Raw genomic sequence first — 130,035 nt, forward strand, 5'->3', positions numbered from 1 at the left:
AATTTTGGAAGAGAAATGGAGAGTGGCTGCTAATGCATGCTGGGGCTCTTTCTAAGGTGATGAAAATGTTTTTATATTGATTGTGGTAACTGCACAACTCTGTGAATATACTAAAAACCATTGAATTTTATGCTTTAAACAGGGGAATTATACGGGATTTGAATTATATTTGGATAATAATGGAGCTGTGTTGTGAGCTGGTGCTCTGGGCACTTGGAATAGAATCTTGAAGAAGACTAAGTCCCTGCCTTCATGGGGCTTGCATTCCAATGGGAGAATAAGGCAATAAACATGTGAGCAAACATGTAAAAACATAATTTTAGGAAGAAATAGTACTATGAATTAAAATAAAACAAAATAAGGAAATAGAGAGTGATTTGTGGCTGTACACGTGTATGTGTGTTTATGTGTGTGTCTGAGTATATAGCATATCTGTATGTATGCATGCGTGTATTGTGTGCATGTGTTATAATGTGTGCATTGTGTGTATATGTATATCTGTGTGTTTACATATGTTCTCTATTTTATTTTATTTTTTTAATGTTTTACTTTATTTTTTATTTTTTTAAAATTTTTATTTATTTATGATAGTCACACAGAGAGAGAAAGAGAGAGGCAGAGACACAGGCAGAGGGAGAAGCAGCTCCATGCACCGGGAGCCCAACGTGGGATTCGATCCCGGGTCTCCAGGATCACGCCCTGGGCCAAAGGCAGGCACTAAACCGCTGTGCCACCCAGGGATCCCTCTATTTTAGATGGTGAATTGGGAGGCCATCTCTGGGGAATATAACTTTGAGCAGAGATCTGAATGAAATGAAAATATGAGCCATCTGGATAAGTGAGATAAGTATATGTCCAGCAGTGCAAAGACCCTAAGGCAGCAATATCATTGTCTGCACAACCAAGAAGAGGGGACAGAGGGACACGGAGCTAGTCAGAAGAAAAGTTGGAGAGGTTGGCAGGGGTCAGGTCAGGTAGGTAGTAATCATGGTACTATCTGTGAATTATTTTAGTAGCTCAATCTTAGCACTAAAAATCACCATGAACTTTGCATGACGTATTATGCCACCCATAAGTGCTTTTTCACAACCGTTATCTGGTTTGAAGCTCACAACAGAAGTTGCGATTAGTCATCTCAGTCTATAGATAAGAAAAATGTGGGACTTGTGATGAATACCAGCTGCTGTATGGAAGTGTTGCATCAATAAATTGTACACCTGAAACTAATATTATGCTCTATGTTAACTAACTGGAATTTATTTTTTTTAATTTTTAAAAATATTTTATTTATTTATTTGAGAGAGAGAGAGCACAGGCAGGGGGAAGGGCAGAGGGAGAGGGAGAAGCAGACTCCCTGCTGAACAGGGAGGCCGATGAGGGACTTGATCCTAGGCCCCTGGAATCATGATCTAGGCCGAAGGCAGATGCTTAACAGACTGAGCCACCCAGGTCCCCAACTAACTGGAATTTATTTATTTATTTATTTATTTATTTATTTATTTATTTATTTATTTATTTATTTTTTCTAACTGGAATTTAAATAATATATACTTTTTTAAAAAGGAAAATGTGGGAAATTGTCAATAATTCTCCCTGTTCCATGAGCCCATGATCTCACCTCAGGACATGGCTTGTGTCTGCTCATTCATCTATTCTCATTTCCTAAATCAGCACTTGGCATAGGAACAATAAATATTTATGGACTTGACTTCTTTGAGATCACAAAGTGAGTGGACAGCTGAGCTAGAACTTACATTCTGGTCATCTCACTCCAAATCCTATCCTGTTTGCATTGATTCATGTGGGCCATATTGCTGTTCTCTTCAAATCACAGAATGATGAGATGACAGGGTCTTCAGTGATCTTCTTCCCAATAAGTTGGCATTTGCATCCTCTATGGCCTGTGGGTGTATATGCAGTTTTCCAGGTCTCTGCTAAAAGGGACTATGATCTGACTCTCTTATTACACAATCCCACTTTAACTGGGGGAGTAAGGTTTTCTTAGCATAATCAGGTGACTTTAGCATAATTCATTTTAATCCACTGACACTTACAGTTTGGCAACTTTCATCTCTACCTTACTTGCCGGCTCCCTCTTAGTAAAGCTTACCATCTCTCACCCTTTATCTGCATAACAAAGTGGTTGAGACTATAGGTGTTCAAACCCTGAGGTGAGTTCAAATGTTGACCCTGTTCTTAATCTGATCTTTGACTACTGGCCACTCTGAATCTCAGTTTTCTCATCCGTAAAATGGAGATAATAATACTATTGATTTCATGGGGCTGTTTTGAAAGCTAAGTGTGTCTGCATAGTGCTTGGTACATTGCCTGGAACAGAGGAAGCGTTCAGTAAATGTCAGCTATTAGTAGCTGGTATGCTTATGCCCTCCCCCTCTCTGGTACCACTCACTGTAAAATTATGGCCAGGGAGGCAAGAAGTGAGAAAATTGCTTGTCAGTGCTTCTCAGTACACAGAATTTAGGATGCTATTGTGAAAGGACGGTTAGGTGGTCAGAATACATCCTTGGTTTGGAACATAACGTGTGCAGAGGTGGAAATTAGGGTTGATTAACTCCTAAACATTACACAGAGGTGGAGGAGGTGGTGATTATTGAGTGTCCTCAAGTAGACTATTTCATATGAATTCTGTGGCTGTCATTGAACTCTCCAATTGAAGGCTATTCTTACCAGGTGGTGATAGAAATTGGGGATTAGAGATTCAGGAGAACAATGTGGGCAGGGATGAAAAGCCATTGATAAAAAGAGCCATTTGTTTCCCTTCCTTTTTCCTCTCTCAGATTCTGGAAGAAGCTGCTCTCTCTGGTCTTCACTGGTGTTTTGTCTCCTGTTAGCAGGATTGTCACTGTTGCCAGGTAACTGGCTGGCACCTGTAAGGGCTTTTGGAGGAATGGCCTATACTTGGCTGCTTGCTGGCTGGCCAGGTGACTGGGAAGGAAGTGCAAGGGGTCAGAGGTCAAGGCCAAAAGGAAAGGAAGCATCAGAGCATCTACACACATACTAGGGCTGGTGAGATCCTCACCAGGCTAATGGGAGAAGAGGAAGCCTGAAAACATGGAAATACTAAGGAAATTCTCAGCACCACCTTTTCCTATTAATAATAGTCTCTGGCACAATAAAAAGCCAATAAATATAAAGCACCTTGGGAAAGGAGCAATTTGGCCTGTCCTTTTTTTTTTCCCCCTCCTTTAAAAAGAAACCTCAGGATGCCTGAGTGGCTTAGTGGTTGAGCGTCTGCCTTTGGCTCAGGGTGTGATCCCAGAATCTGAGACTGAGTCCCACGTCAGGCTCCCTGCATGGAGCCTGCTTCTCCCTCTGCCTATGTCTCTGCCTCTTTCTCTCTCTGTGTCTCTCATGAATAAATAAATAAGATCTTAAAAAAATAAAAAGAAACCTCATTCCTCATAAATTCCAGAAAATATGTGTATATGTATATGACTGCGGGTGCCTTAATACCCCCATCCACAGCATGTTAATTCCTTCATCTCAGTACTCAAGGTCAGGTGCCCCAGCAGAGGGAAAAGATAAACTGTCTTGCCAGGCTGTGTATAAGCCTCTCAGAAAGCCATCTTTCAGGTGTTTTTTCTCTCCTGGGTTAAGCACGGATTCTCTTCCTAAAGAGGCAGAAGGTACTAACACTAGAGAAAGAGCAGATGGAGAAGTGAAGGAGCAGCTTACTCTAAAGCAGCATATTTCATCGTTCACCTGAAAGCTGAGTATCCTCCAGCACACATGCAGCAGAACAACCCATTTTCACATGGCAGAAGCTGTGAGTGTCAGCTAGAAGGGACCTAGGAGGTGATCCAGTATGATTCCTTACTTCGGGGATGAGGAAAGACCAGAGGTTAAGTGCTTCTCAGGTTCAGGGATGAGACTCCAGATCAAACCTTCCGTGAAAGAGAGAGAATGTCCTCCTAATTCTCTAGCTTTCACATCTTTCGGTGTCCTTACCATTAACCTCCAATCTCTTGCCCCACAAAATGCTTCTAAAATGGTCTGCCTGGCTCTCCAAGGGGTATTATAGCCTCACCGTTCTGCCCCGGCCAAATTGACCTGCCATCCATCTCTGAACTGTTTCCCATGCTCATACGTGGTCTCAAGGTCTTTTTGTAGTTTCCTCTGAAGTATTGGCATTATCTCTCTCCCTCTCTCCATCAATAAATGTTCACTGACTCCAGCAAAAGAATTTGATCTTGATTTCTTGATCTATCTCCTCATTTCCTGATTCCATATATTTTTAAAAAGATTTTATTAATTTATTCATGAGAGACACAGAAAGAGAGAGAGAGGCAGAGACACAGGCAGAGGGAGAAGCAGGCTCCATGCAGGGAACCCGATATGGGACTCGATCCTGAGTCTCCAGGATCACACCCTGGGCGGAAGGTGGCACTAAACCGCTGAGCCACCTGGGCTGCCCTCCTGATTCCATATTTCATGTTAACTACTTTTAATGTTTCCATAATGATTGGTTGTAGGAAGGTTGCGCAGAGTATAGCCAACCCATGGCCTGTGGAGATGGGAGAGTCCATCACAGGAGATGTTAGATTTTTTAAAAAGATTTATTTATTTATTTGAGGGGGGTGGTATGCATGTTTGCACAAGTGGGAGTAGGGGCAGAGGGAGAGGGAGGAGCAGACTCTTTGCTGAGCAGGGAGCCCAAAGCGGGGCTCGATCTAGGACTCTGAGATCATAATCTGAGCTGAAATCAAGAGTTGGATGCTTTAGTAACTGAGCTACCCATGCATCCACCCCCTTTGTAAAGTAATACCAAATAATAGGTCTTAAAGAAACGATAATTTCATTTAAAAATCTAAGATAATTCTAAAATATATTTATTTCTATTTTTATTTTATTTTATTTTATTTCTATTTTTAAAAATATTTTTTTTCTTAAGGCATATAAATAGCATAAGCTACTCTTTATTGAGCACTAAGTATTTGCCAGATCCTGAAATAGGTGCTTTACATGTGTTATTAAATATTATCAACAATACTTTTATGAAAGTATTGTTATTACAATCTAACACAAGTGGGAATGAATCCCAAGGAGGTTAAGCAGCTTGCTCAAGGTCATGCAGTGAGTGGGCTTTTTCTAATTCTATGGTTTGTGCTCTTTCATAATATCAGGTAGTCTCCATTAATAAAATAGTTTTGGCTTACCATCTTAGATGTGAATACAATGTAATACATTGACATTTAAAAAAAAGATTTTATTTATTTGAGAGAGAGAGAGTGTGTACACATGAGGAGGGGTAGAGGGACAAGCAGACTGCCCCCTGAGCAGGGAGCCTGTCTGTGGCTCCATCCCAGGACCATGAGATCATAACCCAAGCCACCCAGGCACCCCATAAACTGGCATTTTACGAGTCTTGACAAAGCAATTGTTGATTATCTACTGCCAGGTAACAAATAGACTCCAAAACTAACTGTTTATAAAAGTAATTATTATATTACAGTTAGGTCAGGAACCTATGCATGGCTGGTTCCTTGGCTCAAGGTCTCTCAGAGACTCCACTCAGGGCTTCAGCTGGGCTGCAGTCATCTCAAGGCTCCCTGAGGAAGGACTGGCTTCTGAGCTCATTCAAATGGTTGTTAGCAGGATTGAGTTCCTTGCTTGCTGCTGACCTGGGCCTCAGTTTCCTTCTGGCTGTTGGTTCAGGACCATGCATAGTGGTGACCCCCAAAGATATGAGATCCTAATCTGGAATCTGTGAACATTACTTTAAAAAATTAAAAATCAGTTTTTAATTGTGGTAAAATACACATAACATAAAATTTAGCATATGGTAAAGCTTCGATTGTTGAGATGAATGCTTTTGAGATGAGATGATCCTGGACTCTTTGGGTGGACCCTAAATGCCATCAGAAGTATCCCTATTAGGGAGGCACAGAGGGAGATTAGACACAGAAGAGGAGGAGGCAATGTGATCACAGAGCCAGAGATTGAAATGATGTAGGCACAAGCCAAGGGATGCCAGCAGCCACCAGAAATTGGAAGAGGCAAAGAACAGATTCCCCACTAGAGCCTCCAGAGGAAGCACAGCCATACTGTCACCTTGATCGTGTCTCTGTGGAACTGATTTCAGACTTCTGGTCTCCAGAACTGAGAGAATAAATTTGTTTTTCTTTAAGCTACTTGGTTTGTGGTAAGCTTTTACAGCAGCCACAGGAACTAATAGACTGCCCTCAGCCCCTTGCCATCTGGGCCTCTTCATACGGCATCTCACAACACGGCACTTCCATTTCATTGGTCACAGCAAGCAAGGAGAGCCAGAAAGAGTGTGAGCAAGATGGAAGTCGCGACTGTAGAACTTAATCTCAGATATAATATCCCATCACTTCTGTTGAATTTTACAAATTAGAAGCAAATCACTAAGGTTCAATCCAGACAGCAGGGGAGGGGATTATGTGGAGGCATGAATACCAGGAGGCTGGGGTCATTGGGGACCATCATAGAAGCTTCCTACACAGCAACCTGTAGTATTTGGTATGAGATAAAGGGAAACCAGAAAGCATCTCAGATTGCAGACTGGCCTCTGCTAAGTGTTTTTGTTTTGTTTTGTTTTTTTGCTTCTTGCTTGATTCCGTTGCTGAGGCAGCATTTACCTGGAGGTCTCTTGTTAGGAATGACATAATTTCCTATAGAACCCATTTTGATCCTACTTTGCTGGAAAAGACTGACCACATAATCTCTACCCTTCTTTTCCATACCAACCTAAAAATCTCACATCTTTCATGTAGACTTTCAAGATCAACTGGAAGTCTTAAATAGATTCCCAATACCCTAAACATAATAAACTCATGACCTTTATTCTTTTCTGAAGGAGGGAAACAGCAAGACATCCATAGAAAGATTCCAGCTAGGGCTGATATAAACAGTTTACTTATAATTATCAAAGTAATTTTGTTGCTGGGTTTCTGCTGAAGCAAATAGAAATTGTTGCATTAAACTCTGTTTATCTGGGATGGTACTTTCCACAAAACAGCGGAATGGATGGAGCTGATGGTCAGATCGGTTGTCTCTCCCTACGCATCTCTTCCATGTTGGAGCCCCGCCACTCTCCCAGGGTGTTGTGATCCATGTCATAGCTTTACATCTCTTACTGGGTTGTAGGGCTGTGTCCTATGGTTCTGGGAGTGTGATTTGCTGGCCAACTGAGTCCTAATCACCTAAAGAGGCTTGATAAAAATACAGTATGTAGGCCCAACCCAGTTTTGCTAAATCTATGAAATCCGGTGTGGGACCCAGAAACCTATATTTTAAATAAGCTTCCCAGGTGATTCTTATGCACAGTAAAGATGAGAACACTAACCTAAAGCCTGTTCCCTGCTCAAGCAGTTATTGTAGCTGTCTGTGAACACTACCCCATCTGCTCTATCATATTTATATTTTCTCAGTCATTCGCCTTTTTTAAGTATTTGGAAATATTTAATACAGTATTTCCTAATTAGTGATAATTTTACCTGCTGGTGGTAGGCGAAAGGATTTCGGGGGTTACATGTGTGACCATTTAAAATGTTGATAGTTGTTTTTGTTATCTTTAGAATATTTATGGCAGATTGTATAAGTTTTACTTTTTGGGAGTGATACAGAATTTCTTGAATGAATTTATTTTTATAGAAAAGAGCTAATTTAAAGAAAATATATTAAATAAATAGTATGTAGGTGGTGTGAAGATTGGGCAGAAACAATGACAGACAGAATCAAATGGTTGAAGTTTGGGAAACTCTCCTAACCCAAAGGAAAAGCTCTTTGTAGATTTCAGGCATCACAGCGGGAACTGGAGGAGGTATTTTGGGGCAGAAAAGCCCTTTGTAGGTCACTGCCAATGCTTTTATGTGGGGCAGGCCCTGGTGATCAGTATCTGTTGTGAAGCTCGTCAGAATAAATAGATGAGCCATGCCTTCGCAAGGTGTGTCTCTTGTGAATATAGAGAAGGGAGAGCCAAAGTAATAAGTAGTTGCAAACTGGTGCAATAAAGCTGTGTAAAGGCATAAATATATTCAATATCAGGACTGGTTCTTGGTACAAATGCAATGGAGATAAGGCACCTGCCCCCCTCCTACCTCCCCCCTTCCCCCACCGGGTCCTCTCTCTGTCAGGGGCATGGCAGCATGCAGTCCCCTCCTTCCTTCTCTTCCCCTCTTCCTTCTCTCTCACCCTGACCTCATCAAATTTTGCTCTCAGGGCTCTTATGTTTTCAGAGTTGTAAATGACCCATATTATCCCTAGGCATTGGTTTTCAAATTCTATTGAATTAAAGCATTTTAGCACAAAAATGAACTAATGAATTTATTTTCTTGGAGATGAAAAGAAAAACCCACCTTATTTTCTTTAAAAAAGAAATAGAACAGTGACTTTTCTTTAGTTACAGATGATTATAATGCTCTGTAAATAATGTAATACAATATATGTTACAACAATTAGATATTTTTGGAAATCTGATTCATCATATAATATATTCATTAAGTGTTTTTTTCCATTTGAAATCTTAGGACTGTGTTGCCCTGTATGGAAGCCACTAGCCACAAGGGGCTATTGGGTACTTGAAATGGGGCTAGTCTGAATTGATATGTGTCGTTAGTGTAAAATATACACCTAATTTCAACAACTTAGTATAACAAAAGAGAATGTAAAATATATTATTAATAATCTAAAAAAATATTAAGTATTTGTTAAAGTGATAATATTTTTGGCTATATAGTATTAAACTATACCGTATAAATTAATTTCATCTGTTTCTTTTTACCTATTTTAATGTAGCTACTAGAAAATTTAAATTTATGAATGTGGCTCATATTAACATATTAGCGGTTCACATATTTCCGTGGACATCATTGCCTTGGAAAATACTAAATTCAACTTGCAATAAATCCCAGCCTGTTGTTGACTTGACACTAAATGATCATGAGCGCTGAATTTCCCAACATCCTCTATGTGCTAACAGTGCAAAGTTATGGCTCTTTGGTTCCTAACTTGGATATTTAGGTCAATTCCCTTACCTCCTTAGTTAATATTAGTAGATTCTATTACAGAAAGATCATCTTGGTCAAGCCTAATTCTTATTAAGCCATACCTTATAATGAGACAACATAAAAATGCGTAGAAAAGTATTTGGATCAAATACAAAGTCAAAGAAGAACATAGGAGTATCAGGATATTGAAAACAAGTCCAAGATTCCTTCAGTTATTTTTATCTTTGGCTTATTGATGAGAATCTTCCAATCTTTTTATCCGGCAAGTATTACCCTCTTCTCAGGTGGAATGTTTAGACTTCATAGAGCTCTTTTTGCTGCAGGTATCATAACACTAGGCATTGAAAATCTTAATTATCATCATTATAATTGAGTTCAACAGCTTCCACTTAATCAGTACCCATGAATGAATTTAGAGTATTAGATCATTTTGTGACCTACCTGCTTTTTGCTTACCCAAATCTGAAGCCGAAATAAATGATTTTGGCATCCAGCTGTATCTTTTGTTTTGGCTATGCTATTAAACAATACTATTGTGTCTGCATATATTCCCAATTTTATTAGACAGTGTAAATGAACACTTGGTACTGGAGATGCATCTGCCTGAGTCTTTCTTCATTACTCTTCTTTTTACCCTGAACCCTGGGTGGTCCTTGACATCATCCTTAGTTCTATTTGCTTTGCTTCCTCAATCTTTAAGCTGTCCCTGGTCTCCTTGCACTCCAGTGCGGCTTCAGATCTGAAAAATGAGTGAGTCACTCCGAATGTACTGTCCAGTCCTGTCTTGGCCAAACTTGTATCTGAGCCCAGATCTCAGCCCTAGCTTAGCTCCTACCTGCTGGCTATGTTTGTCCTACCCTGTCAAAATTCCTTAGGCTTTTGATACCTGATGCCCTATGTCACTAACAAATTCTAGCAGTCATCAAAGTCAATGAATATATAGCAAATAGATACTAAAATGCAGCATCATAATTCTACAATCTTTCATGAATTCCCCTAGGTAATTAATTTCCTGGAATATTGAGCATGGTACATCATTCTTTCTTTCCTTATTTATTTTTTAAAAAGATTTTATTATTTTTTAAGTAATCTCTACACCCAACATGGGGCTTGAACTCACAACCCTGAGATCAAGAGTTGCATGCTCTACTGACTAAGCCAGCCAGGTGCTCCTGGAGCATGGCATATCACTTCTTACCCAATACTCTTGGAAATAATCTGAAACAAAGGATGAAAAACCTTTCCACAAAATTGTGTTGAGATTTAATTAAGAGAAAACCCTGTATAATGCATGTAACATTAAGGGGAGTCACTGCCTATAGATACAGCATTTAGATATCCTTGTATCCTCTGTTTTGAAATCCATCCACCTCACTCACACTTTTGACATTGAAATCCTTTTTCAAAGAAGGCTATGGAATCATGAGATACACTTGCTTCTGTGTTCAGATTTCCTATATGTCTCATACATTGGATATTTTAGTTTGCCAAAGTGATCTTTCAACTTGGTTGTATTAAGCTGTGATGGCTTCACTTTGTGATTTCTGGGAAGCCACAATAACATTTGGCTTTCTAGCCAGGACTGTACCTGAGGCATGTGCCACAAGAAATCATCTTTGGAGCTGCTAGGGTAAAGGACTCTTGATTCTTCTTACTGTGGTACTTTTGTCTTAAAAGAATCTTCCAGGAACTTTTACTCAAACAGCCATTCCTCATTCTGTAATAGCATGTTCCTATTTGGCAATCATTATAAACTTATAACATTCAGTTCCTAATAATAAAATTGTTTATTATTATTAAAATTGCTAAATTATATAACTAATATAATAATTTTATTATTATTTCTTAGGTGCTTCACAATAACCATCATTACTCTTAAGTTCTCTGCCATGTTGGTAAGTCTGAGAAATCTTTTGCTGAAGCCGTATCTTCTCCTGGGAGGTTTTTCTTTCTTTCTTTTTCTTTTTTTTTTCCTTTTTTTAAAAAGTAGGCTCCACCTGATATGGGGCTCAAACTTACAGTCCAGAGATGAAGAGTTGCATGCTCGACCAACTGAGCCAGCCAGGTGCACCCTCCTGAGAGATTTGGGCCAAAGGATTTAAATTCTGTTGATGAAATTTTAACAGCCAGGAGAGAGAATTTGGAGTGATGATATGTGTACTTTCCAGGCTCTTAAAATTCTAGCATCTAGTTGTTTCCTTATTTTCTCATTGTTCATTTATTCGTTCAAGAAATATTTATTTAATACCTGTTTTTCGATAGGTTCTGATTGAGGTACCGGGAATGTAGCAGCCTAGAAGATTCAGAGCCTTAAAGACAGGCAAAGCACTGCTATCGTGCTATGTGTGTGTGTGTGTGTGTGTGTGTGTGTGTGTGTGTGTGTGTGTAGAGGGAGGGAGAGAGGGAGCAGGAGAGAGAGAGAAGGTGAGGGAAAGAGAGAAAGTGAACTTCTCATTTCATTTGGGTTAGTAGTTGCAGATCTAGCAAATATTATTCTGGAATGAGATGTGAGGATTGTTCTGCTTACGTTATAGCAGAGTTTCCCACATTTTTTTGAGAAGAGGAATCATAGTTTTCACAGAACACCAAACAACATCTTGGGAGTTTAGTTGAGGAAAACATCCAGGTGATCACTGATGATCTTTCTTTCTAAGTTAACCTTTCTAGCGTTGTATATATACCCCTCTTTGTTCCCACTGCCAGTAACTTAGTCCCATTCATTATCTGCCGTACCTGGGCCATTGCAATAATTTTCCATCTGGCCTTCAAGACGGTAGTCTCTCCGAATGCCAAACCATCCTCCATGCTGTACTAATATCAGCAGCTTTTTACTGAGCCATCTTTAGTTGTAAGTGAGGCTGGGAGAGATTAGGTGCCACAAATGAGGTCACGTAGGTAACAAGTGGCAGTGACAAGAATTCTATTAAACTGGTGTTTTTCAAACTGGGATCTGTATAACCCTGGAGGTCTAAGGACATTCCCAAGGACTCTGTGAAGATTTGTAAACTTTGTATTTTCATTTAAATCATAATCCCTTAGAAACGACAAATACCCACCATTTGCTTCAACATGGATGGAACTGGAAGGTATTATGCTGAGTGAAATAAGTCAATTGGAGAAGGACAAACATTATATGGTCTCATTCATTTGGGGACTATAAAAAATAGTGAAAGGGAATAAAGGAGAAAGGAGAAAAAATAAGTGGGAAATATCAGAAAGGGAGACAGAACATGAAAGACTCCTAACTCAGGGAAACGAACTACGGGTGGTGGAAGAGGAGGTGGGCAGGGGGGTGGGGGTGACTGGGTGGCAGGCACTGAAAGGGCACTTAATGGGATGAGCACTGGGTGTTATTCTGTGTGTTGACAAATTTGAACACCAGTAAAAAATAAATGTATTAAAAAATAAAAAAATAAAAAGCTTCTGCACAGCAAAGAAAACAATCAACAAAACAAAAAGACAATGTATTTAATGGGAGAAGATACTTCCAAATGATATAACCAATATGGGGTTAATATCCAAAATATATAAATAACTTATGCAAGTCAATGCCAAAAAAAATCAATAAAAATTCAATTAAAAAAATCATAATCCCTGGGCAGCCCGGGTGGCTCCGGGGTTTGGCACCGCCTTCAGCCCAGGTTGTGATACTGGAGACCTAGGATGGAGTCCCATGTCGGGTTCCCTGCATGGAGCCTGCTTCTCCCTCTCCCTGTGTCTCTGCCTCTCTCTCTCTCACTCTCCCTCTCTGTCTCTCATGAATAAATAAATAAAATCTTAAAAAAAAATCATAATCCCTTAACCTCAGGGAGCTAGACGACCCAAAGTGACCCTCTCCTTACTGAGGACTGCAACAATTTCACTTGTGTTTGTGCTCATTGTAATGTTAAGGTCAGTAATGTTGCTTTAGTTGGGTTTGGCTTTTCAGAAAAAAGCAGACTGAGAAATTCTTTTCAGGAGTGGTTGCAAAAATCTTGATTTGGAAGAAGACTTTCCCATCTTTTCTAACTCTAAGGAAATGTTTAACTATTAGCTGGATGGTTTGTCCTATTCCCTTGGGGGCAGGAGGGACACAGGTGGGTGACACAAGGCTTGGAGAATAGGCAAAGAGGAATTATTTTATAGTATCAGGTAAATAAGAAAATAGGAAGGAATCCAACTGCCAATCAGTCAACCAAGAGGCAGCAAATTGGAGAAGTTACAAATAGTAGAGTGGAGCCAGGTCTCTTTGCAGTACTAGGTTTGTGAGGGCTGAAGGTGCAGGCTTGTTTCTACCTAAATCTCCAGGGGCTGCGGGTGTTTCTGAGTGAGTACCGAAGGAGCTACCAGGTGGCAGGTGGACTAGAGCCCAGGTCCCATTCCGTGCTTGAGAAGGAAAGGACAATGAGAGATTCTTGCGAATTTTTAGAAGAAAGTCATGGGTGAGGACAAGAAGATAGAATGCATGTCGGATAAGATCTTCAGAAAACCTGCCCTGGTGGATTTCCCTGCAAGGGAGGAAAGTGAAGGTTTCTCGAACCCTTCAGTCTTTTAGTGCACTGCACACATTTAAAATGTGGCCTAGGGGACAGGTTACATCAGAACTGCTTATAATGCTGGTAAAAAATACAGCTTTCTGGGACTGACTCAGAATCTTGGAATAACACAGATTGGGACCGGTCAGTTATAGCATTCCAGAAAATTCTTTTTTTTTTTTTTTTTTTTTAGATTTTATTTACTCATGAGAGACACACAGAGAGAGGCAGAGACATAGGCAGAAGGAGAAGCAGGTTCCCTGCAGGGAGTCCAATGTGGGACTCAATCCAGGGACCCTGGGATCATGACCTGAACCAAAGGCAGATGCTCAACCACTGAACCACTCAGGTACCCTGCATTCCAGAAAATTCTTAAGCATGTTAGAATTTGAGATCTAATGGCCTAGGGACTTTCTCTACAAGGTAGGGGACAGAGTTGCTGGAAGTATTCTAAATTTTTCTTTTTGAAACCTGGCCAAACTCTATTCAAGAAAAGGTGATTACTTACTGGAGTGACAGGGCATACATGTTTTAAACCAGTGTGGGCTCTTAAAATGGAAGCACCCCCAAGAGAGAGAATGCATTAAGTCCCTATATATTAGAATCACTCAGTTTCTTAAGGACAGCAAGGACACTCGGTTTCTTAATGGACCTGGGCTCCATTGTGAGTCAGGGTTGAGATGTTAGAGGACAGTTCCTGTTAAGAAAAAGATGAAAAGAAATGGTGGGAAAATAAAATTCAAATAAAATTCTTAGCTTTGACCATTTCTTCTTACCTTTAAGGCCCCTTGCTTATTACCTCTACCATCTTTCCCAAACCTGATCCTTACACGCGGTTGCCTTTGCTTTCAAGCTAGGGAAACTTTTTCCTTCATCAGCTCTTTTGTGGATGTGTTTGGAATTTTGCCTAAACAAGGTCTGCCAAACCTGCTCCTGTGTTATCTTTAGTATCTCCTTTGCATATGTGCCCTGAGGAAGTGAGATCCTCTGTGCATTCTTTCTTCTGATGAATATTTGATTGGCAACCTTAAAATTTTTCTTTGTGTTTAAATTATAAACTCAGTGCAAGCACAAGGCACCTTTCACAGTCTTTTAAACTACATGTCAATATGTGTTCTTGTGGAGCTATAATTACCTATTATTTCATAGCTTTCTGAATTAAATATTCATTAAACAAAAGCTGAAAATGGTATTAAATCTATATAAAAATTTTAATGTGCAAAAATTACTAATCAGAGTGTTAATGTAGCATTATCAGGATTTGACTTATGTGGCAAGGAAGGACATTACATTTTTTTACTAATGCTTTGTTCTTTAAAGCCATTCACCTTTATAGAATAATGCACATTTTCCTAGAATAATGAATTATTATGTGAGGGAGTTTCAAAATGTAAATGAGAAACAATTTCACTGTACTGTCTTTGGGGAAAGGAAAGGATGTGATTTTTGAATATAAATAGAGGTTTCCCACTTTTGCCAATGATCAGAACTAACACAGCAAGTAGAAGGGAGCATAGTAGATGGATGTAGGCAAAAGCATTGTTCATGGATGCGGAGGAAATAGGACTTCACTAGCCCAGACTGCTCCTTCTCCCTCAGGGTGTTCACGGGGTAGAGAGAGAGGAAGTTGTGTAGAAGCCAACATCTTTACCATCCATGCAGGTGTACACGTCTTAGGGAGATAATGTCTCTAATGCAATCAGCCATTTCATTAAAATGTGTCTGTTCAGGTACTACATGAACCTTGAAAGAAAAAAAGATCATGTTAGAGGGACGCCTGGGTGGCTCAGTGGTTGAGTGTCTGCCTTCAGCTCAGGGCTGAAAAAATAAAAAAGAAAGGTAACTACCCAAAACACTAAAAGTCACTTGAGGATAGTTGCCTCTAGTGAGTGGGAATGGGGTAAGGAAGACAGTTATTCCTTTTAAAGCCTTTCTATACGATTTTTAAAAAGATTTTATTTATTTATTCATGAGAGACGTGCAGAGAGAGAGAGAGAGAGAGAGAGAGAGAGGCAGAGACATAGCCTGAGGGAGAAGCAGGCTCCCTGCAAGGAGCCCAATGCAGGACTCCATCCCAGGAACCCAGGATCATGACCTGAGCCAAAGGCAGATGCTCAACCACTGAGCCACCTAGGAGCCCCTAACTTTCTGTTTCTAAGCCTAATTTTTGATGGATTATTTTAGGATATATCTGTTGATTACTCCCCATCAGACATGAGTATTACACTATTCTCCATTTCCCATTTTAATTTTTAATGCAGTTGATAGTTCTGTTGGTTTCCTGTTTTCAATCTTTAAAAAAATTTTTAAGCTCCTTTTCTTGTTCAATCATCTTTAGAAATGGATAACTCTGGGCAGCCCTGGTGGCACAGCGGTTTAGCGCCGCCTGCAGCCCAGGGTGTGATCCTGGAGACCCAGGATCAAGTCCCACGTCCCGCTTCCTGCGTGGAGCCTTCTTCTCCCTCTGCCTGTGTCTCTGCCTCTCTCTCTCTCTGAATGAATAAATAAATAAATCTTAAAAAAATAATAAAAAAAAGAAATTGATAACTCTGTATGTTAGATGAAGAATTTAGCATATGTACCCTTCCTCTATGTTTTCTTCCTCTTTATTAGCTCCATTAAATTTTGGCTCTTGGATTTCATGGACATTATCCATATTGTTTATCATTTATCCTTATGCCAAACTTCTTTTACCTGTGCGAGCTAGAGAGGTCTCTGTTCTTCAGGATCTGAAGAGTCCATACAGAAATGATTTGGATCATGTTATTTATGTAACCGTATGTTCCATTTTCTTATGTACTTAAAGGGATCATGAACATTTTCCTGGTATCTTTATTTTTTAAACTATCATTCTCCATGGCTGTAGACTATTCTAATATGTTAAATACACAGAAGCTTGGCCTTGGCTTTGTTATTTAACCAGCACATGCTATTCGACTTTGGTTTGGGTTTAGTCTTTGAAGCTCTACTAGATGAATATCTACTTCAGTATCATTTCTGACATCTCTAAAGTTGAGTATGAGCAGTGACTATATAATTGCTTATTTATCATCATAAAATAATAGTGTAACAATACCTATAAAATGAACACATTGTGCTATTTGGATTTGTTGTTAATATTGGAGTATTGGGATATTAGAACCTTCAAATACGGGTAAATTTTATTCTAGTTGTAATTTGGAGTGAAAAATCTCTTTATGTGCTTTATTTAAATCTCGTAGTCAAATGAAATAGAAACATATGTTGATTTTTGTAAGAGTAAAACTCTGCAGTAATTAGTATGATTGTGAGAACTAAAATTTTAACATAAAAGTTACTAAGAAATTTCAGGTAAATAAATAAGAAAAGAATGTCAGTTAATATATATATATAAGAGAATACATTAGCCAGATTACTTTAGAGAAAACTATATGCTTTCTGAACCTACAAATGTTTATAACATTAAGTTAATTATAACACAAGGTACAGAAATATAGAATAGTCAATATTAGAATTCTAATCTTTGTGGAATTATTTGGTGTTCTAAAATTCATAACATTAAACAAAATAGCCTGTAAAAACTATATTTAGTTTTTAGTTATTTAATTTGGTTTAGGTCATGAGTCTCTCAAGGAAAGGTTCTATTTGGAAATTCTTCACATTTTATGAGAATAAGTAAAAAGCAGAATGTCAGTTTTACTTCCTTGAAATGTCATGAAGAGAAAAACTCCAAATCATGAAAATCAAAATTCATCATAACTGTCTTCAATCCTGGCATATTATTAATAGCCAATACTTAAATTGTACTGTTCTATTCTCTCTATATTTTCACTTAATGCTCCCAGTGGACCCTTGAGGTATGGATATTATTAGCTCATTCTAGAGATGAATAAATTCAGACTCAGAGATATTAAGCAATTTATCCAGGGTCACACAGCTAGGAAGAGGGAGAGCAGGACTTGAACTCAGGCAATCTGATTCAAATCTGTGCTCTTTAGCAAGGTGTCATCTCTTAAGTAAGAGATAACTGAAAAATACTTAGATGGGGTTCCTGGCACAAAGCAAGCATCCAAAAAAAGTTGATTCTTGTCATCAGTTGCTGGCCTGGGAAGAGCTGGAATGAGAGAGGGGGAGGAGCTGATGGGTTATTCACCTTTCCCCTCCCAGCCTCGGGGGCCTGGAAGGTGAGGGGTGAGGGAGGTGTACATGGCCCCAGGGAACCAAGAAGCCAGCTTCAGCCAGGAGGGTCTAAGATAACAAAAGCCTCCATCAAAAGCCTCAAGTCTGGTTGTTGGGCTCCTGGAGGCCAGGGAGCTGCTGCAATGCACAGGCTCCCGTGGCTGGGCTCCACCAGCAGTCTCCTTCTCGCTTTCTAAGAGTAACCAGGGAAAAGGCTGCAACATTATAGTTTCTTTTAACATTAGGTGCATGACTTCCTAGCTCTGTTGGGAAGGATTGTGGTAGGATGGAGATTTCCATGCAGTGGTAGCTTATCACAGCACCACGTTTAGGGGGCTTCATAGAACTAGCTCTTCCCCTAGGTGAAAAGAGGGTTACCTAGGGTTGCTTAGAGGCTACTTATAAGCATTCTATAGTGAAAGCGTGGTAAAACCTAAAACTGTTTTCTTTAAAACAGAGAAGGTTTGGAAACCTAAGGATTTTTCTGGGATTAGCCCTAGGTAGGCACAAATGCAATTCTTTCCTAAGGGCAATCATTGCCAGTTTACTGTAATTAAGAAATGCAAACTGCAAGCCACTGAGAAGCCATTGAGTAGGAGTTTAGGGGCAAGATGTTAAAGATCCAGAGGAAATTGAAGCATGCTAATAGCAGTTGAGGAAGCTGAGACAGCTGTTTTAATTGCACCTAAGTGTTCATAATTTATTAACTGTCTTCTTAATAGTGCAACCTTTAACATGTGTGCAAATGGTCCTCATGAATTATTAACATTCATGTTTTGTTACTTTGATGGGGTTAAACTTTATTTTTAAAGCTCCATTAATATGTCTTTCTTTTCCCAGACTAGGGAAAGTCTGGCTGATTAAGTCACATTTTACCTTGACCTCAGGTACCACTGTGTAGCCAAGTCGATCAGATTTTAAGACACAGAATCTAGTAGAAAACACACTACCTTCAGAATACCAAGAATACCAGCCTCACAAAGTCAACCTTATTAAATGGTGGCACATATTCCCAAATTTCATTTTTAGGTCCTTCTCCCCACTTCTGGGTTCCCGGGATCCCACAGGTACTCTAGCACTTCTCACTGCTCCTTCTCATATGAGGTGGCTCTTGGATCCCTGTCCTATCACTCACCCTGATTCCCATCACCAGATCCCCCCTGTGTGTATTCCCGCTATGGCTCTGCTGAATGACCAGTTGGTCTTGCTGGTTTTAAAACTGGCAAGATTCAGATGCTCTTCTTGGTCTAAGAAGTATACAAAGAAGTGTTAAGATACATCCAGTCTGGGTCCATAGAAGTCAGCAGCAGTCCTGCTGGGGAGTATGGTGAGAATCTCCCATATTTTTCGGTCTGCTTTAATAATTAGTCTTTTGAAACGCTTCTATAATACTTTTACAATTTAGAATCATTAATAATGCTGGGATGCCTGAGTGGCTCAGTGGTTGAGCCTCTGCCTTTGGCTCAGGCCGTGATCCTGGGTCCCGGGATCGAGTCCCACATTCAGCTCCCTGCAGGGAGACTGCTTTTCCCTCTGCCTATGTCTGTGCCTCTTTCTCTGTGTCTCTTATAAATAAATAAATAAATAAATAAATAAATAAATAAATAAATAAATAAATCTTTTAAAAAAAGAATCATTAAAAAGGCTGAATAAAGTGCAAAATTAATCTGAAATTAAGGCATGCAATGGAACAATTTAGAAGGTTAAAAATTGCTGTCATGATGTACTGAATTGCATTGTTACTGGGGTAGGCAGCCTCCAAGAGGCCCCCCAAGGACTCTAGCCCCCTGATTTCACACATTTGTGTAGTCTCCTCTTACATTAGTCTGCATGCAGCATAAGCAATGGTGTATTACTTTTGACACTAGATTATAAAAGATTGTAGTTTCTTTCTGTCTTGGATACTCTTGTACTACCTTGCTCATATTTTCTCTCTTTATCTCTAAATCACTACTCTGGGGGAAGCCAGCTTCCATGCCATGAAGAAACTCAGGCAGCCTATGAAACCCAGCCCGTGTGCTGAGGAACTGAGGCCTAAGGACCTCCAGGGCTGTGAAAGAATACATGTTCCTGCTTTAACCCACCTAATTTGTGGTAATTTGTTATGGCAGCCCTAGCACACTAATCCAGGTTAATTTGTGAGGCAACAATGGATAATGGAGACAATTATGTAATCAAGTTATGCTTATACTATATTCATTGACTTTTTTTTCAGTGAATAAGTATGTGGAAAAGACACCTGTTTCTTTGGGCCACTTTTCTGTGTTTTTGGCAATTTTGCAAAATTTTACCTGGAACTACCTTCTTCATCAGGGCTGGAGGGCTCAGATGTGTTTAGACATGACACGCTGGGATGCTTAAAGCATATAACCTCAAACACAGAACCTATGGTGCACCTATAGGCTGGGGCCCTGTGGCACAGCAATTCTGATATGTTTGATTTTGCCTATCTCTACCAAGAAAGGGGGGGGGGGAAGGATGATTTCATGTACTCTATTAGGGAGTGCACATTTTGTTTTTTTATTATTTATTTATTTATTTATTTATTATTTTTTTAAGGGAGTGCACATTTTGATTAGACATCAACAAAATAAAATTTTCTGCTTACAATTTTACATGTATGCGATTGAAAGCATTTTTCATAGACTAACGACTCTGTAAGCTTCAAATCTAGCTTCTCTACTACCTATGTACCTCCAGTGTTGCTCACTTTCATGTTATGATGTGCCCTCTGGCTCAGTATCTTTATGTTGTAAAGCTGAATGAGTTAGCACAGTCGGTGATAGGAGTCCTCCTGGAAAACCATTCCTATACCAGGGTGGCTAGAAATGATTTGAAATATATGTGAGAATGACTGATAGACACAGAAAAGCTCAAGCTAAATGTATCCCTGGCTCATCTTCCCCTTCGCATATCCCCAAAATACCCTTTCCCGGGAAAGAAGCACTCTTTTCTTTGGCATTATTGCCTCTAGGGTGATATAAACATAATATTGCCAGTGGCCGTTTCTATCTCTCTGTGACGAAATCTTGCCAGAGTGAAGCATATCCAAGAAAAGCAGAATTAAGATAAGGGTAGGGGGTGGGAGGAGTGGGGAGATAAAGAGACAGACAAGGGTGGTGGGGTGGTGGGGGAATTTATTTCTGATGATATCTCTAGATCCAGTTGTGATTGAAGCCAAATTTAGTTTTTCCCTTACATGAGCCAAGATATTACAAACACCCCTGTTTCTGCTTAACTGAGCTTGAATTGTTTGTCTTTTCCTTCTTTTTTCACTATTGCATCCTCAGCTTCTAGAATTTGACACATGATAGGCACTAAATAAATATTTGTTGAATGAATGAATAAAATGAATTTCTTTAAAGCAGAGATGGCCTTACTAAATCAGGAAGACTTTTAAAGATTATTTATAATCAAGGTAGAATTTCAGTGCTCTAGACCATGTTATTGATAAGTATACATGGTTAAACAGAGAGGGAGCACACTTGGGTCACATTAAAAGCTAAGGCCTAGAGAAAGGAATGCACTAGACACGCTCAGAGCACGTGAGTGTGGTGGTCCTATTGGGTTGTCAGTTTCTGGAGGGTGTGAGGATGATGTTGAAAAGGTAGGTAACTCATCTCTGAGAGATTTGGATGATCAGCTGAAGAACTTGGCATTTATTTGGTAGCCAATGAGAGTCAATGGGTGATTTTTAAGCAGAGAAGTGAGATGTTGTCCCTTCATGGATAGTTTCATTTTAACAGAAAACACAAAGCTTCTACCTAAAAGGATTTACTTTTACATAATAGAAATGTAAAGTCATAAAGCAGGTTAGTGAAGATTTTGTGAAAGAACTTTCAATAGTCTCAAATTATACCATGTAGGCTACTGCCGTTTTATGACTATTTTCCTGTGATAATCTGGGGTTAAGTTCAGTCATTTCACAAAAACCTAGTTGCAACTTTTAGTACTGTGAAATAGAAACACAAAGACCTAAAAGGAGTTAAAGGAAAGAGAGATGATAAAAGAAGAAGATGCTTTTTTCTCTCTTTGGGTACATTTTATCTTTTGGAAAAATTCAAAATGATGAATAAACTATTTAAGATAAGTTTTCAGCAATGCTAAAACCATCGGATGATTTAAAAGTGAAACATCTGAAGAAGCAGAAATTGTGTGAATAGCCCAGAAACTAAGACCAATTAAGCATACTCTGATTGGAACCTAGAGTAAGTGATATAAATCAGACTGGAAAAAATAGGGTGTGGTCAAATTAGACTGGAAGCATGGAGGAAGAAAACAATTTTGTGAGCAATCCACTTAGAGTATGTAACATATTTTATACCCATAGCTAACAACAGGACTGTAAATTATGTAAATATAGTGCATTTATTTTGATTACACTACAACATGCTATTTGTTTCTTCTTTTCTCAATCTATACAAATAAAGAAAGCTTTTTATTTTTGATGTAGAAGATTTCAGAAATGTTATATTTCTGATTTCAAGGCATCTTGTTATTTCTCTTGCATTTACATCAATTTTCTTCTTTTCATGATATCTCTTGTGAAAATGCATTTGTTGTTTGTAAGTACATTTTTAGAAAAAGTTTAACTTTTTATTGTCTTCTAACTTAAAATTATATTTTCTGGTTTTGGTTTCTGTGAGAGAGGAAAAATGATCCTAAGTGTTGATACTCCCTAGGGTAAGGTTACTTGGTGCTGCTCAGCCTCTGGCTCTTGTGACAATGAGTGCTATAAGTGATAGACATGGCAAGGACAGAGGGCTGGGTATAATAATTAGACATGTGGGACTGATGGGGTCTAAGGAGCTGTTGAGACAAGAAAGAACCTAGAGGAGTATGGGAGGAGTTTGCAGGAGGGGATTGGGGGTGGAGGAAAACCATTTGTATAAGCAATTTTATGGAAGTTTTGACTGGGGATAAAAAGTGTCATACCTATCACTGAATCCCTGAAAAATTCCCATAAAAACATCGCATTTCTGTTTGTTGCTCTTACAATCAGATTTGTGAATATGTGAGCATTTTTCTGACTTATCAGTGTGTTGAGATTGGATTCAAGGTGAGAGGAGAAGATGGCCCAGTTTTATTTGGGTTACTTTTTTTAAAAAAAATATACCATTCTATGGTGATTAAAACTATAAAAAGAAGACTTTCTGTAAAAGAAGGTCATGACAACAGCTATAAAACAGTGTTTTTCTTTTTTAGTACCTTTCAAATTTCTCATATTGTTCTGGGGTTCCAGATTCTGTGCTGCTTCACATGTACTCATGAACTAATTTTCTTAGCTACCATCTGGTTCCATCAATTTTTTTCTTTTCTAGTCGGCTTTGGTGATGTCTTTGATATCATGGCCACCATCATGTCATAGATGTCCAGTCAAGTCTCCATTGCTTATACCCACCCAGGTGTCGCTGACTTGACAAATGCTGCCAAAGTTAACCAAAGCTTTGCCACCACTACCTGATGAAGGTGATGCCTCTGAAGCTACCATAGTACTGCCTATATTTGATATCATACCATCTCTGGCATTTCCAATTCCAGATGTGGACGCTGGTTGTCCACTTCTCCAACTGCGGAATCCATTCTGTTCCCTTTTGTTTTTACTCTAGTCTCCTCTCTCTACAGCACAGATATGAGACCATGGTTATAGGACACACTATATAACAAGAACCAGGAGGCAGAACCAGGGCTCAGAAATGCTGGTTTGTTCTGGGATCTTTCTTATAGGTCTCATTGCTCTCTTACCAGAGGCCATGTATTTGTCCCTGGAAGTGCTTTGGCCCATCACATGAGGCTCCTCACACCCCGGTCATGTTTACACTCATCTTAGTCTCAGCATGGAGTTCAGGCCCTTATGTCAGCTTTATGAATAACAGTTTTCCTAGCCCTTTCATTTGTATTTTCTCCTTGGATAAATATTAGTGCATGTATCATTAGGATGATGGTTTCTTTCTCATACCCAATAAAAATTCCAGTTTTGAAAGCTGTTATTTAAATATTCATTTCTGTATTTATTTATTGGTTCATTCAACACATATTTAATTACTAACTACTATGTACCAGGGACTGTTCTGGGATTGAGGACATGCCAATGACTAAGACAGATAAAATTTTTCTCTTCTTAGAGTTCACCTTCCCATAGGCAGACAACAAGTAAACCAACATGATGATTTCAGATAGTGGTAAGTTCTCTGAAGAAGTAAACCTGGAAAGGGAATCAAGAGTGATGGTGGGCACAGGTGTGGGGGGACACTTTTTGAGATAGGGTGATCCCTCAGGGCAGGTTTCTCATAGTCTCTGAAACATCAAACTTGTAGTCCTTTTACTTGCAAATAGTCCCTTCCGGGTGTCATCATGCAGTGAGCTGGGGAGGTGATTATATCTGTGTGCTGAGGCCAGAGGTATCATCCTCTCAATAATTTCAGTTCAGTCATTGGCATGAAAAAGGAAGGAGACACTGTTGATTTCAGGAAGAAAAATGGGCTTGACTTTTTTCTGTAGAGAAATTATTGATGTTTCCAGTGGCCTCTTCTGCCCCCACTCTCACCCCCTAACCTCAGCATGATTTTTCACCTTCTTATGCCAGGACATAGTGTGGCCCTCATTTAACAGTATGTAACTATAATGCAGCAGGTTCTTCTTCTTCTTCTTCTTCTTCTTCTTCTTCTTCTTCTTCTTCTTCTTCTTCTTCTTCTTCTTCTTCTTCTTTAATGCAGCAGGTTATTCAAATAAACAAATGCACAAGGCATTTTCTTAAAGCTTATACAGTCTTCCTAACTATTTCGTAGACATGAGTGTCCTAGGTCACAGAGTGAGTAATAGCAATGAGAGTTACTCAGAGTGACTACCTGCTGGTGCCAAGGACAGCTAGCACATACTCACTCCAATTTTCCTAGGAGACTAGCATTAGAATGCTCATTGTGTTGGAGGAAGTTGAGGTTGAAGAGATTAAAGACTGTCAAGTCACACAAGTACTGAGCATAATTTTCTGCTTGATCCCTCAACACCATTCACTTTCCATCAAACTATGATCATTCCTAAGGTGAAATCAGGCATTTGTAGGTGACCCCAGAACCTCTATGATCTAAGTTGTGAAAGAGTAAAAGGTCTAAAATTCAATCTCAGGTACCTAAATTGTATCATATCTAAGAGCATAAGCCATGGCGGGGGTCACACAGATCTCCCTTTAAAACAGGCTGCAGAACTTACTAGCAGTGTGACTGTGGGCAATTTTTGGAGACTTTCTGATTCTCAGTTTTCTGATCTGTAAATGGGCATAATAAACACACATCTTAAAGGATTATTTGGGAGAATTAAATAATGCCATATTCTGTTTTTAGGACAATTTTTGGTGCATATGAAGTTCTCAGTACATTCTAGCTAATATCATGCTATTTCACTATGGCAGGCCCTAATATTGCCAGTTTACAGCCACCTACCCGGTTCCTTGCAAAGAAAACCACAATTCTCTATAGCTGTCAAGCAACCACAATACCTGACAGGCTTGACAGCTACCTCCCCATCTCTGGTAGGTAGATTATGATTGGTCTAAGCCAGAAGTTCTCAAAATATGGTCCTAGGATGAGCAGTATGAATATCACCTGGGGAGTTGTTAAAAATGCACACATTCAGGCTTCACCCAAGATCTACTCAATCAAAAACTCTGGGAGTAGAGTGCAGCAACCTGTGTTTTCACTAACATTCTAGGTGACTCTGTTAAAGTCTAAAAGCCACTAATCTAAAAACAATCATGATAATCTTATTCCCCTTTCCGATCATTGGGTTAAACATGGGTGTATGACCAAGTTTTGGTCTATAGAACCTGAGAGCTGGGGAGGGAAAGCATGCTAAAATTTTCTTGGCTCATTTAAAGAGGTGATTTCTTCTTTGCAGGATGCTATAAAGAAAGCAGAGCAGAAAGGTAAAAAGAATTGGGTCCTTGTTGATGCTGCTGAGCTGCTGAATTAGCCAAATTTTGGACTTCCCCTTATGTGCTTTAATAAAATTATTGATATGTAAGCTACTTCCAATTGTTTTTCTTATTTGCAGCTGAAAGCAAACTGTCTAATATTCCCACATAATAGTTGTCTCTTGGGTAAAGCAGTGCTCTCTGGAATGTACAAAGATTATGGTGCATTGAAAATGTGGGCTTTAATCATAGTAATTATTTATTTTAGTTTTCTTTAAAATTACTTATATTTATTTAGTTTTATTGGTGGTGGAGGGGCAAAGCATTCATTTTGTTTTTTCATTAGACTCTGGATGAGCCAAGAAGATGTCAGACAGCTCGATGAAGAGACACTTAGTTGTTCACATGTGTCCAATGATCTGGATGTTTGGCTTCTGAAAATGAAAACATCTGGAGAACAAAGCAGTGTTTTCACTTTTCAGCTATATTTTGGTATCATCTTGAGACCATCATTAGGAAAAGCCAGGAAGAAAGGATTTATGCAAGAAGTAGGATCACCCAAGAGTATCAGTGACAAGGTGTGCCACCCATATTGCAATTACCTGCTTCATTTTTTCAGTCATTCAGAAGAACTGAAATCTGTCATGTTTAGCATACTGTGTTATAGGGGGTAGCTATGACTTCATATATAAATATTACTTCATAGATGGAAAGATGGTCTTTGTCTTCTAGGAGCAAATAGTTTAGTTGTAAGCAACTGGTATAATGAAATAAATTGACGTGGTAGAGATTGGTAAGATGTTTGTGGGGGTGTGGAGACAGGAACTGCCATTCATTCAGTTATTCAACATATACTCATTGTTCTTTAATGGCAAAGATGCAGTTTTAGGCTTTGGGGGTACAATGATAAGCATTACCAGCTCTGGTCTCTACTCTCATGAAGCTTACAGTCTAATGGGAAAGACATGAATGTATAAACACGAAACATACGGTTATAAATGCAGATAACGTGATGAAAGGAAAGTACTGTGCTATCAGAGAGAGTAATCGGGGTGATGCAATTTGCTTTGGGTGTTCAGTAAAGGACTGTCTGAGGATGTGACATTTAAGTGAAGACCTGAAGGGTGAGTGGGAGGGAACATGATTAAGTTTGGGGGAGGCGGGGGAGGAAAGGTTAGAAGCATCTTCTTACAGGAAGTGGCACTGAAGTCGAGTCTCAGAAGTCAAACTAGTGTGGTAGAAAATGCCTCTACATGTGCACATAGAGAAGACTGTAAGGAATATACCAAAATGATAACAGGATTTTATCTCTGGGTAGTGTGATTGTGTCTACTTTTTAATTCTCTTGTTTCTGTTTTTACTTACTATATTTTTGGTATACTCTCTTGTAATAATAATAATAGAGTTCCATTAAAACAGTAATCCTAAAAAGAAGGAAAGAAAAATGAAAAAGCATTTTCAAATAGGCAGTGATGGGGTCAAGTTTAGGTGTAGGTGTCTATGGCCAGGTGGGGTTGGGGGCAACTGGGTCAGATTGCAGGCAGCAGTTTGCAGTAGTTAAGTAACTGCTGGTTACGGGAATATCTTTTTAGGACTACAGCATGCCAGTGGGGATGGGGGTGAGAGATGGCAAGAAGTCAGGTCAGGAAGGACCTTTGTGGTCAGGAAGAATTTTAAGTCCATTCTCTGGTCAACATGGAGTAAGGTGATCAGATCTATATTTTAGTGACACCCTCCTGGTGATGGTGTAGGGATTACGTGGGACAATAGCAGTCAGCAGGGTGAGCAACAGAGGGCAGGGCAGAGCAATTTTGGGTGTTTTTAAGTGGTACATGCAACGGAGTAACATCTGCTGCTCTTCATGGCTTATTGGTAAATTGGGCGATTTTTGTCTGTATAGACCAAAGCGGCGGAGTTGAGTGATTAAAACGTTAACTTCAAATAATTAATTTAGGACCAGTCTGATGGGGCGCCTGGGTGGCTCAGTTGGTTAAACTCCAACTTTAGATATTGGCTCAGGTCATGGGAGTCTGCTTCTCTCCTTCTCCGTCTCCCTCTGGCTCTCTCCTGCCCCGACCCCCATAAATAAATAAATAAATCTTAAAAAGTAAGATCAGTCTGATGCCAAACAACTGGGTGGCTGCAATTTTTTTTTATTTTTATTTTTTTAGTGTCTCAGCCATGTAGTTCTGTGTAGTAGAGTCCATCTCTCCTTATCATAGTTTACACCATTTGTCCTGTGTGGGTCTTAGGAGGATCAAGGGCACCTGTCCTTTTCCTACCTTAGTGAGAGATCAGAATGAGGTCGTGTCTGTAAAATGATTGATTTCCTCACACACAAATAGCACTGAAGTACAAACAGTCATTATTATCTTCTCTGATGCCAACTTTTTGTGCAGGTTTTAATTTTGTCTGTTCGTTTTAACCAAATCTTAGGTCTCCATGACTACAATAGAAGAACAGAAGGAAAAGAATACTTCTGTCTCGGAACATCCTAAGTGGCATTGTTTATCGTAAAATGTGGATATTTTAAAGGATGCCCACATTTTTAAAAGGTGTAAACGCTGTTCATATGGTGTTCCAAGCCAGGGACCCATTTTTATGTTCTAGTCGTGGGTGATATGTGAAAACATTGAGAAGATATATCAATAAAGACTCTAGAAACAGAATAAAAGGATTCATGATAAATCCTTGTAGAATTCTACATGAATCCACGTAGAATTCAGATGCAGCAAAATATGTTTATTTACTTAGCTTCTAGGGCAGGATCATCCGAGCTCTCTGGGACCTGGGTAGTAAGGTCAAGTGTGGCCATGGATTGACATCCGAGGAGTTGTACAATCTGAACAGCTGAATAAAAACTCCAGGAAAAACTGTCATGTTTTCATGCATCCTTCATGGGTGTATAGCTAGCCTTCCCAGCATGATTAGGACATGATGCTAAGTCAGCAGCTTTTTTCAAGAGGCAATCAGTGTGTTAGAGGCTTTGCCGTTAGGTTTGAGTCCTAGCTGAGACGCTTATCTGTCTGAACTTGGACAAGTTCCTTGACATCTAGACTTAGATTTCTTCATCTGTTAAATGGTAGTAGCAAAGCCCACCTTCAGGATTATTGTAGGGAAATAAATAAAATATATTTATAAAGTCCCTGGCAATTAAGAAAGTCTTTAATTGTTGCTCTTACTGTTGTTATTATGTACACTTTTAAGCTGCAGAGAGCTATGCATGCAGCTACTCAAGATTTTTTTTTTTTTTTTTTTTAGTAGGCTCCATGCTGGACTCCAAGCCCCAAGGTGGGGTTTGAACTCATAACCCTGAAATCAAGACCTGAGCTGAGATCAAGAGTTAAACGCTTAACTGACTGAGCTACCCAGGTGCCCTGCTCCTCAGGAATTTTTATTTTGAAACATAACACGAATGTGAAGCCCCAGGGTGGTGGAGAGCCAAGGAGAAAAATAAGGGCTGGCATGGTGGGAAACCAGAGTTAGGGTTTCCTGGGGCTCAAGGAGCTGAGATCCTAGGCTCTGTGCAGCATCTGAAAATTTCAGGAACTTAGCCAGTATCTGGGGCCAGCATGTTCCAGGCTGTCACTACAGATGCCAAGTGCTTGGCAGACAAGGGTATTAGGGTGATGCCTGACTGCGGCCACATCGCAAAGTCCAGTGGTCCCAAAGCTGAAGGTGGGGCCGATGCTGGTTGACCCCAGTCCACTGAGTAGCTACCTTGATATTTGTCACTGGTGTGTGTCCCCAGCCACTTCTCAGTCCTCCTTTCCTTCCTCCTGGGTCTTGTCCTAGTCAGGTGTTCTGCTTCCAGTCAGGTACCCAGTCTGTGTCCTATTTTGGTTCTCAGCTTAAAGAGAGCAAACCTCTGCAAAGGTATTTGCTGACAAGGTGGGACCTGTGTTATTTTGAAAAGAACTCTTGGAAACTGGAAGAATTACATTTTCATGGAAGAATGATAGGCAACAGGTTGATGTTTGAGGTCCGGGGGCTCTGTCTAGCATGTGTGATTAGAATACGTCATGATTTAGTGGCCACACCTTCTGCTTAGAAAGCCAATACTTGCTAGAAATAGTGTTTTTAACTCTTTTTTTAAAAAAAGCTTTATTTATCTATTTGAGAGAGAGAGAGTATGAGCAGGGAGGAAGGGCAGAGGGAGAGGGAGAAAGAGACTCCCCACTGAGCAGGGAGCCAGACAAGACAAGGTAGGATTTAATCCTGGGAACCAGGGATTATGACCTGAGCCGAAGGCAGTCACTCAACCAACTGAGCCACACAGGTGCCCTGTGTTTTTAACTCTTACCAGGAGGAGGGAAATAATCAGCGGAGTGCTTCAGTGCAGGGAGGTACTGGCTTATTATCACCTGTTCATTTCCAGCCTGCTGCATTTTGGGCTGACAGTAACTCAGTTGCAGAGCAAGGTGCTTGTGTGATGTACCTCTGGTGCCTCATCCACCTGCTCAAGTCAGGAATCCCACGCAAGGGGATGTCATGTAAGGGGGTGTTTCCTCTGACTTCCTGATGCCTGTTGCTCTGCACTGCCGTGAAGGTGCTGGGGAGAGGTGCCAGGGAAAGGGACAAAAAGAACTTTATAAACCTAGAATGTGAGATTCTTCTCATGGACTCTTGATTTCTATGACAGAGTGGAAATAATATTACTCCTACCTACATTTTTCAGGTCACTTTCTGGTTTTCAGGCTCTGTGCTAAACACTTTTCATGATGTATTGAACACTTGTGGTTTGTGCTTATACTACATTCCTCCTCATCTTCTAGTAATACCATCTGGGTTTGTCTCCTGGGACCCACCCATCCTCAGGTGTATGTTTTATTCACCTCCTCTTTACCCCATTGGTGATGGTTACAGGGATGGCTGGACACATGGTACCTGACACTGGACAAACGGGATTGACAGCAGTTGCTTAGTTGTATATACTCAGTGGGGAGGAGACTGCATGTCACACAGAGCCACATGGGGATTGCACTTGGGAGTAGAGTAAACCAGCAAGGGTTGTGGGAGGCAGACTCCATAGTACCAAGAAGACAGGGTGCCCCTTGGTTCTCACATGAGTATATGATTGGGTTATCTGAATAATTCCATGAGTTGACAGGGAACTAAACCCAGCTACTCAGGGTTAAACCAGAGTTGAATTTGGTCTGTTTGATACAGAGGGTCATTTGGCTAGGGAGGAGAATTTGTGGTTAGGCCCCCTGAGGTCCTCCATGTTTTCCCCAGATGTTAAAGCACACATAATACTGGATCTTAATTTTAGGCCTTATAGCACACCTGTGAATCCAAGTTCTGTGCCCTCCCCTGGTAGTGAGGACGGATGTGTGATCTATTCTGGACTAATCATGGTCTCCCTTTTGGAAATATGAAACTTGAGTTGAATGAAACAAGGTGGGAAAAATGAATAGAGTTGATTAGTCCAAATAGGGCTGCCCTGGGTAAATTGTCCATCTCTGTAACCAGGAATCTTGGTGTTTCCCTGGACTCTACCTTTTCTGGGACCTGAGTTTCAGTTTTCCCTCTTGAGTTTGGGAGCTGTCTCATGGATTAAATTGCCCAGAGTTGGATTCTGTTGCTTGCAACCAAGAGCTATGGTGTTCCACATTTATTTGATACAATAGCCCCAAAGGGTAGGCCATTTTTATTATCCCTGTTTTATAGATGAAGACACTGAGGCAAAGAGATTGTTAGGATTTCCTCAGTTCACAAAGCGAGTAAAGGGCAGTAGTGAGATTTGAAAAAAAAGAATTGACAATAGTTTGCAATTTGGTATCTTCTTAAAGAGAGAAAATAAAGGTAGCTTGTCAGAACTAAAATTCGAACTAGGTAGGGGAGTGCCAATGAGATATAGTGTCATTCATTGGCACTGCCTAGTACCCTCATGATAGGTGCCCATCCACCCTTTGGCCCTACAGTTCACCAAGAGTTGAGGATGCTCAGTCCCTGGGTTCTAAAGCTAGCCACATTGATGTGAAGACCATAATCAGACCATAAAACAGAAAGATCATCCTTTCAAAGGACTGTGGTGAGTTTGAGCCAAGCATGTTGTTGCCTGAGTGGAAAGAGTATGTGTGTACACTGCACAGCTCAGAGATTCTTGTGTCTTTTCTCTCAATAAACAGTTATGCCCAGGCTTCAGTGAGCAAGGAGAGATGGACTGAGGAGAGCAACACTGGTTGGAGTGTAAATGACGAGACCCTAGGTTTTCCCATTAAGACATAAGACCCATAAAATGAGGATTTTGCAAGAGAGGTGTATGATGTCCTATAAAGGATTAAAAACAAACAAACACCACCACAACCCTACACATACATAAAAGCACATCTGCAAAAGTAGGAGGAAAATCAGGAAAAGAAAGAGCCATTAAAACCAAAGAGAAGGGCAGCCCCAGTGGCTCAGTGGTTTAGTGCCGCCTTCAGTCCGGGGTGTGATCCTGGAGACCCCGGATCGAGTCCCACATCGGGCTCCCTGCGTGGAGCCTGCTTCTCCCTCTGTCTGTGTCTCTGCCTCTCTCTCTCTCTCTCTCTCTGTGTCTCTCATGAATAAATAAATAAAATCTTTAAAAAAAATAAAACCAAAGAGAAATTAGAAGAAGATATGTGGAAAATGAGAAAAGACGCTTTGGTTAGGTCACTCTTTCTACGTCGGAGGATGTCAGCCATCCCTGCATTCTGCACAGGTGATTCTTTTCCTCCCCGGTCCTCTCCCTGTGTATAGCTGCTGAGGGGAGCTGAGTGTCAGTAAGCAGATGTTGGGGCAGCAGTGTGTCCCTGGATATTCATTCAGAGGTCACCACCTCAGGCCTGTGGTCAGACGGGGAGTGATTTCCTGCTGGCACACAGCTCTGGAGCCCGGGGAGAGGGCTCCTGGTAGCCCTGAGCCCTGTTCTGCACTGAGGCCCAAACTTACTCCCCAGACTTTGCAGTCAGTGGTTCTTAGCAGGGTCTGGGAGTGTCAGAGCAGAAGGACACAATCGGCCTCTGTCTGGAGCCAGCCTGGTGGCAGGAGAGATGGAGCCGTGTTAAGACACGCAGAGCTAAAATTATCTTGCCCTTATTTCTGCAGCTGAAAGACACATGCTGTGAAAGTCATGGGTATTATGCTGTCAGTCCATTGATGGCTTCAAACCCCTCGTCTGAGCCATGATTTCATCTCAGGGGTGGGGGAGTCCAGGCACGCCCAGGGCTGACAGTAGCTGTGAGACAGATCCTGTCTGTCCTTCATGCACTTCCTTGAAGGACACCAGAGAGCCCAGGCCAGGCTTTCTTCTCCACTATGACCTGGGAGGTACTATGAGCAAAAATTCTTTTGTCAGGTGACCCCATGAAGAGATGAGGTCTGAGTGGAAGACACACAGAAGAAGCAGACTGTTCCTGGTTGACTCTTCAACTAACTAGCACTTCTTCCCAAGAGTTGCTGCTGCTTAACCTACTGGTTATAAATTTGAAGCTAGACTGCCTTCCAGCTGCAGTACTTCCAGCTGCAGTACTTACAAGCCACGTGTTCTTGGCTTAGCCTCTTTCAGCCTCAGTGTTACCATTGTGCAATGATAAACTTACCTCGTGGTTTGTTGTGATGATCAAAAGAAATGATCCACATAAAAAATGTAGCACCATGCTGGCAGAGAGGAAGTATCTAATACCTGCTACTTGATGATGGTGACCAGATAAGTTGTCTTAGGTACCTCTGCCCCTTGAACTCTTTCTGGTCACAGCATGAGGATCTTTTGGTCCCAAGGTAGGGAGTTATTGGATTCTCCTGAGGGCAGGTGGAGGTAGGGGTAGGAAAAGAAATCAAGATGGTCTGACAAATACTGAAATCAAATTCTTGATGCTTCTGGGCACACCCTACCCTACTTCATACTTGGATTTGGACTGTTCTTAGAAAGCTGGACTTCTAGATTCAAGGCCAAGCTCAGAGGGCCACTGTTCTTAAAAGCCTAGACTTGTAGGTTCAAAGCCAAGCTCCAATGGCCAAGTTCTTAGAAAGCTGGACTTGTAAGTTCAAAGCCAAGCTCAAATGGCCACTGTTCAGTTACTCCAGTGTTCTTAGTGGGCAGGAGGCCATGTTCCTCAGCTGGACCAGCTCTGAGCAAAGCAAAGTAGGAAGACTGTTTTTGTCTCTCCAAATGTCTTCCTCAACGCCCATTTTACAATAGTAGTATCTTCCAAGGCATGTGGGGTCTTCTTTTCTAGTTCCTATCCATACCTTATTTTAGAAAATGATCTGAAACAAATTCACACTGAGATGTGAATGACTCACAATTTAAAGTGTTACTTCTTCAGGGAAATTTGGATTTTCATATAAAAAAATATATACTCCCATATTAACTTTAATAGTAGGGAAGGCATTCTGGGGACATCAGGTCTTACCTGCTTTATCTTGGTCTTCAAATTTCTCCTCTGTGGCTCAGCTTTCTAGGTGGCATGATTAGCGCCAACTGAACAAGAGATCCGAATTATTATTCTGACTTATAGAATGTATTTCCAAAAAGTTTCTTGGTGATTCTGAGGCACTGAATCTCACCCTCTCACTTCTTACCTTGTTCCTAAAACTCTTCAGTTATAGGAGAAGCTATTAAAATTGATGGCTGCTTTTTCCTTGCTGAGTCAGGGGAATGAGAGGCATTTCTGGGAACTTGAATGCCTTCCAAGAATTGGAAAGGGCTGACAGTTCTATATACAGCCGTGTTTTAAAAGGAACCTCACCTTCCACATCCCTTGTCCTTTTATTTATGCTGTCATTTGCTTGTACATGTACAAATATTTACTCTTACTGCAGCATTGATTCAATGAATGTTATGGGTGATTTCTAAGGCTTTCTGCTTCATGCTCACCTATATTAATGCTGTACACCGTAGAGTAGCTTTTTTAAGACCATAAAACAGAAAGAATTTTTTTAAGAAACCATGATACAGAAAAAGAATATCCATAATGTATCCTGTCATTTCACATAACAATAGTTGCCTTCACCATATGCAAAAAACATTATTTGACCTCTGAACCTGATTTCATAGGTCACTTGCAGTCAGGAGGCCGGGACTCATGTTTGCACCTGGCTTGCATGGGCATCAATGGACGTGTGTGTCATGAGTGCCTCTGACAACAGCGCTAATAATGTTGGCCCTGGGTAATCCTGGCTAGAGGTGCCTTTTGTGTATTCTTCACTCGTTTCTAGCACGAGGCCACTTTCTCTCCTAGCAGTCTACCAAAGACATCTCAAAGTGTCTTTGATAGAAAGACAGAAACGGGGGCAGTAAAAATGGATCTGGAATTCACACTAACAAGAGACAGGCACATAGTCCACATCACCAATTCCCTTTGGTGTAGTTGAAATGACAGAGAGGGAATGGAAAGGAACCAGTTTTAGTTGGGGAGAATCTGGGTGAAGGTTTAGTGCCGGGGAGCTACACTTTTGTCCGGCTTTCCATATGGGTCCAAGACAAGCCCTGCCCCCTTACTTGCCTTTTCTAAATTGTCATGTTTTGCTTCTGTGGATGACTGAATGGGGAAGGCTTCTGCCCTTTGAGGGAGAGTGTAACAGATTCCAGGCACAGGGCTATAAGCCAGAGGGAAAGCTGTGGGGGGGGCGGGGGGGGGGCTTGCCTGGAAATTGTTAAGCTCAGGACAATGTGAGACATGGAGTTTTTGCTTCCTCTGTGATTAACTTGTCAGTAAATTCAGATGTGGAGTCTCCAGGGGAAACCTCTCCAACCCATTATCGTGAACGCTCATGTACTTTTGTAAGTGATTCCTGTGCTATTTTATATAAGTTGAGAAACTTGCATTTTATACAAGCAGAGGAACATAGAAATCTGCAGTGTGGTTGCTGGAGGAATCCCTTTTTAGCTGAGCCCTACTAGATCAAAAGCCACCTGGGCCCTGTGGATATTTGGGTTAAAAACACTGCTATTTAGGGGCACCTGAGTGGCTCAGTTAAGTGTCTGCCTTCAGCTCAGGTCATGATCTCAGGGTCCTGGGATAAAATCCCAGTGTCAAGCTCTCTGCTCAGCAGGGAGCCTGCTTTTCCCTCTACTTCTTCCTTTTGCTCCACCCCCCACCCCCCACCCCACCACTCAGGTTCTCTCTCTCTCAAATAAATAAAATCTTTAAGAAAAACAATGCTATTTAGGCTATTTAGGCTCATGTTTAAAGCTATAATGAAATCTCGATTGTATAAATATAAAGTCTTTATGCACTCTTTTTAAGAAGATGGCAGATTTCTTTAGGGCAGAGACTGTATCTCACCCCGACTGTGTATCTTCTGCAAAACCAAGTGCCATGCTATCCCATTTGTTGCTGTTCAATAAATATTTGTTGAGTGAATGATGCAACTTGAGGTTTCACTCCTACAAATTTTTATCTCAAACCAGCTTTTCTCAACACTCAGCCCACTCCACGGCCCCCTCCCTGACTTCTCAGTCAATGCATGTTGAAGGGACGCTAACAAAACATAATTAGGAAGGTACATCTACTTTGAAATGCACACATATAAACAAATGTGGGCCAAAGGCAAATTGAAATGATTCTTCAGAGTTGTCTTTGGTTATTATCCATGACCCTGTGCTGGCCCAATTTTTACAGATAATCAGGTTATAGTTGATATTGGTTCTGCATTTTTATTTTAGAACAGAGAGAAAAGATGTGAGGATGCTGTAAGCATGGACTAGGAGAAAATAAAGTTATGAAAACCCTGGAGTTGTGATGAGTTGAAGACACAAGACAAAAGGGTGATATTTTCTTAGCTGAAGTCTATATGGATTTACCATTAGGCCACCCCTGGATGATTTCTATTTGCTATGTCTCCAGGTTGTTCAGTGTTAGGGGTGGGGTTGCAGGTGGTAGGTAGGATCTGTGAGACCAGAGCAGTTTGTCATTCAGATTAGAAGCCACAACTTTCCCGGCCCTCAGGGAACAGTTCTGGTTTATAGCTTCTGTTGTCACATAAGCATTTCTCCCAAAAATTTAGGTTGTAGGAAAAAGTGGCCCCTCCCCTTTCGAGGGGAGGAGTTGGGAGTTTGGAGAGGTTGAAGTGTAGAGGTAGGGATCTTTTTTTAAATTTAATACTTTATTTATTTATTTGACAGAGAAAGAGAGCACAAGCAGAGGGAGTGGCAGGGAAAGAGAGAGAGAGAGAGAGAGAGAGAGAGAGAGAGAGACTCTCCCTGCTGAGCAGGGAGCCCAATGTGGGGCTTGATCCCAGGACCCTGGAATCATGGAATCATGACCTGAGCCAAAGGCAGACATTAACCAACTGAGCCCCTCAGGCACCCCTATAGGTAGGGATCTTTGCAAAATTTATGTCAGGGCTCTGACTTGGAATTGTATACCGAGTCTGAACCATTTGGAACCCCTCTATCTTGTCCAGTATTGCAGAGTGCAGGGCACATAACAGTTAACCAATGAATGAATGAGTGGATGAGGACATGAATGAACTTGCTGAAAACAGTCAAAACATTCCTGCCCTTTTGTCATTTGCCTACACATTCCAGTGACCCACTGCACTCCCATTTAGAGGAGGTGACTTACTGGGCCACGTGGTTACAATTAGTCCACTGTGATAGTAAGTGTGCTAGGTATCATGAGACAAAAATTTTTACCTCTCTGGAAATACTGGGTTATCCCCTGGTCTAAAATTCCCATCATTGTTATCACTTAGGGGTTACATAACAAAGTTAAAGAATTGAATTTCTTTTAGGAAGTCACAAAATGGATTATGTGCTTATTTTGGACATCACAGATAATGGAACTATTTTACTCAGTATTGGATCTTTACCTCTCTCCCAGGTTAACTGATTGATTCCTTTGTAAATGAGTATATGAGATATAAGGCAAGTGCTTTTTTTTTTTTTTAAGATTTTATTTATTTATTCATGAGAGACAGAGAGAGAAAGAGAGAGGGGCAGAGACACAGGCAGAGGGAGAAGCAGACTCCATGCAGGGAGCCGGACGTGGGACTCAATCCCAGGTCTCCAGGATCACACCCTGGGCTGAAGGCAGGCGCTAAACTGCTGAGCCACGGGGGCTGCCCCCCGCTGATCCTCCCCCTCCGCCCGGGGCTGCCCCAAGGCAAGTGCTTTAAAAGCAGAGCAACTGGAATGCCTGGGTGGCTCAGCGGTTGAGCATCTGCCTTTGGCTCAGGACGTGATCCTGGGGATCGGGCTCCCTGCAGGGAGCCTGCTTCCTCTACCTATGTTTGTGCCTCTCTCTGTGTGTCTCTTGTGAATAAATAAATTAAAAATCTTTTAAAAAAAAAAAAGCAGAGAAGCCATCAGTGATGGAGGAAAGATTAGAGAACAGGTGACAACTCAAAGATTTCAGCTCAAAGATTGGATTTTGGCCTCTGCCTACTTAGATAGAAGAATCTGCTTCCCAGTTTCATCCACGCTCTGCCCCATCATCAGCTGGACATCAACATTCTTTGTAAGCAACATTCAGTTTTTCAGGCTGCTGGATGTGACAAATGCTTCTAAAGACTAATCTGGAGGTCAACCCTGAAATCCTAGCTCATCCCAGGAGCAGCAGTTCCCTCTGCCACAAGCACTGCAGAAATCTCATTCGTGGTCCCTTTTAAGGGGCAAAAAGTTGCATTTGTCCCAAAGGAAGATGGGGCATGAATGTGGCCCAAGAGAGGTGATAACTCTGATCTGCCTTTAATTCTGAGTCTAGTACCTTGCTGCCAGATACAGTTTCCTAAAATGCTATTGTTCTGATGTCACAGTTCTGCTCAAAGACATCCAGTGGCTGTCCATTGTCCATCAACTCAAACTTCTATTCTCGGCCACCAATTTCTCTTTGCCTCATTTGCTGCAGAGCTGTAGGTAGAAGACAGAAGGGTCCTAGGTGTCATGTAAGAGCCATTTAACAGGTTTGTGAGAAAACACAACAAACGTGTTGGGTAAGTTTAATTTTTTTTTTTCTAATGATTCATGATCTCTATAATTTATTTATTAAAATTGGGAAGGTTGGACAGAGCATTCAACTGGGACTGGGAAAACTCAGATATGAATCCCAGTTCTGCTATATTACTACAATAAATCCTTAGATAATTTAGTTATCCTCAATTTCCTCAAAGGCACTTAGCCCACTGGATCGTTGTGATCAAATTAGTTGATTACAAAAGAGTCCTTTCACTCTCCCTCTTCGCCGATGACATGATACTCTACATAGAAAACCCAAAAGCCTCCACCCCCAGATTGCTAGAACTCATACAGCAATTTGGTAGCGTGGCAGGATACAAAATCAATGCCCAGAAATCAATGGCATTTCTATACACTAACAATGAGACTGAAGAAAGAGAAATTAAGGAGTCAATCCCATTTACAATTGCACCCAAAAGCATAAGATACCTAGGAATAAACCTAACCAAAGAGGTAAAAGATCTATACCCTAAAAACTATAGAACACTTCTGAAAGAAATTGAGGAAGACACAAAGAGATGGAAAAATATTCCATGCTCATGGATTGGCAGAATTAATATTGTAAAAATGTCAATGTTACCCAGGGCAATTTATACGTTTAATGCAATCCCTATCAAAATACCATGGACTTTCTTCAGAGAGTTAGAACAAATTATTTTAAGATTTGTGTGGAATCAGAAAAGACCCCGAATAGCCAGGGGAATTTTAAAAAAGAAAACCTTAGCTGGGGGCATCACAATGCCAGATTTCAGGTTGTATTACAAAGCTGTGGTCATCAAGACAGTGTGGTACTGGCACAAAAACAGACACATAGATCAATGGAACAGAATAGAGAACCCAGAAGTGGACCCTGAAATGTACGGCCATCTAATATTCGATAAAGGAGGAAAGACTATCCATTGGAAGAAAGACAGTCTCTTCAATAAATGGTGCTGGGAAAATTGGACATCCACATGCAGAAGAATGAAACTGGACCACTCTCTTTCACCATACACAAAGATAAACTCAAAATGGATGAGAGATCTAAATGTGAGACAAGATTCCATCAAAATCCTAGAGGAGAACACAGGCAACACCCTTTTTGAACTTGGCCACAGTAACTTCTTGCAAGATACATCCACGAAGGCAAAAGAAACAAAAGCAAAAATGAACTATTGGGACTTCATCAAGATAAGAAGCTTTTGCACAGCAAAGGATACAGTCAACAAAACTAAAAGACAACCTACAGAATGGGAGAAGGTATTTGCAAATGACATATCAGATAAAGGGCTAGTTTCCAAAATCTATAAAGAACTTATTAAACTCAACCCCAAAGAAACAAACAATCCAATCATGAAATGGGCAAAAGACATGAAGAGAAATCTCACAGAGGAAGACATGGACATGGCCAACATGCACATGAGAAAATGCTCTGCATCACTTGCCATCAGGGAAATACAAATCAAAACCACAATGAGATCCCACCTCACACCAGTGAGAATGGGGAAAATTAACAAGGCAGGAAACAACAAATGTTGGAGAGGATGCGGAGAAAAGGGAACCCTCTTACACTGTTGGTGGGAATGTGAACTGGTGCAGCCACTCTGGAAAACTGTGTGGAGGTTCCTCAAAGAGTTAAAAATAGACCTGCCCTACGACCCAGCAATTGCACTGTTGGGGATTTACCCCAAAGATTCAGATGCAATGAAACGTCGGGACACCTGCACCCCGATGTTTCTATCAGCAATGGCCACAATAGCCAAACTGTGGAAGGAGCCTCGGTGTCCATCGAAAGATGAATGGATAAAGAAGATGTGGTTTATGTATACAATGGAATATTACTCAGCCATTAGAAACAACAAATACCCACAATTTGCTTCAGCGTGGATGGAACTGGAGGGTATTATGCTGAGTGAAATAAGTCAATAGGAGAAGGACAAACAGTGTATGTTCTCATTCATTTGGGGAATATGAATAATAGTGAAAGGGAATATAAAGGAAGGGAAAAGAAATGTTGGGAAATATCAGGAAGGGAGACAGAACATAAAGACTCCTAACTCGGGGAAACGAACTAGGGGTGGTGGAAGGGGAGGAGGGCGGGTGTTGGAGGGGAATGGGTGACGGGCACTGGGGTGGACACTTGACGGGATGAGCACTGGGTGTTTTTCTGTATGTTGGTAAATTAAACACCAATAAAAGTTAATAAAAAAAAAAACAAACAAACAAAAAAAAAACAAAAGAGTCCTTTCAAATATTAAATTTTAAATTCAAAGCACTTTCAAATACAAAATCTCATCAATTAATGAAAATTAGAGATTTGTGTTAATTCTTAAGAAAGGCATTGTCTCACGGTTGTTATTGTTTTATACTTAATAAAATGCGAATCTAATAAAAAGTATTCGGTCTTCCTGAGACACCTATGACTTCCAGGCACTCTGCTATTCCATGAAGGCTATGGCAATTAGGCATTGGGGGAGTCATTCCACATCTTCTGCAGCCAGCGGCAGCCTGAGGAGAACCTGGAGTCTCAGCCAGGATACTACCCTGGTCTGGCATTTCCTTACCGTTGGAAGAGAGGTCAAGAACAGTGCTGCCCTTGGTTTCATTTTAGGGAAAGGATGCTAAGGCGTTGGAAATTGGTGTGCTCATTAAAATGCACAGGGATAAAATAACCCAATCAGTAGTAGAATGTATGCGAGGTGGGGAGGGGTGTATTTTCGGGGGGTCAGGTTGGGGTGAGTGGTTACACCTGCTTCCTTCCATTTTCCAGGGCAAATGGCTTCAGCTGCTGCCCAGCAACAGCCAGTTTATCAAAGCCTTTGAGAGTGGCTTTCAAAATGTGTCAGCCAATAGCCAGACAGGACCAGCCTAACAGCTGAAGGACGCCCCCTCCCCTTCGTTGGAACAGAGAATGGGGAAGGAGCAGATGGAGGCCCTTCTCCCCTTGGCTGGCTCCCAGGGCACATTGTTATGCATTCAGGACTCAGAAGCAGAGACCATGGCACACTCTTCACACACTTCTACCCTTGGCCCAGAGCTCCGGAAGGAGTCCCACAAACCCCTCTGCAGTCCTCTTCATGTGGTGTAAGGTGTCGGATCTAATCCAGTGCACGCACCCTGGAAGGGTTTGCTCTCCTATTAAATTTGCCTTTTCATGTGGCATTAATCAAACAGCTGAACCATGTCGGCACTGCTGGAGCACAGCATTCATTATAGTTCCCAAGGGATCCCTTTCTCTAGATTTCAGACCTTTGGCTCCTGGAATAGAGATATCCTCCTGCCAGGGAGGCCCCAAGTCTGCAGCATGTTGCAGGCCACTCAAGAGACTTTCCTTCCCTACATCCTCATTGCAATCCCCATGGTTCTGTGAATCCCCTCGGATTCCTAAAGTCCCTGCAGCTATGAAGCCGACTTTGGGGAGCCACCGCACAGAGAGAAGAGCCTCCAACAGGGATGCGTAAGAGGGTTTTCTGAGGACACAGCCGTATGGCGCATGTCTAGCCTCTCCCGTAAAATACTTTCCATGTTCCCTGTGGTAAGCACCAATCCCCAGAGGCTAGAATTAGGAAAATTCTCAGGCCTGCTTCCCTTGTCCTCCTGACACCGAGGCTTGAGTCTCCCAGCTAGTCTTTCTCTCTGGAAGGTGTTGGGAGAAGTCTTCTGTCTACAGAAGCCCGCCTCCTCCTTCCACTCCACTACCCACACACATGGAGCAAACCACTTTGGGCCTTGCTGATAGAAACACCCATTCAGCCGTAGCTCCCCTTTCAATATCTTTGATGTCAGATGGAATAGATGAAATGAATGAGGGCCTGGTTCTATCATGATGTGGAAAACCTCTGGCCCAAGAATGAAGGAGCTCAGGGCAATAAAAGTACAGCAGGAGGAGAAACTGGTTTTTTGATGATCAAGTTTTAATTTTAATTCCAGTGTAGTTAACACACAGCCTTATATTAGTTTCAGGTGTACATTATCATAATTCAACAATTCTGTACATTGCTTAGTGCTCATCATAAGTGTACTCTTAATTCCCTTCACCTGTTTCACCCACTTGGTCTCCCCCACCCCAATCTCTGGTGACCATCAGTTTGTTCTCTAGATTTAAGAGTCTGTGTCTTGGTTTGTGTCTTTTTTCCCCCTTTGTTCATTTGTTTTATTTCTTAAATTCCACATATGAGTGAAACCATGTGGTATTTGTCTTTCTCCGACTTATTTCACTTAGCATTATACCCTCTAGCTCCATCCATGTTGTTATAAATGGTAAGATTTCATTTTTTATGGCTAGATAATATTCCATTATAAATAGATGTGAGATATATATATATATCTTTCTTTATCCATTCCTCTATTGATGGACACCTGGATTGCTTCCATAGTTTGGCTATTGTGAATAATGCTGCAATAGCATAGGGATATTTTTGTATTCTTCATGTAAATACCCAATAGTGTGATTACTGGATTGTAGGGTAGTTCTATTTTTATTTTTTTTTTTGTAATTTTTTTATAGGAGTTTGATTTGCCAACATATAGTATAACACTCAGTGTATTTTTAATTTTTTTGAGGATCCTCCATACTGTCTTCCATGCTGGCTGCACCAGTTTATATTCTCATGAGCAGTACACGAGGGTTCTTTTTTCTCCACAACCTTGATGATGCTTGCTGTTTCTTGTGTTTTAGATTTTAGCTATTCTCACAGGTGTGAGGTGATATCTCATTGTAGTTTTGATTTCCATTTCCCTGATGATGAGTGATATTGAGCATCTTTTCATGTGTCTGTTGTCCATCTGTTTATCTTTGGAGAAATATGTGTTCAAGTCCTGTGCCCATTTTTAATTGGGTTGTTTCTGACGTGTCAGTTGTATAAATTATATATATATGTATATATATACATATGTACATATATACATATATATAAAGATTTTATTTATTTATTCATGAGAGACACAGAGAGAGGCAGAGACCTAAGCAGAGGGAGAAGCAGGCTCCATGCAGGAAGCCTGATGTGGGACTTGATCCCAGAACTCCAGGATCTCACCCTGAGCCAAAGGCAGACACTGAGCTGCTGAGCCACCCAGGCGTCCCTCTTTATATATTTTGGATACCCTTTTCAGATATGTCATTTGCAAAAATGGAGAGGCTGCTGTTAATATGAAAGAATGAATCAGAATGCGTAGGTCCAAGCTCCCTCTATGCAATAACCCATCTTGGGCTTAACATTTTGCAGGACTATTTAAAAAAAATAGTCTAATTTCATTCAAATAGTTTATGTTCCTCTGGGTGCTTTTTTTTTTCTCAGACATACAGTAATCTCTGAGCACTTACATAGACATGCTGATTACATGGAACTACACATTCAGTACAGAAATGTGTGTATATAGTTGCCAACTCCTCCTGTTCCAATTTTTTCAGTAAATTCTGTGCTTATGAAGTAAGACTTCTTTCAGAGTTAAACAAAATAATGATAAGCATCTGACTCCAGCTGGGACCATTCTGCCCTTTTCTTATTCAGGACTTATTTGAACACTGAAAAAGGACTTTGCTTGGTAGCAAATTCATCCTCACTTAAATAATATTGCTGGCTTTTTTTCACCCACAAAAAAGGAAAAGTCCTGGGGAAAGGTAAATCTGACTTTAATCTTAGAGGGGAAATAATTCTGTATCAGGGAAGGATGTAAGTTTCTTCTAGAACTTTATAAAATTGGTTCTTTGGGATGCCTGGGTGGCTCAGCAGTTGAGCATCTGCCTTTGGCTCAAGGCATGATCCTGGGGTCCTGGGATTGAGTCCCACATCAGGCTCCCTGCGGGGAGCCTGCTTCTCCCTCTGCCTGTGTCTCTGCTACTCTCTGTGTGTCTCTCATGAATAAATAAATAAAGAAAATCTTTTTTAAAATCTTTTTTTTAAAATTTTTATTTATTTATGATAGTCACACACACACAGAGAGAGAGAGAGGGGCAGAGACACAGGCAGAGGGAGAAGCAGGCTCCATGCACCGGGAGCCCGACGTGGGATTCGATCCTGGGTCTCCAGGATCGCGCCCTGGGCCAAAGGCAGGCGCCAAACCGCTGCGCCACCCAGGGATCCCAGAAAATCTTTTTTTTAAAGAATTCTTTTTTGGCTTTCCAGAGAAAAGGGATTATTTTTCTTCAAGGAAAGTTCAAGTAGAAAATAATAATAAATGGCCTTATTAAGTGCTTTGATGGGGCAGACGTTTCTGTAAGTGTGAAGGTGTCAGTTCATTTGTGATCTCTGTTTTACAGATATGAAAACTGAGGCACAGCTGGGTTGAGTCACTTGCCTCAAGTCACACAGCTTTTAAGTGGAGCTGGGATTCAAATGAAGACAGTAGGGTTCCAGAACCTGCCCTCTTTAGTCCTAAGATGGATACAATAAAACAAAAATCTAAACAAAGAAACAAACCATACACTGACCCAGATAATGTCAGCATCTTATTCAAAGTCTATCAACTAGTTTGTAGGATCTGCATGGCTTTGGCTTCTTCCTTCTCCTTGATTTTATTATTCTTCCCTCTGTTATCCAGTGGCTCCTGTGCCAGAGTGTAGTAGGGGAAGGGAGAGACAGGGGAACTCAAAGCCCTTCACTTTCCATGATCATCAGCCATTCTAGAAGCTGTCAAGTGAGGGAAAATGATTATTTGTGTCATCCTTCCCAGTATTATCTCTGGTTCCCTGAATTAGAGACATTATTAACGCATTAAAGATTTTGGAAACCCTACCCTTCCTCATGGCCTTTCTTTTCTCCTACTTCAATTTGAATCATTTTAATAAGCACTCACTTGGCCTTTGGCAAGGAAGAGTTGTGGCCCACTACATATTCTCAGTTATATGATTCCATCAATTGAAAGATGAGTTATGTTTTTAATGCAGCTTTATTTTTTGAGGGTCATTGACGTGGATAGGGGTCACCAACCCTACCACATTATAAATATATGCTGATTATAAAACATCTTGGACAGAAATGTTAAAATGTGAGAAAAAAGTGTGGTTTAGAATTGAGAAAATGTATTTCATTTCCATTTTTCAACGAGGAATAAGCCACATTAAGGTAGTATTTTTTAAGGGTTCCTCTTACACGATCTGCCCTCTCTGGGTATCAAAATTTTGATTACAGTAGTCAGCTGGAGTTCAGCCTGGTTCAGATACTATTTTTAACAATAGCTGAAGGGTTGCTTTTTATCAAGACAAGAGAAGGATTACTTAAGAATAAGGGAACTGACTTATGGAAGGGGTCAGAGCTTCTTTCTTGTTAGAAAGGGGCTGGCTTCAATGGTTGCCCCTTAATGAGCTGGAAATTGAGTGAAGATGCCCACCTAAGGCAGAAGGATTGAAAAAGTCAAGGGAGGTGAGTCGGGTTTGAGATCATCAGGGCAAGTAGAGAGATTCAAACTCTAGAAATAAATTCAGATCTAAGGGTTTAGAATAAGAGACTAGGTTTGGAGCAGCAGCAATGGAAAAACAAAAGATGGGCTTATTAGGTCATCATTGAGAAAGGCCTTGGCATGTCTATGAATTATTTTCAGAGCTAGCTAGTGGTATTCTGGAATTAGATGGGTTTTGACAAAGGGAGGAAGGCAGGATAGGGAAAATGAAAACTAGAGAAGAAGCCAAGATTCTTTTGTTCATGGGAATATTACTAGCAATGGCATCCTTAGCACAGTGCCTGGCCCATAGGAGGCGCTAAATAAACGTATGTTGATTAAATTAACAAATGCATCGTTTCTCTTGTAGAGGTTCATTAATCTTTTCTTTTTCTTCTTTTTTAATTTTTAAAAAAGATTTTATTTATTCATGAGAGACACACAGAGAGAGGCAGAGACATAGGCAGAGGGAGAAGCAGGCTCCCTGTAGGGAGCCCGATGCTGGGCTCCATCCTAGGGCACTTGAGATCATGGCCCAAGCCAAAGGCAGACACTTAACTGACTGAGCCACCCAGGGGCCCCTAGGTAATAACTCTCTTATTCTTTCATTTGCTTCTCCATTGTCTAGTGACCACTTCTTTGTACTGGGCCATTCATGTTAGATATTAGTCTCAGAGTAAAGGCTTTTTTAAATGCCTGTTTAAGAGTGATTGTAGGCAGTGTTGCAGTTTCTCAAAATTCAGATTTGGTCCGCAGAGTCCCCTCAATAGGATTCCTGAGCTTCATTAGCTGCACTGTTCAGAGTGTGCTGGAATGGAGGAAGATAGTTTTCCCTTAAAGTGTTCTGGGAAAATGTGAGTTTGCAGCTATTTGTTACAACATGTCCATTTTTGTGGTGCTGCAAATTTATCCCACTTGTATCTGCTGCAGTGGTGGGAGGGGCCAGAACCTGCTCCAGTGTAGGCTTCCGGTCAGTCTGTAAGAAGACTAACCCCCTTAGCAGAAGTTATGAATGTAAGATATCCCCTAGGTGTTTTACCAAGTAATTATTTTGTATATACAATGTTGTAGGCTAGTGTTCCCAAATCAGTTTTTGTATGTTTCTTAAAGATTTATTTATTTATTTATTCATGAGAGACACAGGCAGATGGAGAAGCAGGCTCCACGCAGGAAGCCCGATGTGGGACTTGATCCCAGGTCTCCAGGATCACGCCCTGGGCTGAAGGCGGCGCTAAACCACTGAGCCACCCAGGCTGCCCATCGGTTCCCAAATCAAATCCATCTATAGTTGCCAAAGATGTCACTAGTCACAGAAAAATGAGAGGAAAAAATAACACAATGTAGTGTATGTGTGTGTTTGTGTGCATACGCATACATGGCCATGTGTATGTGTACATATTTAAATATTTCTTTATATTAATAGTTATGTAACTAAATGTGGGTGCAGGGTTGCCAAGTGTACTTTCATGGGAAGAATTATCCTTCATTCTGAGATTATCTCCTTTGTGTTTTTGGCATCAAAATTATCTTTATTTTATAAAAGGATGGCAACGATAGGTAACTTTTCAATATTCTTATTTGGAAAAATAAAAATTTGATGACTCCATGGTTGCCATTTGGGAATTTTATAAATGTAACTGGGCCATGATTTACAGGTCTTGCAATCACTGAAATGCTACACTAGACACCATGAGGGGCAAAGAAGGATGACTGTTTGCTCCTCAAGAGTAAGCAATTCCTGTTTAGAAAATTAGACACTTTGGCAAAATTGCCTGTACAAAGTTAACTTCCAAAGCTGTATTTGATAAGTGGACTATGCTACAACAGGTGAGTAAATTAATGTACCTATTATATATGATCACCCTGAGGCAAAGAAAGATTGTTCAAGGTTTTAGAAGAAACAAACACAAACTGACTTTTTCATAAAGCCTGGATTTCATTTAGTTGATTATGTCAACTAAAGTTTGTTCTTTAGTGTTAAAAATAAAGCTGGTTGAGTACAATAAAAATGACTGATGTTCAGGGAATGGAGCTAGAAGTACCCAGAATGGGCTTCGAAACCTGGGCTAGTTTATGATGTATTAGTGAGCTTTTGCTGTGTAACAAAACATTCTAAAACTTCTCGGCTTAAAACAACAACAGCCATTTATTGGGGTCCTAATATTGCGGGTCATCTGGGCAATCTTGGTTGGGCTGGCTTCGCTAATTTTGCTCATGTGTCCACAGTCAGCTGATGGATTGGCTGGTGGCTGGATTATCTAGTACGACCTCACTCATATATCTGGTATTTGACTGGCTGTTGGTTGGCATGATAATGGTGATTAGGTCATGTATTTCTATTCATTCAGTAAGCTAGTGTGGATTTCTTCACACGGAGGCTGCAGAATTCAGAAGTGCTCCCCAAACCTTTACTTGTATCCTATTTGCTATTGCCTGATTGGTGAAAGCAAGTTACGTGGCTGTATCTAGAGTCAGTGTAGGAAAGCATATCCAGTGGCATGGATATAGAGAGCTATGACAAATTGAGGACCATCACTTCTGCAGCCTATACTCCTGGTGATATATAATACCAGAGTAACGGTCTTATCAAATTGCTAAGCATTCTTTGTCCAAAGTCTTCCAAGGATTTATTTCAGATGAGCAGGAGAGATATAGTACAGATTTGTAGAATTATAGGAGTGGAAGAAAATGTATAGATAGCCTAGCTTAGCCCTGTCATTCAATAGAAGAGGAAATGAAGACCCAAAGAAGTTGGATGACTTGTCCACAGAGATCTAGTACTGGTAAATATTTTAGGCATCTATGCCTACACCCCGGGACTTTAATCTTGGTTAAGAAAGAAAACTCCATTTCATCTTTGATTTTTTTGAACACATTGGAATGAGGTGAGAAAACCAAAGTGACATAAGATCTTCTTTTTTGGCTTCATGGAACTTAGAGTCTAGTGGGAATACACAGACAAGAAACCAGATAATTAAAAATACACACACTCACACAGACATGGATAAGTATAGGATGTTCTGAGGAGCAAGGGGGGCATGAATCCTGAAGTTGCAGATGGGATATCTGTTAGTATAGTTGTAGGATCATTCCAACCTCCTACAGAATGATCTGGTTGAGAGCAGAATTCCTGGAGAGTTATAAATTCTATTCTCTATAAATAAACTTCAGATATGTGCAAGTTGCAGACTCTGAGTGATGCTCATGTGTGTGTTTACAGATGAACACATGCAGGCCTGTGCCCATATGCACCCAAGTATAGGGAGGGTTGAACTATACAGATCTATATATAAATTGATCCATAGATTGAGATTCAGCAGCTCTCTTTGTTCCTTTTTTTTTTTTAAAGATTTTATTTATGTATTCATGAGAGACCCAGAGAGAGAGAGAGAGAGAGAGAGAGAGAGAGTGAGAGAGAGACAGAGACACAGGCAGAGGGAGAAGCAGGTTCCATGCAGGGCGCCCGATGTGGGACTCCATCCCAGGACCCCAGGATCATGCCCTGGGCTGAAGGGAGATTCTCAACTGCTGAGCCACCCAGGTGTCCCACTCTTTGTTCCTTTGACTAACTGTATTTATCTTTCCATTCCTCTATTCTATTTCCTTTCTATTTAGAATCTCCTTCTCCTACCCTGGGCCTGGGTTCTTTTGATTCTGTTTCTGTGTTTATTTACTTTCTTTTTTCAAGTTGGCAGGCTCTGCTTTCTCATTGCCAGAGGCTCTCTTCTGCTAAAGGATGTGGCCCCCTTTCTACTTTTCTTTTCTTAAACCTTAAGCAGTGTGTTTCCTTTGACAGGTGATACTATATGGGAGAGCAAAGAAGAAAGCCTTCCTTAACAATGGCTAATCAGAGAGATACAGCCACTTTTACTGGAAGTAGAATATGCCTGGGAAGGGGAGGGAGCCTAACAAATCATTTAAGACTGAGCTCAGGGGGATCCCTGGGTGGCTTGCGGTTTAGCGCCTGCCTTTGGCCCAGGGTGTGATCCTGAAGTCCAGGGATGGAGTTGCATTGGGTTCCCAGCATGGAGCCTGCTTGCCCCGCCCCCCTCTCTCTTTCATAAATAAATAAATAAATCTTTTTAAAAAAGAAGACTGAGCTCAGACATTCACTTGTGGGGTGTGTGTGTATGTGTGTGCTCTCACGCATGTGTGCACACATGTGTGCTTGCATGTGTGTGCGTGTGTGTCTGAGAAAGACATACTCTAAGGGAGATATTTAGACCTCACACTTCACTGAATCGAGAAGGTTAACTAATTTCTGATTTTGGTTTGTCAATGGTTTCTGTATGTCTGCATTATTCAGGACATGTCCTAACTACAACCAAGGACAGCTCCTCTGTATTTTCTACTGCTGCCGTAACAAATGATCACATTTCAACAGTTCTGTAGGCTGGAAGTCTGACACAGGTCTCACTGGGATAAAAGCAAGGTGTTGACAGGGCTCTGTTCCTTCCTGGAGGCTCTAGGGAAGGACCTGTTTCCTTGCTCATTTGGGTTCTTTAGCCACACCCGGTCCCTGGCTCCACCCTCCCCTGTTCTGAACTCCCTCATCCCTCATCTGAGATCAAGTCCTGCTGATCCAGCCATCCCAAGTCTCTGTACTTTGTTCCTTCCTCCCAGGTGCCCTGTTTTATGTTGGTGCTCTCCCTCTCGCCTGGGGATTTACTGGCTGGATTCCCTCTCTTCCATCCCTCACCATTCAGCGTCCTCTCAAGACACAGGTCTGATCATGAAAATGACTTGTCCAACATTCTTTCATTCGAAGTGTTTTACTGTCTGGTCACAACGTGCCTCTTAAACCACGTCCTCCAAAGTGGCCTCCTATCCCACTTCACTTTCTGCTCCAGCTTCCCTAGAAAGAATATTCACGATTCTGCTAACATACCAGACACCTCTAGACTTTGTGCCTTAGCCCAGGCTGTTCCTCTGTCCTGAGTCTCACCCCCTGGCCCCAAGCTTGTCAGAATCCATGGGTCACCTTCAAAGTGCAGGTCAGATGAGACCTCCTCTGGGAGGACATGTGGAGGACATGTGTGATGTCTCGGTTGGCTGTCTCTCTTCCCTCACCCCTGGTACTGAGGTGGCACTGAGTCTTCAGCTTGCTTATCCATGCCTTAGAGTCACTTAGTTAAATCTCGCTCTCCTCTGGATCATATGACACATAACTTGGTTGTCTCGTCACCCTTGCAATCCCCAACACACAGTAGGCTCCAAAGATGGCTTGCTGAATTGACCTGATTTTGTTGAATTGGTGTGATGTTTTGTGCAGCAGTGAGATGGTGATTGGGACCATCTGCAGAGGCGAGGTGGTGTGCTGACCATCGGCCATCCCCGACGGGTCGCCTGGGGTGGCGCCTGTTGGGACTCTGGAGACAGGCTTGAGGAAGAGCACCAGCTTGCACCAGGCATGGACAGCTCCCTAGAAATTCTCAGCACGCCGGTTCTTCACCCCCTCTGCCTCCCATCCCCTCCCTCCGGAGAAGGCCTTTATTTGAGATCTCTCTTCCCCTCATTAACTGAGCTTGTTGCGTGTTCCCCAGCTGCAGCTTTCTTTGGTCTTCTCCACTGTTTGTTTATTTTCTTCCCCATCAGCCTCTTCCTCTGCTGTGCTTGTAAATAAAGCTGATGACTGTCAACTCTGGGGCCTGTGCGGTGAACCTGCCACGTGTCAGTGGGCAGGTCAAGTAGACTCTAGCGTCAGATGCTGTGGGTTATCCCTCAGGCTCAGAAGCTTCCCCGGGGAACTGGCCAAGCTGCCCAGCAGATTTTGCTCCTGACCATCCAAACGGAACTTTACAGACAGAACCATCACCTGACACAGTCTATCCCTACCCGGCGGTGGGGGCTCCCTCTGGCTCCTTGTTCTTGCCACTGCAACCCACTGGTCAGAGGTTGGGCAGATGGCAGAGGAGGCACTCAGACTTGCCTGCAGGGTAGGGTGACATGTGACACCAAATATTTCGGGCATTATACTCTTTCATGCCTATTTTTTTTCCTTCTCTTTGAGAAGGTTGGAGCTGTGCTTGCTCTAAAGTGTCTAGCCATCCCAAATTCCTAAGGCAGGGTAGGGTGGCCTTGCTGGTTGGTTATGGAAGGAGATAGAGACCACCTTGAAGGCGGGCCAGGAATATGGTGCTTCCCTCTTTCCCCCACACCACCTCATAAAGTGGTGCTTCCAACCTGGTCTGTTTTTGAGCCATAGCGGGCCATCCTCTCCCCCCCACCCCAAGCCAGTGACCCCACTTCACCTTCTTCCCCTCCATGCAGCCAGGGGATCTCCTCCCTCCTCACCACCCCCTCCTCACCCTCCCTGCTCTCTGCCTCCCCTGAATTCCCTGGAGCAGCCGGCCCCTCCGTGACGAGCTGTCAGCCTGAGAGCCACACAGGCAGTGCCATCCCCGACTCTGCTCTGCGTGGCAGCGCGCATCAGCTGTCGGAGTGCCCCTCTCCCTCCCTCGCGTCCCCTCCCCTTCCCGGGCTGCCAGCTCTGTCCCCGCGAGCGGAGCCGCAGAGGGAGCCGAGCGGCGCTGCAGCTGCTCTGCTGGGGGCTCCGAGGTGACGGGGAGGTGGCGGGGCCTCCCACCTTCTCCCCAGTGCCAGGAGGTGGCCGGCTCTGTCACTCGGGGCCTCCCCGCGCCATGCCCCGCTGGGGCCGGGGCCCGCCACACCTTCCCCGCTGCGCTGCCCGCTGCCCGACAGGTAAGAGAGGGCAGGGCCTGGATGGGTCCCTGGACTGGCCGCCCCCAGTCCCCAGCCTCGTGAGAAGGGCAGGACACCTAGGCCAGAGAAGGCACTGTCCTCCTGTCGTCCTGCTCGCTCACTGTCTAGCAGAGCTCTGCACAGGGGGGCCAGGCCTGTCGCCCTTGCCAGGAGCAAGAGTGCAGGACTGTGCCCATTCTTGCCACTTAGTGGGTGCTAAGCTGCGAAGGCTCTTCTTTTTTTTTTTTTTTTTTGGTTCTCCTTTCTTCTCAGTCCTAACTCCCCAGGTCCCGGGAAACCTGTTTCCTGGTCCCAAGAGATGCCGTTTCTCTGCTTGGATCCCTTGGAGGGGGGCTCCGAAAATATTGTAGGTTTGCTATCTGGACTAGGACACCGTCTCTTTTCCTTCCATTCATGTATTTTCTGCTGCCGTTTTAAGCGGGTCGCCTGCACAGCGGTCTGGCTGCCCACAGCATCTGTTTTGTTTTGTCAGCCTGCAAGTCTCCAGCGTTGCTGGTGACTAACGCTGGTGACACATTCCGATGCAGAGGGACTCACAATCACAATGAGTTGGAGGGAGATTAAAATACATTGGAGGTTGCCCCTTTCTTCTGTGTTTTTTTTCACCACCACCTCCAGCTCCATGGGGGTATAATTGGCAAATAAAATTGTGATATGTTTAAAGTGTACAATTTGATGATCTGATACACAGACACATTGTGAAAGGCTCCCCATCATCAAGTTAACTAACATCTGTTGGCAGACCACTGATTTATTTTTTTTTAATTAAAAAAATTTTAGATTACCATAGACAATGCTGAAGTAAAATCATAGTTAAAATTTTGCTCACATTCTAGATTATTTTCTTAAAGTCTTACAACTAGACTTGCTGGGGCAAGGTTGTTTTTTTTTTTTAAACTGAGATACAATTGACACGTAACATATCAGTTTCAGGCATACAACATAATTTGGTATATGTATGTATTGCAAAGTGATCACCACAATAAATGTGGTTAACATCCATCACCACACATAGCTACCAATTTTTTTTGGCAGGTCACCAATTGCTAAGCAGTGAGTTGAGGGCACAGTTGCCACGTACAGGAGGTGACGAGGCCCTGGCATCAGCTAGCTGGGTCCTTCTTGGGGCTGTCTCCGTAGTGACTTTTGGGAGGTGTGGGAGGAGAGTGGCTTTTCTCTTTCTATGTTAGAGCCACTCACCATTAATCCATTGTTTCATACACATACTGCAATTCTGGCTTTCGGGTCCTTATAAGTCCTGATCTTGGGATGCTTTCAACCTGGTGAAATAAGGGAAGCCTACTGCATCCTACAACTTGGGTTATTTTTAGATTATTTGTTCCTACAGATTTGGAAAACTTCAGGGTTTTCTTGGAAGATGGAGAGGGTGCTGGAAAGTGGGGCAGTGAGATAGCTGTTATCATGAGATCCTATAAATGTTTGGGGAAATCTCAAAGCTGTAAACATGCAATGTGGTATTTATTATGCTATTGATGGCTGTTACTATTTTGGGAATGATAACCTCATGAGCACTCAGTCACTCCGGTAAACTAGTTTTTATTAACCATTTGCTCTCTGCTCAGTCCTTAGAGTAGGTTTTCTGGAGAAGGTGGATAGGACTGGGGTGAGCAGGGGCTGGAGTCTGTAGAGAGTGCCCTGTAGCTCACCATGGCCAGGCATTAGTAAGCCACCCCTGGTGACCAGGTCCTTCAGTTTCTTTATTTCCTTTAATTTCACCCAGTGCCTACCACATAAAGAATCTGAAACCTTTCTCATAATTGTTGTCCAGTTGAATTAAATGTTACTGAAGCCAATGTCTTTCTTAACTCTGACTTGAAGATCATGGTTCCTTAGCTAACGGTAGCCATTTCACAAATGCCAGGTACTCCCAGGTGATTCAGTGAGAGTGTGAATGGATGGCTGAGCAAAACCCATCATATTTCCATTAAAAAACAACAACAACAACCTCCAAATGTGGATCTCAGTGATGGATATACAGCTGCAACTGAAATGTGTGTAGAGTAGGGAAAACCCTGGTGTTCCTGGGTTCAAGTGTCCTTAGGGTCATTAATGGAGTTACCCTGAGCCTTTCATTTAGGGATCCTGAACAGCTTTGCTCTTATAGTCTGTATAATGGGCACAGTAGCAAACACCCAGCTTACCTCCAGAGGTGTTTGTGAGACAAACTAAAAGGAATAATGGGTAGCTCCCAATTATCACAATGCTGGACAACTTTGCTAGGCTCTTTCCCTATATTATGCTGTTTCATCTTCTCAACTTCCCAGAGCAAACCAAGGGTCATGGAGGCCAAGAAACTTGAAATATTCAGCCAGAGAAGTGAAAGCAGTTTGTACGTTGTGATTGTGCCATGGAAATATGAGTTTTGTTGTGTGTGATGACTTCATGGCTTAGAGTTTGTGTGCTGCCTTCCTGTCCTATTCCAGGCTCTCTGTTGTGTGCCTCTTTATTTCCTCTTTGTCCAAATACCTCTACCTCCAGGGATGCTGAAATGCTCCTTTCCTCCCGTATTGCCTTAGGGATCAGGATATTTTTCGCTGTCCAGGAAGCGAAAAATATCAGGACCTTTCAGCCTTCTCATCAGGACCTTTATTAGTGTGTTGTGTATGGAATTTACAAAAGGCTTTTGAATTTTTCAACAACAGATCCTAGAAGGAAGAAGGCCGCAGAAAAGCTGAATGGCTTAAGGTAGATTCCCACCAGGCCTTGTCTCTCAAGGAAAAGTGTCAGAATTTGCTCTGTAACTTCGTGCATCAGAGTGCACCTACACAGCCCTGGCCCCTCCTCCTGCCCCCGGTGTAGACTTGATGTGCACCCAGCACAGGCACAAAAGCAAGTCACCTCCTTTCCCTGAGGGCTCTGTGCTGGTAGGAGCAAATCCCAGCGGGAGAGCTGTCCCTGGAGGTGGCCCAGGCTACTCCACTCCACTGTTTCCTACCACTATTGGTGTACCGGAGCCTGAGCCCATCCCTGCTCTGATGACTCTGGAGTTTCCTTCTTGTGTGATTCTAAGTGGCTGACCAGAATGGAGCTGGGAGGACATAAAAGCCATTGCTGAAGTCATTGAAGCTGGAGGATTAGAAACAGCTTGTTTTATATTCAGAGGAGGGGAGAAGGTTGAAGCTGCTTTCTGCCCACAGCTGTAAACCCTGATGGCAAGTGGTGAAGCTTTTGTTACTGCCTAAGGAGGGGAAGAGATTGATAGCCAGTGCCCTGGCACTGCGAGATAGGAGGAGAGAGCCACACTTCAATTGTGGCAGTCCCTCGTGCTTCTATCACAGCCCCAGGGCTTTGGAAACTAGGTCCTGCTGCTTCTGTCTCCCTGGCCTGCTACCCCCTCTTCTGCAGCCTCCACCCCACCCCCATTTGGTGTTGGGCCTCTGCATTCTATGACTCTGATACTGTCAATGTGACTTCATGTCTTCATAAGACTGAATAATGTACGATCCATGTTGGCTTATGTATCTCACTGAATTCTTCAAATAAAACGGGAGGTTGGCATGGCCTTAGTAATTCTGATTTCATAGATAAGAAAGCAAGGTCTTCGGCCAAGACGACCCAGCCATGAATGGGCAGAGTGGGAACTTGAACCCTTGTCACCAGATACTGGAGCCTGTGCCATTTCTATGACTTTAAGCTGCATCTCCCTGCCAGCATCCTGCTCTAAACCTGGTCTCACTCACCTGTCTGCTGGCTGGTTCAGTTATGTTCAACAAACATTATTGAGCATCTTCTTGATCCCAGGCACTGTGCCAGATGCTGGGGATTTAGAGAGGAAAAATACAGCTTTCTCCTCTGTAATATGCATAGGTCATGTACTACATATGCCTGGTACATTGCTTGGCACATAAGAGATACCTAAATGTTAGTTGAATAAATGGATGAATGGATGAATGAGTACAGTTTCCTGTCCTTGGTGGACTTAATAGCCTGGGGTTAGGAAGAGAGTTGTAGGCAACTAATCACACCACTCTGATGTAGAGAAGTATGTTTGGATCAGAGACCAAAGAGGTCAAGAACCAGGGACTGTGAAGCAGGACAGGGGCAGAGCAGTGCTAGTAAGGATGCAGAGGAGAGGACAGATGTGAAAACTGTGAAGAAGATTTAATCAGTATGACTTGGTAATTGGCTTACTATAGGAGATGAGAGAAAGGGGGTCCTGTATTATTATTTCCCTATTTCTGACTTGAGTTACTCAGTGGATGGTGGTGTCAGAACCTGAGACCAGGAATTCCAGAGGAAGAAGTTTGTGTATGTGTGTGTGTGTGTGTGTGTGTGTGGGTGGTGATGTAAAGGAGGGGGATAAAATGGGTCCAGAAAAGGAGGAAGGAGGGGCTGTGATGTGCTCAATGTTTAGATGTATATTTGTATTTGTTGTGCCCGTGGGATGCCTGAGGGGTGTGTTCAACAATCCATGGGCCATAAGAATCTATATAATTGGAAGAGGGACTGGAATTAGATGAAAATATTCAGAAATGGTCAGTATACTCAGTGTAGTTGGGATTATGGGCAAGTGTGAGATTGCCCAAGGAACATTTAAGAAGAGAGAAGAAAACCAAGGTTAGAAGGCAGGAGAATGTCAGCATTATGGGGTGGGCAGAGGAGGAGCCAGCAAAAGAGACCAAAGGGAAGGCGAGTGAGGACAGGGTAAGGCTACGGAGGTCAAGGCGGTGGAGGTGCCAGAATGAACAGTCACCATGGCAAATACGGCCAAGAGGTCCATAAGGACAAGGACCACTGGACCACTGAACCTCATAATATAGAGGTTGCTCTTTCAGGGATGTGGTAGGGGTGGGAGCCAAATTGTAAAGAACTGAGGAAGGGATAGGAAGTAGGGAAACAGGAAATTTTTTCAGGTAGTTTTGCTGACATAAGGAGGACCCCCCCCACTCCCAAGGAAGAATTTTTTTTTAATGAAAGTATTTTTATTTGTAAGTATAGAATAACATGAGAGAGGACAGAATAAAGATAGAGGGTTGATTAAGCAGGGCAGGTGGGAAGGAGGGGCTCAAGGCCACAGAAGAAAGGATTTACCTTGAGTAGACACATCTGTGAGTGGTGGGTTGGAAGTAAGGTTGTGTGTAAATGTGGATAGATTGCAGGAAAAAAAAAAAAAGACTTGCAGGGGAGGAGGCAGGAAAAGAGGTTGAGATATTTCATACCTGAGGCTTTGATTATCTTGGTGAAGGAGGAGATCAGGCTGGGGGTGTGTGAAGGATTGTGCTTGTCGCATGAGCCTCCTCTTTCCCTATACCGTGGCTTCCTGACCTTTGGCTGCCATCACAGAAACCAGCTGCCCACTGAGAAGCTAGTTCGTAAAAACCAGGTTTACTCTTTAAGGCTGTGGTTACAATAGGAATGGAGGAGTTTTGGGGAGGTGAGCGAACAGATCATCATTTGTATCCTCATCCGAGGTTGAAGTATCGCCCTAGATTCTGGATGCGTAGGTGGGCAGCTCAGCAGCGGGAAGAAAGGATGTAGCAGGAGCTCGGGGTTGGAGTTCTGGCCATGCCTTAAGAAATGTGATCGTGGGCAAAGTCTTTAAAATTTAATTTCTGTAGGTGATATACCCATTCTAAACCTCTATGAATTTTGGCACCTGCTCCCTGGGAGTCCAATAAAAGGCTTTTCTGAAAATGGGTTTATTCATAGGGAAGAAAACTTACAATACAGGAAATCAGTTCTCATTCAAATCACCTCTTTCGACATTTCAGTTTCCTTGCACTAATAGTTTACACTTTATAGGCTCAATTTACTGAAGCACATATTGTCAGTGGTCACATATTTATAACACTTTTATGCACAATTTCAAAAATACGCAAACCAAGAGACTCAACAATGAGTACACACCTGGTACTACCTTCTGCTTTCCACTCTAGATGATTTTTTCTTTTATTTCTTTTTTTTAATTTAAATTCAGTTTGCCAACATATAGTATAATACCCAGTATTCATCACATCACGTGCCCCCCTTAAAGCCCAACACTGAGTTACCGCAACCTTCACCCACCTTCCCTCCTGCAACCCTTTGTTTGTTCCCCAGAGTTAGGAGTCTCTCATGGTTTGTCTTCCTCTCTAATGTTTCCCCACTCAGTTTCCCCCTTTTACTTATGGTCCCTTTCACTATTTCTTATATTCCACCTATAAGTGAGACCATATGATAATTGTCTTTCTCCAATTGACATATTTTACTCAGCATAACACCCTCCAGTTCCATCTACATCGAAGTAAATGGTAGGTATTCAGCCTTTCTGATGGCTAATATTCCATATATATATGTATACACCACATCTTCTTTATTCATTCATCTGTCGAAGGACATTGTGGCTCCTTCCACAGTTTGGCTATGGTGGACATTGCTGCTATGAACATGGGCGTGCGGGTGTCCTGGTGTTTCACTACATCTGTATATTTGGCCACCCTAGATGATTTTGAAGCAATTTCCAGGTAGCATACCATTTCATCTTGAAATATTTCAGAATGCTTCTCTAACTAATAAGTTTATTAAGAAAAAAAATAACCTCGGGTGTGCAATTGGGTGGCTTAGTGGTTGAGCATCTGCTTTCAGCTCAGGGCGTGATCCCTGGGGTCCTGGGATCAAGTCCTGTATCAGGCTCCCTGGAGGGCACCTGCTTCTCCCTTGCCTATGTCGCTGCCTTTCTGTGTCTCTCATGAATGAATAAATAAAATCTTAAAAGAAAAGAAAAAACATCAATATCACACTAATATTAGTACTTAATCAGTGCTCATATTTCCCCATATTGTCTCATGATATTTTTTTATGGTTTTAAATTTGAATCATAGTTCCAAAATATATTCCACATATTGCACTTGGTTGATGTATTTCTTTAAATATATCTAACACTGGTGACCACTGTCGGAGGGACAGTTTTATAATTCCTATAATCCTATAACGTCTCCTGATTTTGTGGCATTTTGCCCCATGTTGGTTTACCATTTAATTTTCGGAGGCCTAAGGAATAATTTCAGTTTAGACTCCAAAGTCTCTGAGGTTTAATTTTAAAATTCCTTCTAGACACACTTAAAAGGAGAAGTGGAAAGATAGTAAAGAGAGAAAAGAGGTAGAAAAATGAAAAGACTGCAGTGAGCAGCAAGGAGACAAATGAAGGCCCGAGAGGAACAAAAGCAAATAAAAAAGATATCGGAGACACACGTCACCCGCCCTGCACCAAGATGCTTGAGAATCCTCACAAACGTGTTTCAAACGTTTCTGTGTCACCTCCGTTAGCAGGTAGTAAACATGAATCTTTAAATAAGGACATTGTATTGATTTAGTGCATTTTCCGAAGCAGTTTATCAAATAGCTGAGCAGATGTCATCCAAGTAATCCTCTATGTGAAGCAGGGAAGGAGTAGGAATTCTAATTCCCATTTTATAGATGACGAAGCAGATGAGATAGCTAATACTAGTGGCTCACACTAAGCACTCATTTGCCATTTGCCAAGCATTGCGCGAATCACTCAGCTAATCCGTATAACAATCCTTTAACAAGCCTGCGGCATTGGTACTGTGATCTTCATCTTACCTGCGATAAAAATGACTCAGAGAGAGGAACGTGCCCATAGTTACAGATCTGGAAAATTACAGAGTGGGGATTGCAACTCAGGCCGCTCCGACCCACTCCTCTTTTTTCTGGGTCAGTCTACTCCCCACTAAATCAGCAATCCTTTAAAAAAGTTTTTTTTTTTTTTTTTTTGCATGTACTTGCTTGCTGGTATAATTCCACTTAAGGGGAAGCTCAAAGCATCACCAAGTATAATACAGATTTTCCTCGATTTAGGATGGGGTCTGTCCCGATGAACTCATCATAAAGGTGAAAATATCATAAGTTGAAAATGCATCGAATGCACCTGACCTACTAAGCATCATAGCTTAGCCTAGGCTACATGTTCAGAACACTTCCGGTAGCTATCGTTGGGTAAAACCATCTAACACAAAAAGCCCATTTTAAAATAAAGTATTGCATATCTCATGTGATTTATTGAGTACTTGCACTGAAAGTGGAAGCCAGCATGGTTGTACGGGTGGAGGATAGGCTGTAGGGGTATCAGTTGTTGACTCTCGTGATGACGTGGCTGACCCGGAGCTCGCTGCCACTGAGCGGTATCAAGAGAGAGCATCCTGATGTCACCACATATCACCAGCCTGGGAAAAAGAGCAAAATGCAAAATTCAAAGTATGGTTTCCACTTAATGCGTATCACTTTCTCACCATGGTAAAGTCAGACAATCGTAAGGGGAACAATTATCGGTAGAACCGTCGGAAGTCAGGGACCGTCTGTGGTAGGGTATACAGTGGGCTAGAATTTGCAAGGTGTTTCCCACAGACTTTTTCATTTCTTTCTTATAACCAACCACTCTGAAAAACAGAGCAGTTAATTTGGGTTTTACAGAGGAGGAAAATGGAATTCAAAGTTGATGATCACATAGCTAGTTAGGGTAGTTAGTGTTACAGAACTGGTTTTCGGCAGGGTCAGGACCAGAGGCCCTTTCTTCCCATTCCAGATCCTGTTCAGTTCTCTTTGCAAACCTCAAGGGCCGACACCTTTGCTGACTTCTTGCCACAACTCCGCTGTTGTTCCTTGTGAGGAGTTGAGCAGGCTTATTACAAATTAAATATCTGGATGCTTGAACTGATGAGCAGGAAATGAGGCTGCTAATACTCCGAGGAATGAAATTGAGACGTATTTTTTTTTTTTTGGTAGAATTTTGGGCCGAGTGGCCTCTTTCTGTCCTTCCCTTCCCTGTGTCCTTCCAGTCTCCATGGAAACCCCAAATCAATGCAGCATATGTTGATTCATGTTTCTGCTGTTACTAGGAAGCTACAAAGTGGAAATTGCTTTTAAAAGATTTGTGGAAGAGCTTTAGCGTGCTGACCAGAATTCAAATCTAATATCCAAATGACTGTTTTATTAAAAGCTTTTAATGTAGTACTGTCTTAGGTGGTATGTTGATTAAATAAACACACAGGGGGCATTTGGCAATAAACCTCCACCTCTACTAACATGGCTTTTAAAAATATTATATTGCAGACTTTAATTCCCTTTATCTTTCGTTTAATTACATTTTTGTAGCCTGTGTGACAATGCCAGGTGCTCCTTTTGCTCTTGATTAATTCCACCCTGCCCTGACCAGGGCTGTTGGGAACAATAGTTTGCAAATGCCTTAGGTACCCATGCTGCTGCTCCTGAGAGTCATTAGCATTAGGCCGACTTCAGTCTTGACCCAGAGACTGCAAAGCTCTCAAGTGTTTCCGCCATAAGAAATCCTCAGTGATTTTTCAGATTTTTTTTTTCTATGAGCTCAGAATCAAATGCAGCTGACATTTATTAAACATCTGCTTCATACGAAGCAATGAGAATTGATAGCAAGGGGAGTAAGTCATAGAGTCTGTCTTTGTGGAACACGCGGTCATCTGGGAGAATCAGAAAACATAAATCACAAGGATAAACTACAGACCATGCGGGCTGTCAGAGAGTCACACAGCAGTGTGGTGGTGTTGGGGTGGAGGGATTCCTTCTGATTGAGGGCGTTCTGAAAAGCTTTGGAAAGGAGAATTTTTATCTTGGAGGGATTGGGTTTAGAGAAGGAACTAGGACTTAAGAGGCAGATCCGGGGAAGGGTTTGGTGAGGGGGGAACATTCTGGGCAGAGGGGGCGATGATGGGGTTAGGCATGTGTGTGCAAGCATGTATGCACAATGGGATATAAGACTGGATACATAAGTGGGACCAAATTGTTAGAATGTCAGGCAGGAAAAATCGGTACAATGAAGCCCATCAAAAATTATTCTACAGACCATTTATGATACATGTTCGGTGGGTAACACTGGTGCTGGTAGTGTAGCGTGCCAGGAGGTTTATGGGGAATGGGGAAGGCCATGACTTAGGAGGCGTTGGAAGAGGCATATACTATGGTGGGTGCCCAATAGCCTCTGAATGGCAGTGTCAATGTATGGAAGGGGATAAAGTTGAGAAATATTTCAGAAATATAACGAGAAGTTTTAAAAATCAGTTCAACAGGGCAACAGAGAAAATAAAGCCAGAAATACCTGTATTTAGTACCCTGAGGGGCTAGGACACAGAGTACATGAGCATGCATAGGGAACCTGGCAGGAAAGGAGGATTTGGAGGGAAAGGGGGTTGTTTCTGACACAGTTGCGTCTGCAGAATCTGAAAGGGATGGAATTGTCCTGCTGTCCTCTGGAAAAGCCAGTGTGGAGCTCATGAGAGGCAGGACTAAAACACCCATGCCAGAGAGACACACTGGCCCATGCCTGGAAAGGTTGGGTTTCCTAGGAGGAGCAAACAGAGAATGGGAAAAGCTGAGAGGTGCAAGGCAGCCTGAGAAGCCAGAGCAGGGCTTGTAATGCCTGTTTTCCTGGGGAAAGCCATGTGTCACCAGCAGAGATGTCCTATGCCTAGTCTTCAGCCAGCAACTCAGGAGCAGTAACCAGAAAAGAATCCAGAGCTCTGTATTCCTGGGCCGGGGCTGGCTGTAAGCCTGGGGACGCAGAGTTCAAGTAGGTGAGTGCCTTTCTTACTGGCACTCCAGCCTCCCTGCTTTTTCCTATTTCTCTCCTTCCGGAAAGGAGACCAGGCCAGAATGTTTAACCTTTTGATTCCCCTTAATCTCACTCCTCTCCCTACCCCCAAACTCTTTTTATTTTATTTATTCATGAGAGACACACAGAGAGAGGCAGAGACATAGGCAGAGGGAGAGGCAGGCTCCCTGTGGGGAGCCTGATGCAGGACTCGATCCCAGGACCCCGGGATCACGACCTGAGCCAAAGGCAGACGCTCAACCACTGAACCACCCAGGTGCCCCTGCCTGGAATTCTTTATGCACCTGGTTCTATAGGAAGGAAGATTAACTTAGAGGCCTCCCCTGAGAGGGGGCTTCTACTGGGTCTGTGCTTCTCAAACTAGGGTGCTGTGTGGTTATGTTTTGGTGTTTAGGAATGTTTTGGTTAAAAAAAAGGTTAGACTAGTTTTAAGTTTTTCTGTTTACTCCTGCTAGATGCATGCCCACACACTCTTGTCCCTCGGCTCTTTGTATTCCTGCTCTTCTTAAAACTTTATTAATGATTCTATCTTTCCTTAAACATTTGGGCGGGCTTATTGACTTCCTATGACTATATTATTTCTCCAAAGGCTAATTGAAGATTCTGATGCCTAGTTAACATTAGTCAGCCCCCACTGGAGACTTGGGCCCATCTGCAGCCCCCCTGTCCTATCTCCTCAGTGCCTTTGAATCCTGGATGCCAGATGGGGCAGCATGAGACTTCGAGGGGGGCTTTATCTCACTATTTTAGCACCAGAAGAGGAGTCCCATGATGATACCACCTTTGTGTTACGGCAAGGGGCAGGGCAAGGGTTGGGAACATGAAGCTTGGTATCAGGCACTGACTCTGCCACTTGTAACTGACTTGTCTCTGTTTTTCCATCTATAAAATGGGGATGATGAAGATGTCAGCCTTGTAAGTGCATGGAATCGCGAAGGCTCCACCTTACGGCATAAATTTACGTTGGATTAGGGAAGTGCTTATCAATGGGCTTTTATTCACAGTTTGTCTGTGCACCTGTTTCTTTTCTTTTCTTTTCTTTTCTTTTCTTTTCTTTTCTTTTCTTTTCTTTTCTTTTCTTTTCTTTTCTTTTCTATTTTCTTTTCTTTCTTTCTTTTTTTTTTTCTTAAAGATTTTTATTTAGAGACATAGGCAGAGAGAGAAGCAGGCTCCCTGCAGGGAGCCCGATGCGAGATTCTATCCCAGGACCCCAGGATCATGCCCTGAGCCCAAGGTGGACGCTCAACCACTGAGCCACCCAGGCGACCCTGTGTACCTGTTTCTTACGGTGCGGTGTATCAAGAAAATGTCCAGAAGCAAAGGATTCTCTTTATGCTTCAATTCTAAACCCTGGCTAGTATTGGCGGTCAAGGCAGGGGTTCCGAGGAATGGGAAACATTTCTTTTGCCTCTCATTTCATAGTGCGAAGTTCTCTTTACCTAATAGAGGCACACCGTGGACATTTTTCAAGAGAGACTATGAGTCACTGTGGAGGCAGCATCAGGAGTTTTTATTTCATCCTCTCATCAGGCAACGTGGGGTTGCAGCAGACTCATGTCACTGAGAAAACACAAGTTATGCGACCAATAGATCTGCCAGGAATTCTGGGTCCCGGTGTGACGCAGTGGGAAGAGCTCTGCTGTAAGAGTTCTAAGAAAACAAATCTGGTCCCTCTGAGTTGCTTCTTACGTGTTGTGTCGCTTTGAAAAAGACATGCTACCTTTTCCAGCCTCAATTTTCTCATCTGTAAGTCGGAGATAATAATATTCTCTCTGGCTATGGAATAGGGTTGTTGAATAAGAACACATGAACATGCTTTCTACATGATAAAAGGTCAAACAAATGCAACCTAATATTTTTAGCATCAAGCCATCACTTTCTACAGAGATTTCTGCTGCCTCTAGCAAATGCCACCTTCCGGGTGTCCAGAAGGGCTCGCGGCAAAGGTTAGGTGCATTTGGAGGTAGTTCCTGAGTGGGAGCAGGAGACTCGGCCTTCGAGACTGGAGTGGAATGGGGAGAAGGGGAGCTTTGTCCCAGGGCAGTGCTTTGCAAACTTCAGCAGGCATCAGATTCACCTGGGAGGCTGGGCTACTTCCCCGGAGTTTCTGATCTGTAGGTCTGGGGGTGGGGCCTGAGAATTTGCATTTCGAACACATTCCCAGGTGATGCTGACGCTGCCACTGGTCCAGGGACCATACTCAGAGAACTACTGTACTAGGGCAAGCAGGAAGAGAGAATCCTCCTTCTGGAACCGAAACAGGCAGTGTGAAGATCCATATGTGGGTAAGGGGGCTTGGAAGAAAAAAAAAAAACGGTAGAAGACAGAAAAATGGGGATAATGTGCAGATTGGACAGAACAAAGGGAAAAGTCTCACTCCGTAACAAATGCAAGCAGGGGGAAGTTGCTAGGTGATGGATGAGGGAGAGAGGTGAATTTCCACTGTAGGAAAAACCAGGAGCACAGAGTTGGAAATGTACATGTTTTGAGGAGGCAGAGGAGGTGGAAATTTCTCATTAAGAAGTGAGGAGTGGTGTGTTTGGTGCTGGGGGGGTGGGAGGAGAGACAGACTCGGGGGGAAATGCCTCTGTCGAGGAAGGGGGACAGCTGAGATGTGCCAGAGGGGGTAATTTCAGGGCTGTGTGGTTTGGCTTGGTCGTGGAGCACAATAGAAATTGGGAGAAAGGGGGTGGAATTTAGATGTGTGACCTGCATTTATCACATCACATCACACCCAGCAAGACAGCCCCCCTCCTCCTGGCTCATTAGGAGATTTGATTCGGCTTGGCTCCTGCTGTCAGCAGCTGTCTGGGGCAAGATCTTTATGCTCCCTGCTCCCTGAGCAGCAACCAGCCTTCAGCCAGCAGCGGAGCTCATTAGAAGAGGGCCCCCTGGACACTAGATTTTCAGCTCATTGGTGGCCGGAAAGAGTTAATACCTACGGCTTCGCTGCCCCCTGCACAGCCTCTGGGTGCAGAGGGGGAGGCAGCTTTGGGCTGTGGGGACCTCTCCTTGAGCTGCAGCCAGAGGAGCAGGGAAGCAGGTTAGTGAAGAGGAAGGTACGGGAGGAGTGCCAGGCGAGCTCTGCTCAGGGGCACCTCCTGCATCCTGCCAATGAGGATGGGCGTGCAGACTGTGCCCGGGAGCTGAGCCGCCGCCCGCTGGGTGTAGGCTGCTTCAGTATTTACTGGATGTGACAAGCAGAGAGAAGAGCTTTCAGCGGGGCTGCTCGCTGCCCGGCTCAAGTGGAGGGAGGTGTGTTGTGCTTGCATGCGTGTGTATATGTGTGTGTGCACGCACGAGTGTGCCTGTGCATTCGTGCACACATGTTCTTCACCCATCAAGGATTTGACTGCTAAAAGAAAGATCTACTCTTTCCCCAGAACTCCTTAACCTGCAGCCTCTCTGACCATCCAGTTGGCAAAGACCTGCAGGCCATGAGGACTGGTCAAAGACAGTGAGTATTGCTTTTGCTTTTCTCTCTCCTCTTCAAGATGCCCATGTGGGCTGATTGCATTATCCATATTTAATTAACCTGCCTCTCCATGCATATTGATTGCTTTCTCCCCGCTGAGACTCTTAGTTTCTCTTCCCCTCTTTAAAGATCATTGCTCTTTGCTTTTAACCTTTGTTTTTACCTTGAGTCCCCTCTTTCCATATGTCCCATCCTGTCTGCCCCAGAGTCACCTGTAACTGGATGTCTGCCTAACAGGGCACATTTCCGTGGGCCTTTCTGGGCTCCAGTGACCCCAAACTCCGTCCCCTAGAAGTCAAGGACCAGATGGAATTAAGAGCCCCGAGGCACTGGGGTTGGGATGAATGAGGAAGCAGGGGCCAGAGTCTCCTGCAGATTCCAATTTAATTGAATTCAAGGCTGGGCTAAGTGAAGGGATGGTGGAGGGTCTGGGGCGCGGGGAGGGGGGGGGTGCGGTGGGCACGGTGGGCAGCGCTGGATTTGGAAGGGAGAGAGGCAGGCATGAAGTGGTCCTGGCAAGCCAGTGGGAGCTAGCAGCGGGAGTGGGAAGAGCGACAGGGCAGGGACTGGAGGCCTGGTAATGCCTGCCCCAAATGACCTTGCCTGCTGTGTTTGTGGGGAGTCCTCCCTGGTTCTGTTCATCACCCGGTATAACGAAGGCCCCTGGCACAGGCTTCCCCTCCTCCAGGATGAGAGCTCATACGCAAGGGAAAATGAGGCATAGGTGCCCCAGACAGTGATTTCTTACAGCTGGAAGAGAGAGAAGCTTCACTCTGTGAAGGGCTTTGATGTCCTGATGTCTGGGCCAGGCAGGTGTATGCACCATTAGAACAAAGGTTAAGGAGATGTCCCTACTGTCGGGGGGGATGTCATCTAAGCTCAGTCTCCTGGAGGTTGAGCTTTTACACAAACTCTTAACAATTTTTTTTTCAATGTTAACAAAGCCATGTTTTAATTTTACCAATTTTGATATTATTAGAGAAGGTATTTTAAAAAGTATTTGTGATACGTTCCGTGTAATATCAAAACAATTTAAACGGAGTAGACCGGGTAGGGGCCTTATCTATCTAAATTAGGTTTCTTTTAAAATGGATTCTATGTTTGGTGTCAGGGTTCCCCTGGGGAGCCCTTTACGGATAGGCTGCTCTCTTCCCATGTTTCTTCCTATCATTTCTGTGGGAACAAAGGGTTTGAAGCACCGAGGATGGTACCCTCAGGAGAGAGAGAGGTTCAGTCCACGAGCCCTCAACCTCAATATCCCCTTTCCTACTGTCCTCCCCACTTCAGGTCAGGAATGGGCCAGTCCCTGGGCTGGGGCAGGTGGGGCGGCCTCCATATGGGCAAGAGAGCATGGCTTGCATATTCATCTCACCAGCTTGTGCCTGTAATCCTGCAAAGGAGCAGGCCTGTGCAGTGACGGGGCCTGACAAGTCTCCCTTGAGTTACTCCACCCTTCCTCCTGCTCATCCCCTCCCAAGGCTCCTTGCATTCCCACCCCCAGGACGGGTTCCCTTAGAGGGAGGTGAGAATCAGAAGAGCAGCCAATCAAATAATTCTAGAGCAAGTGCTGACCCCCCTCCCCCATCCCTGGCTGCCTGGTCACTTGGGCCCCACTGGAATCAAACAAAGAGAGCAGTCATTTTTGGCTCACCCAGGCCCATGCCTTTGTCCCCTGAGGCACGTGCCCCACTTCACCGTCGATGGCCACTGGTTGGGGAAATGGGAGCCCTTGACCGCCAGACTGTGATGTGAAGCCACCCAGCGATCTGTGCCTGTTCAGCCTTGGTCAGTCACCCTCCCTCAGGGCAAGCAGGGATTTGTGGGGAATGGGCTGCGTGAGTGTGTGTGTGTGTGTGTGTGTGTGTGTGTGTGTGGAGGTGTTCCATCAGTGCAAAGCCATCCAAGAGGATTTGTAGCACAGTCAGATAAGAGAGGGTGGCCCCCCTCTTACAGCAGATTCTTTGATTTTAGGTGAGAGGACGTGAAAGGGTAAATCCCTGTGCCCCGCAGTCTTATCTCCCGCCCTGACGTCCCTGCACACCGGCCAGAGGGTTAACCGTAAGCGCGTGCCTGCATGGCCGCTTTACTGATGCCACGCAGGTAATGATGCTAACCTGTCTTCCTGCTCTTGCCCTTCCTCTTCCTCCTCCCTGCTGTGTGAGCCTGCCCCAGCCTTCTAATCCCCTGGGCGGTCCGCCTGAGTCCACCCTCTCAGGCCACCCGTGTGGACTGTGCCCTCCTTCCCCGGGGCGCTTCTTGCCAGCAGAACCCACCTCAGTGCCAAGCCCTCCTGTTGACTGATGGGACTTCTGGGGTGGGACTGTGCATGAGCTTGTATGGAACCACTTAGGGACCTCTTTGAGGTACTGGAACAGGGAGGGAAGATGAGGGCAAACTTACTTTTTAAAATTTTGTTTTCTTGCTTGCTTGCTTGCATTGAAGTAACCTTAACCTGTGACTGGCACTTCCGCTCCCATTATTTCAGACCTAACTAACAAGGTTGTAATTCAGATCTCAGCTAGACAAGATGGAAAATGAAAACCGTTGGGCCCCAAAGGATATTTTGTGGAAGATTTTTGCAAACTCTTGGGGAGAATCACCGTTGGTTTGGTAACAAGTAGACCCTTTACACTGGCCCCTGTGAAACTTCCTTAGATGACTTGTGTGGATTTGCCATTTTTTGAAGTCTTCTTAATTGCTCTTTGGGGGCATCGACCTGACTATTCTGTGATTGATGATCCTGTGGCACGAAGGAGGGAACTGACTCACTGAAGGTTGGGTTGTGGCCTTGGTACAGCCTGAGCAAGACCTTTACTTGAATTCACGGAAAGTGGTGACTCAAGGGCCCTTAATCAGTTGCTCACTCGGCCTGGTGTCAGAGCCCCCTGTGGTTTTTAAGAGTGAGTGGACATAAGATGCTCACCATCACAGAAGAGAGAAAGGCTATCGCCAATGTTTTGAAATGCCACCAAATTGATGGCTTCATAATGCGCCTGGCTGAGATAAGAGGTGGGAGCACAGGACGTGCAGGCCTAGTTTTCTGCAGGAGAGGGGATATTTCTGGGAACTTGGATGTTCCAGCTTTAAAAGGCTCTCAGAGATGGGCTGTGGAATACAAATGTTGTCCATCCTTGCCAAATGTGATACCATCCCAGTAGACATTTGTTGGATAAGATTTCTGTGAACAATTAGCTGGGTCAGGGATGAAAATTCATTTGGAGTGAAAGGAAGAGATTGAATTGGATGGCCTCTAGCGTCTCCACCCAGGCCCAGGATGCATGAGAGAGGGGAAGGGAGAGCCAGGCTGGGAGGACTTCCTTTCCACACGAAGAATAATATCTCCGGGACTATTTCTGTGGCAAAGTGTTACCAGTGTGCACGTGGCAGTGCCCTTTTATAAGTTCCTCAGGCCTGATGTGATTACTCCAAACCCTTCCCACTTACCTTTGCTCTTTGTGCAAAGAGCTGCCATAGTTAAAGGTCAGGGGTCAGTAAACTCACTCTGCCGAGGGCCAGAGAGTAAATATTTTGAGTTTTATGGGCCATACAGTCTGTGTTGCAACCACCCAACTCTGCCTTCGCGCTTGAAAGCAGCTTTAGACATATGTAAATAAACGGGTGTTGCTGTGTTCCCATAAAACTTTATTTACACAAACAGGCATCTTGCCGGGCCATAGTTGGCAGATGTCTCATTAAAGGTTAAAAAGGGGCTAATGTTGAAAGTCCAAAAGAGACGTTAGTGTAATTTCTCGTTGGACCTTCCCTAACAGATAACATTTAAGTATCTGGTCCTTAGGAAAATTGAAAAAAAAGAGAGAGAGAGAACTTTAAACATACATGTTAAAGTTTTAAACATGCTGATTGAGATAAGCCAAAACATAAATAGGGATATGAGAGCTCCATCAGGTAAATACAAGTGTGTTTAAATACAAGGGGCCCTGGCTCTTAACTTCAACCGTACCAGCTGCTCGTGCCTTCGCCTACAGGTGTTGCTCTCTGCTGGTCCACAGCCGTTCATGCATATACATCCCCAGGTTTGGGGGATAAGTGGGGAGGAGAACCTGAGTCAGAATTAATTTGCCCTAAAGCTTCATTTGTGCTCGGAGGTTCTGTGGCATGCGCCCCTGTATTATGCAAGCAACCCTCCACTCTCTTTACGGGTACTACTTCTGGGGCTTTGTAATTAGGAGCTGCTGCTGTTGCTGCTGCTACTTTGCCCTCCTAGTGGGAGAGCAAAATGTGAATTGTTATTTTGTCTTCCCTGTATTTCCTTTCCCTACAGAGAATCCTAATTTAGAAATTCTTCCAAGCTAATGACCTTCATTGACTTACTATCAACTTGAATGTTAGCTTTGAAAGAAGCGTTAAGCCTCTAGGGGTAGGGTACCTATTACTATTCCAGTAGTCAAGTTAGGGAGTGAGTATATCCCTTGATCTTCTAGGCATGTCTCCTCTTGTTCATGAAATCTTTAGGGACCACCTGGGGAAGGATGTGGGGGTCAGGGGAGGCGGCACAGGCTCCCGCAGCAGCAGTTCCAGGGGCCCCTTTATGGAGCTGACGGCTATGATCATGACAGTCCCCGTCCGTCTGCCCCTGTGCTTGTTGCAGGAACAAAGGGATGAGGACCCGCCTGGGATGCCTGTCTCACAAGTCAGACTCCTGTAGCGATTTCACAGCTATTCTTCCCGACAAGCCCAACCGTGCTCTAAAGTGAGTAGTTTGGCCCTGTGGCCTTCCCAGGGTGCTCACCATGGGGCGTCCACCACTGGGCCGAAGGACCTGTTCTCCTCTAGTGAGCTGTTGACCGGATGAGTCCAGTGACAATAAATCCCTGCCACTTGGTAGTTCCTTTTAGATCCCTGAACGTGAGTGCATGGGTATGAATTTTCCTTTTCAAAATGTGCGACCTAACTCAGAGTAGGGACCCTTTTCTTGCTTGTAAGAAAACTGTATTATCCACCGCTCTTGTATAAAGCTATGGTGGAGGAGGCTTCTTGGTTCTACTTGGTTGTCAGTCTGAGCTCTCAGTTTGGAGACAAACATTCAAATATATTCTAAAAATCTGTTTAGGTTCAGATGATCTGGACTCGGTACCTATACCGTTTAGGTACTGTGTTCAATGATATCATAGATGCCCCTCATCTAACTTTCAAGGGTTTGGGGATGGGCATCATGATCCCCATTGCAGAAGTGAAGAGATTAAGGTCACAGTAAAATATGGAGTTGGGAGCTCAGCCCACCTTTTCTCATGCTAAGGCCGGTTTCTTTCCATGGTTATCTTGACATCTTCATTTCCTGTACATATTTAGCTTGGTGTTTTAGACTGAAAGCCAACAAACGAAATATGCTGAATTGCCTTACTGAGGTTTGCCATCAGTTACTTAAGAAGGTACACATTTACAGTGATAGAATTGCAGGCCTACAGGTGGTTTTCATTTGCACTGCCATCCCCCCCCCCCTTCCCCCCCCCCCCGCCATTTTTCCGATTTCTTCTCCATAGCAAATTTCCATGGTTGCTGATGGAGAGGGGGTCATTTCAGAAATATTCAAGAGAGATGTTTCTTCTTTCCTAGGAGACTATCCACAGAAGAAGCCACGAGGTGGGCAGATTCCTTTGACGTGCTTCTGTCCCATAAGTGTAAGTAGAATTTGGGTTTCAACATGTTGCAGCAAATCATCCTCTTAGCAAAAGAGGCACCAAATGCCCACCATGATGCAGGTACTGTGCTGGGTGCCCTAGACAGCTACAGTCCCTGCACTCACCGAGCCTCTATATAGGGGACTATATAGATGACAAGATGTCATTTAAATGTAGTGGGAAGAGGGCCTTCTTTTCTGTGTTCTGGGTTAAAAGTATGGTCCCAAGAAGCCTTCGTGTTTTCATAAGAAATAATTTAGTTTAGGGCGTTAGAATGATGGGCTCGGTGGGAACAATAGTCTCGTGTCCATCCTAGATCTTGTTTATAAAATTAAATGACCTCCCCCCAAGTCCCCAGAGAGCCTTGGGTTACTCATCTGTCAGATGAATGTTCTATACATTTTGTTAGTCACTTGAGTTGGCATAGTTTTGGGTTTTCTTGTTGCTTTTTATTTTGGGGTATCACACTCCTCAGTTTCCGGCTGGGTGTGAGTTTTACTAGGATGCATTTCTTCTGTCCCTCTCTCCTCTTTCACTTTCCCCTTTCCTCATTTCTCATACCTTCCCCTCCCCCTGAAAATTGCAGAAATTATCGTGCATATTTCTGTGTGGGAAGGGCACTTTGACGCCAGCCAAACTTTTTAGCTCTTGCTTTTTTCTCGTCATGAGCAAGTTCAAATTCATCGGGCTTTGAGATCCTAGTGGCATAAAATACATGGGAGTGGGAAAGCACAGGAGAGGAAGAGAGAAGAGACTTTTGAAGAGAAAAGGTTTCATGTAGACTTGTAGTGCTCCTTTTGAATCTTTCCCGTCAATATTAGAAATCCTGATCAATCTGGGAGCAGAAGGGTAGCTTTTAGCTCGGAGTCTTGTTTCCATTTCATTGGGGAACATGATTTTGTACGATGAGGGTAAGGGCATTGGCCTTATAGTCAGACCTGTGTTCTTGATTTTGACCCCGCTCAGCTACTAGATAATTGAGTAGTCTTGATGGGATCCGCCAATCTTTAGATGTCTTTAGAAGTGATTTTTGCTTACAGCTGGATGGGGACAGCTCCCTCTGACTATGCCCCTGATCCTAATAAACTGGTTAACAAATGCTCTTGAAGAGATTTTAAAATGAAATGCAAGATATAAGAATAAGCATATATCGTAGCACCTAGTTTTGTGAGACAAATAGCCATTTTTGTGTTCTATGGATTATACTTAGGAAGGAAAACAAGGCAGCATAGATACAGCATGTGTGACATATGGCTTATGTCACAAACAGCAAGCTTATGTGGTGAATTTGCCAAGGTAATGGCATATGTACAATAATAGTTAGGATTTGACAGTAAGGCTTGTTTCTTATGAGGCTAGTTTGACTTGTTTTCTGGGGTTATGTCAGGCTAAACAAGTGTCACTATTAACTTCTTTTCTGGCTGCATTTGCTTCAAGGTCATCTTGAAGTTTGGTTTCTATTTCAGCTTCATGACTGACTCACTTAGTTCAAGTCCCTGAGGCTGTTTCCTCATTCTGAAATGGTGATGGCAATACTTGTGTGCTACCTGTCTGTCACCTGGATAAGGGGATCTTCATAAGAGGACACCCTTTGGGTTCTCTAGTTAACTAATGGTGTTTTGTAAGAATATGGTGATTTTTTTTAAAATGGTGCTTTTATTTATCAAATGCAAAATAAATGCACCTTAAGAATAAGTTCGCAAATTTTGCCACCAATTAGTGCTGAGCCAAATTCCATAGACAGAGTTTATGGTGGTTAAATTAGTGGATAGAATCTTAGAGTATATTTGGATTGCTGCAAAGACCTGGAGTTATAAGAGGTTCAATTTTGTTTGTTTGATTCAGTGACTTTTAGACCTGAAGACTTGCTTCTCTTTCTGTTGGGGGTGGTCTCAGTTTCCAGGGATGCAGTAACACATTTCTGAGATGGGGATCCCACTAAAGGGTTACTAGCTGAAACCAGAGTGCTTCTTTGTCAGGCCACTGCAGAAATAGGTTTTTGGAACTTTGAAGTTCTGTGATCCTTTTTGGAGTATGATGTTCTGTTTTGATTTTTGTTTAGTACGGAAATAAAAAGCCAATGGAGTGAATGTCTTCGAGAAGAAAGAGGCCTGTATTCGTGGGTCATTGGCAGAATTTCAAGGTTTCAGAGCTTGGATGCTCTCTCCCTGTGAAGGCTAGGAGGGAGTTGGAGCCAGGTTACCTTGAAGGGTGTTGACAACTTTCTTAAAGTCTAATTAATTTGGGTTAATGTTGTGACTCAATTAGGGCTGATTAAGCTTTTCCAAAGGGATTGCATGTATGCTGGTCTCTTAGGAGGGACAGCAGTTGATCGGAGGTGTGCAGGGCTTTCAATTAAGATAGCAAAATGTCCTAAAAAGTAAAGAAAGAATCACTGAATGAGCTCCAGGAAAAGAAAGGTGCATTAGTCTCGAAACCACCCCCTGGTAGTCTTCTATACCTAGGCCACTGCCCTCCCTGAGTTTTCTGTTTCACATAATTCCGATAATTATTTTTGTTCCCATTCTCTATTTATTTATTTTAAGATTTTATTTGTTTATTCATCAGAGACAACACACATCAGAGACACATAGACACATAGGCAGAAGGAGAAGCAGCCATTCTCAATTTATAAGAGCATCTTTACCTTCCTGCTCTGCTTGAGTGTTTTGGGCACTTATTTATTTAAAGAAAGGTGTACTAAGTGTTCATTATGTTCAAAGTCGGTGCTAAGCAGCTAGTTGGGGGCAGGGACACAATGATGAACAGGACAGTACCTCCTTGGTGGAGAATACAGCCTTTGGAGGCATGGACATGCATATAAACAACATAAGAAAATAAAACAGTGTACTGACTACAAACTAGGGAGTGTCAAGATTTTAGATAGAATCTTGACGTTCGGTGTTCCTCTTAAATTCCATTTTGTCAGTATTAGAGGTCCTCATTGACCTGGCAGCTGCAGGTCTGCTTTTCATTTAGAGCATGGTTTTCACCTAATTGGAGAACATGCTTCTGCACAATTAGGTTTAGAACATTAGCTGGTTGTCAGACCTGTGTTCGGACAATTTTAACCCGGTTCTGCTTCTAAACAGCTGGGTAGCCTTGATGGAATCCCTCAATCTTTTGGAAAATCTGGTTCTTCATTTATACAATGAGGAATCTGGAATAGGAGGACTCAGAAACTGGATCCAATCCTATCCTCTTGCTCTAGGATGGTGAGACTGGGCCATAGCTAAACGCCCAGGCAGGTGGTTTGAGTCAGTGCGGCCTGCAGGGTTTCATAAAAAGGCTTCAAAGTCGAAATGGTGCAAGCAGCCAAATGAGGGGCTAAAGCACCTGTGTTATGAAGCTTTCTGTCCTTGGTAGGGTCCTGCTGTGTAGGGAGCACTTCTCAGGTTCAAACCTCAGGAAAAGAAGAAAACACTTTTTTTTTTTTTTAAACTTTAGAAAGGAAAAAAATCTAGACAGCAAATATTTGGAGCAGTTTGATTTCCAATCACATTTGCTTGCAAGTATAAAGCTGAAGAAGCGCTTAGGAAGGTCTGGGGGACAGCCACTTGCTGAGGGCTTTTTTAAAAAAATCAAATGAAAAATAAAATGAAAATTGCTGACAACTTTATTAACTAGGGAAAGAGTTAATCTGGCATCTTTTTCCTGCTTATCCAAGTACAGTTAGACTTGGTGTCTATAAGCTGTGCAGCTAGATGGCCCCTAAGGGTTTATGTGTGTGCATGTGTGTGTGCACACACCCAGAAGCCTTTCTGCCTCTGTAGCTTGTACCCAGGAGAGTGAAGGCTTGCAGCTTGGAGATTTTTTTCTGATGGGTTGTGGGAGAACAGGCACAAAATTGTATGTCTTCTGCTCTGATTTCCTCATGAGGTTCAGGCATATGCTTGCTATTTGTCAAGTCTTTAGTGGGACATTCGGTCCTGAACTCCGAATCAGTTCAAACTCTGAATTTTCCTCTTTCCTTCCTTCCTTCCTCCTTCTTTTGTGGGATTTTTTTTTTTTAACATAAAAGTTGGATTCATTCCAGTTTTAAGGGGAAGGTGTAGACAGGATTCCTTCCCCTTCCTCTGAATTTTTTCAGCCTGATCTTACACCTGGATGACAGACCACCTCATCCCGGGCATCCATTTGGTCCTTGGCTTTGTTTCATTGTTTGCACAGAGTGTAGAGGGTCAAAGCCGACCTGTCCCTGCCAGGCCCACCCAGGGAATGCCAGGTTAGTGGAATAGTACATTTGAGAGCTCTTTTGTATTCAAAGAGTTAGTATCCAACTCTGCAAAAAGGAGACCAAGAAAGAAGTTTTTAGTTTTTTAAATTAGCCCCTTTGGGATAATGATTGAGATATACAAAAATATAATGATTTGATCTGGTCACACAGTAGCCAAGCAAAAAACCCAAAACAAGCAAAAACGTGAAAGTTACAAGCTAATGAAGTTCCTTAATTATTCATCCAAATGGTCATTAGCTTTAGAATGAACAGTTTAACTATCCAGTTTCTATTTATTGCATAGCCCTCCCCACAGCCTTCTCCAAGCCAAAAAATTCTAGAACAGTGTTACTCAAAGTGTGATCCAAAGAAGGCAGCACCAGCAGCTGCTGGAAGCTTGTAAGAGACAAAAATTCTGGAGTTCTGTCTCAGACCTACTGGGTCAGCATCTCTAGGGGTGGGGCGCAGTAAGTTTTGCTCAAGCCTTTCAGTAATATTGAAGCCCACCAAAGCTTGAGAAGCACTGCTCTAAAGCATGAGGAAGTAAAGCAATGAATCTGGAGCATCTTGGTGAGGCAGGTGGCCTGTGCTTTCCAAGAACCCCACTGAACACTGGATTCCAGCCTCCCAAAGTTCTGAGGCAACACATCCCTTCAGTGGTATGTTGTCCGTGTATCACAGATGCCACCTACGTAGCAGGTATGGTGGAGGGTATTCACAGTAAACAAACAAATATGGCAAGTGTGTTTTCTGGATAAATTGAGGCTGAGGTTTAAAAAGAGATATGTGAAGTAGACACAGATCGAAAAAGGAGCTTCTCTTCCTCCTTGCCAACCTGTCTGCATTGCTATAATTTTTACTTGCACCCAGGAATGTGGGTGCATTTAACTTGTCTAGAAGGAGTGCCTGGAATAGAAAAGGCAACTATTCCAAGCCTGCTGCAAAAAACGTTTGAATGAAAAGCAACTGGATGGGCCTCCAACACCCATTCTGTTGCTTATCAGCTGTGTGACCTTTGGCAAATTACATAACCTCTCTGAACCTTTCTTTCCTCATCTGTAAAAGGGAATGATAAGACTTGCCTTGCACAGTTGTCTTGAGAATTAAATGTGATTTGTGGTTGTGAAATGCTCAGCGTGATAATGTGACATACAGGGGCTCCACGAAGGAGAACAATTTTGATTATTATTGTTATTACACAACGTTAAATTCACTGAGCAAGCACAGATTCCAGGCTTCCCGGATGCCTGAGATGGCATCGGCTTCTTTCCACAGTCAGCTGAAGGTTGACCCCAAGGGTTGGATGGAGATTGTATTAGAGTCGCAGAGGGGACCTTATTCAAATTCCATAATGCCTTCCCCCCACCCCTTTGCCTGATGAGCTTTTGGCATCCCTCCCTCATCCCTTCCCAATTTCCCCTCAGTGTATGTGAGAAAAATCCCTCTGGGGATGTAGTTTTCAAAAGCCCTGCAGGCGAATCTGATATGTTCCCTTTTTGGGACTCCCTGCCGTGTTTCTATGTCAAACTAATTAGACAAATATTCTTGGACATTTACTTTTCAGAATCTCTCAGGTGATGGGCTGGTGTACCTGGGTTTTTATGTGAATTCTCTTGTATTAAAGGAGTCATTTGCGAATGCCTTTACCCTTTTAGGGATGCTTCTCTTTTGTCTCCCCTTCAATAGAAAACTTCTTGCTAATTTCTTATACTAGTTGCAGATACGGACTCTAGCTCGATTTTTTGTTGTTGTTGTTGGTGTTACTCAACCCAGCTTCTGCTTGATAAAATAGAAAAGAATATTGGAACAGGAGCTGTAAGACCCAGCTGTCCTTAGTCTGCTGATACCATGTCCTAAGAATAAGAAATCACCCAACCTTAGAGCCTCACCATTCCCTTGTGTCCAATGTAGGGCTTGATCATAGGGTCTCTATGTCCCTTCTGGCTCCAAGTCTAACAACTATCAAGTCCTACTATTATTATAACACACCGTCTTGCTATATGTACACTAACAAAGTTAAGATCATTGAAGAAAATTATGTTAATCACAAGACTGAAGTATAATTAGCATGACAGTTGCTTCCAATAAATGTCAATAATTGGAAATAGTTTATTTTCTAAATAATCTCCTTACCTAAACCTTGCTAAGCCCCAGTTATTTTATAGATGACACAAAAGAAAGACTTTGATCCTAATGCTGTTCTCATCACAATTTTCAAAGTAGTGAACTCGGTTCTGAATGAAAGATTTTTTGACTTCAGCATTAGTAAATGTGCCCTGGATATTATAAATATATTTTCCTTTCTTATCCTCTGTCTGACCTTGGAACCCATTCACCAGTTTATTTTTTCCTATCAATCAGGGATGCAAGAGGACTCTGGTCTTTGGGACAGCACTTTGGTAAACAGAGAGGTTGCCCCCTGCCCCAAATCTTTCATGTGATCCTGTAATTTTCTAAGCCTGGGAACTGAGCTAGGCTCAAGCCCACCCTCGTGCCAGCTGAATCAGGGCTCCTGGACTTTGAACTGTTACCTAAGCCACCCTTCCTGCTATACCAGCTGCACCGCTCATTCATAGTGACCCAGTTTCTTCTCTTATGTAAGCACCCTGCATCACAGAACTAAGAGGGAGAGTGCCGGCCGCAGGCAGCACGTGTGGCCACGGGTATGTTCTTGGAGATTCTGTGTATGCTCAGGGGGGGATGCCAGGATTCTGCTGAATGTTCCAGGAATTTTGGACACAAGCCTTTCCCTTTCTGCAACTAGATAGACACTAATTTCAAAAAAAAAATGTATAATGTTCATAGAGCCTTGACTTCAATGTCATACAAAGAAAACCCAAGTGAAATGAAAAAAATGAAGCTAAAAATAAAATAAAAAGGCAGTTCCTCCTGTTTCTCTCTCATCTTCCTTGAACTATTTACCACCTATGACCTTTAAGTTATCAGGATGATTTGGGGGTATTAGGCATGTTTACTCTGCATGGTGACTCTTCAAGCCACCGAGGTGCAGGCATGACGGTCACTAACATGAGTGGAGTGCTCACCGAGTGCTGTGTTAACTCACCTCACCCCCAGGGCCCCATGGAGCAGGTACCGCTAGGATCTGCGTTTCACAGAGGGGGAAACTGAGGCAGTGCCCAAGGTTGCATTCAGCTGGTGTGTGTCAAGACCAGAATAGAGCAGCTTCCGGACAGAATCCCAGGCAGGATGGCTTGAGGGATCAGAGAAAAGTCACTCCTGCCAGCTGCCTGGAATGTGTGAAGATCGGATGGGGAGGCCTCCAGTTCTCCGAGTATCTGGGAGGGGGCGGGTCTGGGGGGCACAGGGGCCCAGGCAGAGGGGCACAGCTGTGTCACAGTGAGGGATGGCAGGAAGGATGCATGAGCCTTCGTTTTAACCAACCCCACTTTATGGGTTTAGCAGAGGGGGAGGAGAAGGTCCCAGTGGAGAGAAGGGGTACAGAAGAGGGGAGGAGGGGCCAAAGGGGACAGAGGACGGAGGAAGAGGGTGAGGGCTGGGAAAGATGCTGAGGAGGCAGAGAGAGGACCAGCCAGAAAGTTTGCAGGTTGGCAGGGAAGAGGTAGGAGGGGTCGGAAGGAGGAGGCAAGGATATAGCTGAGGAGAAATGCCTCTGGTTCGGGTCCCATACAAGGCCTCTGCTGGGTCCCTAAGCAGGAGAGGTGGGCCGGATCTGGGCTGGATCTGGGCCGGGGGTCTGTATGCAGAGCCAGCTGCTGCCACCTGCTCTAGGAAGGCGCGGGGCTCCTGCAGCCCCAGAGGACCTTCCTGCCCCCTCACTTCTGTTGTCCTTGGGGGAAGGTTTTCTTTGCACGGTGACCCTCACCCCTTTCAGAGGTGGCCCTGGGGATATGGAAGGGTGGGGAGAGAGTGGGGTGAGAGGGGTGGGGGAGCAGAGGAGGGCTGTGGCCAGGCACGCTCTGTGCAGGGCTTCGTGAGCTTTGTCTTTGCCGCAAGCTGTTGTCCAGGCGCTGCGGCTTCACACGTCCCGGACGGCCTAGGCCTTCTCTCCACTGTGCCTGTCTCTCCTCAAGCTCTTCCTTTGAAATCCCTGACACATCTTAAGAGCCATATATTTTTTTAAGATTTTATTTATTTATTCATGAGAAACACAGAGAGAGAGGGGGCGGGCAGAGACATAGGCAGAGGGAGAAGCAGGCCCCATGCAGGGAGCCTGATGCCGGACTCGATCCTGGGACTCTAGGATCACGCCCTGGGCCGAAGGCAGATGCTCAACCTCTGAGCCACCCAGGGATCCCTAAGAGCCATATTACTTTGGTTCCTCTCCCGCTGTCTCAGAAGCCAGCGCTGGAAATTCAGGTGACCGCATTTGGGGTTGAGGCTGCCTGAGAGGGCTCGACATCTTCATGAGGTCACTCGACCGTGATTTGTGACAGTGTCCCCAGGCCACCGTTGGGGAATGTACCAGTTCTGTGTGACGCCTTGGGGAGGTGGCCGTGCTGCGGGAGAGAGGAGAGTTTAGGCAGATTCTAGGTTGTTGGTAGCACCTCGTGGCCTCCGTTGTCACCGCGGATAAGGTGATGGCACGCATCCTCCTGCGGGAGACTCTCCAGCTCTGTGAGCTGGCATGTTTGCCTTCCAGTGATGTGCTTCCAGTGTGATTGCTTGATTTGGGATTATTGTCCATCCCTCTACTGGAGGGAGGGATAACGTGAGGCTCTCTGGTGATCTCAAGAGGAGACACAGGCAGTGAGCTCTGAAGTCACACAGATGTGTGTGGGAACCCACAGTCCGCCTCCTACTGGCTGAGCGACCCAAAACAGTGAACTTAAACTTGCCAAGTCTCACTTACCCTATTTGTGAAACAAACTTCCATGAGAGCTCACATTTATAGACTGCTCCTAGTGAGCTACAGAGCACTTTCACGTGGCTCACCTCATTCCGACCTCATGACAATCTGGAGCAGCAAATCCCAGTATTCTTCCCATTTTGCAGATGAGATGAGGCAGGGTTCAAGATGTTAGGACATTTTTCTGAGGTCGCACAGATTCAGACCCAGCCTATCTTGCCAGAAACTCTTGCCTTGATGATAGAGTTGGTGTGAGAATTGAATGAGTTGATATACGTAGACTGGACGATATAGAGCTTGGCCTCAGGGTAAGTCTCAGTGTGTGGCGGTGACAGTGTCGCTGAGGAGGAGGCTGAGAGCTGTATCTGACACAGGCATGAGTGGCAGAGGGAGCGCAGAGCAGAGCACTAACGTACCCAGGGAGAGTTAATCAGATCCATCCCCCTCACTTTACAGCTGAGCATGCTGAGACCCAGGGAAGTTGCATGTGTGGTCCAAGGTCATAGAGCTAATTATGGGGCTGACTCTGATCAAAACAGATGCTCCCCACTGGGACAGCAGTGCTCCCATCCCAGGCAGACCAGTAGGGTTCCGTAGGCTGCCTCAATGAAGCTGACAGACAATCGTGAGCTGGGTTTGAATTTGCCACACATTTTACTTCAGGTCCCCATCCTCACCTGAGTCAGTCTCAGTTGTTTCCAGTGTAATTCAGTTGCATTCTGTTGCCAATGGCCATCCTTGTCTCCAGGTTGTTCTACTCCAAGGTACTCCTCCAGCTTCCACAGTGAGTCTTCCGGGTTCTCCCCACCTCATTTGTTGCCATCATTCCTAGAAACATCGTCATCCCTGGAGTTACTCATGGCCCCCTTGTCTTGGGCTGAGATGGTACTCCCCTCCCCTCCCCCTTCAGCCATTGCTGGTATAGGGCATCCTTTAGGCCCCACCATCATGCAGAGCCAGAGACTGGACTGCCGACTCACAGAAGAATGCTGGCTTTGTAATTTGGCATCCACGCCACTTACTGTGATCTGTAAGTGACCCTGGGCAAGTTATTTAACTTCTCTAAGCTTCCTTTGTCTCTCTAGAAAATGGTAATATCATGAGGACCCGTGCTATAACTTTGCTTTGTAGAGCAAATTCTGGAAGTTCATAGAGCATTTAGTGCCGTACCTGGCCCAAAGTAAGTACTCAATCGGTGCCTGCAGTGGTCATTTTCCAAATTGCTTCTTAACTTCAACATTTTTTCCCCTTGACCTCTTGTTTACCCTTCTCCCCTTTTCCTACGTTCCAACTTTCAGATCCTAAATCTTTGCTGTTCTCCAGTTCAAGCTTCATTTACCAACCTGGAACTGTTGGTCCTTTTTTTTTGAATGATTGGCACATCCCCAAACTAGAAGTTCTTGCTCCCTTCCTAGGGCATCATACCTTTGTCCAGGAACTGGAACCTAGGACTTCACAAGTGTGGGCCTGTTTCTTACCATGTTCCTGCTCATTTTTCCAAAGTAGCTGCTCCAAACCCCTATAGCATACCCTGGACTTACTATATCCAACTAATTATTTTAAATTATTGCCCAATGTCTGTGACATGAGACTAGCTTTTGAGTGCTGTGAGGTGGTGACTTCATCTGATTTACTCATGCTGTATCCTCAAAGCCTAGCACATGGAGGCAGACTGCCTTCGCGGGGACTTCACTCCAAATTGATGAAGATCAAGGCTGTTCCACCTTATCCGTCTCAAAGATGTCCTTTCCCTGACCAGTTCTCTCTATCTTCATCCAGCCCACCTTCTTTTTCTCTACTTTTGACTTTAAGGAAGACAAGTTCTCCTATTTCTTGCTGGTCCCTTTCCTTCTTTAGGATTTGCTTCCACCAGATATATTCTTTTGATTCTTTAATTTTTCTCTTCGCTTGCCCTTTTCTTTCTGCCTGCAAATACACCTGAAAAGATCTTGCTTTGGAGTCATATGGACCTGGTAGGGAAACTAGGCTCTTCTTGCCAGCTGTGTAACTGGGACGCTTATTCGACTTCTGTTAGTAAGCCTTAATGTCTTCATTTGGAAAACTAGAGTGCTACTATCTATGGATCAGCATTGTTGTGAAAATAAATTGAGCTGGTGTTTGCAAAATCCCCAGCTAAAAGTATGGCATATAGTAAATAAATAAAAATGCCCTGCCCCAAATCCTAAATAAATACACAAAAATAAAACCCTACCATCCCTACATCCCACCACCTTTTCCAGCTAAAATCAGATAGGAACTCCTTCATTTTCCTGCACCCAAACTAGAAACTTTTCTGTATCCACAAGCAGCCCTTTCTCTTCCTCTACCCATCATAATGCTCTTCTCAGGCCATTTTCTGTACCTTGCTAGGAGCAACATTTTATCAGTTAAACTCTTTCTTTTTTTTTTAAATTTTAACTCCTTCTACTCAACCAGTCTTTTCTGATTAGATCAACATTTAAACAATACTCAAGGCTGTTTTACAAAAAAAACAAAAACAACAACCAAAAAACCCCAGAATCTTCTTTCCTGACCTCCTATTTCCTTCCAATTATGCTGCATGATCTCTCTTCTCCCCTTCTTGCAAGAGACATCGAAATTAGCTGTTTCTGCTTCCTCTCCTCCCGTTCATCCCCACATTCACCACAATGCCCAGGGTGCCCATCACACCACTAGAGCCGCAACTGGTTGCTGAATCTCATGGTTGGTTGCTGAATCTCATCACTAAATCCAACCACCATGTCTCAGACCGTAGCTAGCTTGACCTGTGGGTACCACTGGACATATGGCCACTTCCTCCTCCTCGAAACCTTCGCTTCCCTGGCCTTTGGCAGTGCTGTGTTATCCTTCCATCTCTCTGGTTCTTTCACAGACCTCTTGATGTATCTTATAAGTAGGCTCAATAATTGTTTACATTGTTATTATTATTATTATTAAACACTAGTCTTACTGACTAATATCTAATTACTTAAACATTCTTCATTATTGGCCTTTACTTGTATGGCTCCCCCTTCCTGCAATCCTCTTCTCCATCCTCCCCTCTCTTCTTTCACTTAGCTTCCTGCTTCTCAACTTCACATCTCAGCTTAGAAGCTTCTTCCTCCTGTGAGTCTTCCCTTTCCTTCTTAGGTCTGGCTCGGGTATCCCATCCCTCCTGGGTACTTTCTTTTTTTTTTTTTTGGCTTGTCTCAATTCTTTTTTTTTTTTTTTAATTAATTTTTATTGGTGTTCAATTTACCAACATACAGAAAAACACCCAGTGCTCATCCCGTCAAGTGTCTCCTGGGTACTTTCACCACAACCTAGGCTTTACCTATCAAACCACTTGTCACACATACCGTAATTACCAAATTATGTTTTCTTGGCTCAAATGGCCCTTTTACTGCAAGTTCAGAGGGGCTTAGTTGTGCCTGTTTTTAGCACCTCGCAGAATGCCCGGGTCCCATAATGGGTGTATGAATGAGTGAAGGGATGAATGGAAGTGGCACTATCGCTTTGTTGGATTGGGAATTCGTGTATTTTATATTTGTGACCCTACATAGTATCACCTGTGTGAACTCTGTCAGGACTGTTCTCTAAACATCAGCTTCTTTCTCTATAAGATTGGGAGAAGTACAGCAACATTCCTGAGAGCACCTTCCATGTGTTCTCTCTCTCTCTCTCTTTTTTAGACCCACAGAAAGTCCCAATAAAGCTGAGACTTTGATGAAGGGAGATACTGTCTGTATTTTGTCTCACTCAGGGCCAGTTTCTCTAGCAGGGTGATCTTCACCAATGCCATCAAGGAAGGCAGAAAGATAATTTTCTTCCTTTATCTGTAGCTGGATTCAAAGTTGCTCACAGTGCCTGTTTTGCTCAATGGAAGGCAACACAAAAATTAACACAAACAACAAACTTCAGCTTTGCCATGAAAGTATTTCAGCTCTTCCATTTTAAAAACAAGAGGCCCTTCCAAGTCACTCTTCCAAGTTACTTGAATTTACTCTTTTAGATAAATGCACAATGGTTTAGGGTTCTCTCCCTGCCATTTCCTTCCTACTCCTCACTCACAGGAGAAGGCTTTTGGCCTGTGGTCTTCATGTCCTCCCTGCGTCCACCAATAGCATCCATGGAGCTTGTCATCTGTACACTGGTCACTGCTTAGAGACCACCTTGCTGGACCAGCTTCATGGGCACTGAGTCTCCTTGGAGGCTTCCACTGCTCCAAATGGTATTCCATCCAACTTCTGCCTGTAGCTTCTGCTACAGGGGCTCCTTCTGCAGCAATGGCAATCTCCTGGCAGGCAGGCTAGCTCTCAGATCTGAGTTCCTCAGAGCCTGTGGAAACTTCTGGATTACTTAATAAGAGCTTGGAGGAGATAAGACCACATCATGCTCTTCACAGGGAGCCTGCTTCTCCTTCTGCCTCTCTCTCTCTGTGTCTCTCATGAACAAACAAACAAAATCTAAAAAAAAAAAAAAAAAGGAATACCCACCAGGGATTTTATGAGCAGGGATTTTATGACCTGTTTCCTGATGTAAGCATTTTATACATTAGTAATTTACAAAAATTATTAAATTGAATGAATGATTCTCTGGCCATCATTCTGCCTAATCATCTCTATGTTAGTGTTTCATGCTCTCTTTGATTCTCATTTCACCTTGGGTTTCTACTCCCTCCTCTCAGGGCTTTAATCCCAGTGTGGAAATGAGGGTGAGTAGGGTTCTGAGCCAACCTCTCATATGCATCTAAACTATGTTATTCTCCTTTTCTTTCCCTGTCGCAGGAGCAATTTTATTTCCATCCTGCCTGACGGGAAACCACCTTACATCATGTTCTGCTTTCTCTGTACTCCTTATCTTAGAGGACCATATATCTTGTCTTAAAGTGACCATGTGTCCTGGTTTTGGTCTGTGGGGGTCATGGTTTATGCCCATTGTCTCTGTGTAATTAAGAGGTACGTCTCCCTTCACTCTCAAAAATACACTGGCTTGGGTGATAAATTTCATGGCCACCCTACTTTTGTTAAACACTTTAAACTCAGGCCTCCAAACTTAGATTTCTTTTTGATTTAAAGTTTGACTTTGAGATTCCATCAAAACCCTTTTTTCTCTCTAGTTCCTGGATCTTGCAGCTAAAAGTCTTGTTTTTTTTTTTTTTTTAATGTCTATTGTTCTAGTGAGGGAATTACAACATCTATTTTGAAGGACAAAGATACTACCCAATGACTTTTTAATTAGGAGAAATGAAAATGTTTCACAAAAGTGAAAACAAACCCTTAAATATGTCAATAGCAGGGCACCACCAATCCATGGGATGATCCTGGGCAGCACATTGTCTGGGTACATACTGGTGGCCCTCAGATGCTCAGGTGGTCCCATCCCTCAGAATTAAGAACTGTTGATATATTGTCCTTTTAACAAATTTTAGAAAAGGAAGAAAAAGTTATAGCTAGAGTTGTTTTTAACCAATGCGGTCACTTCATCCTAGGCTGTGTCTGCCCATCCCTTGAGGACAGTTTGTAGAAAGCTATAGCTTGGGATCCCTGGGTGGCGCAGTGGTTTGGCGCTTGCCTTTGGCCCGGGGTGCGATCCTGGAGACCCGGGATCGAATCCCACATCAGGCTCCCGGTGCATGGAGCCTGCTTCTCCCTCTGCCTATGTCTCTGCCTCTCTCTCTCTCTCTCTGTGACTATCATAAATAAATAAAAATTAAAAAAAAAATTAAAAAAAAAAAGAAAGCTATAGCTCTGAGGATTAAAGGAGAGTGTGTTGAGGGTTAAGATAATTTATAAAATATATTTAATAAAACACATTAATGAATGTATAGGCTATCAGTAGATATTGTTTTCTAAATCTACGTGGTAACCCTGCTAATCTTATTCTGATTGGAAACTCTGGCAACGTTCATAATGTGGATTTTAAAAAAATGAAAAGGTCTGTTCCTCATTAAATCATTTGGGAGAAAAATTATAATTAATCTTAATTAAAACATATTTTTATAAGCAAGATCTTTTTTTTAATGAAAGGTCATTCATTCATTCATTCATTCGAGACACAGAGAGAAAGAGAGGCAGAGACACTGGCAGAGGGAGAAGCAGGCTCCATGCAGAGAGCCTGACACGGGACTCGATCCAGGTCCCCAGGATCACGCCCTGGGCCAAAGGCGGCACCAAACTCCTGAGCCACCCAGGCTCACCCAGGCTCACCCACCTAAGCAAGATTTTTAAAAATAAAATATCCATGGGATAAACCATTAAAACACAGGGCATCAGAAGTTTTTTTTTTTTTTTTTTTTTTTTTTTTTTTTTTTTAGAAGAGCCTGGGAACCCTATGAAGGTATTAGAATGGCTTTAGTGACTGAATTTCAGTGTTTACTTTCAGACATGCTTCTAGTAGTAGTGAAGGATTTGCCCTGATGCATTCACACCCTCCTGTAGTTTGTTGTGTAACAAATTGTTTTTTCAGGGTGGTTAACTTGGATTAGGGTAGAGAATGCATTACAAATATTATTTTGGCCTAATTAGAAACAGGTTTTCCAGTGGACTCCGGGGACAGCTGATTCTGCATTAGAGGACAGGCAGTGACCACTGAAGGCTGATGAAGAGTGACCGGGGCTTCTCATACTCATTATTACTATGGCTTCCTACACATTTCTCCCTCATATCACTGCGATCCTTGAGCAGGAAGCAGAGCTTGTCTCCGAGGGCACCTGTGTGTTTAAGAGAGTCTTCAAGAGGATGTGGAGTAGTGAGGGTTGGACAATCAGGGCTGCTCTCACATTACCACTACCTTTCTCTCTTGCTTCTACAGTTCAGGAGCTTAAGCCTCTTCCTCTCTCTCTTCCTTTCTCCCTCCCCCCACATCCACAGATGGAGTGGCTGCGTTCCGCGCCTTCTTGAAGACAGAGTTCAGCGAGGAGAACCTGGAATTCTGGCTGGCCTGTGAGGAGTTCAAGAAGACCAGGTCAACTGCAAAGCTGGTCTCCAAGGCCCATAGGATCTTTGAGGAGTTTGTGGATGTGCAGGCTCCGAGGGAGGTGTGTTGGTGGTGGCGAGAGTCTTGCAAGACCTCTATCCATGGCTCCTGCCTCACACGGCTCTCCTTGTGGGGGTTTGAGCCAGTCTTGATGGGTACTGTCTTCTAAATTGAGCCTTACCTCTCTGATGGCTCTTAATGAACAAAAGGATCACTTTTAAGGGGCAGAGCCCAGGGCTTCTAAAAAAGTAGCTCTACTAGGAATGTTTTAGCTATCTGTCAAACGTGCCTGCAGGACCTGTGTTTCTTTTTCTTTTTTATTTATTTATTTTTTATTTTTTTAAAGATTTATTTTTATTTTATGATAGAGAGAGAGAGAGACAGACAGGCAGAGGGAGAAGCAGGCTCCGTGCCAGGAGCCCGACGCGGGACTCGATCCCGGGACTCCAGGACCGCACCCTGGGCCAAAGGCAGGCGCAAAACCGCTGAGCCACCCAGGGATCCCCTAGGACCTGTGTTTCTATACCGATTCTGCAAGGATGGATGCCATTGAATCCGTGTTAGTTTTCCTAGTGGAAGGCAGCATGGCTTAATGGGATGAGCATCCACTTTGGAATCTTTTCCCAGTCTCAGCTCTACAAGTTACTAGCTGTGTGATCTTGGCTAAGTTACCTAGTCTCTCTGAATCACATTTCCCCAATGTAAAAGTGTATATCACCTACCTTTTAAGACTACTCTTGGGGATCCCTGGGTGGTGCAGTGGTTTAGCGCCTGCCTTTGGCCCAGGGTGCGATCCTGGAGACCCAGGATCGAATCCCACGTCGGGCTCCTGGTACATGGAACCTGCTTCTCCCTCTGCCTATGTCTCTGCCTCTCTCTCTCTCTCTCTCTCTGTGTGACTATCATAAATAAATAAAAATTAAAAAAAAAGACTACTCTTGAGTTTTAGGGATTAAGCTATTTAACCTATTCAACATCTGTCACTGCTTATTGATGACTAATTACAGTCATTTATATTATCTTATGATAACATAATAATAAAATGAATTTCTATGTATGGCTGTGCTGAGGTATAAAGCAGAATTTTACTTGGGAGGGTTTTATAGAAGAAAAATATTTGCTATGAGTTTTGATGCATTATATACTTAGAACTCTTCAATTATCCTTTGACTTGAAATGTAGGAGGCCTTTGGCCAGTGGCCAGGATGCTGTAGGCTCATTATAATGCTGCTTGGAACAGAGGTGTCCATTATAACCATAGCCTCTCTTCCCAGGGCATTTGTTTCCTTGGTAGTTAAGAAAGAACAAGAAGGCAGGCTTACTTTGGGGAATCCACACTAATACTTAGCTTCAGTCTCACCCTTTGCCTGACATGGTGAAGACCCCTGGCTTGGGAGTTAAGTGATTTGGGGTTTTGCCTTGGCTCTGTTACTAACTTTCCATACTACTTTAGACCAGCTTTTTATTAGCTCCTTTCTTCAGTGTCCTTAACTATAAATTGGGATGAAGAATATCTAGTCTTTGGACCTCACAGGATTCTTGCTGGGGTCAAAAGGGATGACCTCCAGGCAAATAGTTTGAAAAGCATGGATAAGCTTACATATATAAGATACTGTCATTAATAATTATTACATAGCAAGGAGCAGTTGCCAGGCACCTTGGCCCTTGAGGGCCAGTGACCATGCTCTCTGTTTGTGTCTCCAGGTAAACATAGACTTCCAGACCCGAGAAGCCACCAGGAAGAACATGCAAGAGCCATCCCTGACTTGCTTTGACCAAGCCCAGGGAAAAGTACACAGCCTCATGGAGAAAGACTCTTATCCCAGGTTCCTGAGGTCCAAAATGTACTTAGATTTGCTGTCCCAAAGCCAGAGGAGGCTCAGTTAGACCTCAGATGGGGACTCTTGGAGATCACTGGCTTTTCCCCCTCCCTCTGCTGCCAAGACCATATTCTAATGTGAAATGTCATAGGTGTTCAAAAAGCAATGGCACTTAGGTTGGGAGCCTGGGGATGAGAAATGGATGAAGGGCCATTCCAGTCACCAGAGCTTGGACTCTATTCCATTTACTCATGTTTGTGTTCCGGTTAGTGGTAGCACCTTGCTGCTGTTACCCTTCTTCTGGGTCAGCAACTTGCCCTCCATAATGCCTTGGGTCATCTCTGCTGAGAAGGCAGATTCGCTATGCTGGGCTAATGTGTAAATAATGCAAATGCAACTTCCACCACTTCCACACCCTCTTCAGTTAAGATTCCTGACTCTAACTTGTCCTTTGCCCCTGTGAGGAAGAGCCAGAAAACTCTGGCTCATGTTTGTGATTTGCTCTCACAGTGTAATGGCCAGTCCTGGGTGCTGGGACCTCACAATGTAGAAGAGAGGTCTCTGGGGAATCCCAGGTTTCGCGCACTGTCATTGACAGGTGGCCTCTGGGAGAAGGGGCAAACTCCATGAATTTGGCTATTCCTTTCATTTCCATTGGGCCAGTGTGAAAAGCTGTGGTCTCTGCCCATCTTAGCCTAGGAGATTCACAAGACTTTTTACCCTTGCAATTCCAGGGAGGGTCTTGGGAGATGTCTTTCATGACTTCTGATGTGGAGCTGCTTTTAAGAAAGATACAGCTTGCAAATCTTCCTTGATTCTACCAAGAAGTATTGCAGGAGTCAAATGACCAGGGAACATAGCACCAGTAGACTTTTGTGCAATGGAGCACTATATATACTCTTTCTGTTGCTTACTGTATTCTCTGCCCTCACCTCCCTGTGGCATCACACATCACTCATCTCTTAGAATGACAGACAGCTTGGCAAAGGGAGGTGAATTCCCATAGCATGGACAGCTCTCATGGTGCCTAATACTTTCCTTGTCTCTCCCTGTCCCCCCTTCCATGCAGGTCATGTAATTATGATGGGGGAGAATGGGAACTTAGGCTGTGTAACTCTTCAGCTTGCTTCCTGGGAGCATGCTTTCTTAGAAAGGTCTCCTTCATGAAGGCCACCTTGGCTCTTGAGCAACTTCCTTCTTGATCTCTGACCTTTGGGGATTGAACATGAAACAGGAGGTGAGGCTAAGATCCCTGTTAACATCTGGCTATGGAGAATCTTCCTAAAATGCTTTCATGATGCCCTGAGGCTGCTTTTGGAAATGTATCAGGAAACTCTTCCTTGGAGGATGAGCATAAAGCACTCTAGCTGCTTTATGAGAAAGAGTGGACTTTGGCACAAGTTTGCCGTGCCAGGGATACGCATCCTCAGCAGAGAGACCAGAAAGTGGAAGAGGAGTCTGGAAGAGGCTGATATCCAGGTGGACCAGATCATAGAGAATGTGATGGAGGTACAATTGGGATAATTCACAGCCAATGGATTTGGATTCATTGCAGGTCTCCAAAACTTTCGGCTTGACTAAAGGAAAGAACTATGATTAGGCATAAGCTCTGGGGTTCAGGTGACTGACAAGTGGGCTGAAGCATTCTCCCCTCGTGGGGTGATGGGCCTCTCAATGCACGGGATTCGAGCATTTGCGTTCCTGTCCAGTAACTTTGTGAATCACTTCCTTCCTTGGCTGCAGCTAGACAAGGCCAAGAAGGCTCCTGAGTCCCACTGGTGTCAGGGTCTGTTGCCCTGCCATGACACATTATTGTCTGTAGATGATGGTTGGTGAGTCTGTCTGAACCATCAAGGAGAGAGGGAACACATGCCTCCTAACCCTCACACTGAAGCGTCCTGTGAAGTCTCATGTTCAAGAACCCTGAAGCCTCAAATGGGTGTTCCCAGTTAGATCGGATAGTATTCCCCTGTCCCCACTGGTAAAAACCATTCTTAGCTAAAGCTGCCAGAATTAATTTAATGATCAAATTCTCCAACAGGGTATTTTAAACATTGTTTACATATGAAATGTGCATCTGCTGCCAACTCTACTGTCAAATATGAGGTGCATGTAAATTGGAACAGTTATGGAAACATGAAATGTTTAAGAGGGGCCTTTTTACCGCTTTCACTATCCCCAGGAGAAGTCTGAACCAGAGTGTTGGGCAGTGGCCTCACCCGAGGCCCAGAGTTCTTGCCAACCGTTGGTGGAATGAAGGCTGCAGATGGTGGTGTCATGGCGCCAGGTGACTTCCTCCCACGATGGGGAGGCGTGAAGGACCAAGCTTGGGTATCCTGAATTTTGCCGCTCCGTGAGGGTATGTGGGCGTGTGTCTGTGTAGAGGAACGTGATAGCTATATTTATGGTACTCCCGTGGAGTGTGTGTGCGTGTGTGTGTGGGTGACCATTGTGAGAGTGAGTCCAATACACCACAGAGATGGTCTTCCCATGGGGTAGAGCTGTCCTCACACCCTTCCTGTCCTGCTTCCCACAGAAGGCACAGAGCTCTCTGCTCTGATGCCTACGTTCAGGCACTTAGGTCATGCCAACCCAGATTTTGGTCTGTGATGAAACAAAGAGAAATGTTTACAACATCTAGAGCAATATCAAAGCATACCTCATCCCCAATCTTCCATGTCTCCCGGTCCTACCCTTTCTCCTATTCCTTCTTCCATGGGCCCTCGTCCGCCTCACCAGGTGGGCATGTGCAGGTGCCACTTCTTCCACGTCTGGTCTTCCTTTGGTCCTCATGCCGGGCTCCTGCTGTGGCCAGCCTTCCGGGCTCGAGGCTTGCTTTGAAGACCCAGGGCAAGCCAGGGCGGTAGGCCAGGCAGAGCTGTGACTTTTAGGACTGCTCTCCACCCCGCAAGCGGCCTTTCGGCCCCACCTGAGTGTCCAACCTGTTTTTGGCTGGCGTGAGATTACCTGTTGCCTTCGGCAAACCAAATAAAACATAATCAATGACAACCATTCAGAGCCCCAGGGTGTCTCTGGGGTGAGGAAGGGTCCTCTGAGCATGCCCGGGGCTCACCCGGAAAGCCTGTTACAAGTGCTACTTCCCACGCGGCACACCCACAGATGCTGATCCGAAAGTTCCTGGGTGGAACCCAGGAAACTGCATTTTTAACAAGTTCCCATGGACCAGGCTTTGAGAAAAAGATGGTCTAAGACAGTGGCTCCCACCATTGGCTGCTCATTGGAATCATCTGGGGAGTTTTCAAACCTAAAGGTCCATATGTCCCACCCCAGAACAGCTGGTGGCTGGGACCCAAGGCGTCCAGGTGACTCCCAGGCGGAGGAGGTAAGGCAGCGGGGGCCTGAGGAGTGAGGAGGGGCCCGAGTGGCTGGCGCACCCCCAGATGCCAACAGGAACCTGCCAGCCCCGAGTCCGACTCTGGGCGGCTGCGTCTCTGTGTTGTCTCAGTCTGATGTGCTCCTGTGAGATATAAATGTCTGTGGCCCAGCTGCACGCAGCGTTCGCGGGTGGCGACGGCGGGGAGCGCTGAAGGGTATGTGCCGAAGAAGGGGTTTGGTCACGCATCCCAGTCTCATCCCAGTGCTTCCTCCAGGCTGGCCTCCTGGGTGTCTCCCTCGTTTGCTCATTGTCACGCGCTCTCTGTGTTTGGCCATTTGCATTGGGTTGTGCCTCTGTGGCCAAGGCCTTGCGACCTGGTGGCTGGAACTCAGGCAGTGGGCGGAGGGGGTGTCCTAGTGGTGACAGAGGCAGTGCAACAACGTCCGAATTTCTCAGTGGAGCCGGTCCCATCCTGGGAATATCACGCTGTTGAGGGCTTCTCCAAGGCCACAGTGGGGTCACAGTGGGGTCTCCCCCCCCTTCTCGCTCCAGAGCCCTCAGGATCCCCTCCTTGGTCTCCGGCTGGATGGGCAGCTGAAGGTTCCAGGCTGGTTTCCTCCTCTGGTGCTCTCCCCAGAACTTGCTGCTCTGAACACACCAAAGCTGGGCGACGGTGTCCTGTCCCCGCTGCAGGCCCAGGCTCGGGGGCAGGGAGGGCCTGGCTGCTTTTCCTTGGCACAACCGGGGCTTCCCAGTCCCCCAGGCCCTGGACTGTCACGGTGTTGAGAGCTGGGGGAGGGTAGGAGCGGGGAAGGCGGCAGGGGAGGGCACCTGCGGGGGGAAGGGAGGCGGCTCCCTGGGCTCTGCTTCTCCTGGAGCAGAAGGGACAGGTGCAAAGTGGCGCGTCCGAGGCCACGGGCCGCATGGACGCGCGTGCCCGGAGCTCTCCCGACCCCGTCTGTGCCTACTTCCCAGCAAAGCGGAGGAGGACTTCCATTCTCCGCCCGACGCTGTCCTTCAGCCGCTCCGGGTTGGAAGCGACAGAGGCCGCGAGGTCACCCCTGCCTTTGAGAACTTGTGCCTCTTGGCGCGATCCTGGAGGGAGAAGCCAAGAGCGGAAACGTCTTCCTGCGCCCGCGGCCTCCCGGGACCCCACAGGGTGCGGGGCCCCAGATGGGAGACTGCGGGGGGTGGGGTGGGGTGGGGTGGGGTGGGCGTGGGGGTGGGGGTGGGGGGGGGGCCGTCCCTGGCCGTGCGGCCGCGCTCCCCGTGCGCGGGGCCAGGTGGCCGGGCCGCATCCGCGCAATGAACCGCTTGGCTGATGGATCTCGCCGCGTCGTTTCATTACTGTGCAAAGTGGAATAATGTCATTCACCTTTACTATAAACAAGGCTGCGAGAACATAATAAACAGAACCTGAACACGCTGCCCCGCGCTCTCTGCCCACGTTTCTGGCCCGCTGACTTCACGAGGAGATGCCTTCGCAGGACCACGTGGTCCCCCCACCTCGGGGGTGGGGCGCACGGGGCCTCCCCAGGCAGGGGCCGGCTCGGGCTGGCGGTCATCCGTGGGGAGGCAGCCACGTGGGGGGCCTCGGGGTGGGAATGGCTTGGGATAGTGCGGGTGCGGGCGGGGCGGGGTGCCTTTGGGTTAGGAGGGGGGCTCTGCAACTGTGAAGTGCTCTCCAAATAGGAGGTGGTGTTTTTATTAGCACCACCTACTGCTCGAAATGCAGGGAGAGAAAAGGCTGAGGGATGGTTTATGTATTTGTTCAGCTGGAGCAATCTGAACATGGAGTGGGCTGCTCTTGCTTGTGGCTGCACCGCACTTGGTACACGCGTGTGTCCTGGAGAAGTGTGTTCTGGTGATCCGGCCCTGGGGAGAGGACTGAAGGAGAATAAGGGGTAGTGTCTGCTTGTCGAAGCTCATTTGTCGGGTGCGAGGATAACATAGAGATATATAACATAATAATAAGCCAAATATTAAAATGTGCTGGAGAAGGTCTTTTTTTTTTTTTTAAGATTTTATTTATTTATTCCTGAGAGACACACAGAGACAGAGACATAGGCAGAGGGAGAAGCAGGCTCCCCATGGGAGCCCGATGGGAAACTTGATCCCAGGACCCCAGGATCATGACCTGGGCCAAAGGCAGAGGCTAAACTACTGAGCCACCCAACTGCCCCAGAAGGCATGTCTTTAAAGGAAGGTTGACATTTCTTCAAAGGTGAAAGCTTTGGGTTAAATGAAAAGCCTTTTTTTTTTTTTTAAATAATACATTTATTTTTTATTGGTGTTCAATTTGTCAACATACAGAATAACACCCAGTGCTCATCCCGTCAAGTGCCGCCACCCAGTCGCCCCCCCCCCCGCCCCCACCTCCCCTTCCACCACCCCTAGTTCGTTTCCCAGAGTTAGGAGTCTTTCATGTTCCGTCTCCCTTTCTGATATTTCCCACTCATTTTGAAAAGCCTTTTGTAACGCAAATGATCACTTCCAAATTCCAGTTTGGTGGACTAAGGCCCTTAGTGGTGAGTGGTAGCAGCCGACTGGTGCAGACAGGAGGATGCTACTGGGGGGGCCTGTGATTGGTTCCTCTCTTTCCCCCCTTCTACACCTCACCTCTGTTGCCACTTCTGACCCCTCCAGGACTGAGAAAAGCAGAGAAGGAGAAGGAGGGACAAGGGGTCCTACCTGCCTCACATACCTTCAGGGATAGGCCTCCAGCTCTCGGGGCCTGGAAGAACTCTGCTGGGTCCTTCCTGGGTTCCCTGGAGACCCTTTGTCTCTGAGGAGTCCTCCCCTCTTACCTCCAGCTGGCCCCAAACAGGTTGGATGCTTTCCTACTCTGACCCATGGCTTGCTCTGTCCAGGGAAGGGCCCTAACTTCTCTCTGCTGCAGTCTGTTTGTCCCTCCAGGACACCCTTTTGGAGAGGTCCTCAGATAACCCCCTACCAGTCTCTCTCTGTCTCAGAGGTTCAAAGCTGGCCGGTTGGAAGCATTTGGATCTTACTTGCCCCCAGAATTACAAGGCAGCAGGTGCCCTGCCTTTGCTCTGTGGCCAGCCACACAGAGCACCCAGCCAACCCATAGCTCATGTTTTTGATTTTTCAGGATGGGGTCAGGTTTCCACGCCTCAGGGGTACATGTCAGGCTCTCCAAGGGACCCACTGGACCCACTCTCCCTAGGGGAGAGGGGAGAGGCAGGCAGGCACTTAGCCCTGTGGTTGGGGGCTGGACTCGCCATATGCTAAAAGCTCTCTCCAAACACTTTCACAAATTCTCTCTAGCCCCTGGCCTTTTTCTCTGTGGGACAGGTTTTGAATGCCCCTCGCTGGTTTTTACTCCCTCCCTGCAGTGTTTGCTTGGTCTGGAACCCTTTGGATCCGAGATCTGTCTCCTAGTCTTTGACAGAGCCTCTTTCAGAGGAAAACACTTAACACTGTGCTGAGCATCTCATTAACACGCAGTGAATGTGGGAAAAACAAGCAAAATCCCTTCTGGTCCTATTGTCTACATCAACAAAGTGGCCAGAGGAAAACAAAGGAGAAGTCATTGATATAACTTGCTCCTGTGGATGCATTTCTTAGTTGAAGTCTGTTCTTGTCCCCTGTCCAGGAGGTATGGGACAAAGCCATTCTGAAGACTAGAGGGAAAGTGTGGGGACCTGTCATGGGTACTGTCTCTCCTGTCCACGACTGATTCTACAGCACAGAGGGGAGACCAAGTCCCCACCCCACATCACAGTGGCTCGTGCTCAGTCATGGAGACAAACCCACAAGCCTGAGAGAACGGTCTTTGACCGGGGTTCCATCTGCACTCTCTTGCTGATCACTTGGGCTCTGACGCTAGACTGTCCGGGTTTGAATCTCGGCTGTTAGCTCTTACAAGTTGTGTGAGCCTAGGACAGTTACATCTCTGTGCCTCAGTCTTCTCATCTGTAAAACCAAAATAACCACAGACTCAACCACCTGGGGCTGTTGTGAAGACAATGTAAGTTAACATGGAAGCCTGCCTAGCACAGTGCCTGGGACAGTGTAGGCACACAGAGGGTGCTAGCGGCGCTCTTCTCTCTCACTGGACCACCGGGACTCAAGCTGGCACCTCCATTCAGAGCTCATTTGCTTCTTGGTTGAAGCAGAAGGACACCACTCAGAGCGAAGGATGTTACATGATCAGTGTCTCCTCCTTCCCCTCTAAACCATAAACTTCCTGGAGACCGTCTGCTCTGTTCCCTACTCTAGTCCCTAGATATTGATTGAAAGAATATTATATCTTACAGGTGTATTGGAGCAGGCCTTATAGATTAGGCACTTGGGTAGGCTGGAGGCGGAGGCTAGAAATCTACTCCCCCCACCTGGGACCTCAAGGAACTGACTTAGCTCTCACAGGAACTTAACCCTTCATAACACTGGCACAAGGCTTACCAGATGAGTGCTACAGAAAGTGAGTGGCTTCACGTTCAGAAGTGGCTGTACTAATAGGAGACCCTCCTTAGGAGCCAGGAACTTTGCAAGGCAATGTAGATGCTCCATCTCCATCTAGTTGAAACCCCACAGCAATGCTATGAGGTAGGGTATTGATTGACTAGGCCTCCCATCACAAAACACCACAGATCAAGCAGCGTAAACAACAGACGTTCCCTCGCAGTTCTGCAGTCTGAGATCAAGGTGCCAGGTGAGATTAATTTCTCCTGATGTCTCTCTCCTTGGCTTGTAGAAGGCCATCTTCTTGCTGTGTCCTCACATGGCCTTTCCCCAGCGACCTTGCCCCTTGGGTCTCTTCCTCTTCTTGTAAAAACACCTGTCAGGTTGGATTAGGGCTGCCCCAGCAGCCTCATTTTAATTAAATCACCTCCCTGAAGGCCTGTCTCCAAATCCAGTCACATTCTGAAGTACTGGGGCTTAGGGTGTCAACATATGAATGGCGGGAGTGGGGGGGGGGGAGACAGTTCAGCCCATAACAGGTAGATATAGTTTTGGTTTATTATCCCCATATAAAGATAAACTGAAGCAGGGAGAGCTGAACCTCCATAGCCAAGATCATGCAACCTGTAGGTGGCATAATTATTATTTTTTTAATAAATTAATTTTTATTGGTGTTCAATTTACCAACATACAGAATAACACCCAGTGCTCATCCCGTCAAGTGTCCCCCTAGGTGGCATAATTAGATTTAGAACCCCGGCTCTGTGAATCCAGAACTGGTGCTCTTAACCTCTGCTTTGCTGTGGACTACAAGGGAATGCAGGGTAAGCGGGGTGCATGGGTGCAGGCAAGGGGAGAAGGTGTGGGAGTGGAGCTGCGCCTGCAGTGGGAAGGATGCAAGTACGTGCCAACAGCAGGCTGAGGCAGAGAGGAGGGGACGGGTGGAAAGGGGGGGGGTCCATTCTTTACCTTTTGCTCACTCAAAAATGTGGGTTCCTGGAGAAGCTGAATGCTTGGGCTGGAAAATGATGGTCGCTGAGAGACACACTGCAAAGCCAGCTGGAAATGGGATTAGCCAATTATCTGCCCGAGCTGTTCCTGAGCCGTGAGTCCAGGTGCAGTTGCACCAGTTTGTTTTGTTTCTGTACTGTTCATGGCACTCCCTCCCCATCAGGACGATCTGTCCGCTGCCATCTCGCAGGGCACTTTCTGGGGAGACTGAGTCACGGCCCCACCCACAACCCTGGACACGCTGGGTCTCTGTCTCCTGCATCTGCTGGGGGTTGAGCACATCCATGGGGTCCAGGCTCCAGGCACGCCCTTCCCACGGAGGGAGACATAGCCCCCTCTCCTCAGGCACTAAGGCCCGTCTGGCTGGCACCCAGAGGAGCAGGGGCTCTCTTCTTAAACACGCGGCAGGAAAGAACATGGGGATTCAGGTGCCTGAGAATGAGTCCTGAAGCTGTTGCTTATTCTGGGTGTGGGACCCTGGGGATGAAGTTAGCCTCTCCTAGCCTCTATTTTCCTATTAGCCAAAGGGGGTAAGAGTATCCACACTTCCAGGCAGGGCAGCTATGAGGATTGGAGATGAGGTGGGCAAAGCACTTGGGCAGGAGCTGGTATGTGTAGGTGTCCCCAAAATCATAGTCACAACTATTGGAGATCCAGACTCCGGTTTGTAGACATCCCAGAACCTGTCATGGGGCTGTTGGCAGTAGAAAGTATCACGGTAGGTCAAATGTAAGCTGGGTTTGAAAAACAGGACCTCTGTCACTAGAAACAAAACAAGGTGCCTTTTTTCATTCAGCATGGTCATGGTACTCTGCTCCAGTCAGGATATTGGGACCTCTCCTTACGTGCCCTGTGACCTAAATATAACAGGGATCACTCTCACTCATCATGCAGACTTTCCAATGAGACACACAAAATGCAAACAAATTAACTGAACTTTGAATTGACAGAGTTTAAAAACAAAATCCTGTGTCTTGCAAAACCAAATCAACTGATGGGGCACTTTCAGCATGCCCTGTTCTAGTTTGTGCTGGAGCCAGACTTTGACTTTTGACTTGTTGCTTGTCGCTTTTGGAGAAACACGGGAAACATAAGCTGGTGGATGTTCTCGCTCAAGATGCGGAGGGCGTAGGTGGCTCTGGAGTAGACTGCGTGGAGCCCACCTCGAATACGGAATGGCTGTGTGTGTGTGTGTGTGTGTGTGTGTGTGTGTTTGCTGGGGGTGTTAAGGGAAATTATTTTAATCCTGTGCTTTAAAAATGCCATGGTCAAGGTTTTCCAGGAAGCGCTTTCTCAGATCACTTGTAACCAATAGCAAGGGTGATTTGAATCCACGACTCCACAGGACCCAGGTTGGCAGCGTCTCCCGGGAAATGGCAAGGAAGGGGTAAGGAGCTAGGAAGAGAGCTTCTAGAACCTTCTGTATCATAACCATATTCAAATCACAGAATCCCCCAGATGGCAGCATGCTGAGTAGGGCAAAGTTTCTCTCCCTGCATTGAGGGGAGAAAGGAGGTCCTGGGGGAGATGAATAGACAGCAATTACCCAGGAGAAAATATTGGTTTGCTTTCTTGGCTCGGGGCAGCCAGTTGCTAAGGGAAAGGGGTCTTGCAAGAGAAGAGGGGCGATGGTGCCTGTGGGCAGCCAGGGGAGCTGGGGGAGCCAGCCCCTCCTAAAGGCAAATGGCCCTTTTCAGGCAGCTCTGCGGAGGGGCTTGTCTCAGCCGGAGGAGACATTCTCACGCAGAGGGGTGGCATCTGGGCCTGCTTTGTAGCCACGGAGACAGTCTTGCTCTGTTGAGGGAGCAGCTGTTGGCCACCTGCTCACCAGCCTGGGGTAAGCCCTCTTTGGAGGAGCAGTGCGGGAGCCTGGCCTCTAGAATAAAGGGTGCCTTCAGCACAGCCTGCCTGGGCCATTCGCTTTGGGAGGTGAGCCGTGGGCAGGGTGCAGTGGGCCCAGATGCTTGTCACGTGCCCCACTCCGCCCCACCTGTGGTCCCACACTCAGGGTCCCCCTCCGCACTGTGGCAGCTGGCCAGTCTGCCAGCCTTTGTGTTTTAGCAGCACCTGCCCCTGCTTCCACTTCCCTGTCCCCGGGAAAGCATCTGTCCTGGAGCCAGACAGGCTAGCAGCAGGCGAGGCAGGAGCCAGCCATGCCAGGCTGCGGTGGAGAGATCCCGGGGCTTTGGCCTACTGCCCTTGCCCTTCCACAAGGCCCGGTCCTGCTTACCCTAGGGCGGGTGCAGCCCCAACTTAGGTGGTGGAGGGGGTCTGTGCTTGGGGGGGGGGTGGTTGGTGGGGAGAGAGGAGCTGGGAGATATTCTTTAAAGCTGTAGAAAAAACTGCTGCATGTTCACATCCACAACCAGTCAAGAAAGAGAGGAAAAAAAAACAGACGAGGTGAGGAAGTATATGGTACATCCGATGATCATGGAGCTGGAGCAGAGAATTTGATTGGGGGCTTGCATTTCTTTGTGTAGGGATCACTGCTGTTTATTCATGAAGCCCCTACTATAAGCCCAGGTTTTACAAACACTTTCTTCCCCTTATCATCACGAGGCAGGGCTAACCTTGTTTTCGCTTCGGTTCTTTTAATTGAGATATTATTGACATAGAACATTCTGTTGGTCTCAGGTGTACACCATCCTGATTTGCTATGTGTATATATTGCAGAAACGGTCACCACGGTAAGTCCAGCGAACAGGCACCATCTCACGTAGTTACAAGTTTCTCTTCTTGTGGTGAGAACTTTTAAGATCCCCTCTCTCGGCAACTTTCAAAAATACAGCACAGTATTGTTAATTATAGTCACCTTGCTGTACGGGACATCCCCAGGACGTATTTATTTTATAACTGGAACTTACAAACATCTTACTGCTCCATCCTCACCACAGCCCCAGGGAGCAGGAACTATTGTCCCATTTTGTAGAAAGGTACCTGAGGCTCGGAGGGGTTATTGCCATTTGTCCAGGGGAATGGTGGGAGGGATTGCAGACTGGATGTGTCCTACCAGCACCCAGTGCTTAGCCACGGCCTTCCACCACTTTCTGGGTCTCTGCTTTGCCTTCCTGAAGAAAAGACCTCTCTAGATCACTTCTTCTACAGGAGAGCTAAGCTATTTATTTAACTTTTCATCTGTCCTTCATTTTCTTCCTCTTTTAACCCAGAGTATAAGCTCACCAAGGGCAAGAGTCAAGTCTGAGACTTCTTGGAAAGCCACCTCTGCTGCCCAGGACTCTTACATGATGCACACTGGCTGCCTGGCAGTTCCCTGATGATCCAGCGTAACACGGGGCTGTCCTTCCTGGGCAGTGATATCCCTGACCCTCGATCTATAGGGCTTCAGTATCAGCTTTTCCAATTCCAATCTCCCTTAAGATTGATTGCAAATTCCATGAGAAGGTGAAGGCGTGGGTGAGGGCAGGTCTGTGGCTTTGGGCAAGAGCAAGGCTTCTGTCCAGAGGAACAGGATCTCCGCCTGGGGGCCCTCTGGGGAGGGGTTTTATAGGCCTGCCATTGCTTAAATATACACAGATCTGGGAATCTTGTAAGCCTGAGGCCAGTGAACAGCTGCTCTGCCAAGGGCATATTTGCCTGGTAATTCTCATTTTTATTTGAATGCCCATCTGCCCCATCACTGACATCACAGCACAGCTGCAGTCCTGTTTTCCCTTCCCCTTGCCTGAGCCTGTGGTGTGGCCTTGCACTCAGGATGATTAAATGGCTCTGTGGGTGGCCTCACTCGGTAGTGTGTGTGCCTGGGGTGGAGGGGGCAGGCGGGGCCAGAGCAGCGAGGATTGAGGCTGCCCATCAACAGGGGAGGCTCCGGCGTGGTGTGTGCACCCTGGGGGAGCATGGTGCTGGGCAGGGCCAGAGTCTGGGAGCACCTCATGCGGTAGGAGACAGGAGGTGACCCTGGAACGGTGCTTCTGCAACACAGAAAGCTTTGCCACTTCTGTAACTAAGCAGTCCGCCCTGGGGATTAAAGGGCCATGTCACTTCATCCAGAACCAGGGCTGGCTGGAGGTTCCTAAGCCGGGCATGGGCCAGAGCCTTGAGGCAGGAATGCAAAATACTGAAAACATTCAGTAATTATAAGTTCTAGTCTCAAGGTTATAAAATATAAAGTTTCCTTGTTATTCGGATTGCCCCCTACGTCCCCTCTCTCCGAGTACTTCCTCACCTCTGTTCTTCATGGTAGTCCTGGATTCAAATCCTGGACCTGGTTATTTATTAGCTGCGTGAGCTTGAACAGTTTCCTTAACCTCTCTGAGCCTCAGCTTCCGTATCTATAAAATGGGCCCAGCATTTCCACTCCTAGACATATGAACCTCAGAAACGTTTTTATGCATGGACACCAAACTGAAGTGCCCAGGTGTGTTCTTAGTAGCACTAGGTAGCAACAGTAGCACTTAGTAGCAATAGCAAAAGACTGGATACCACACAAAAGGCTCTCAAAAGAAGAGTGGATAAATTGTGGTACATTCACACAATGGAATTCATATAGCTGTGGAAATGGATGGCCTACGGTGTTACTGTAGCAACAATATGGATGAATCTTAGCAAAATAATGTTAAGCTAAAAAAGCAAGTCCTTTTATTAAGATTTAAATATAATCAAAATAAACAATATATTTTAAAGTTTCCATATGTATTGGCCTGTTGTAAGGGGAGGTAGGGAAGGATTTTTCTTAATCAAGCAGATAAACTTATTTATTTCGCTGAGGGTTTATGGACAGGACAGTCTAAGCCAGGAATTCTTAATATCCTCTTATGAAAATTAACTACAGGAGAGGGCTGGTACATTATTTTCATTTGCAACAGTGTAGGGAAGGAGCACCTGAATAGAGGTGAATTACCATTAGTGTTCTAGTTCTTGGGTTAGATGTAGGTTCCAAGGTATTCATCACATCACTAAAATAAATGACTGAGAAAAATAATTAAGACCCAAGCATGGACCAATAGAATAGTATGAATAAAGTATTAAAAAGATTAGTTCAGTTTTGCGCACTGAAGTCCATTAAAAATATAATTGCAAAGATTACAGGATTGCATTAAGTGAGATAATGTTCATAACAACCTACTAATGGACTGTCTGGCATCCAGTAGGTACTCAAGACATAAAGTTAATCTCTCAATTTTCCCAGCCAACCATCAACCTTGTCTAACTCTCATAAATCAGGCTCCTCCATGCTTTGGTCCTTTAGGGATGAATCCTAAGTCACTCATTAATTTCCTTCGGCTTCCTCCCTCCCTCCCACTACTCTCCTCTCCCCCACCAGGGCCAAAAAAGCTCATCTATCTCGTGTTACAGAGCTATGGGGACAGTATGTAGGAGAAGGCTTTGAGACTGTTCAGTGCTCCCAGTAAACGGTTGCTTTCCTACACGCCCAGCATCCTATCAGTGGGTGGAAAGAACAAGACACAACTCCCGAGCCTGGCAGCTTCTGCAGGTGAAGTGAACATGTGGCCTCACTGCTGGTGTTCAGAGAGGAGAAAACCCGATGTGGTCTGTAATATCCTGGGAAGAGGTGACCTGGGCTTGTGCCTGGAGGGGCATCTATAGTCTAAATGCAAGGAACAGTGGACCTGGACCTGGGGCTGTAAAACCTAGGTTAGAAACCTGACCTTTCCACTGGCTGGCTGTTGAGGGGGCAAGTCCCTCAGCTTCACTGAGCCCTGCTTTCCTCATCTGTACTATGCAAGTGGGAATAGAAATTAAACACACACACACACACACACACACACACACACACACACACACAATACAGTGCCTACCTGACACACAGCAGACAAGCAAAAACTGTTTGCTGAATCTGAATCCTCTCCAAAGCTCCAGTTTTCCCCCAGGGGATTGATATACTCACTCCAGTTAGAGTGAAAATGCCTAATTCATATTTGACAAGCAAGTGTCATTTTGAGTTAAGTTTTTTGGTGGAAGAGATGGGTGACATTTGTTGTGGGATTGGAAGCAGTCGCCTGATTTTTATCCCTGCATCCTGAGTCTTGTATCCATTGGAACAGGATGCCTGGAGAAGATGGTAATCGCATGTACACACCCCTCTTTTCTCAGCTCTTGTGTCAGAACCAGGGAAGGAGACAACCACAGCAGTCCTGGAAAGGAAAAGAAGTCACTGGAAAGCAATCTTGGAGAACCCTAATGGTGATGGAAGTTGGGCAGATGGTTTGGAGGTGCTGGTGATTTCACAACCCATAGGTCTTTTAAAAATCAGTAGGCTTGGGGATCCCTGGGTGGCGCAGTGGTTTGGCACCTGCCTTTGGCCCAGGGCGCGATCCTGGAGAACCCGGGATCGAATCCCACGTCGGGCTCCCGGTGCATGGAGCCTGCTTCGTCCTCTGCCTATGTCTCTGCCTCTCTCTCTCTCTGTGTGACTATCATTAAAAAAAAAAAAAAATCAGTAGGCTTGACCTGAGAAAGTTACCTCCTTTTCCCTTAAAACAAGTGACTTAGCCCAGCCCAGCAACATGATTAGGTCTAGGTCTATGAGACAGACTGGAAGCCTGGGGGTGAACTCTGTGCGTATTTTCAAAACAGATATACTGAACATTCATGATGGGCTAGGCATGGTGCTGAGCTTTTTATATCCTGAAGCAAAAATCTTTCACAGTATCTAACCATCAGAATGTCTCCAAATAGTCATTTTCTAGGTGTGAAACAGACTTGGGACAGTTTCTTAGGTCAGATGGGGTTGCCCCGAGATCAATAGTGAAAATGTGGGGGCAGAAATCAGACCTTGGGGTGGAGATGGCTGCCACAGACAGGAAGTGAGGGCATCCTGTATTTTAGGTCACACTTGCTTGTCTAGAGGCGGGGGTGGTGTCTGCGAATTTTGACCAGAAATACAGTTATGACACCCAGAAGGGAGACCCTGGAAGCCCCCAGTGTCCCCACCGGAAATACGTTCCCCCATTGCCATTACCAACATCACACTACCAGTTGCCTCATCCTGTGGAAACTGGAGGACGACTAGCTTTTGACTGGGAGAAAGGCCTTCACCTGAAGGGATAAAGCTTGGGGAGATCTTAAGCATCAGTGGGAATTTTGGGGAAGTGGCAGGGGGGCACTTAAAAAGAGCCCTTAAGGTGTCCTTATCACTCAGACTTCTGTCTGGCTTAAAACTGTGGCCAGCTTCTCCACTCCCAAATATATTTGAAACTCTGGGGTATTTGCTTGTCTTTATGAGTAGGGAAAAGTCTTTTTACATTCAGGGGCTTTTTTTTTTTTTTGGAGGTAAGATATATGAAGGTGTTTTATAAATAGTAAAAGGTTACATAAGCGTAAGGCGATGCTTTTCTTACTACTTCCTATGGAGCCCGCTGCAGGCAGAGGCCTCTGATCTCATTCCCACTGGGAGCCTTTCTCCCCTCATAGGAGCCTGGCCCAGATTTGAAGCCCGGGAGTACATATTATGTAATATTTGGCTAAATGGAATAGAGCCTCTCTTCCCATTTCAAATTTGTTAGGTTTATTTCAATTAAACATTTGTAATAAGTGTTCACAAAGTGCCTAGGCACCGTGCATAGTTGAGGACATAATGGAGAGTAAAAGAATGCATAGTTCCTATATTCAAGGAATTTACAGTCCAGGAGAGTGGCCAAAAAAACAAACAAACAAACAACAACAACAAAAAACCAAAAAATAAAAACTGGAAATCTTTTGGTTAAATGAAATTTAAACGAAAACTCTGGTACCTAAAATGAAGCGGGAAACCTGCTTTGATTGAGGTGGAGAGGAAGGAGGAACCAAAGGAGGTAGAATGTTGGGGTCAGAGGGGCTAGACCTCACCATTCCCCTCCAGACCTTTCTAGGGTTTCTCAGAGACCAGTTCAAAAAGCAATAATTTCCATAAGCCTTCTAGAAGAAAGCAGGATAGTTTTCTGACATGGAGATAGATAAAAGTTTCTTAGGACACAAAAAGCACTAAGCATCAAAGGGAAGAGTGATATATGAGATTATATAAAATTTTAAAACTTCAGTTCCTCAAATGACATTGTTAAAATAAACAGGAGAGTCAGACTGGGAGAAGATATTTACAATATATATGTTAGACAATTAACTTGTAGCCAGAATATGTAAAGAGCTACTACAACTCAATGAAAAACAAACAAAGAACAATTTAAAAAATTGGTCAAAGACTCACATAGACACTTGACAGAAGGATGTATATTAGTGGCCAATAAACCAAATTAAAAAACTTGTCGACACCATCACTCATTAGGAAAATGCAAATCAAACAGTTAACCAACAGCTTACTTTGTAAATAGCGGTGGCAGCCTTTGAGACAGCTTTGTGTCCTTAACAGTTGGATGGATTCCCAAGTGCTTCTTTGTATTTTAGTTATAAAACTTTTTTTCTTATATCCTTTCTCTCCCTCTAAATTATTTTTGTCCACAGCATTGAACCCATGAAGTTACAGCTAGATTTTTTTTTATAGATGTCAATGGTTATGTAATCTTTCACTTGTGGTCTCTGAGCCTCTTTTCTAAGTTTGCAAATGACATATTAATTGCTCTTTGCTAAGAAGCGATCTCTTAATGGGCTGCAGTTACCACCCTCTGTACACACAGAAACCCACATTACTATTAACATCACATCATAATGATTCTCTCTTGTCCAGGAACAGGTGCACTTGTGAAACACAAATGGCAACCCAAAAGAGGGCTAAGGGACCCTTGTCTAGAGCTCTAAGAGGCTCTTCTAGGGACTAGGAAACATTTGGAAAAGTTATGCCAAAACCAGCAGTGAGGATCCATTGCGCACCCACTAGAATATGTAAAATGAAAATCCTGATCACAAGGGTTGGCAAGGATGTGGAATAACTGGAATTCTTACACAGTGCTGGTATGAACACTGATATAAAGCACTTTGGAAAGCGGTTTGACAGTTTCTTTAAAGCTAAATATGCATCTACCCTATGGCCCAGCTACTCCACTCATGGGTCTCAAAACATAGGTCCACAAAAAAGACAGGTACACAGACGTTCATAACAGCTGTATTCACAACAGGCAAAAACCTGAAGCAACCCAGATAAACAGGATGGATAAACAAATCATGGTCTATCATGTCATAGAAAACACTACTCAGCAATGAAAAGGAATGCACTATGATCAATATAACTCAAAAAAGCAGCCAGATACAAAACACTGCATTCTGTATGATTCCATTTGTGTGAAATTCTACAACAGGCAAACTAATCTCTGATAGGAAAACAACAATCACAATAGGAAAAAGAGAATTAAGTGCCTGGCTGGGGAGGGAGTGGGGTGGGAATGTAGCAGGAAACTGGGAAGAGATATGAGGAAACTATCTGGGGTGGTGAGAATGTTCTAGATCTTACTAGTGATATATGTTACATGGGTGATATGTTTGTCAAAACCCCTTGAACTAAAACAGTTAAGGCCTGTGTATTTTGCTGTGTGTAGATTATATCTCCATAAAAAACTGTTAGGCAAAGAAATCACTAGTTTCCAATTTCAAGAAGGCAGGGTAAAGAACTTTCTGTACCCTTCCTCTCTGAGGAACAACTCAAAAACAACTAGGAGAGTAAGAAATAGCAAAATAAACTTTAGCTCAGTGAAACTAGATAACATCTGTAACCCACAATAATGCAAGGAGACAGCAGATAGAGAAATGACAAATGACTTACCAGAAGGGATGGAGGTCAAACCTGACCCCAAAGGGGTAAGGGTGAGGGGACAGGATTGTGGACTGACAGAAGTTCATTTCCCTGCAGAATCCCAGAAAGGCTCAGGTACCAGAGAAATCAGGAGGGAGAAGGAGGTGCTATAGCAGAAGGACTATTCGAGAACCTGTTGAGAAGTGTTTGTTACACCCTCCCCACTACTTCCCTAAGACACCATCATTATGAGCTCACAAAGCCCTCTCCTTTCTCTTTCCTGAAAACCTGTACCCTTCTCAAGGCTTAGAGTCGGAGAAATCTAAAGCCAGGAGGATCTGTAGGCTACTTCTGTTTTCCTACTCCGTACAATACTTCCCCGACAAAAGAAGTAGAGAGTCAGTTGTTTGCTTGAAGAGAGGAAGGGAAAGAGGAAATTTTAGGCAGTGAAGTAAACTCTTCGGGTTCATATTGCCAGATATCATCTAGCTACACACGTGCAGTCCATTGTACATCTTCTAGTATTATACCTCATGCAGTATTTCTTCTGTCTCTTTTTAAAAAAAGATTTTATTTTTCTGAGAGAGAGAGAGAGAGAAGAAGAGAGAATGAAGGAGAGAGGGAGAAGCAGACTCCCCGCTGAGCAAGGAGCCCAACATGGGGCTCGATCCTGGGAGTCCTGGATCATGACCTGAGCCGAAGGCAGACACCCAATCGACTGAGCCACCCAGGTGCCTCCCTTATGCAAATATTTCTACCATAAATGGATCTGTGAGGTAGTGCAAATACTATTATTCCCTCTCTTATGATAAGGAAAACAGAGGCACAGAAGGATTACATGACCTGTCCAAGGACACATAACCTGTTACTGTCTACTCAGACAAGAGCGCTGGTACCTCGGTTCCAGGATCAGTATTCCTCCACTCTTCAGTGATAACTGCTACCTCTCTTCAAAAAGAGTGGACACCCAAAAAGGAAAATATGCTGTGATTCCCTTTATAGGCAACCCTAGAAAATGTAAGCTAAGTCTTAGAGACAGAAGACAAATCAGTGGCTGCCTAGGGACAGGAGAGCAGGGCAAAATGGGAAGCAGAGATCACAAAGGGACTTGAGGGAATTTGGGGGGAGCAATAGATTGGTCACTGATTTTTTGAGAGAGAGAGAGAGAGCATGAGGGGTAGAGAGGTAGAAGGACAAGCAGACTCTGTGCTGAGCATGGGGTGGGGCTCCATCCCAGGCCCCCGAGATCATGAGCTGAGCCAAAGACAAATGCTTAACTGACTGAGCCACCCAGGCGCCCCAATTGCTCACTGTTTGGATTGCGATGATTTCGCTGGCGTTTACATATGTCAAAACATCAGATTTTATACTTGAAATACGTACACTTTATTGTGTGTTGATTATCCCACAATAAAGCTGTTTGAAAAAATATGAGCAGAAATGAATCAGTTGCAGAGAGGCCCTGTGTTTATTATTTCCACTTTTCAAACCTCTACAGAACATTAAAAAATATGCTAGACATACAGAATAATATAGATTTTGTCTCCATAGGGATGTGCTTAAAGAAGAGGAAATATCAGAAAGGGAGACAGAACATGAAGACTCCTAACTCTGGGAAATGAACTAGGGGTGGTGGAAGGGAAGGAGGGCGGGGGGGTGTGGGTGACTGGGTGATGGGCACTGAGGGGGGCACTTGATGGGATGAGCACTGGGTGTTATTCTGTATGTTGTCAAATTGAACACCAATAAAAATAAATTTATTATTAAAAAAAATAAAGAAGAGGATGTCAAAGGAGAGAGCAAACACTTGCTGAGGACGTTATGGACTGCTTATTTTGTCCCCTCCCCCAAATCATTGGTTGAAACTGTAACCCACAATGGGATGGTGTTAGAGGGTGGGGGCTTTGGGAGATGATAGGTAAAGATGAAGTCAGGAGGGTGAAGCCCTCACAATGGCATTAATGTCCTTATGAGAAGAGGAAGAGACCAGAGTATTCACTCCACCATGTGAGGACGCCATGAGAAGGTGGCCCTCTATAAGCCAGGAGGCTAGCTCTCAGCAGAGTAGCCACACCATGATCACGGACTTCCCAGTCTCCAGAATTGTGAGAAATGTTTGTTGTTTAAGCCTCCTGCTCTGTGATATTTTTGTTAACAGCAGCCCAAACTAAGACACATCTAACGTGTTGTCTTTTAGAATTTTCGCTGAACCCTATGTGATGGCCATTGCCATCACATCCATCTCACTGGCAAGAAATTTTCAGGCCAGTAATAGGTGGTGTTTCAGGGAGTCGATAACTAATAGTCCTTTTCCCCTGCTCACTTCCTGAGTCCTGAACTCTTTCCGACTCGGGAGTCAGGCGCCCAAGGATGAACATGTCAACTTTATTACTGATAACAGCTGGTTGGGAAGACTTGGCTGAGAGGTGCTGCCGAATGGGTCTGCTAATAGGCTCTCCAGAGCCGAACTGGACTCTGAGATTGCAAGCTTCCCCCAGAGCCCCACTAACCTTGGCATAATGTAGGGATCGCAGGCTTCCTGGAGACAAGCCATCTTAGGAATGCCCAGTTCCTTTTTCCAAACAGATCAGTGAGTTGCTACTTCCATGGGTGGGACTGAGTAAAGTTGGGGAGAGAAGTGACAGGTATAACTTTAGGGCAGTCCCTTCACATGAAAACACAAGGAATTAGAAAAAAGTATACCCCCAACATCCAAGTGGCATTCAGACCCAGGTCTACATGCCAGAGCATTCACCATGTCATTTGGTTTCATCCTAAAAGTTGTGTGCAAAAATAATTTCTGTGCACTAGGTCCTAAACTAAGTGGACTAATTTCTGTGCATCTGTTCTGCATAGACTTTGAGCCTGGGATGGGGCAGACTAAAATAAATGTCCTGGTCCTTGTCCTCGGGGAGTTCAAGGACTGATCAGCCATTCTTAAGTGACAGCTTTGGCCTCAACTTGCCTCTTCAATATGTCTTCCACGGATCCATTTTGTGCCTCATATTTGTGCCTTCGTGCCACAGGACTACTACGTGTGGCCTCAATACACATAACCCAAACCCTCGCCTTTATTATTATGCTATTCCTTTTTCCTGGAATCAACTCAATTAAGTATATAGTTTTTGAGCATCTGCTGTGTTAGGACTGCAGGAGATGGCGCTACAAAGAGGAATCCTCTCTGGCTACTGGATGCTGCGAAGCTTGGTCTTTCAATGTCTAAATTCTATCCGTCTTTCCAGGTCCACTTCTTTTAGGAAACCTTCTCAGGTCTGATCTGAGACCAGGCGTGATCTCTGATCTTGGGATCTCTGGAGTATTTGAACTGTGGCTTTGAGCGGTGCTTCTAACTGCTGGTCAGTGGACTTCTCAGCCGTACCTACCAAATGGACCGCAGTGGAAACACTCCGTAATTCTGTGATTCATCTCCATCGCAGAGTCCTTGAAAAGCTGGTCTTTCACTCAAATTTTGCTGCCTAGCTAACAATGGGCAGAAGAGGAAAAAGTTAGTGGGAGGCAAGACTACCACTTGTTGACCTGCATCTGAATCTTGCTTTGTCACCTCCTCCTCTAATTGCACCTTTGCCTTCGTAGCTACTGACACTCTTTTTAACCTTCCTGTTGCTGTGCTTACTGGTCCTCTTCGCCTCCCCCTGTCGATCCTCCCAGCTCAAGCTTGAATGAACCTCACTCAGCGAGATAGCCTTGACTTCTCCCGCAGCCCAGAGCCCTGTCCAGTCTTTCAGCCCATTCCATGGTCCACGTCCATCTCAGGAAGCAGAGCTGCTTTGGCTTGGGCCCAGACCGAGTCCATCTCAATGCAACCCTCGGGACTCCTTTGGGTTTTTCCAGGTTTAGACTTACCAAATGTCTCACCAGACTAAGGAATATAGTCATATCTTTTTTTTTTTTTTTCCTGCTTATACGGGAGCAAGGAGTGGGAAATTGCTAAAGAAATTTTGGTTTGCAACATAAATTCAAACCAGCATGAATAAAAGGGGAGTTTGGCCAGAGTCCTCAGACACCCCATGGAATCTAGACAGGGATGTAGCCTGGTTGGGATCAGAAACAGTCTGCAAAACCTGGGGAACCCAGAAGCCCTGATTCTCTTCCTGCCTTGATTTTCTCTGTATATCTGCCACACCCTTTTCTCTGCTTGCGGACTGTTTTACTGTTTCCCAGTTCCCATGGCAAAAAAATGGCCAATATCTTTCATGTTTACAACTGAGTCTTAACACAAAGAAATGAAGAGGGAAAACATTCTAATTGTCGGTCTTGGGTCCAGACTTCCCAGGTAAGAGCCTGACTGACTCAGCTTGTTTTGGATGTGTTTCCTGGGTCAAGGAGGTAAGGAGGCAGGACAAAGCAAGCTTCTGCTGCTACTGTGTGGAGGCAAGAGGTAGAGGAGAAATTTCTAGAGAAAGGAGTGCTGAAGCTACCATCTAAAAAGTGTCTCTTATACCCCCTCGATGGAGCACATATCAATGGCCCCTGTCTCTAGGAAACTGGTCCCCCCATTCTGCATCCAGCTACTGGTCACTATTGCTGGTAATATGCTTATTTATTGGTGTTCCCTCTTCCCCAACCCCTACCCCCTCCTTAAATGTGTACAAGGCAGGGATGGGCTAAGAGCTTTTTGTAATAATCAACATCCCCCAACACACACACACACACACACACACACACACACACACACACACACACACACTCTGCTTATTCAGTGCCTGCACTCAGGAGATTCACCTGGTAGCTGCTGAGAGAATACTGAGATGTACCAATAATTGTTCTGGGCCCTTTACACATTAAGTCATTTAATCCCTGAAATAACCTTATGAGGCAAAAACATTTGAGGAGACCAAAGAGGATAAGTAGCTTGTCCTAAATGACACAGTTAGTAGGTGGTAGAGCCAGGATTCAAGCCCAGGCAGTGTGATGCTCAGTTTGGAGTCCTCACCTGGAGACCCTACCACCTTTCCAGGAATGTTTGGTGAGTTTCTACCTTGCTTCTCAGGGTTTTTCAAGTGGCCACATCTGTATATGCACACAGGCAGCAGTGTCCCTGGATAAGATGAAAGAGTAGAAGTCAGGATTTAATTTGCCCTCCGTCCTTAGGTGGAATGAGCTATTTTCTCTTTTATGCCCACACCTTACCTGTGCATGGGTAGCACCTGTAATTCTTTTTTCTACTGATCTGCTTATGTGTCTATTTCACATACAAGACTAGTGGGGTTCATTTTTAATATTTACTTAATATACTTTTATTTTAAATAAAAGTATTTCTGGGTAACTAATTTTAAGTTACATATGTAATAAAAAAGAAATTAGCTATTTCTTATTTCTTTCCTTCTGCCCCACTTTCTTTTCCAAAGAGAAAATCACTTTCAACTTCAAGTTGTTTATCTGGTCTTTCCCCCACATTTCTGATTCACAGAGTGTGCTGCTTGCTTATCAATTTTAGACATTAGTTATAGACTTCCTATTATGGTAATGAGGATTCTAAACTCATGTACATTCCCTCTTCTCTTCTTCTAGTCCTCTCCTATTTCTGGTTAACAATGCTTTTGTTATCATGATTGTATAAATATTGTTTACTATTAAACCAATAATGTATTTTAATTACATATCCATTCTTGCCCTTTTTTTTTGTTTTTCCTGAAGTTAATAATTGCCTTTAACTTTCATTTGTTTAGTTTTCTATCAAAACTTGACTGTGTTCTTTCATATGCTCCAACAGCTCTGTGAAACACTTCTCAGTAACATTTCTACCCTGTCAGGCCTGTTAGATATCCCTTCAACTCCACCCAAATGGTTCTCCTGGAGTCCTCTGACTCCTTGGTTAGAGATTGGTTGATCTTTCTGATGTATAGCTGGTGTAACTCTTTACTTTGCTGACTTCCTGAGAATTCCTTTCACCTCTCTCTTGTCTCCTAATTCTTGCCTCCCATCTCATCCTCTGTTTTTATTTTGATGGAACCTATTTTCCCATAGTAGCTTTCTAAGAAAGAGTACACTGGAGATAATTTTTGTCGGGGTGGGGGGACTTTTCTGACTGAGAATCTAATTCTCTGCCTACTCTTGATTTGGGTGGTATAGAATTCCAGGCTGAAAATGGTTTTCACTTAGAATTTTGGAGGCGTTACTATTGTGTTCCATTTTCAATGTTGTGCCTGAGAAGACTGATGTCATCCTGATTCCTATCCATCATTTTTATCTTTATTTTTTTAGATTTTTAAAAACATTTATTTATTCATGAGAGACACAGAGATAGGAAGAGACATAGGCAGAGGGAGAAGCAGGCTCCCTGAGGGGAGCCTGATGTGGGACCTGATCCTCAGACCAGGATCACACCCTGAGCTGAAGGCAGAAGCTCAACTGCTGGGCTACCCAGGGGTCCCTCTATTCATCATTTTTAGTCTGTTCCCCAGTTTTCCCTACTGTGTTCTCTCAACTTTTAGGATCTCCTTTTTGTTTCAGGGTTTTGAATTTACAGTGATGTGGGACTTTTTACATTCATTATGAACACTTGGTAGGCTTTGTCAATTTGGAGATTTATGTGTCACTTGGGGAACATTTGCTTATATTATTTCTTTGATAATTTCTTTCCCCATCTTTTCTCTGCAGCCCTTACCTCTGCATTCCTATGCTCTATCTTCTTCTTCTTCTTTTTTTTTTTTTTTTTTGCTATCATATTTTTACTTTCCAAGAGCTTGTACTTTTTCTCTGGTTATTTTTTTTTACAAAACAAAACAAAACAAAACAAAACAAAACAAAACAAAAACAACCCTGTTTTTATTTCACAAATGCTCTCTAAGGATATTAATCATGGATTTTGTTTTTAGTTGTTTACTTTTTATTCTGTTCCCCCTATTGTTTCTATTTCTCCCAGGTTCCTTTTTACCATTTGTTTTAGTCTATTTTATGTTTGAGATTTTGCTCTAATGTCTGGCAATCCTTGGTTGTTCACTCATATTTAAGAGCAAAGCACCAAGAGTGTCATTGGAAGCTCTGTGTGCATGAGCAGGGCTTTTAGAACAACTGGGTTTTTTTCTCCATGGGGAGCCCCAAATATCAGCATCTGTAAGCCTCCTTTAGGGAGCAGTTTTGTCTACCATTCAAAAGAGATTCCCCTTGGGCTGGAACAGGAAGGAGTAAACAATGTGTTGGTTATAAAAGCAGAGGAGGCCTGTGATCTGTTTTGCAGTGTTGTCTCCAAGGAGCATAAAGATGCTAGAAAGGAAAGGCTGGGAGGGCAAAGGGTCTATAAGACAATAATGTAAAAGGTTCCTGTTCAGCAAGAGAAGTAACACAGCAGCAGGGAGCTGCTGGACCTGATCACCGATAGGGATTGTAACTGAACAGAAACCTGAGTGGACACAGGATCAAAGATCAGAGGGCCACTCATTCCCACTACTTGATGCCTTGGTGCTATATAGAAACCTCGTAACACCATTTTGCAGAAAGGTACCTTGGATAGATCTGATTCTTATTTTATTTTTTGCTTCTCAAGCAGTCTGTGGAATGAATGCTCAAATCGAAAAAATTAAGTTAAGCTATAGGAAATAAAATAATTTATGGTCTAGGATTCATAGCTGATGTGTACATTTGCATATAAATTAATACCAAGTGTACCAAATAATAATGACATAAATTCCTAGGCCCCAAGTGTAAGTGTTCTGGATAGGCTTCTGTTGGCTCCCTGGCTGCCCCCAGCTTCTACATTGCAGGTCTGCCTACATCCATCATTGGAAGAGGCTGCAGAATGTGTCTTCCTGCTTGCATATCATCAGCAGATTGCCAGCTCTCCAATGGGAAAGGCAAATGAATACAGCTGAAACCATTGACATTTCTGGAGAGAATTTTAGTCCTTTAGCTTAGGAATGACATATGTATGCACACACGTACACATGTATACACACATGGATTAGGTTCCTAACTCATGAAATCAGGGGACAGATGGGGGAACCAAGCTGATTTCCAGCCTGATTTGTGCCCACGAGTCTCTAGGTAGAGCCCCAGTGCTTCTAGAGATGTAATCACAGTCCCAGGTGTCTAGGGCAGCTGGGGGCCTGCTCTGCTTCTTATATTCTGATAGTTTCAGAAACTCAGGGTGGAGAACAGAAATGGTGTCACGACATGGAGGCACAGGGGGAAAATGGCAATAGGGACTGCACTCCCCCTTGAGCACTAGTGAGGAGCAGTCCTCCCTCCTCTCCTCCATCTCCCTGAGAGTCCTCATGCTGAGGCAATGTGTCACCATATTTTCAGCAACTCTGCTAAGTTGTGTCTCAAAGAACTGAAAGACAAATCTCCAGAGGTTTACATGTTTGATTCACACCTAACATGGTAGCTGTCTGTTGCCAGGGGAAATACTACTGAGCAGATTTCCAGCAGCAGCCAGAGACTAAGTCTTCAACCTTACAGCCATTTTGCTTGTCTTGTTGTGCGAGCCTTGGGGAAAAGTGTGAATGATGCAGTGCCAACCCTCCTCACTAGAAATGATTCAGGCACCAGCACTATGGGAAAATAGAAACCTGGCCAGGGGTGGGGTGCACTTAGCTAGCAGTGGCAGTAACCTCTTCATCACACACATAGGTGAGATGCCGCTCTCTTAATAGATGCATACTGATTGCATTCTAATAATAATTTGTGCTTATCTCAAAGGACCTTAACCAGAGAGCCTCATTAAAATCTCATGATAACCTCATGAAATATGCAAAAGCTTCTATGCTCTGCGTGTCAAAGAGAGAAACTGAGTCCTGAATGACTGGCTGTGTGACCCACGACTAACCTGTAAGAAAAAGCCCCAGAAATCCATACTTATTCTCATCGTCTCTCTCTTTCTTCATTGTCTTTGAGCAAATTACCCATTTAACAGTACTGGCTTATTACTAGACCATTAAGTATATACATGGAAGCTGATGCAGTAAAACCAAGAAAAAAATCCAATTCATAATACGAATGTCTTAGGGGATGATCTCTCTTATCGAGGAGCAAGTTTTTCACTTTAAGATGATTATCCTTGGAAGTGCGTTAATGGTAAGCTTCCTTGGTTCACTTAAATATTGGTTTATGGATCTTTTCACAGAAAAGTAGAGAAGGCAGAGGGGGATGATATTTTAAGCTGAAGTACCTGGTTGTCAATGAGCAGTGAAGAGCAGCTGGAGATTAACAATGATTTCTGAAGTGATGGTGAGTGTAAGCCAATAGTATATAGAATTGATTCACAAAAATGCAACTCACATACAGTTCTGGGGCCATATGCATTTTATGAAAGTGAGCCTTGCCTATAGCAGCGTAAGCCCAGAAGTATAGACCTCCAGAGGGTCTTTATGGAGGCTTGGCGGGGTGGAGGGGTCTGTCTTGACGATGAAGACACCAGAGATCTCTGCCACATGGCCTTATAGAGCCTGGCTACCTAAAAGGCTGGGACAGCTGTAGCCCTGGAGTATCGAGAGAGCCACAGGTGACTGGCAGTTAAAGGGCTAGAGAGCATCTGGTCCTAAATCCAGATGGAGTTTACTGTTTCCTCCCCCCACCTATGATGTCTTGGATTCAGAAGCAGGGGATCACTTCTGTGCTGAAAATTTGCCTGAATTTTAATCCCCTTAGGAGTTAGCGTGTGCTCCTGAAAGCATAACAGACCTGCATTCAAATATGGGCTCAGCCATTTCCTGAACGAGATTTCTAACTTCTCTAAGCCTTAGATTCTGCATCTGAAAATGGAGAGGGTAATTAACTACCTTGCAGAGAGGTAGTAAGCCTTAGAGATGATGTCTGTGAAAGATTTGCATTTAATAGGCACTCAAAATTAGTAGCTATCATTTTTATTGGAAGAGAGGCTGAAATCCCATTGGGGGGAAAGAGAAAGCCTGCCTCAGCCAAACTGGGTTGGGAGAGGACTTCAATAAAGAGTGGATGGATAGTCAGCACCCCCTCTTGCATCCCTCCACCGTGCCTTAAGTGCAGGTCTGCATATTCAGCAGCACTGGGACCAGTGCCAGAAGCTGTCCATGCCTGGCCAGCACAGCTTGGAACTTTGCATCAGAAGCAGCATGGTGCCAATTAGGTCCACCCATCTGGGACTTTGAATCAGGTGCTGGTGATGCAAAGAAATGGGGGTAGTGGCGACTCCACTTTGGAGTTAATGGTGGTGGCAGCATCCGGCTTCCAGGGCAGCAAAGCCAGCAGTGGTGTCTGGGGAGTTCCAGCTGTGGTTGTGGAGCAGGCTGTACCTGTTGGGTGTTCATCAGAGTGGTTTTGTGGAGGGATTTTTGGCTGCTGAGCCTCCCTTTGTTCTTATCTGTGTTCTGAGTCTGCCTGAAAATTCTGCGGGGTACCCCAAACTCCCTTCAAAAAATTTTTTCTCTTTAAGTCAGAGAAAGTTCATTTCTGTCCTTAGCAACAGGAACTTGACTAGTATACCTTTCCAAACTGCCTTACTTAAAGTAGTTCCCTCTTTTTCTATTTCCTTTATTGTGTTAATCACTATTGGCAATTATTTTTACCAATTTGATATTTGTTCATTATTTGTTTCCCTTCCCTGAAAGTCAACAACCCGAAGGACCTCTTCCCCATCCTCACCACATCCCCTCGACTACCAGTTTCCCAGCAGCTGCTTGGCGTAGCGTAGCGGTGATACCCACAGACACTGGCACCAGACTGACTGGGTTTGAATCATGGTGCTGCCATTGCGGCACTTTGGATCTCTCTGTCTCTCCGCTTCCACATCAGTAAAACGAGGGTGATGATGGGTCCTGTATACAGTAGTGAAAATTAAATGAACGCATATATGTGATGAGTAGCCTGGCACCAATTGTTTATGAATGAATGGAACCTAAGAGAATTTCGAGTAACAGTTGCTTTTCAGGATTTTATGAGTCCTGTCTCATCCCCTCAAACTTCACACTCTGGAAGGACTCTTTCTCTAAGATCAGGCTAAAAGTTTACCAGATTAGTATTTGGGGCCTGCTGGGTCTCACAGAAGCAAGGGTCCAGTCTTCCACGTGTCTCCATTTACAGAGCATTTTATGCTGCCCATGCTTTGTTACATAAGCGTCCTCAGCTTAAGCATCACAGCCTGGGAAGTCAAGCCTTTCTGAAACCAGTGAGTCATGAAACCTCCCCCAGAGGCCTCTCGTTGTCTTTCCCCAGCCTGCTGCGGCTGGTGGGACCGCCACTGCTTCCAGGAAGAGCTGGGCCTTGGGGGAGCCCCAGGCCTTGGAGGACACAGGAGCATCAGGGCAAGGCATCTCATTGGGGCGGAGCTGGGGCCGCATTCCTGAGTGACCACTTTTTTCTGGAATCAATGTGTTAACTTTTTCCATGGCCTCGGTCTTCCGGCTCAGAGGGGTGGGTGCCACGTGAGCCAATAGTTTGTGTGTGTGTGCTGTGTAAGTTGACTCGGTGCAACCGAGCCTGGGGCAGAGAGTTCAGACATTTGCTGCTCTATTTTAAGATCCCCAGTTGTGTCTGTTTCCCAGCAATCATCACTTGGTCAAAGGAAAGGGAAAGCGGGGTGGGGAAAATGAGGCCCAAGTCACAGCCTCTCATTACTTCCAGCTGGGTGGAAATTCCCATTCTTTATGGAAGCAAAGCATCTCCCCTGCCCCAAAACCCAGTGATTCAGAATTCTTCACCGGTCAAGGTCAGGACAAATTCTTGCTCATTCTAGTAACAAAAATCAGGACAGCACTGCATTCTTGGCATGTATCTTAGACTTCTCAGAGCTCATTCACACACTTTCCTCCCATTTGATAGGTAAGACAGACATTATTACTCCCTGCTTACAAGTGAGGAAACCGAGTCACAGAGAGGTTGGTGGTTGCCCATGGTCACACAGCTAGTTAGTCATAGAACCACAGAGTCTAGATCTCCTGTGTTTTAAATTACATTCTGTCATCCAGTAAGTAGCCATTCATTGTCTTCCCTCCATGTCAAGGGTCCTTTCCTATCTGGTGAGTGTCCATGTGATGGAGAACGAAGCACTAGGGGGCTGTTCTTATGGCTTCTTGCTCCTCCAGTTGGGCCTTACAGGAGAGGACATTCATTCATGCAAACAAACAATTATTGAATGCCTACTGTGTGCAGTTACTGTGGTTTTGCAGGTTCACAATCTATGGAAGAGAAGGCTGCTAAACACAAAATGACAGTAACACGTAGTAAAGTGCTGTATTGTTGCAAACACGGAGTGTCATGAGCATAGAGAGAAAGAGGTGATTCATTTTGTCAGAGGCAATAAGGAAACTATCAGAGATAAGGTCCTTTTTTTCCCCTCCAACTTATAATTGTGAAATTTTTCAGGCATATGGAAGAATTGAAAGATGATTACAACCACCATCCAGATTCAACCACAGTTTGCCATGTTGTCTTTTTCTTTCGATATACAGATCAGTGGACGCAGACTCACAGATACTTAGACATTTATGTAGGCGTATAGCTGAACCACTTGACAGTAAGTGAGAGGTGTCGTGACGCCCATTTCTAAACATTTCAGCATGCATCTGCGAAGAATAAGGACATTCACGGAGGTGAATTTTGCGTTGGGTCTTGTCAGATAAATAGGAGTTTATCAGACGAAAGAGGAATGTCATTCCAGGTTTCAATGACAATGAAAGCAAGTGGATGAGCAACATGGAGTATTTGGTGGAAAGGTTGAGGGTGACCAGAGCTGAAGGGGTTGTGTTGCCGGTAGAAGAGGAGGTGAGAGCAACTGACTGGAACCATTCTGGGGAGGAACTGAAATGTCCTGATAAGGAGTTTCAGTGTGACCCTGGGGAAGGTGGGAGACACTGCAGGCTTTTAAAGAGAGAGATGCCACACTCTGATATATTTTTATCTGGCGCCAGAGTAGGTGGAATGGGTGGGATGGAGAAGACTGGTTAGCATACAAGAGGTTGGGGACAAAGGTTTCGAAGGTGAAGGGAGAAGATCCAGAGATCAGACCAATGTAGAGAGGATGTGGAGGCTGACTGGAGTTAGGAGGGATGGAAGAGAGGGAGCATTGATGGCGAGTGAGATTTCTTTCAAAGGCAACTGAATAGATGCTTTACTGCCATTAATTAACATCATTAATCTAGTCAAATGTGGTGGTGTGTACATAATACCGAATTCATTTTGGACAAATGAGGTGCCTTCATACCTTGAACACTAGCGGAGGCCAGAGAGATAGGTTTGGGGGTCATGAGTATACAGACGTGGTTAAAGTAATAACCTACTCTGGAAGAGGCTATCATACAAAAAGAGAGGCAGGTCAAGGCCACAGCCTTGGGCAGCCCCTATATTGGATGGACAGACAAGATGGGAGGAGCAGCCACTGAGTTGGGAGATGAGCCAGTGTGGCCAGCTCCCCTGGCAGGTTCACAGTGAGTGTTACACGAGCTCATTTGTGTGGAATTCCAAACTCCAGGCAAGGACTTGGTGGTTGCTGGGTAAGTGAAGAACCATTTCTAGAGTGGACATGGATGTTCTAGATGAACAGCATGGCCCCAGGGTCAAGAGCTGCTGGGGGTCCCAGGGCTGGCCCTCTATAAACTGAGTCTTGGAAGCAGAAAGCTCTTTACCTGTGCTTCCTCTGCCCTTCCCAAGAAGTGAAGACCAGATTGAGCTATAAGAGAAGATAAAACTTCATCTCTCAGGATCCTCTTGGAGCTGGAGAAATGAGCGTTTTGAAACCTGGGGCAGGAAAGAGCTTCCTACAACTCTGGAGGAGGTGGGGGCAGTGTGTGGAGTGAGAGGCTAAAACACGGGTGCTGGAGTCAGATGACCCCGTACCAAGTCATGGCTCTGCCTTCTGTTCCTTCCTCAGTGAACCTCTCGATGCCTCAGTTTCCCCATCTGTAAAACAACAGGAGAGTACCTCCTCCAGAGGTGAGTGTGAGGATTGAAGAAGATGAAGACTAGAATCACCATAAATGCAGAGCACAGAAAATGCTTACTTGATGCTAGCGATTATCACCGTTATTACTGCAGCCGGGGGGAGGGGGTGCGTGTCAGCAAGCCTGGGGATGGGAGCCAGCAGGTTCCCCTGGGGCCACACTTGGAGCAGCAAAGCCAGACGGCTGGTGGAGAAGGAGGGGCTCAGTGGGGCTCAGTCACACAGCTCGCCGCGTGTCTCCCCGTGCTCAGATGTGTGGGGCCCATTAGGGAGGAGAGCTCATTTCTTTCTCTGCAAAACACCATGCACCCCCCACTGTGCTCTTCCCTCTGTCCACCTGGGCCTGTTTCTAGGACAGCTGCTGTGTCAGGGGCTGATGGCCTGGGAGCTTGTGAAAGGACCACCTGTTCCCATTGCCCCCCCTTCCCTCCCAGCCCAACTCCGCCAGCTCCAGCCTCCGACTGCTCACGCATCAAACCACGTTTCTCCCTCTGCTCAGGTTTCGGAGGCACATTGCGAGAGGCACGTTTCCTTCCAACTGTCCGGCACTCACAGCTACTGTTGCTGCTTCTTGAGCTTCCCCTGTTTCCTACAAAACTGCTCTTCCTCTGTTTCCCTGCAGTGACCTTTCACGCCCTCACCCCTACTTTCTCCACTGACATGGGGGTTCGTGGAAGGTGACTCTAGGGAGGGGGAGAGGGCTGCATGGAGGGCAGGTCCCTAACTCCCAGGAGATGGCAAGAGCCCTCCTGCAGCTCCGACCTAACATCTCTGCACGTGCGTGTGATGTTCACATGTTGGGTTTGCTGTTCCACAGCCCTCACATCTCATCTGTGGCTTACGTAAGCACCTAGAAATCTCTAACTAGGGCAGTGCGGAGACATGGCCTGAGGTAGCATCAGCGTCCAGTGGGAGAGCTGCTCCGAAGCAAAAGGACAGGCAGAGAGTAGCCCTGGGTTGGGACCTGCTAGACTGAACTGGGTACCAATCCTCGCACCTCCATTTAGTGGGTACGTCACTTTGGTTAGATTACTTACCCATGGTTGTCTGGTTCCCCTTCTGTGGTAGCATCAATAAGGCAGTGAGCTCCATGTTACATCGAGGTGAGGCCTACAAATGGGAGTTACCCTTCCTTCTAGACAGGGTTTAGAGCAGGGCCACGTGGCAGGCAACCAGCTGGAGTCTGTTCTTGCTCCACCCAGCTCACAGCTTCTTCTCAGCACATGCCTCTCTGGAATACGTAGGAGAGAGGGAAAAGGGGACCAGGTGGGCTGGGGTTTTCCTTGCTCCAGAACTTCAGAGAAGTATGACGAGGTGGACAGATTCCATGTGTGTTTGGTGCCCTGTTTCCAACTGAAGCTGGGCTCTGGAGCCATTCACACCCGCCAGACCCTTCCCTGACTTTGTGTCAGTTTGTCTGCACTGGTGGACTCCATGAGCCACAGCGGAGGCGCGACTGAGAGGTGCATAGTCATGTTTCACTGCGTAATGCAGCCTGTCTGTGACCCATTTCCAGAAAGCTGTCTGGTTGAAGTTCGGCCAAGAATGTCTGTGACCCCCAAGATCCTGGGAAGCTGGGTTGACAGTGACTCTGAAGACATTCACCGCATCTTAGTGGGATGCATTTCCTTCATTCCTCATTCACCACTAATGAGTTCCCGTGCGGTGCCGGACACTGGGCTAGGCACCAAGATTCGGGGGACCAGGTCTCCCTGAGGCCACTTTAGATCTGCTCAAGTGAGCACCCAGATCTCAAAGGTGGCTTCCCCACCAAGGAGAGCACATCATGTGTCTGTGGAATCAGGGATGATCTGAGGTGGCGAGGATCCCTGAGAAATGAGGGTGGTGGGCTGGGGCTGAAATTGATGCAGCAGAGGTTTCTCTCTGTGGGGGTCTTTCATTCCCTTGCCCCTCCCCCCCACACCCATAGACACTCAAGCTCTCTCTTTCTCTCTCTCTCTCTCTCTCTCTCACACACACACACACACACACATGTGTGCAAGAATAAAACAATGCTTCCTTTTCACCTATTCTGTCCCCCTGTCCCCCTTGGAGCAATAGTTAGCCTGTCTTCAGTGTCTTCCCAGAGAGCCTTCTCTTTATTCATGTCAATGCAGGTGGTTGCCCTGGTTGAGGAATAATACAGCAGAGTGAGCTGGGCAGACCCTCTACCCCACAACTAGGGGGTGGTGGCACTTAGGTTCTTCCCCCACCACCATCCATGCTTGTTTCCCACCCGGAGAGAGGCACAGTCCAGCACGCAGCATCCACCTGACTTTCCAGTTCTGGAATCCAAAACTCCTCAGCCTGGGAAGGAGCAGGGCGTTGGAATTGCAAAGATCACTTTTCGGTAGTGTGCAAATCCCCGACGTCCCTTGTTCTCCCCTGATCTTTCATCCTAAGTAGTGCCTTAGGATGACGAATTATTAAATGAGAAGAATTCACATTTTGATAAACTTGTTCCTATGCTCAGTGAGTGGAAGTGAAATCCTTTCAGAAATATGACATTCGTGACAAAAGTGAACAGAGATGAGGAGGAAGGGTGAGAAAGAGGAAGTCATTTAGAAACCCAGGATTCTTGAGTACTTCTCTTATTTTGCAGGCTTAGGATGAGATGGGGCTCGCTTATTGCCATCAATTTAGTTGATACTTCAGGGAAGGCATCAAAACGATGGCAGGAGCATTTGTATGTGAGAGCGGAGGTTGCAAGGGACGAGTGTGCAGACGGGCTGGGGACAGTCATGCTGCAGGGAGGATTCGGAGGTCTGAGGCAGGCGGATGGTGGGTTAGGGTGTGGGGTGGGACAGACCCTCGCAGCCAGGAGGGCAAGCCCCTGTGTGTGGGTCAGACCACGAAACACCCAGCAAAGGGTCTATGAAGGGCCACAGCCAGCCTTTAAGATTCATCAAAGCATAAACACTGAACGCTCCATCTATCAGCAGGCAGGCTCCCAGGAGGCTGAAGACGAGCCAAGGTCCCCGGGGCCCAACATATCCCCAAGACCTTGGGAGCTGAAGATCTGCCTCCCTTGGAAGCTGCCCCAGGGCTCCCTCCAGGTGGGAACCAGGCTCCCACATGAGGGAACAAAGAGGGATGGGAAGCACAGCTGGTAGGGGTGGCAGGGCAAAGCAACGGCGCTCTGAGTTTCCTTGCCAAGAGAAGTCAGAGCCCAGCTATTAATAGAAGGACTTCAGCAGAAAAAGGGATTCTCTGCAGCTGTACTTGGGAACTGCATACATGAGGGACTGAAGACGCAGAAAAGCCCAGAGCCAGTGACGACAGATGCTAAGGGCAAAGATAGAGAGCGGAAGATGTGCATGGTGAGAAATGAATGTATGGTGGGAGGGAGAGGAAATATAAGAGGAAGTTACGGAAGACAGCTCAAGGAGTTATAGCATCCTGTCATGATTTCCCAAACTTATGCTTTATTCTTCTCCTGGTGAGCAAATTCTGCCTTCTGGAGAAGGATGTGTGCCGGGAACACAGCTTCTGGAGGTGGACCATCTGAGATCAAAACCTGGTTCACTAAGTAGCTGTGCGACCCGAGGCCAGTTACTTAACCAATCTCTGCTTCAAGTGTAGAATGAGGACAAGACAGTAATCATCTTACGGGGCACTCATGAGCGCTGAAAGATAATTCAGAGAAAAACACACAGAACAGAGCCTGGGCCTGGCACATAGTAGGTGTACAATAAATGCCAGCTGTTGCAATCTGTGTTGCAACGAGCTATCCATCTAGCCAACATTTATTTGGAACACACGCTGAACTGGACATGACGCTAGGGGCTGGAGACCAAGGCAATGGTCTCCACCCTCTGGGAGCTCGTGAGGAGACAGACTGCAAATCAAAATTAGGCAGTAAAATTAAGTTAAAAAGTCAAGAAGAGTCGATGCTGGTCCTTTGGTTCTAGAAGTAAGAATAGAGGTTGCCTCTGATGGTGGGGTAGGTGGGGGCTGGCTGGAAGGAGCATGAAGGTAATTTCTTTGAAAATGAGCAGTACCAAAAAAAAAAAAAAGAGAAAGAAAAAGAAAATGAGCAGTACAGAGAGGGGAGGGACCTTTAGGCCAAGAGAACCTCATACTCGGGGCTTTGTAGGTGCAAGGCAGTGTGGAACTGGGGGAACCTGCCAACTGCTGAGTTTGGCTGGGTGTTAGGGTGTGAGATGGAGGATGTGAGATCAGGTGGTCAGAGCCTTCTATTCCACGCAGAGGAGTCTAGACATGCTCCTACAAGCCGCGAGTACCACTGACACGTTTCAGCCTCCTCCCCAAGGGGCTGAGACTGCCCTGCCTTGGATGCTAGGGGTCCATTGGGCTCGTTGGGGGAAAGAAAAGCAGGCCTCCCAAATTTCCATTCCCCCAGAGCTCCTCCCAGACAGGGAAGAGGAAGAAGGAAGAGAATGGGAGAAGAATAAAACAGCCATCCAAGTGAGCTGTCCCCAGTGCTCTGAAGGATGGCTGGGGAAAAACAATTGTTTGCTGTATCCAGGCTGAGCTCCTGCAACTCCTCCCCCTACCCTGCTGCCCACGAGAGGAGGGCGCACCCCCCGTAGTTTTGGCCATGACCCTCCAGGACGATGGCCCCTCTTTCACATCTTCAGAGGCTCTCTCTCTCTCCTGACTCAGCTGCCTCACCATGTGTGCTGCTTCTGCTGTTTTTATGCTTCTACAAACAGTTGACATCCAGTTGTGCATCCTACATGCTTGAGAGCCTCTGCTGTATATAGGGGATTCCTAAATCTTTCCACACTGCCAAACTACAACTGGCTTTTCTTAGCTCTTTCCTCCCACTTGGAGCCTGCTCCTTCCTACATGTTTGGAGGGTTCTGGCTCTATTCCATCCTGGTCAAACCCCACTCACTCCTCTTTCAATACTGCAGACCCTCCCTGAACTCTCCCCTTCCTGGACTTCGCTTGCAAGGACTGTCCATAACTTCCTTTCACCTCTCCTTCTCTGCTATACTAGTTCCATTTCCTCAGGGAGAAAAGAAGAAGAAGGTCATTAAACTCAGCGAAGAGTCTAAAAGCTGTGCAATTTCCCCACCAGTGAGGGAACACAATAAATTCTTAATATTTTTTGGTAGATCGATGATTGAATTGGGAACATCCAGACCCCTGTGGAGATGGTTTGTGCCAAATCAGAAGTCAAGAAAGGGAATCCATTTCCCCTGACCACTTCCAGCAGGTAAAGGTCCTCTGTGGACTTCTGCTGGGGAGGTAGCATGGTGCTGGGGTGGGGGGGAGTGTGGGGAGGCAGAGGAGAAGAGGTAAGTGGAAGACCCTGGGCTGGGACAGCCTGGGGTATTTAATCCTGATCCCAGATGACCCAGGCTGTGGAACCCTGTCCCCACACCCTCCATGAAAGACAGCACAGCAGTGTGGCCAGTGCTGGGCAAAAAAAAAAAAAAAAAAAAAAAAAAAAAATGAGGTCAGGTTCATGTCAAAGCCAGTGCACAGGTGGGCTCAATTTGCTGGATTTACAGCAACTGTTGAGTCATTAGTGAAATTGCAGACATGAACCAGCCTACCTGCTGGGAAGAGAATTTGGGATACATTGTGAACTTCAAAAAGTTTCTGCCTGGAAACTGAAGAGGTAACCATGGCAACCGGGAGGCAGGTTGAACTCAGAAAGGCTCTCCCTCTTGAGCCCTGGCCTTTGTGCTCTTGGATTGGATTTGCCAGACTGCACGCACCGCTTTGTCTCTCTTGCCTCTTTTGCTTTCTTTGTCAAGTAGGAGAAAGCGCCAGCTCAGGAATCTGGAGAGCTGGCCACGTTTCAGCTGCTTCCAGATCCAGGGCACTTAAGTGAGGGCACCTTAGGCACTGGTTGTTTTGCTGTCTGCAAAATGGAAATTAAAAGGCTCCTCTGGCCTATTCACAGGGATGTAGACAGAACAGGAAGGTTTAGGGAGATTCTGTGCATAATCGCCACTATTGTTGTTATGTGGCTACATCTGGGCTGATTCCAACATGGTGCTACTGAGGGCAAGACCTGGCATTCGATCCATCCATAAACTTGTTTTCGTTGCCTGAAGAAAAACTGTCGCAGATACCACCCACATCCCCACCTGGCAGCTGCATAATACAATCTCGTACTGGAGCCTGAGCAGCACGGGCGAAACATCAGGCTTCACCTCAACTGACCAACTCCTCCAGCAGAACGTCCTGCTGCTGTTGGAGGGGGGGGGGGGGCTGCTTCCTTGGCTGGATGGAGGATTGGGCTGAGAAACACAGATGTTCAAAAGGCATCATTCCATTGCCTGGCTGCCCATCAGAACCCTCAGCCCTCTCCCTGTGCCCACTAAAACTCAGCTTTGCACTTGTGAGAAAGGAAGAGCCCATGATGGAGGTGAAGGTGGGCTGCTGGCATCTGAAGATGGTGCTGCCAATGTGTGAGCTGCTCCACACCTGCCTCTGTCTACTAACCCCCAGGGAGAGTGGGGAAGGATTTGACTACACTCTTCAAAGTGCATTATGTTTTGACTAACTGGGTCATCTTCTGTAGGCCCTGGCTTAACAGGAGGATCTGCTTTGACAGATGACCCCCCCCCACCCTTGTTCTGATTTGGGCCTCGTTTGCTCAACTGCTATCTGCAGGACTTCCTGTTCTCTCCCCCTTTGTAGTTTTATTTATTTTATTTTTAATTTTTAAAAAGATTTTATTTATTTATTCATGATAGACACAGAGAGAGAGAGAGAGAGAGAGAGAGAGAGGCAGAGACACAGGCAGAGGGAGAAGCAGGCTCCATGCAGGGAGCCTGACATGGGAACAGATCCCAGGACCCCAGGATCACGACCTGAGCTGGAGGCAGATGTTCAACCACTGAGCCACCCAGGTGTCACTCCCCGCTTTGTGGTTTTAACTTTTCCTTCCCTGACCAGCTTTCCTGGGCTGTCTCACCCAGCTCCTCAGGTAGGGACCTTTTCTCCTCTTGTCTCTCTTCCTCCCCTGACCCTTTATTTCTAGGCCTTGCTGAAGAATGGCACCTCTTAGATAGCCCTCATGAACTGAAAACCTCAATTCCAAAAGACCCAAAAACCATACTGCGTTTCCTTATTGTCTAGCAATTCCCATTTCCCCAGTCAATAAACCCAAGAGCTAACATTTATTGAGCGCTAACTATGTGTTCAGCACTGACCTCAGCACCTTGTTGGCACACCACCACCAACCCCTGTTTGGGACCTATGCCCTCATCCTCAGCCTGTTGCCTGCTGTAGGCTGCCAGCACAGCCCCTTTGGCCTTAACAGCTTGCCTTGCTTAAATTTAAGTCATGTTCTTGGGGCAACCACATCCAGTGAGTGCTCATTGTGGGGTACAAACGCCTGCCCCCTTGCTTCAATGAGGGCAGCCCCTGGGGCCAACTGGGCTGTCTAGTTGCAGCAAACATGACACCGAATGCCTCCCTCTGCCCAGCCCTGTTTCCCCCACTCCCTTTCTGGTCTGAGAACTCTCCCCAGCAAGGCTACCTCAAGGGTACTGTTTCCTGCCTCCTGGGGGAACTCAGACTAAGAACTTCACATCTTTAAGTCTTCACATCTTTAAGAAATAGGTGCATCCTATTTTCATCTTAGAGATAAGGAAAGTGAGGCACAGAAAAGTTAAGAAGCTGCCCGAAGGTCTCCCATCAGTACGTG

The 130,035-nt window shown here is 44.6% G+C and overlaps 1 protein-coding gene across 6 annotated transcripts; it reads left to right on the top strand.

Annotated features, from left to right (window-relative positions):
• The first annotated feature begins 52,413 nt into the window (after positions 1-52,413).
• On the top strand, positions 52,414-94,881 carry RGS8 (regulator of G protein signaling 8). 6 transcript variants are annotated; one of them, XM_041725888.1, is made up of 8 exons: positions 52,414-52,560; positions 65,346-65,466; positions 66,565-66,638; positions 68,628-68,756; positions 71,266-71,367; positions 72,231-72,295; positions 88,191-88,357; positions 90,001-94,881. In XM_041725888.1, exons 4-8 carry the CDS (start codon positions 68,731-68,733, stop codon positions 90,181-90,183), a joined length of 543 nt encoding a protein of 180 aa, XP_041581822.1. In that variant the 5' UTR covers positions 52,414-52,560; positions 65,346-65,466; positions 66,565-66,638; positions 68,628-68,730; the 3' UTR covers positions 90,184-94,881. The 6 variants fall into 6 exon arrangements, with proteins under 6 accessions (XP_041581822.1, XP_041581847.1, XP_041581864.1 ...); XM_041725903.1 differs by lacking the exons at positions 52,414-52,560; positions 65,346-65,466 and adding an exon at positions 66,202-66,224; XM_041725896.1 differs by lacking the exons at positions 52,414-52,560; positions 65,346-65,466 and adding an exon at positions 66,299-66,436.
• Positions 94,882-130,035: the final 35,154 nt, after the last annotated feature.

The sequence above is a fragment of the Vulpes lagopus genome, chromosome 1 (genome assembly GCF_018345385.1).
Source record: "Vulpes lagopus strain Blue_001 chromosome 1, ASM1834538v1, whole genome shotgun sequence".
Classification (NCBI taxonomy): Eukaryota; Metazoa; Chordata; class Mammalia; order Carnivora; family Canidae; genus Vulpes; species Vulpes lagopus.

Excerpts from the sequence above, each read along its gene's own strand:
- RGS8 (XM_041725888.1), top strand. The coding sequence starts at position 68,731 with ATGGCCGCTTTACTGATGCCACGCAG. Across the intron at positions 72,296-88,190 it reads CGTGCTTCTGTCCCATAAGT|ATGGAGTGGCTGCGTTCCGC; the intron begins GTAAGTAGAATT and ends CCACATCCACAG. Across the intron at positions 88,358-90,000 it reads ATGTGCAGGCTCCGAGGGAG|GTAAACATAGACTTCCAGAC; the intron begins GTGTGTTGGTGG and ends TTGTGTCTCCAG.